The following is a 144,179-nucleotide window of genomic DNA, read 5'->3' as shown; positions in this document are numbered from 1 at the left end:
GTCTTCAGCGGCAATTCGGCGGCGAGGGGCCCTTCTGTTCCGGGACCCGCCGCCGAAGTGCCTCGAAGACCCGCGGCGGGGGCCCCCCACCGCCGAATTACCGCCGAAGACCCGGCTGCACTTCAGTGGCGGGTCCCACTTCGGTGGTAATTTGGCTGCAGGGGGGGGTCCCTGCCGTGGGTCTTTGGGGCACTTCGGCGGCGGGTCCCGGAACGGAAGGACCCCCACCTCCAAAGCGGGGGCCCCCCACCACCAAAGACCCCAGGCCCCCGAAATCCTCTGGGTGGCCCTGATCCACAGCCAAATTGTGCCCCACCCACAACACATACCCACAATGCACAATCCACACCCAGATTTCCCACTCCCACAACACACACAATGCACAATCCACCCCAGATTGTGCCCCACACACACAGCACACAATCCACCCCAAATTGTGTGGATGGGTGTGTGAGAGAGAGAGATGGGGGAGCGGGCGGTCTGGCTGTGGATGGGTGTGTGGATGGGTGTGTGAGAGAGAGAGCTGGCGGAGCAGGTGGTCTGGCTGTGTATGTGTGTGTGGATGGGTGTGTAAGAGAGAGCTGGGGGAGCGGGTGGTCTGGCTGTGGATGGGTGTGTGGATGAGTGTGTAAGAGAGAGCTGGGGGGAGCCGGCAGTCTGGCTGTGGATGGGTGTGTGGATGGGTGTGTGAGAGAGAGCTGGCGGAGCAGGTGGTCTGGCTGTGTATGTGTGTGTGGATGGGTGTGCGTGAGAGAGCTGGGGGAGCGGGCGGTCTGGCTGTGGATGTGTGTGTGGACGGGTGTGTGTGTGAGAGCTGGGGAAGCGGGCGGTCTGGCTGTGTATGTCTGTGTGGATGGGTGTGTGAGAGAGAGCTGGGGGAGCAGGCGGTCTGGCTGTGGATGTGTGTGTGGATGGGGGTGTGTGAGAGAGAGCTGGGGGAACGGGCGGTCTGGCTGTGGATATGTGTGTGGATGGGTGTGTGAGAGAGAGCTGGGGGAACGGACGGTCTGGCTGTGGATGGGGGCCAGGGTTGCACCTGTGTTACAAACACCTGTCTGCGCTACAGCTTCCATTATAATTATTTATGACGTGTATCAAGGCAGCTCCAACCCCCTGTGCTGGGTGCCGTACAACCATGGAACAAAGAGCCCACGGTTACAACCTCACTGTAAGGCGAGGACCAGCAGGTGGTTCAGACAGCCAGGCATTGGGAGCAGGAAGTGACAATGAGAGGATGATGACCAGCTTGATAAGCAGCTGTCACAGTGAAACCTACTGTGTAACCAGCTTCCACCATTGCCGAGAATTAGGTCCCTAGCTTCTCTTTGTGTAAGCAACGCTGGGTAATCAGCAGTGAGCAAGGATTGCTGGAGTCCAAGGGCAGAAGGGACCATTGTGATCATCTAGTCTGACCTCCTGTATAACACAGGCCAGAATAATCCCTAGAGCAGATCCTTTAGAAAAACATCCAGTCTTGATTTTAAAATGATGAGGGATGGAGAACCCACCACGACCGTTTGTACATTGTGCCAATGGTCAATTATTTTCGCTACTAAAAATTTACACCTCATTTCCAGTCTGAATTTGCCTAGCTTCAAGTTCCAGCCATTGGATCATGTTACACCTTCCTCTGCTAGACTGAAGTGCCCAGTATTAAATATTTGCTCCCCGTGTGGTTACTTATAGACTGTGATGAAGTCACCCCTCTTTGTTAAGCTAAATAGATTGAGCTCCTTGAGTCTCATGGACTCTTCTCTGACTCCTCTCCAGTAGCTAATTAAGAGAACAGCATTTAGATTTATTGGCCTAGTCACCCCATTAAGGCACATGCATAACTCCTGCTGGTTTTACTGGGAGTTATGGGTAGGGTGACCAGATGTCCCGATTTTATAAGGACAATCCCGATTTTTGGATCTTTTTCTTATATAGGCTCCTATTACCCCCACACCCTGTCCCGATTTTTCACACTTGTTGTCTGGTCACCATAGTTATGGGTGAGCATCAATTAAAGACCAGATCCCCCGACTCTGACTACACTACAGCTGTGAGCTTAAGGACTCAATGCTCCCTGATCTGATTGCTTCACTGTGAGATTGTTGCATCACAGTTGCAAACATCCCTGGGGCTTAGGCAATCAAGATATATGCGCAATCAAGTAATGACTTCAAAGTAGCTGTGATGAAACAAAAACAGGATCTGTCCGGATCCCTTGGGGGCCTGATCACTCTCTTATCCTGGAGTAACTTCACTGATGACAATGGAGCTACCCCAGGAGAAAATGGATGTAAATGAAGGGAGAACAAAGTCCTTGGGTGTTAAATACGGGACTAAGGGAGATGGATGATTCTGGAGAAATTATAAGGTTTTGCGTGGAATATGCTGCTTGGTGTATAGCTAGAGGGTAACCGTTTCAGAAGTACCTAAGTGACTTAGGAGCCTGTGTTCAATTTTCAAAAGAGATGTAAGGCCCAATTTACTAAGGCATTTAGGTGCCTAATAGGATTGTCAAAAGTGCCTACAGTAGGGTGACCAGATGTCCCGATTTTATAAGGACAGTCCCGATTTTTGGGTCTTTTTCTTATATAGGCTCCTATTACCTCCCACCCCCTGTCCTGATTTTTCATGCTTGCTGTCTGGTCACCCTAGCCTACAGCAGGCGGGTGCCAAATTTTCATTGATTTGTATCTGCCTCCTTGTTAGATGCCTTTGAAAATATGACCCTGCTGAATCTTTCGAAAATGAGACTAAGACGCTTTTGAAAAATGCACCTGTGATCACCTGAAGAATCAGCCTGGGAATGTTAGTTACGTGCGGCGCATTGAAGAGCTGCAGAGCCAGAGGAATCCCATTTGTTGTGTGGTGAGGGGAGCAGGGGGATGGAAATCAGAACTCCAGGGATGAAATCCAGGCCCCATCAAAGTCAATTGGAGTTTCACCATTGACTTCAATGGGGCCAGGATTTCATCCCGAGGTGGTATTCCCGCTGTGCATCTGATGCCTTCAAAATAGGGCTGCTGCTGGACTTAAGCAGCACATAGGCACTCTGCAGCCCTTCTGCATAGGGCTGAATTTCTGCCTGTATGATCACTGGACCGCTCTGTGCCTCAGTTTCTCCATCTGTAAAATAACCGCAACACTTAGCTGCCTTACACAGGTTGTTATGGTGCCTAATTAACGTCAAAAAACTGCTTTGAGATCCTCAAACGCTAGGTGCTCTGGGACTACAAAATGTTAATTACTATTTACTTATAATTATTATGAATCAAACAGAGATGCCAGCTGTTGGTTTGCTACCCCTGCTGCTCAGAGCATGGCAGGGCTAGAGAAGTGGAGCCCAGTTAACCCATCATTGCCATGTGGATATTCTGACGACTATTATTTAACATTTGTATGCAGTGCCATGGCTGTGCTTGGGGTCCATCCACACCCCGCACTTGCGCACTGGGAGTGCTACTTAGGTGTGTAAATGCTCACTAGCCTGGTGGGGGCCAGCAGGCGATTGAGATGTGCTACAGAGTTCTCCACAAAAACAGCAAGGAGTCTGGTGACACCTTAAAGACTAACAGATTTATTTGAGCATAAGCTTTCGTGGGTAAAAAAACCCACTTCTTCAGAGTTCTCCACGTGTCCATTGTATGGAGGTATTTGCTCCTGAGCACATAGGGTAACAATATTCCCAGTATCGATCAGTAACTAGTCATTAAGAATGTTATATATTGTTGCTGTTGGTATTACTGTAATGCCCATAATGTTCCATGTACTTTCCAAACACAGAGCCCAAAATGGCTTTCAATCTAAAAAGACAAGCAAGGTTACAAGGGGAGGAGAGGCATTAAACTCCAGGGAGAGGGAAGAGCTATGGAAGCTAAAGGACAATATTGGTGCAAGACCAAAGGGGGATAAACTAGCTCTGGGTAAATTTAGGCTGGAAATGAGAAGAAGGTTCCTACCCAACAGAGGGAGGTCCTGGAACAGCTTCCCGATAGGAGTAGAGTGGGCAAGAAACCTGCCTAGTTTTAGAATGGAGCTTGATAAATTTATGAACATGATTATATGAGGGGTTTGCCTGCGATAGCCAGGACTAGAGTCAATAGCCCAGCAGGTCCCTTCTAATCCCATGTTCCCAGGAGAGCGGGTAAACTTATGATTAGATAGATAGATAGATAGATAGATAGATAGATAGATAGATAGATAGATAGATAGATAGAGGGAGGGGGTGTATGTAGATAGATAGATAGATAGATAGATAGATAGATAGATAGAGGGAGGGGGTGTATGGGGATAGATAGATAGAGTGGGTGTATGGGGATAGATAGATAGATAGATAGATAGATAGATAGGGTGTATGGGGATAGATAGATAGATAGATAGAGGGGGTGTATGGGGATGGATAGATAGATAGATAGATAGATAGATAGATAGATAGATAGATAGATAGATAGATAGATAGATAGATGTGGTGTATGGGGATAGATAGAGAGAGATATTCCACTTCCCCTCTACCTCACCATTATGAATTGGAAGTATCTTGCAGATATCATGGTAGAACAGGGTCTTGAGAAGGAGCCTGAAGAAGAACAGGTGGTGGGTTTTGTGCATTAGTGCAAAGCAGGTGTTCCATGCATGAGACTGCATGTGTTACCCGGGGTTCTTTCAACCCAAAGCTCTTGGTAACTTTTATTCAGTGCGAGGTGGTGTCAGGAAATAAATCAGGGGAGACACGACCGTCCGACTGATAGATGGCTGGTACAAACAGGACAACACAAGAGTGCTTTCACTTAAAGCTACACTTTACTTAGTCTCAAGCAGTTACACACGTCTGGGTTTTTCCAGAGTTTGCAGCCTTGAGACCCAATAGACATTCCTGAGGCACATCCTGCTCTTTTAAAATGCATGTATCAGCAACTTCAACACAATTCTGATCAGGAAGGACGCAGGATCAAGCTGCCCTTTCTGTGGCACCCTAAAACTCCCTCCCCCACCGCCCCGCCCCGCCCCGCCCCGCCTTGGTCAAGCTGAGATTGCTGAATGGCCAATTTACAGCTTGCTGACTAGGCTGCCTTTAACAATAAGCCATAGTGGTTTCAGGCACCTTACTGGTTTGCCAAAGTCTCCCTGTACACATGGGTGAAAGTTCGGATTAATGGGTGAGGCGGATATCACTGGCAGAGCACGATGGACAGGTGGTGATGGATTAAGAGATAAGGTTGGACAAATAGGGGCAGGCAGTCATATGAAGGACCTTGAAGGTAAGGACAAGACTCACAGAATCAGAGAATTGGAAGGGACCTCAATAGGTCATCTAGTCCAGTCCCCTGCACTATGATCTAGATCATCCCTGGCAGGTGTTTGTCTAACCTGTTCTTAAAAATCTCCAATGACGGAGATTCCACAACCTCCCTGGGCAATTTGTTCCAGTGTTTAACCACCCTGACAGTTAAGATGATCTAACCTAAATCTCTCTTGCTGCAATTTAAGACCATTACTTCTTGACTTACCCTCAGCAGTCAAGGAGAACAATTTATCACCCTCTTTTTTATAACAGCCTTTTATGTACTGGAAGACTGTTCCCATGCTCCCCGCCCCAGTCTTCTCTTCTCCAGACTAAACAAATCCAATTTTTTTCATATTCTTTCATACATCATGTTTTCTAGACCTTTAATCATTTTTGTTGCTCTCTGCTGGCCTTTCTCCAATTTGTCCACATCTTTCCCTAAGCGCGGTGCCCAGAACTGGACACAATACTCCAGTTGAGGCCTAATCAGCGTAGAGTAGAGCGGAAGAATTACTTCTTGTGTCTTGTTTACAATTCTGCTAATACATCCCAGAATGATGTGCGCTTTTTTTGAAATACTGTTACATTGCTGACTCATATTTAGTTTGTGATCACTATGACCCCCAGATCCTTTTCTGTAGTGCTCCTTCCTAAGTAGTCATTTCCCATTTGTGTATTTTGTAATGATTCCTTCCTAAATGTAGTACTTTGCATTGTCCTTATTGTATTTCATACTATTTATTTCAGACCATTTCTCCAGTGTGTCAAGATCATTTTGAATTCTAATCCTGTCCTCCAAAGCGCTTGCAACCCCTCCCAGCTTGGTATCATCTGCAAACTTTATAAGTGTACTCTCTGTGCCAATATCCAAAACATTTATGAAGCTATTAAATAGAATCAGTGCCAGGATAGATCCCTTTGGAACCCCACTCGTTATGCCCTTCCAGTTTGATTGTGAACCACTGAGAACTACTCTCCGAGTACACTTTTCCAACCAGTTGTGTACCCACCTCATAGGAGATTCATCTAAGCGATATTTCTCTAGTTTGTTTATGAGATTATGTGAGACAGTATCAAACGCCTTAGTAAAGTCGAGATAAATCACATCTGCTGCTTCCTCCCTATCCACAAGGCTTGTTACCCTGTCAAAGAAGAGCATTATGTTGGTTTGACGTCATTTGTTCTTGACAAATCCATGTTGACTATTACTTACCACCTTATTTTCTTCTAGATGCTTACGAATGGATTGTTTGATTATTTGCTCCATTATCTTTCCAGGTACTGAAGATTCCTGGGTTGTCCTTATTCCCTTTTTTATAGATAGGTACTGTATTTGCCCTTTTCCAGTCCCCTGGGATTGCTCCCATCCGCCACAAGTTCTCAAAGATAATCACTAATGGCTCAGAGATCGCTTCAGTATTCTAGGACAGCGGTTCTCAAACTTTAGCAACCCCAGGACCCCCCTTTTGATTTAAAATTTTTCGTGCTCAGCCCCAGGCCCCGCTCCCACTCCATGCCCTTCCCCCAAGGCCCTATCTCCACCCTTCCTCTTCCTGCCCCTCGGTTCTCCAGCGTGCCCCACCCTCTTTCCTTCCCCTTCACCCCAGCACCTGCTGCATGCTGGAGAACCGAGGGTACTCCCGGGGTTCACCGGCCCGGCTGATCAGCTCCTCTCTCTGCTGTTCCCCGGCGTGCAGGAGGAACTGGGAGAGAGAGGGAGGAGCTGATCAGCGAGGCCGGCAGCCCCGGACATGATTCCACCCCTTCCCCTGAGTGCGCCCCATCCCCGCTCCTCCCCCTCCCTCCCAGCATCTCCTGCATGCCGCTAAACAGCTGTTCCCTGGCGTGCAGGAGGTGCTGGGAGGGAAGGGGAGGCGTTGAGGGAGGGAAGGGGGAGCAGTCGATCAGTGGGGTTGGCGGACCCCCTGAAGTATCCTCGCAGACCCCAGTTTGAGAAACGCTCTTTCTAGGATGTATTTCATCAGGCCCTACCACCTTGAAGAGATCTAACTTTTCTAAATAATTCTTACCTTGTTCTTCTCCTAGTGTAGCCTCAGACCTTACCCTATCTACACTGATGCTCACAATGTTAGTCATCCAATCACTGCTAACCTTTTTGGTGAAAACAGAAACAAAAAATGCTGTATATTTGGCCTTTGCTGCATATTCTGTTATTGTCTCTCCCTCCTCATTGAGTAATGGGCCTATCTTGTCACTGGTCTTTCTCTTGCTTCTAATGTATTTGTAAAATATTTTCTTGTTACCCTTTATGTCTCTAGCTAGTTTAATCTTGTTTTTCCCCCTTGGTTTTTTCAAATTTTGTCCCTACATTCTTGTGTTTTTTTATATTCATCCTTCATAATTTGACCTAGCTTCCATTTTTCGTATGACTTGTTTTTGAGTTTGTGGTCACTGAAGATCTCCTAGTTAAGCCAGCATGGTCTTTTATTATGCTTCCTATCTTTCCTATATGCTCTGGGACAGTTTGCTCCTGTGCCCTTAATAACGTCTCTTTCAAAAACTGTCAGCTCTCCTAAACTCTTTGTTCCTTTAGATTTGCTTCTTATGGGATTGTACCTACCAACTCCCTGAGTTTGCCTTCTGGAAATCATAGACTATCAGGGTTGGAAGGGACCTCGGGAGATCATCTAGTCCAACCCCCTGCTCAAAGCAGGACCCATCCCCAGAGAGATTTTTGACACAAGTCCCTAAATGGCCCCCTCACGGATTAAACTCACAACCCTGGGTTTAAGCAGGCCAATGCTCAAACCACAGAGCTAACCCTCCCCCTGTCCAGTGTCTTCATTCTGCTGTTCTTCCTCCTACCATTCCTTAGAGTCATGAACTCTGTCATTTCATAATCACTTTCACCCAAACTGTCTTCTGCCTTCAAAGTCTCAACCAGTTCCTCCCTGTCTGCCAGAATCAAATCTAGAACAGCCTCTCCCCTAGTTGCTTTCTCTGCCTTCTGTAATAAAAAGTTGCCTCCGATGCAGTCCAAGAACTTGTTGGATAATCTGTGCCCTGCTGGACTATTTGCCCAAATCTGAGTAGCTGAAGTCCCCCATGGATGATTTTGTTAGTTGTTTAAAAAAATCCACATCCATCGCTTCTTGCTGGCTAGGTGATCTGTAGTAGACACCAACCACGACATCACCATTGTTTTTTACCCCTTTTATCCTTCCCCAGAGACTTTCAACAGGTCTGCCTCCCACGTCTATCTCAACCTCAGTGCAGGTGGAGATATCTTTGATTCATAAAGCAACACCCTCCTTCCTTTTTTCCCTCCCTGTCCTTCCTGAACAAGTTGTATCTTCTGTACACTTATCGAGAAACTGCTGCTCCAGTTCATCTGCAAATTTGACACCATCAGCTCAGGATTAAACAAAGACTGTGAATTTCTTTGTTGCTTCTGTACACTTATCCCACTAAGTTTCTTGATGCCAGTTATGTCGCAATTGTGATTAGCCACCAGTATTTCAGGTTCTTCCTGTTAATTCCTCATACTTCTTGCATTAATACACAGGCATTTAAGATGTTCATTGGATTTCCCCTCTTGTCTCTGCTTTGTCCCTGTTGTGACCGCCCATGTTCCCCGTCAGCTTCCAACCCTTCACCCAGGTCTCCATGTTCTGGAACTACCTGTAGGCTTTTGTCTCCTGCCCCCACTGAACCTAGTTTAAAGCCGCCTCACTAGGTTAGCCAGTCTCTAGCCAAAGATACTCTTCCCCTTCCTTGATAGGTGGACCCCATCTCTGCTCAATAGTCATTGGAACTGCATCCCATGGTCAAGGGAAGTCAAAGCTCTCCTGACCCTTCTGCACAGCCATGCATTTGCCTCCAGGTTATGTCTGTCTCTGCCTGGGTCCCTTCCCTTGACCGGAAGGATGAATGAGAACACCACCTGAGCCCCCAACTCCCTCACCCTCACTCACAGAGTCACTTCTGATCTGCTCAGGGTCATATTTGCATATCATTAGTGCCTACATGGATGAACAGCATGAGGTAGTAGTCAGAGGGCTGGATGATCCTCAGCAATCCTTCCATAATGTCTCAGATATGGGCCCGGCAGGCAGCAGAGCTCCCAGGATAACAGGTCAGGCCAGCAGATGGATGCCTCTGTCTCCCTTAAAAGTGAGCCACCAACCACCGCCACCCTTCTTTTCTTCTTGGGCGTGGTGGCTGTGACCGTCCCAGCCTTGGGGGTACATGGCTTCTCCTCCTCCACCACTGGGGGAGATTTCTCAGCCCTCGTTGCCAGGACAGCCAGCTTCCTCCCAGCGAAGGAGACATCTCCTCTGCTGCTGCAGTCCTTTCTGGCTGGATTGCTTCCTCAGCCTTGGAGGTCTCCTTGGGCATGTTTTCAAGAACCTTGTCCTTGATGTGGCAGAAAATGGGGAACCAGCTGAAGGGTTCACAGAGAGCGGCAATGTGATCAGCTGCCCGGGGCAGGGCAATGTAAGTATGGGGGAGTCCAGAGAGAAGAAGGAGGCTGCAGGCATTGAGAGGAGAGGTGATGCTGTTGTGTGGGTGAAAAGCGAAGGCTGGATTGTGGAAATGTTACAGAGGAAGAAGTGCTTCAGCCAATACAGAACCTGGCTAAAAATGAAAGCCGTGTATCTTTTATGCTACCTGAATATCAGGAAAATTCACTGCACTCATAGTCTTATTCCTCCTATACCACAGGGACGATATTAAGGGAATAACATTCATAGAGCCTTGGGATTTATACTCACAATGGTCCCAAGCCACAACATTTGGGTCCCAATATTCCGAAAGTGCAGAAGCATTTGAATCTGAGGTCTTGGTTCAGAGCTACCATGAGGTTAGACACCGGCTGTAGTTTATTATTCCAGAGGTATTTACCTAGGGCTGAATGATAGGGCAGCTGATAAACCAAATGCCGACCTGATTCCAAGATGGCAGAATACATAGCTGGTACCAAGCCACCACTGCTCACCATGTGGAGAAGAGCCAAAGGCCTCAAGATCCTCCAGGTTCCTGGTAAGTTGCTCGTGTGGCCCTTGGGCAAAGTTTGGGTCTCTGTGCTTAATCCCACCACGACGTGCCCAGGAGCATTCTAAGTAGCGTGCGGCTCAGTCTGGTGACCCTACAGTCCTGCCGGCGGAGAAGGGTGTTAGAGATATGCAGGACGCAGAGTTCATTTGTTACAGCCCGAGCAGCTTGCAGCGTCACTGCACCTCTGCTCACTCTAATGGTTCATAAATCATTAGCAATGGCGGAGGGCCCCAGCCTCAGCATTAGCGTTTTACACCACTGCCGTGAGGGTGTGTGGCTCCTGACCTGCGTGCCACCCGGCATTGCCTTAGAACTCCCCAAGAGGAGAGGCCCATCTGTTAAGAGCACAGATCCCATTGGGAAACCATGGCTGTTCTCCAGTAGTAATGCAGGGACTCAGGCCTCCTGTTTCAAAGCTTTGGTGGCAGGAGGGAGTATGGCCTAGGGATTCCTGGGTTTTGCTCCCAGCTCTGACACTGACGTGCTATCTGGCCTAGGGAAAGCCACTTCACTAATTACTGCCTTGGTTTCCTCTGTATCCCAGGAGGATTGTGAAATCTGATTAAGCCTCAGACCCATGTGTAAGGTGGGAAAGTTGCCTCCTTCCTGTTTTAGAGATGGGGAAATGGCGGTGCAGAAGTTAAATGACTTGCCCGAGGCTAGTCAGTGAGTCAGTGTCAGAATTCAGATGTTCCTTGTCCTGCATTCTGACCAACAGGCATATATCTTTCCCTTGCACTGTGCACATATTTCTCTTTATAAACTGCTGTTCTGGGAGACAGAATGAGCTTGTGCAGAAGCTGGAATTTAGCACTGATTATGCAGGGCTGCCCGAAAATGCCATGTGCATAGCAGCACTCGTTCCAGGACCGGAATGATTTAGCAATGCTCTCCTCCCATGTTCAGAGGCTGTTGTACCTCCACCTTTCCAAAAACCAGTCCCACTGAGCTGCACTGGGCCCCAGGTTGTCACCTTGTCATGGCCCATCTGGGTCGGGCTACATCATTCTGGGAGAACCAGGACCTCTAAGCAAGGTGAGATTATATCATACTCTCTGGCACGTCTACACCCCTTTTGTTCTGTGCCTCTCAAAGACCAAGGGGGCAGATTTTCAAGTGATCAGCACCCAATGGTTGAGTTCTTCTGAGACTCCCGCCTCTTCTTTCAGTGCCTCGTTGGGAACTGAGCTCTTCTGAATATCTGGCCGCAGTTACGTAGTGTAGATGGCCCCGTACCTGGGTCAACTCTTGGGTGCTCAGCACTTATCATCCGGTCCTAACTGTGGAATTCGATTCTCTTCTACCTCTGCCTGACGTTCCCCGGTGCTGAAGCTTGGAACTGGGGCATTTGCAAACATCCAGAGCCAATGGAAAGGCCCGAGTGTTGATCTCACTGGAGGCTGCTGAGGGGTCAGTAGGGGAGGAGAGCCACAGATATGCTGATGACAGCCGCCTCAGAAGGTAAATTGTAGCTGTGCACAAACCACTGTTGTCATCTCTGAGATTGGCCAATGGGGAAAAAGCCAACGAGTCTCAGCGTCTTCAGCTGTCGCACGCCGTCGCACGCTGAGGGGCTCACAGACCCTGTAGTGAAGGAGTGGTCTTAGGCCAGCTCTTGCCCAGCATCACGAAAACCACCAGCCAATCAGCAGGCCGAGGGCTGAATGAGCCCTAAAGGTGACACTCCTGTCTGGGCACAGGTTGAAGCACACTGGTGCAGGGTGTAGTGAGGGAAGCTGTCACCACCACTGCCCCTGCTGCGCTTTTCCCAGGCTGGAGCTCATCCTTAGAGATCAGAACTTCGCCAGCAGCCTCTCAGGAAGGCAAGGGTGCTTCTGAAACCCTTGTTGCCTTAGGCTTTCTTTAGGGTCTAGGATAATGGACACACCGTGGGCAGCCTGGGCTCTCTCACTAATGCTCCCACTTCCATTGATCTAGCCAAGGGCCTGTCTTCACTGCAGAGTGCACTCGGGCGCCACCCCTGCCGCCCGTCCACACACAAACCTCTCACCTGAGTTTGGTGGTGGCCTCAACTCAGGCTAGTGCTCAGTTGTGGGTGAGGCTTTCACTGGGGCTGGCAACACATCTGATGAGGCTACTGGGTGCACAGCTCCAGTGCGGATAGTCCTCCAGTGCCTTTCCACCTGGCAGAACAGATCAGTTCGCCCACAGTTCACTGGGAAAGGATTGTAGCCGCTCTGCTTGCTGCAAGAGATGTCCTGCCTAGCGACGCACCCGGGTGAGTGCCGCTGCACCAGTGAGGACTCAGGACTGGGGATAGGACTCAGGCAAAGCTAAACCAGGTGCTCAACCTTGCACACCACTCACCCGCGTTAACGCTGCAAGGAATTCATACCCCAGGGTGCTTAGCATCCCCTCTGTCAGCCACTGGGCCAGTGCGTGGAGGAATTAATACCACTGCCTGCTTAGGCCTGTCCAAAATATTGCTGCCAGGGGACATGGATGTTCAACCCCTGCTCGGTTTTCCATGTCTGTTGACTCGAGTTCAATAGCTTAAGGCGAGCAGCATCAGAGGGTCCATATCTAGGGACCTTCATCCAACTTGTAGAACCAAACCCACAGTCTGGGAGAATTCAGGTGAGTGCAGAGACAATCCGGGGGTGCGCGGGGCAGGCTGGTGTTTGCAGAGCTCTGGGGAGCCTGCAACTGGAATAGCAGGGAGCGGGGGGGCTGCAGGTCAGGACTGGGGGGCATTGGCAGAGCTGTGGGGAGGCAGGCACTGGACAGACACAGGGGGGCTGCAGGTCAGGACTGAGGGGCGCTGGCAGGACTGGGTTGGGGGACCTTTGCAGAGCACCTGCCTGTGCACCACACCTGGCTCCGGTGAGTGCTGTTACTAATCTGTCTCTTGCCCAAGCACTCCAGCAGGCCCAGAGATTAGCAGCTGCTGCTGTATTGCTGGAAGCCAGCCTTGTGCACTCAGGGGCGTATGCGTGGGAAAGACCTTCCAGCTACTTGGGCGGGTTTAGCGCTGAAGCCATGAGCGGGAGCAAGTTCCCTTCTTTTAAACAGGCCCAGCCTGCTGCTTCACCCACAGGGGCTTTTCTCCTGGCGCCTCCCCAACATTAACCCCCAGGGGCCAGTCCTGAGTCATGGCCCCCAGGGGTTCACTCAGTCCACGCCAGCCAGCCCAGGTTGACGCCAAACTTCCTGCTGGAAGATGCCAGAGCAGATAAACAATGGGCTGTGAGACAGCAGAAGAGGGTGAGGGAAGCAGGATAAAGGGAACCTGGGTCAGTTTCACACCTTGCTCAATTGCCTGACTAATCCCCGGGGTTACAATGCCTCATGCACCCAACAGATGAGTCAGTGGAACAGAAAGGCTCCTGCAAGGAGGGAAGAATGCAGCTCTCTGCTCAAGCTGCTGCGTCTCCAGGCCCCCCACGGCAGCCAGCTCCCACCCCACCTCCTCCCTCCCTCACGCTTTGCTGCCATGTTCCAACGCTTCGGCCCGCCCGCCCCGGGTTTGCTGGCGCTCACAGAATGCCCCCAGGGTGCAGAATTGGCCACAGGGCACTGCATAGGACCACAGAAATGGAGGGCCTTGAAGCAGGACCAGGTAAATCTAGACCATCCCAGACAGGTGTCTGTCCAACCTGGTCTTAACAACCTCCAATAACGGGGATTCCACAACCTCTCTTGGAAACCCGTTCCAGAGCTTAGCTCCACTTAGAGTTAGGGCATGTCTACACTTACAATGCTGCGCCGCTGTAGCGCTCAAGTGGAGATGCTTCTTCACCCAAGGGAGAGCTTCTCCCTTTGGCGTAGTTAATCCACCTCCTGGAGAGGCAGTAGCTATGTTGCAGGAGAAGCTCGCCCGTTGACACAGCAGGATGTGGATTTTTCACACGTCTGAGTGATGTAGTTACACCGATATAGGTCTGCAGTGTAGACCTGCTCTTAGAACGTTTTTCCTAATATCTAACCTAAATCTCCCCTGTTGCAAACTAAACTGATTACGACTTGTCCTCCCCTGGATGGCCGTGGAGAAGACCCTGATCACATTAACAATAACAGCGCACAAGACGGGGAGCCAGGAGAGCTGGGATCTCTTCCCACCTCTGACACATTGTGTGAACTTGAGCCAGACCCTTCCCTTCTCCAGGTCTTCAACCGTAGGGTTTTATCCTCCCTGCATCACCGTAGTGTAAATCAACAGCAGCAGTGCCATCCCCAGCAGACTCCACTGAGTCTTTGGTGTTTCTCCCATTTCCGAGTGAAAACTCTGCTTGGGTTTTCGGTATGGGGGTGTTTAAAATGCTACTTTAATTTTACTGGGTTTTTTTAAGGTGGCTTGCATTCAGGGGCTCTGGTAGGTTGGGGTTTGGGGTTTGTGGAGGGTCATTCTTAGGGTGGAACTCATTTTCAAAGAAGAAGCTTTTGCAGCATTCCTAAAGTCTTGGTCTATGTCCTTGCTGCAAAACAGATGTGTTTTTACATGGCGATCGCTGGCTCAGGGTGAATCCTAGTGCAGACAAGGCACAGGTCGATTTTACCTCGACGTAGCTAGTCAGGGTCAGCCCTAGCCCTCCCACCTGGGGTGGATCCTAATTAGCTACATCGAGGTGGAAGCTACCGGGCCTGGTCTCCACTGGGATTTCACATTAAGATAGTGATCTCCGTGTAAAAACACCCCTTGTTTTTACAGTGACGGAGCCTCAGTTACCCTGTCTGTAAAATGGAGATAATGCCTGAGCCACCTTTTTAAAGCACTTGGAGATCTCCTGATGAAAAGAGCTCTCGAGTCCATCTCCATTTCCCTTAGCCTTCATGCGTGCTCCAGCCTGTCCGTTCTGCTCATTGGGCTCTGACCCCCTGGGGCGGTGAGAGGTGTGGCAGTGACTTTCCTACTAGAACACCCTCCCAGTTCTACTGCAAGGCAAATTGTAGGACAAGGTGGGGGCCTTGAGCCATTGCTTGTAAAGCTCATGCCTAAAGCCAGCCCTGACCAGGGCCAACGTACCAACGCTAGCTCTGCTTGAGCTAGCGCACTAAAAACAGAAGTGCAGCCCCAGCGGTGAGGGGAGTTATCCACCTAAGTACGATCCCCTCCGAGACGCTAAGTACGAATTTGGGTGGCCCACGCCATGGCCTCCCTTCTGTTCTTAGCACAGTAGCTCAGCCTGGATTCATGTGACCATGTCTCCTCAGCCTGGAAATTCCACCTCCAGCTCAAAGTGGAGACATCCCCTTAGAATGGGGGCCAAGCAGTGACGCCTTCCACTCCCATTGCTGGAGCAGTGAAACAGCGGCTCCTCCTTCAGCCTCTTAGCCAAAGCAGGGGAAATCAGATCTTTTAGAGAGTTCAGCTCTTAGCGATTTCAGCTCGTAGTAAGGGAGCCCCGGTGCTGGCAAGTTATCTCCCTCTCCACTCCCACTGCTTGTGAGTGAGGGTTGAGGAATGAATCACTGACGCTATCAAAGAGCTTTTGGAAGCCTAGGGTTCAAGCAGTCTCTAGTCTTGCTTGTGTTTTAAAATAACCTCTTTGCCTCCTTCATGATGCATGAGGAAGGCCTGGAAGGTTTGTGTGTTTTGTAAGACGTGTGGGTGGGTGGGGGAACATCTGCTTGATTAGCTCTTCTCTGCTCTGGAAGCGGGGGAATTAGTGAAATGACGTCACAAGAGAGGGAATGTTGAGAAGGGAAAGGAATTTGCTTCTTGAAAACATTGGGTTTTGTTTGCTCTTGTTAACATCTCCTTGATCCAGTGCTTAATGAACACTAGGGAGAAAGGACATCTTTGGTAAAGACTCACTACCTGTCGGCGTACACACACTTGGGAGAAAGGACAAGCTCTCAAAAATTCACGCATACTTATGCCCAGACACACACTGCCTTTTTAGTTAAGTTTCAACTAAACTTGGACTAGATACCTCCCGAGGTCCCTTCCAACCCTGAGATTCTATGATTCTATGATTCAAGAACATACAGTACACATCCCTGAGACCTCCAAGGAGTTCTCCAACAAGGACCAGACTGGATAGTCCTACGGTGAAAAAAAACCAACCAGAAAATCAACCAACTTGTTTTTTTAACCTTTCTGGCCTTCTTTATCCATCACAATAAAAAAAACTGCACAACCCTTTTTTTTTTAAATCCTTGTAGGTCACCTTTGAGGCCACCCCAGCTTCCTTCAGTGAGTTGCAGCACGGGCAGCTCCCTCTCCACCAACGTAGGTCCTTACATGACCCCTGGCATCACCGACACTTTTGTTATTCCATTTCCTCCTTTTCTAGTCTGAATTTTGCAAAAGGGCGCTCGCTTCAAGCAAAACCCAACTCTCTGCTCACAGTTCTGCAGGCTGGGAACTTGCTGCATCACGTGGCAGGGGGGAGGGGATGATTCCAGGAACAAAGGGAGCGAGGGAAGATAGATTCATCCCATAATGCTCTGGGTAACCCAGTTAACCCTATCAGGACCACTTTACCCTCAGCAAAGAATTTCCCAGCCAGCCCAGGACTCTCTGTCTCCTCATATTGCTTGATTCATACACATCTCTCTGTCCAATTAGCTGCTCGTCAGCACTTCATTATCTTTAATGTATTTATCCTTGCAACACCGCTGTGCTATTTATTAGCCCCACTGCACAGAGGGGGAACTAAGGCACAGAGAGTCTGGTATGAAAAAAAACACCCCTGACTGACAAAAGTTTTACTGACGAAAAGTGCCGGTGCAGCCAGCGCTTTGTCGGCGGGAGACACTGTCCTGTGCTGCTGTAAGGTGTGCAGTGTAGACATGACCTGAGTGACTTGCCCGGGGTGACACAGGAAGTCTGTGGCAAAGCTGGGAATTGCATCTGGATCCTCTGAGCCGTGGTGCAGTGCTTTAACTACCAGACCATCCTGGCCAGCCATAGGGCTGGTGCTGCAGGTATATGGACCATGTGCTGTGTAATAATGTGAAAAGGCTCCATTCCTATTAAACAAAGCTGGATCTTAAAGCAATTACTTATAGAGCCACTCCGACGGCAGCTTTGTGCTTAGCCAGCTGACCCAGGCTGGCTTTCCACTCCGACTCGTCCCTTGGGGAATCCAAAGTTCCAGGCGGGGTGCTAGACATGTGTACTCCCCCAGCTCCAGCATCACATTCTTGTCCCGTCTTCCCTCGCTGGCAGGCAGCCCTCTCAGCTGGGGACAGTACAACCATTACAGCGCAGAAAAGCAAACCAGCTGGCAAATTAGGTCCTAGCCCAGTGGTTCTCAAACTTGTGTACTGGTGACCCCTTTCACCTAGCAAGCCACTGAATGCGACCCCCCCTTAAATATATAAAAAAGTGTTTTTAATTTATAACACCATTAAAAATGCTGGAGGCAAAGTGGGGTTTGGGGTGGAGGCTGACAGCTCGTGACCCCCCCCCCATGTAATAACCTCACAACCCCCTGTGGGGTCCCGACCCCTAGTGTGAGAATCCCTGGACTAGTGGCGTGACATTTTCCCATGCAGGGAGATGGGGCCATTAACCAGCGAGTGACCTTTGTCTGGATTCTCCTTCTTGATTGAGTCGTATCCTACCTTTCAAAATGATTTTTCCTTGAAGTTCTCCATTTTGTGTTAATAGGAAATGTCACCTGAAAGTGTGCTGCCTGATGCCCAGGAGAACACGGTCTCTGCTCCAAAGATCTCACAAGTGCAGGTTCAGAGATGGTCCAGCAAACACAGGTGACTATCCAGCCATTCTCCCTTCCATCCAGGTACTTATACTGCCACCATCCCCACTGTACTTGATCATTCTGCTTGTGCTGCTCACTCGGCTTGTATGTTGCATCAGTCCCTCCTTTTCCCACATCCATTCTACCTATTTAGACTGTAAGCGCTTCAAGACAAAAAATGTTGCATTTCGGGGAGGGGGACTTTTTAAGGCACCTGTGAACGACAAACGTTTTGTCCTTCGATTGGCAGTGTAGACAAAGACAAAGGCTGTGTCTTATTCTATGCATATACCGCACCTAGCACAATGGGCCTCTGATCCCTGACTAGGGCCTTGAAGCACTATTGGAATCCAGCCAAATAATGTGTGAAACACCCAAAACAGAAAGGAGGAGATGGGTCGAGGCCGGATGAGAGTTACAGTGATGACAGGCAGTCACTTTAGGTGTTTTGACTAATATATCCTGGCTAGCGTATACAATTGGCCTATAGTATTATATATATCTTCCCCACCCCATCCTACCCCACCCGGGCTACCTTATTATTTATCTCCCTTTTTATTTAATTAATAAAGAAAGAATGCCTGGTTTCAAAACAATAGTGACTTTATTTCCTTTGCCAGCAGTGATCAAAGGGGGGGAGGGTGGTTGGCTTACAGGGAATTAAAATCAACAAAGGGGGCGGGTTTGCATCAAGGAGAAACACACACAACTGTCACACTGTAGCCTGGCCAGTCATGAAACTGGTTTTCAAAGCCTCTCTGATGCGCAGCACACCTACCTGTGCTCTTCTAATCGCCCTGGTGTCTGGCTGTTCAAAATTGGCAGCCAGGCGATTTGCCTCAACCTCCCACCCTGCCATAAATGTCTCCCCTTTACTCTCACAGATATTATGGAGCACACAGCAAGCAGTAATAACAATGGGACTATTGGTTTCGCTGAGGTCTAACCTAGTCAGCAAACAGCGCCAGCGAGCTTTTAAACGTCCAAAGGCAAATTCTACCTCCATTCTGCACTTGCTCAGCCTATAGTTGAACTGCTCCTTACTACTGTCCAGGCTGCCTGTGTACAGCTTCACGAGCCATGGGAGCAAGGGGTGGGTCTCCAAGGATAACTATTGGCATTTCAACATCCCCAACAGTTATTTTCTGGTCTGGGAAGTAAGTCCCTTCCTGCAGCTGCTCAAACAGCCCGGAGTTCCTAAAGATGCAAGCGTCATGCACCTTTCCCAGCCATCCCACGTTGATGTCGGTGAAACATCCCTTGTGATCCACCACCAGTGCTTGCAGCACCTTTGAGAAGTACCCCTTGCAGTTTATGTACTGGTTGGGAAGGTGGTCTGGTGCCAAGATAGGAATATGTGTTACGTCTATCGCTCCACCACAGTTAGGGAACCCCATTGCAGCAAAGCCATCCACTATGACCTGCACATTTCCCAGAGTCACTACCCTTGATAGCAGAACGTCAGTGATTGCATAGGCTACTTGAATCACAGCAGTCCCCACAATAGATTTGCCCACTCCAAATTGATTCCCGACTGACCGGGAGCAGTCAGGCATTGCAAGCTTCCACAGGGCTATCGCCACTCACTTCTCAACAGTCAGGGCAGCTCTCATCTTGGTATTCCTGCGCTTCAGGGTGGGGGAAAGCAACTCACAGAGTTCCAGGAAAGTGGCCTTACGCATGCAAAAGTTTCACAGCCACTGGGAATCATCCCATTCCTGCAACACTATGCGGTCCCACCAGTCTGTGCTTGTTTGCCGGGCCCAGAATCAGCGTTCCACTGTATCAACCAGCCCCACTGCTGCCATGATGTCCCAATTACCACATCCCGTGCTTTCAAGAACATCTGTGTCCATGTCCTCCTCACAGTCGTCCCCGTGCTGCCGTCTCTCAGCCAGGTTCTGCACATACTGCAGTATAATGCGTGAGGTGTTTACAATGCTTGCAACAGCAGCCATGAGCTGAGCAGGCTACATGCTTGCCATGCTATGGTGTCTGCATGGATAACCCAGAAAAAAAAGGCACAAAATGATTGTCTACAGCTGCTTTCACGGAGAGAGAGAGGGAGGGGAGACTGACGACTTGTACCCAAAACCACCCGCAACAATGTTTTTGCCCTATCAGGCATTGGGAGCTTAACCCAGAATTCCAATGGGCAGCGGAGACTGCGGGAACTGTGAGATAGGTCCCCACAGTGCACCGCTCCATGGGTCGATGCTAGCCACAGTAGTGAGGACGCACTCTGCTGACTTCATGCACTTTGTGGGGACATACACAATCAACTGTATAAAATCGATTTCTAAAAATCGACTTCTATAAAATCGACCTAATTTCGTAATGTAGACATACCCTCAGAGGTCAAATGTCCTTCTGAACTGTGTGGAACAGGTCCTGGCCTAGCTAGCTCCAGTTCAGCTCAACTTGAAGATATTTCTCTTTCCAATCTCTCTTTGAATTGCTCCATCAGTACTGGATGTCCCTTCCAGTTCCTTCACCAATAGAAGGCTAGCTTCACAACTGGGTGTCCCCTTCTTTTCCTCTCTTGACAAAGTTCTCTTCTCCTCAACAGAGCAGTCCTTCTTGACAGCTCTCACTTCAACGAGTCCTGTATAAATCTGGTTCTCTGTCGGCCATCTGTGATCCAGAGTGTGACTAGCAATAATTCTGCCAACAACTTTGTAAAAGAGTATTCAAGCAAAAAAATCTGTCTCCTCCCCACTACTTCAATCCCTTTCTTTGCACTTAAAAATGTAATCAGATGCTGCAATATAAAATAGAAAGGTTACATTAGCACTTACTGAGATGAGTGGGGCAGGTCACACCTCGCAGAGCTATTGTTTCAGGCTCTGCAAAATTAAGCAGATGCACTGCTTCTGTTATACAGTCGTGTCTTTAAGGTTTTCTTTGCATCCATAAAGCACTTTTTTTTTTCAAATGAAAGCTGAGATTCGGGAGAACAAGCAGGGAGGTGCTACTTCATCCTAGCCCGGTCGGAGCCCCAATCATCTCCCTCACTCACCTGGAAGAGGCATGTACCCAGGGGACATGGTAGCATTAGCCATGTTGATCAGCTTGATGTCTATGAAGAATGTTCTCTAGAATTTCATTTGCTGTGCCTGAGGGCCCCATGGCTATTTTTGGCAGCCATCGGTATTTGCTGGCTATTTCTAAGCCAGTGTTTGTTCTGCTACAATCTGGGCATGTTTGTTTCCGCTCCTTGAGCAATGACGAGGTGGGGTTCACACCTGGAATGACTCGTCAGGCAACATGAATAATTAATACGCTTGGTTAGTTTGGATTATGCCCGCTAGATGCACAAACCCTTGAAGATAAATTAGATTTCTGTCCCATTCTGCAGAGGTCACATGTTCAACCCAGGACTGTCACAGTCACACTCCGGCTCAGAGCCACTTCCACCATGATCCTGTCCACCTCCTTGAAAACATACACATAAAGGACCCGATTTGCCCCTCGCCTTTGCTCCAGTTTCACAACAGCGTAACTCAGCTTAAATGGCATGACTCCTGAGTCACACCAGTGTAAGTGAAGCTGAGAGCAGAATCAGAACGAAAGCCTTTTTCCTTCTTTAACTTGCTGAGGGATTTAGTGCAGGTGGCAGCGAGGCTGATGGCCCTGGAGACTGAAATCTACTGATCCCCAGAAAAAGGTAGGGCACATTCCATGACTGTGCAAGTTTCCCCCGGCCCTGGAGACCACATCGAATGTGGCGTCCAGTCTCCGAGCCCCTTCACTCCTTGACCTGTCTGAGTCATTGTGATAAGTCTGATTTCCTGCATATCACAGGCCATGGGACTTCCCTGTATTAATTCCGGCTTCAAGTCTATTAAACTGTGGTTGAATCTGAGCACATGATGAGACTGTGACAGCTGCAATAGTGGTTTTCATGCCATCGGCCAGCCAGGGACTGAGAACACACCGAGCTCGCCTGGCCCTGCGTTGCTTTGGAGGGAGATTCACTCAGGCGGATTTGATGCTGTTCACTGAGAACTTTCGGGGGCAGATCCTCAGCTATTGCAAACCAGGATGACTCCGCTGAAGCCAATGGCAGAATTACACTGAATTACACCAGCCGAGGCTTTGACCATTTAACTCTACCCCGGCGGCTCTCTGAGCACCCTTGCACAGCAGGTTGCTTTGGCACGGAGCCACCTGCACGCCTTCACCCCGCCCTCCACCATGCGGAGGAATCAACCTGACATTAAACTGGCTAATGCACTGAAGAGACGTTACATAATAAACCCCGAATTACCTAAAGCGCATTACCCAACAATCTGTTACATAAGGCGCCAGTACCAGCCCATCCGGAGAGCACTCGGACCCGCCACAGAGGGAAAAAAGACAAAACAAGACACTGTGGGGAAGAAAAAAAGGAAAAGCAAGGCAGTGACTTCAGGGCAGCCTCACGCCCCCGCTCCCAGAACAGTGAGGTAGCCAAGGGGATGCAGCCGCATAGTGCGGACAGCTTGAGGAGGGGGTATGGTGCTCTTTGCACCCGTTGGTTACACTGGTTCATTACACTCAGTTACAGTAAAACCCATCCCTAGCTGCCATTGGGCTGCTGCCCAGATGGCGTCTGGCCGCTAGAATTTCTTTGGGCATGTTTACCGGGGCAATGGACCTGCATAGCCGCAGTGGAATGGTTATTCTGCTATGGCTATGCTGGTACAGCGCCTCCCGGTGGACTCTATTCCAGAGGTCACTTGCATAACGAGGCCGGTCAGTTTCCCTACGTAGACAAGCCTTTTCCATCATGAATCAGTTTGCGGGGTCTTTGCTGTGGAACAAAGGAGTGTTTTAAAAGAGACGAATAGGCCGGCTCTCTAACGGTGTCTCTCTAACACAAATGCTGCACACTACGTAACACACATGCCTGCATGGCCAGTATGCCAGCACAGGGCTCAAGGAATAAGAGGCTAGTTCAGCCTCCATTCCTAAAGCAATCCTGGGTTTCTCTGAGGCTGCCAGCAAGGTGCCAGTCCCAGGTATGGTTTGTACGCAGGAATGTGTCCACCAGGAGGCAGACCAAGCCCCACAGCTTACAGGCCATTGACCACAACATAATAAGGTTCAGCCACCACTTACCTGGGCTGGATTTAATGTGGTGATGTAGAGGTAAAAGGGGCCGTATTCCATTAACTTGGGCTTAACTTGCAGCAAGGGAGGTTTAGGTTGGACATCAGGAAAAACTTCCTAACTCTCAGGGTGGTTAAGCACTGGAATCAATTGCCTTGGGACGCTACGGAATCTCCATCGTTGGCGATTTTTGAGAGCAGGTTGGACAAACACCTGTCAGGGATGGTCTAGATAGTCCTGCCGTGAGTGCAGGGGACTGGACTAGATGACCTCTCGAGGCCCCTTCCAGTCCTATGATTCTGTGATTTCCAAACCTCTGAGCCATCAAATCTTCAAGGTTAAAAAAAACTCCACGTGAATAATGTTGTTATCCGAACAAGTTTCCCCAACCCCGATTCCTCGTCCATTTGAAAGTGGCAGGGAATAGCCATAGGGGACATTTTAACACAGATTCAAATATCAGACTTCAGGGTGACAGCCATACTGTGCGGCTCATGGGGCTGGGACAGACTGTTAACCTCTGTACTGGAGATAGATACAGACATTCAGGCCCAGATCTCAAATCCTCTGCCTCAAAGTTCACAGATTCATACATTTTAAGGCCAAAGGGAACTTGTCAATCAGCTCTGGGAGTTTGACTGATGCCATCACAGAGCTGGCAGACAGCCACCACCTCTCTACTCCTTTGTAGAAACACAGGACCACGTTAGACTTGGGTGAACTAAGGTTTGAAATTGAGTCGGGATATTAACAGAGGCAACAGGCCCTCAGCATGTAACCAAAAAGAATGAGCTCATGAGACAGAAGAGTTGTTCTGTTCAACTTAAAGTGACCCTTGGAAATACCAGTGTTATCCTACTTAAGATTTGGGCCGAAGTAATAAAATAAAACACAGTTAATTGGGGACCAGGTTCAGTAAATAATTGGCTGTATAAGTCTTTTCGTGTATTATAAAAAAACCTTCTTCATCTGGCCTTAGCTAAGGTTTGACATTTGTCAGTGACATCACTTATATGTTAAACGGTATAAAAAAGGTAAACTCTTAAAGGTTTCATTGCTAATATCTGCCTGACCACGCTGGAGCTGACCAGTATGGGTTTAAGCACCCCTGGGGTTATAAGTATTTCTAATCAAATGCTTATAAATGTTTTATTACTGTTTGGCTGTAGTAAATTGCTTATTAGTTAGGCTTTTTAGACATGTTTAGAACAATCGTAGAAATACCATTTGGCCTCTAGATTTAATAAAGGGATTTCGGGTTAAATTGGTGTCATGGTAGTATCCTATGTTAATAATAATAACTCCAATATCTTTGAATGTTATATGTCAGCACAGTGCCTATGGCTGGTCTTTCTACTGACTTCAGTGGGCGCTGGATTGGACCTGTAGATTGTAAATTCTTCAGGGCAGAAACCATGTGTTCGTAACAATTTCCACAATGCCGGATGGAAGACCAACAGACTGTGAAAGCATTGACCAAGGAATGCCACTGTGCAGCCAGTGATCATGTGGTTGGCAAAAGTTTTGATGGTGCAATAAGAACGCCAGTGGAGGAGACAGACTGAACACCCGGACAGACTATCTTAAGGACCTAATAGAGACTGGTTGAGTGGCGCTCAATCTGCCAGGAGGCTACGACTCTTTGGGATTTGCCTTGATGATGACGAGATTCTAGAGAGGTGCCAGTGTGGCGTACAGATGTGCACCAGCCGTTTCTGAGCCTTGAGGCCTGGTCAGTATTAATAACTCCTCCTGCATTAGACAGATGGGACCATTGGTTCCTGCAACACGCTCATCAGCCTTCCATCTAGCAAACAGCCCCAGCCCGAAGCATGGGACCTGGGAAGAAAGAGATGTTGCCCAAACAGCAGTGTCTGGCTGTTATAAACCCACAGCTGTTCTCTGCTTCACAGCTATCTGGCAGCAGATCCCGGGGCGGAAAGGCCAGAGAGATCGTTGTGCCCTTTACCAGCATTGTGTCTCAGAGGCTCAGATCCGAGAGAGTAAAACCTCAGGGGACATTTGGAGCTGATTAAGGAGCAGGGGAGGGTGGGGAGGATATGAAAGGAATCCAGAAAATATGGAACTGTTGGTCCCCAAACTGATCCTTTAAAAACAGAATATACTGAGAGTGATGAGGAAATAATCAGACTGTGATAGAAACAGAACAAAAGTGAGTCATGGGCATAAAGGTAGAGCAGTGAGCTCTGCTGAGACCTCCCTACTTGGCTGGCACCGCCCAGCTGCTGAAGTGAGATGGAGGAGAAGCCCAAGGAGGCCCCAAGAAACCCATTTACTGGAAGTGTCTCCGTGGCATATTTGTGCCCTCTGACTAGTGTAGTGTGCCCAGTGCAGTGGACAGAGCCACCAGTGCAAGGGTGCAACTGGCATGGATACCAGGTAAAGATCATACTGTCTCCAACTGTCCGCCCCCCCTGCATCGAGCAGCCTCCATTGCAACCCTGGTTTTTAATAGCTATGGCCTGCGTCTTCATCCTTTTCCCCCAAAAGCAGTTTCTGTTGCAGCTGTGGGTGGCTTAGCTTGCGTTGGCTTTTCTGTGTTAAAGTTTATTTTCTGACTTGTTCAGCAAGTAGGATCTGATTGCAAGGGGAGATAATGTGAGGTGGTACGTGTAACACAATAGTGAGAGAGCTATTGCACAAGGCTAGCGTTAAACTAGATGACTAGATGCACACCTAGCACCAAAGGTGCCTGTAGGCTTTTGTATTCGAAGTAAAATTTCCTGGGAAGAAGACGGACGCCCAGCTGTAGGTTTTCCCCTGCTAGTCCGGTTTGGAAACTGATTCCAAGATGCAGGTGGAGAAAGTGTCTCAAGTAATATTAGCATCAGTATCAGTCTGACTGTGTGGCATAGACCGAAATTGCCACTTCCATTTACACTTCCCACAGCATGACACGTTTTCCCTCCTCTGCCTCTATGCATCACCGGAGTCATCCATTCAGTGGATCCTCACTAGCTCGAAATGCAAGCAGGCTTGCTATTGGCAGTTACACAAGTGAAGATAATGACAGGGGTAATTTTATGATCATTAATTATGAGCTTGAAGCCCTTCCTCACCCAAAGCTCCCATCAATGTCTCTAGCCAAATGAAAGTCGACAGAAATGGGTAAAAGGGGTTTGGGCCTATGGAAGAGGATTAAACTGAATCAGAAAAGGGCACTCATAGAATGAGTGTGTCCACATAGGGAGTTATTGCAGAATAGCTATTGTGGAACAGTTTATTCCACAGTAGCTGTTCCGGTCAATTTCCCTGTGTGGACAGACCCTTAGCTTGCATAACTACAAACGCCAGTAGCAACCCTGAAGCCCTGGTACCCTTCATGCTGATTTGATTGCAGAGAGAGAACATGCTCCCTTCCAATGACCGAGTGTAGAAAAGAGCAACACACAAATTATCAGAATGCTCGAGGGACTTGCTTATGGGAAGCAACGACAAGAGCTCATTGTGGATAGCTTGGCTAAGCTGGGGAGCACAGAGTAACGGACTCCACGTGGCCGGAGAAAGGCACCTTCAGGTGAGACAAGGAGGTGTAACTAGAAGCCACTGGATGAAACTCAGACAGAAAATGGAGGCCATCAGGGGTAACTTCATGACAGTGAGACCTATCACGTGGTGGAACAGTCTCCTGAAGAAACGCCAGGCAGGTAAACTAGACAGCACACCAAAAACCCATATCATGGTGATCAATGCTGTGCAGGTTCCAGAAGATGGACTAAATCCATCCCTTATGCATGCGATCCATAAAGCTACTACCTTCGCCTTTAAGTCCCTCCAGAAGGCTCATTTCTACCATGATACCTACAAGTTATTAAGATAATACATTTTGGGGGGTAGTTTGTTTCCTCTTCTAATACGTGTTGGTACAGCACATAATAGAATGGAGCCCTACCAAGACGGGTGGTTTAATGTTATGGTACTAGCCTGCAACTCATGTAAACTGGGTCCCTGCTCTGCCACAGACACCCTGGGCCCAGACCCACTGAAACCAATAGGAGTTAGGCACCTAAATACCTTTGAGGATCTGGGCCTTTGTCTCTCTGTGCCTCTGTTCCTCATCTGTAGCATGGTGTTTATAGCCCTGCCATACCTCACAGAGATTGTGAGGTGCTCAGATACTACAGGGCTGGGGACCATACAAGTACCCAAGACAGATAGACCTGGCTGAGGCCTCCCCAGGCTGCTGTGATGCAAATCCGTCATAACTGATGGCAGCTGACCAAGGGGCATTTCTGGGGAGTTCTTACTGAAAACAGCAAAAGGCAACGTTAGAGAGTGGGTCTTAGACTGTATACTCTTTGGGACAGGGACTGGGTCCAGACGTGAGCGTGTGTATCATCAGAGCCTTGTGCTTTGCAGATGCCACCAGGATGCAACCAATAGAGAATACATATCTTCCGTCCCATTTTCAGGAGTAACAGCCTGCAAAGGGGATAAGAATGGGAAGAGATGTGGGTTTATGGTGACAATTAACAATTACTTTCACATTAGTTGTTACTTCCCCACTAAATTATTTTGACATAAATGTATTTGAAGCTCCCACTTGTTGACATAAAACAGGCCACTGTCTGTATTGCGTGCCAGAAATTAAAAGGCATTTTGCAAGCTCAGAACCACACCAAAGGTCAGCTGTGTAAACAGCTCCCCTTCCAATGGAGCTGCTGATTTACAGCAGCTGAAGATCTGACACACAGCTCCTACTGGGGCCCCCAGTTTTGTGCCACTCCTTGGCCTGAGAACCGAAGCCTTCCCAGGGGTTCTGCAGTAGCACAGTGGAAATTCTTAATAAAACTGATTGGCAAGTCTGGTCTTAAATCTTGGCAGGAGCATCAGCACTCTGGTAATTATCTACTCACTGTCTTGCCAGGGCATGTTTGGGACTTGGAAAGGGTAAGAAGGGTGTGGAAAAGAGAAGGCTGCCATGCAGGCTGAACAACTGAGCTGATCTCCTTCGTTCGCTGGAGAAAGCCTGGATTTTTTTAGGCACTGGTCCTGAGTTTCCCCCCAGGCCTTCACCTTTAATGTCCTCTCTTCATCCCTTTGATCATAGATCCCAGGAACAGAAGGGACCACTCTGATCATCTAGCCTGACCTGCAGAACACAGACCAGAGAAGTTTCTTTGTTTAATTCCTGTTTGAACCAGAGCATAACTTTTAGAAGAAGATCCAACCTTGATTTAAAAATGGCCAATGATAAAGAACCCAGTACAACCCTTGGTAAATTGTTCCTATGGTTAATCACCCTCACCGTTAAAAATGTATGCCTTATTTCCAGTCTGAATTTGTCTAGCTTCAGGTTCCAGCCATTGGATCTTGTTAGACCTTCCTCTGCTAGAGTGAGGAGCCATTATCAAATATTTGTTCCCCATGTAGGTACTTACATTGCACAGCTGGTTAGGCATAAGGAGAAGTGAAGGTAACACCTCCCTGTGAGACATCAGGTAGTGGTCGCCCTGGTTATACTAGACAGACCATTGGTTTGATTGTAGAATGTTACACGTCCAATCCCTTCACAGGGTGAGCCAGCAGGGCCACCTGGGGGCGGGGGGGGAGTGGAGCAATTTGCCCCAGGCCCTGTGCCCCACAGGGGCCCCGTGAGCCCTGGCCAAGAATCCCTTTCCTCACCCGGTGGCAGTCCAGCTCTTCGGCGGCACTTCGGCAGCGGGGGGCCCTTCAGCACTGCCGAAGACGCGGAGCGAGTGAAGGACCCGCCGCCGCAGACTCGGAGTGCCGCCTGGTGAGTACAAGCTCCCCCCTTTGCCCCAGGCCCCCTGAATCCTCTTGGCGGACCTGTGAGCCAGCGGTTCTTCACACCCCTCTCCACCATTTGCACCAGTTTAAGAGCTTGATTCTACTCTCGCAGAAGTCAGAGCCCAAATATATAAAATATGTGAGAGGCAGATCCAAAGAGCGTGTCCCAAGGAGGTGGGACATGCAAAGCTCAGAATATTGTGCACTACGGGGGAGTTTTACAAAGGCAGAAATGGGGACTCAGCCAGCTTTTGTGCCTTTGAAAAGCTCCCCCTTTATCTTTACCCAGTAACCAGTCTGGTAAAAAAAATTGCAAAGAACTTTGTGGAACTGGTCTGACGCACTGACAAAGTTTATGTTCTATCTCCTTCTAGAGGCTGGTCCAAAAGAGAACAATCACCTACTTCTGTGCCCAGCTAACCAAATTATTCCTATAGCTCAAATGATAGAGGCTGGGGCAGCAGTGTTGAAGGTCTTGGAGTATGAGCTGGCAGGGAATGTCCACTGGGAAAATCTAAATAAAATATTTAATTTCATGTCAGGCCAACACAAATCAAAACATTTAATTTCAGGTCAGTTTTGCATTAATCTGGGTCCCCTATGCTGCCACAGTGTCTCATGGGAGTTATAATTTGAATGTCACATACCCTCATTCTCTTCTATTGGCTGGACTCTGACCGGACTATAACTTCCATAATGCACTGCTTCATGAGAGTTCCACAACCACAGTGCATCATGGGAAATGTAGTCCATCCAAAGAGCTTGGCCCATCAAGGAAAACGGGAGCACAAGGCATACAAATTACAACTCCCAGGAGGCACTGCAGCAGCTGAGGTAACAACAATTCACGCTCGAACTAGCTCAGGATGAAATATTTCGACATTTCTGAATCAAAATTTTGGGCAACTTTCCATTCTGCAAAACCACAAAACTATATTTTGGCTTTTCGTCCTGACTTGGAATGAAAACAAATATCAAAATAGCAGAATTTCCTCACAGGACGGGAAGCTTTAGCTATGGCCCATGTAGGGGATGGTTATGCTGTTGGTTACATGGTTGGTGTGGGTCCTTCCCTCCCCAAATAGAATTACAGAGCCCAGATAGATTAACATTTTGCAGAATGACCTGGCTTAGCTGCCAGCTTTCCCATTTTGTACCTTCACAGACCATGTTTCTGGAAATGCAACTGCCTGCCGTCTCCCAGGCTAATATTTGCTGTGCATAAGACAAATCCTGTACCTGGCCTCCCCACCACCGTAAAGGTCAGGCCGCACTGCTCTCCACTTTGCCGTTTTATGAGTCACAAAAGGTTTGATTTTAGAATCGCGCCACCATTTAGGTGCAGCCACCTCTGCATTGCCTCCAGCGTTCTGGGAGGAGAGTTGCCATAGCACATAGGTTGCATGTAACTTAGTAGGAGGTGCAGCCACCTGTTGGAGCTCTACCGCAGTGGGTCATAGTAACATAGTCAGGATTTAGGGCAACTTAACAAGTAAACCCCGTAGGGATGCTGGTGTAATCCAGCCTGGCTTTCTTCTCGGCCACTGGTTCCTGTCTGTGTAGCAGAGTCAGAACGAAACACGGTGACGCGTCGTGTCCTACAGGATGGGTGGCCTCTCTGAACTTTCTGCAGAGGTTAAACATTTAAGGCACAACTATTATAGAGCTTTGTTATGCCTCCGATTCGGTTCCATTCTCTTGTGGCGCAGGAACGACGGCTGCTGTACATCTTCCCAGGCTGCCCCGTCTTTAGCCTTGGAAGGTTTTAGGTCGTAGGGCCTGAACCTAGGAGGAACTCAGCCTCCTGCAAGACTTGACCTGCTCCTTTGGGGCAAGGCCTGTCTTTTTGTTCCGTGTTCCTGCAGCTCTTAGCACACGTGGGAGGCTGGGACGAGGCTCCCGAGGTACAAATTGTTATTAATAACGTCAGTAATGGCCGATTTCACCTTCTGCCCCAAAACTGGTGCTACAGGTTTTTAAAGGGTGTTGCGAATTGTTTGAGTTAAGAAGAGCTCTGTGTGGGAGACGAGAGAGATCGGTGGCGCTAGTAAAGAATACTGAATCCAGCTGATAAAGATTTAACCTTCACCGGCTTGGGAATGAAACAGTCAGCCACCCCCAGCTCTGTTTCACCCTTCTACATGTGCTTTTTTAGTCTTCTACCACACGATCACAAGTAATATGGAAAAGTGACGGGCCTGGCCTGGCACTGCAGGGCCCGCTACACCAGTTGCTCAAGGATCACAGCCTCCCACCCCCACTTTGGTGTCCCACTGCAGGCCCTACTGCCCTATTACAGCCTTCTGCTTCTGCCCAGGGAAGTATTCATCTCTCCTGCCATACCCTCACCCCTTCATATCTTCCAGAGCCAATCATTAACTGCTGCTTAGCTGGATCAGCTGGTTCTCCTGAGGCCAGGGCTTGCTGCTGCCTGGCTCCACAAGCCCTTAAAGGAGCAGACTGTCCTGCTACGTTTCCATATTTACACATCACAGCAAACTGCTCCCCCACGATTTAAGCTCTGAACCTGTTGGGAACCTTGACTATTTCAGCTGTCAACCTTTGGAATAAATACTGAGTGATTACCCCCCACACACACACCCCCAATGTTATGTTAGTGCAAAGATTTTAACTCAAATAAAAAAATGTAGAAAGTAACTTCAACATTTATCAGTCAAAAAGCACTAAAACCCCTGTTCCTTCCAAGCAGCCATGCAGTTCTTTACTACTGAAGAATCGAGAAGTGAGAAATCTTAGGTCTTAAGAGGGATTTTTTTACTCCGACACTCTCACAAGAATCTTGCCTGGGGCTAGTCAGGGTTGCCCGTAGGGATGCCGGATTTCTAAGCGCTCTTAGTTGTAAATAGAGATATATCTACAGCCTAGAAGGGACAGTTGTAAGGGCTGATGGACACTTAGTCTGCAGATTCTCTGGGGTGATGGACACTTAGTCTGCAGATTCTCTGGGGTGATAATTCCACTCTCCTTTTAAATAACTGGCTGTGAATTTTGCTTCCTCGTCTTTCCCAGATTCCAGTGGCTGGATCCCTCATATGCTGAAGGGAATTACAATTTTTCTGAAATTAGAGTTAATGGTAAAGCTAAGGATTCTTTTTGGTCTTGTTAGTCCAGTGTAGGGTGACCAGATGTCCCGATTTTATAGGGTCAGTACCGATTTGGGGGGCTTTTTCTTATATAGGTACCTATTACCCCCCACCCCTGTCCTGATTTTCTACACTTGCTATCTGGTTACCCTAGTCCAGTGTTTCAAGGAGTCATTCACAAAGGGGAGGGGTTGGTCTGATGAGGTTGCCTACACTGGCCAAACCGCAACAGCTAGTAGCAAATATCCCCAATGGCCAGAGATGAGACTAGATGGGGAGGGCTCTGAGCTGATACAGAGAATTCTTTCCCAGCTGTCTGGCTGGTGGGTCTGGCCCACATGCTCAAGGTCCACCTGATCACCATATTTGGGGTTGGGAAGGAATTTTCCCCCAAGTCAGATTGGCAGAGGCCCTGTGGGTTTTTCACCTCTCTCTGCAGCATGGGGCAGGGGTCACTTGCTGGTTTAAACTAGTGTCATTGGTGGATTCTCTATAATTGGAAGTCTTTAAGTCATGATTTGAGGACTTCAGTAACTCAGCCAGAGGCTATGGGTCTGTTACAGGATGGGACGGGTGAGTTACTGTGGCCTGCAATGTGCAGGAGGTCAGACTAGATGAGCATGATGGTCCCTTCTGGCCGTAAAGTCTATGAGTTGCATTTTTATCTTGTCAGATTATTGCATACTGAAGAGAAAAAGCCTCTGGAAAGCTAAAGCCTTGCTAATTATACAGGACCATTGTCTAGTAGTTAAATTAGAGACAAGGGATCATGCACGAGATCCAAGTTCTGTGACCTTGGGAAAACCTTTTAACCTCCCTGTGCTTCAGTTTTCCCTTCTTTAAACTGAGGATAGTCCTTACATATCCCACATAGGGGTTTGAAGAGTAATTAATATTTTTAAATATCAAGTGGCGGGCCCATATCTGAGATGTTTAAAGGTTTTACAAAGCCCGATATGAATGGAAATATTTTCATTACAATTAAAAAAATGCAGTGAAAACAGAGGCTGGAAGGAGTGGGAATTTAAAAAAGACCTCCCAGCCATGACAGAGACCCAAACTCGACAGCATTGACTAAGGCATGAGAACCAGAAAGCGAAACTGACATGTCTAATGTAATCAGCTGATAGGAGCTCGGTGCATGCATTGAATGAGAAGCAGAAATGGTGACAAGTAAGTGGCATTGTTTTGTTTTGTTTTTAAAATGCTTGTGTGTGTTTGTTCAGTGCTAGGTTTTGACCACTCTGCAGCCTGAAGTCTTATTGATCCAAAGAACAGATGCTGTAACAATTCAAGCTTCCCCTCTCTCCTGGCAGCACGCCTCCACCCTCACCTGGAAGAAATCACTGGGACAGGTGTGACAGTAGGTCCTATTCCATGTCTGTTCAGTCCTTGACAGCTTTGCCAAGGCTGCCTGTAAAAGGGACAGGTATCACCACTCACGGCTGCTGCGATCTGGGCACTGTTTAGCGGGAGCTAGATGGATACTCACCAACTTGCCTTACCATCAAACAGTTATTACATGGTGGCAGTTTTCAGTCACTAAGTGATCTGGATTCAGACAGGTGACCTAGAGGTAACAGACTTTGTCTGCCTATTAGCAATCCTCTGGGCTAACCAGACCCATCACATTCTTCTGCTTTGAATAATGAAAGAGGGTCTGACCATCAACAATCCGAGAGGTTTCAGAGTGGTGGCCGTGTTAGTCGGTATCAGCAAAAAGAACAGGAGTACTTGTGGCACCTTAGAGACTAACACATTTATTTGGGCAGAAGCTTTCATGGGCTAAAACCCACTTATGCCCAAATAAAGTTGTTAATCCAAGAGGTGACAGTGACTGGACAGTGGGGTTATAGGTCTTTAGATCTGAGTTTGAATTGTACAGCTCACTCGTACAGTCAGATTGCTGGTCTCAGCCTCACGCCTCAGTAACACCACCCACTTTGTCTCACGTGCATTATCATTAAATCGTCTCCTCTGACCTCCCGCATAACACAGGCCTGAGACTCTTGCCTGTGGATTGAGGCCGCTAACTTGTGTATGGCTAAAGCATCACTTCCAGAAATGCAGCCAGCTTTGATCTGGAGACATCAAGAAATGGAGACTCCACCACTTCCCCATGGCAGTTTGCGAAATCACCCTCACTGTTAAAATGTTGCCCCTTATCTCTTATTTGGAGTGGTCTGGCTTTATCTTCCAGCTATCGGTTCTTGCAATGCCTTTCTCCCCTAGGTTCAATTGCCCCTCTGTACCTGTTGTTTTCTCTCCATGAAGTTACTTATACTTGTTAAATCATCTCTTGCTCTTCAGATAAGAAAGGTAAAGATGGATCATTTCCAAGGTTGGTGGTTTTTCTTATCAGTTTTCAAAAACAAAAGCGAGATTTGGGATTGAGGACCTGAGCAGCGTGTGAGGTGAAGGATGGTCCACTGTTTACAGCACCAGCCTAAGATTTGGGAGGCAGGGAGCAATCCCCTGCTCCGCCACAGACCTTGCTGTGTGACCTTGGGCAAGTCACCTAGCCTGTCTGTGCCTCAGGTCCTCATGTGTAACATGGAAGTCACAGCACTGCCCTACCTTACTGGGGTGATGTGCTCAGAGCCTACAGGAATGGGGACCATATAAGCACTGTAGATAGATGCTTCAGTGTTGCCATTTATAACTGTGCAAACTGCCTGGAGAACCCTATTGGATGTGGTAGCATCTTAATCCTCCTTAATGCCTGCACAAGGTCCAAAGTCAGCCCTGTAGACTTTGGCCTTTGAGAGCCGGGAAGCGGGAAATCACTTCTGTAGCTGTTCCCGTGATCAGTCTGTAATGTGCAGACTCTTTGCAAATGAGCAGCGAATACAAAAAGCCATTGTGCCTGCGTAGGCAGCACTGGCTCCAAACCCCTAACTCCTGAATAGCCCAGGGGCTGAAACGCAGCCACACTGCACTTCAGTCGATAGTGCCTTTCATCCGGCGCTGCCAAAGGGCATTGCAAGCACTAAACAAACTCCAGGCCACAGCACCCTGGTGAGGGAGGCCAGGGATATTAGATAAGCGATCCCTTTAGCCACCACTCAGTTGCAGCCGCCTCCAGGATGGGACACACCAGGTGTTTGCCAGCACGCAGCCACGTTAAACAAGAATTTGGAGTGCCTGATATCGGTGCAAAGCTGACCCCCAAGCCTGGCCTGAGACATAACTGGCTTTTCTAGAATGGCACAGAATTGGGAAGCAGTCAGAGTGGCTAGGAAGGTTGCCAAGGTTTGTAAGAGCCACAAGTGCTATGGACAGGGCCAGAGCTCATGAGTCAAAAGCAAAACAAAAAAAAAAACAACCCAGCAACAACAATGAAATGAGCATTGATCTTTGGAAGCGTAATAAATTCCAGGGCTGTGGCTGACAGCCTGGCTGCCGCGATGCAGCGTGTGGCACAGGCTGGGTCGCCTCATCGTTCTTTTGGCAACAACCAGGTCAGATCTTTCCTGAGAGTCAGTTACACAGAGCTCTGCCTCCTGTAGGTCCCAGGCAAATGGGGGGCTTATGGGGGCAAGAGCAGTGGGAGGCAAGGCTGCCCTCCCCTCCTGTGGCAGGGTGCTTGCCACCCACCTCTCACCTCGGGCCCTCCGAACCTTGTCATTGGGCACCCAGAGAACATCTGCACCTGCTCGCGCTTCACTTCCTCGCCCGCGTGACCCGAACGGACACCAAGTGGCAGGACCTGCTGCCACCTGAGCAGGGCGAGGAGCCCTGGTGGGCCAGTCTGTGCCCCCCCCTCCGGTCCCACAGCCTGCCAGGGATCTCGGTGGCTGGCTCCTTCACGCAGCTGTGAGCACGGGTGTGTACCTGGCAGGGCTCACTGATTCCACTGACACCCGGCCTGTCTGTGCTGAGAGGGAGACCCTGGCGCACCTCTGAGTCGAGTGCATCAGGTTGCAGCCCCTCTTCCGGCCCCTCCAGAACCTCTGAGTGAGGGTCTGGCTGCACCTTTCCCTGCACCTCCTCATCCACTCCCACCCCATCCATGACCTCACAAAGAACCGGGACTCATTTAATCAGCCTCCTCTTGGCGCTGGCCAAGACGGCCAGCAGGAAGCTGGATGTGGGGTAGTCTGAGACTGTGGGGCATATCTCCATTCTTTTGTCCGGTCACGCCTCCTTGGGCCATGTCCACTGACTCCCGGGTGGGCTCTGTCAGGGGCTCGCTGCTCTGTCTCTCTTTCTGGCCACCTGATTTTTGGCCTTATGACCTTCACTCCCATCCCTGGTTTGTCATTTGTTGTCTCCAAGAATTGGTTGTAGCCTGGGTCCACCAACCCCTCCCCCTGGGCCATGGAGTTGCAGCTGCGCAGGTATTGGTCTGGCCACCCCTCCATCATGGCGATGTGGCGTCCTGGCCAAATTTGAGGTAGTGGTGATGCGACCCCATGCTCCAGGTCAGGATGCCACTCATTCAGATTTTTGCTACAGTAACAGATTGGCCACCCTGGTTACCTTTGTGAGCATCCTCAGAGACAGCCGCACCAAATCCAGGGGCATGATGGAAAGCAGAATCTGGCCCACGGTACCCAAAGCATTCTGGCTCCTCACACCCCCCCTGAAGTTTTAAATGGACAAGTTAGACACAGCTCCAGAAATGCTGAGCTGAGTCCCTGATCCGGGGGGCTGCAACATTCCACCCCAGAGATGGAGCCATTTTAGCAGTGATTGAGCAGCACCATGGGTGGTGAGTATCACAGGCCAGGGGAGGCTGAGCCTCCCCAAACAGCCAGGCATGGCCCTGCCCACACTCCGCCCCGAGGCCCCCTTCTGCTTCCCATTCTTTCCCTGTGGCCAGGACTGGGTTTGGCTGGAGCTAGGGGAGGCTGGCCTGAGGCCTGGGACGGGGACGGCTGGGGCCGGGGCTCAGACTGCCCGGGGCTGGGGCTCGGACTGCCCGGCACTGGGGCGGACCGCCCGGTGCTCCAGGGCCGGTGGCGCTGGGACCATGCCGCCCGGTGCTCCGGGGGCGCTGGGACCAGGCCGCCCGGTGCTCGGGGCCGGGCGCTGGGACCAGGCCGCCCGGTGCTCCGGGGCCGGGGCGCTGGGACCAGGCCGCCCGGTGCTCCGGGCCGGGGCGCTGGGACCAGGCCGCCCGGTGCTCCGGGGCCGGGCGCTGGGACCAGGCCGCCCGGTGCTCCGGGGCCGGGGGCGCTGGGACCAGGCCGCCCGGTGCTCCGGGGCTGGGGGCGCTGGGACCAGGCCGCCCGGTGCTCCGGGGCTGGGAGCACTCAGGTGGCCCAGGGCTGGTGGGGGGCAGCAGCCATGGTGGTGGGTTCGGGGCTCCAGCGGAGGGGGAGTAAAGGCAGAAGGGGCTGGGCTGCGGGCTAGCCTCCCAAAATGGGCAGTTCACGCACCACCCATGAGCAGCACCTGGATATACACTGAAGTTACTGGAACGTCACCACTGATCTCAGTGCTTGCAAGGTCACGCTCGCTGCCTGATCTTTGAGATCCTTCAGGATGAAAGGTGCCTATAAATAAAAGTGTTTTTGAATTTGTCTCCCTCTCTTATGAGTAGATGTGATTGCTTTTCCCTTCTGGTATTTGTGTAATTCGTTGCATTTTCTACTTCCCGGCACTGGGCAGCTTCTTCCCAGAACATATGGTTCAATATTACCACAGGTATCACGCGAAAGCCAATCAAATATTGATACTGTGAAAAGAGCCAGGATAAGGACTTGAGGCAACTCAAGATGTAACATGACGCAGCAGAGCACAGAAAGAGGGAGCTGATTTCTCAGACTCTGTTTGCTTTAGGTTAGAGCTGGTCAAAATAATATTTCAAAGGAGAAGGATGTTAGAAACCATTAGGAAAGGGAGAGAGAATGAGACAGTAAATATTATAATGCAACCATACAAGTCCTGGTACGCCCAAACTTTGAATACTGCAGGCAGTTCTGGTCGCCCTACCTAAAAAAAGATATATTGGAATTGGAAAAGGTACAGAGAAGGGCAACACAAATGATTAGGGGTACGGAACAGCTTCCATATGAGAGAGATTAAAAAGACTGGGACTTTTCAGCTTGGAAGAGAGACGGCTAAGACGGGATATGATAGAGGTCTGTACAATCTTGACTGGCGTGGAGAAAGTGAGTAAGGAAATGTTATTTACCCCTTCACCTAACACAAGAACTAGGGGTCACCCAATGAAGTTAATAGGCAACAGGTTTAAACAAACACAAAGCAGTATTTCTTCACACAACGCACAGTCAACCTGTGGAACTCATTGCCATGTTTTGAAGGCCAAAACTATAACTGGGTTCAGAAAACAACTAGATAAGTCCATGGCGGATAGGTCCATCAGTGGCTACTAACCAAGATGCTAAGCCTCTGTCTGCCAGAAGCTGGAGTGGATGGTGGGATGAATCGCTCAATAATTGCCCTGTTCTGTTCATTCCCCCTGAAACATCTGGCATTGGCCCCTGTCAGAGTCAGGATACTGGGCTAGATGGACCTTTGGTCTGACCCAGGATGGCCTTTCTTGTGTTTCTTAAGTTCTCGTCAAAAGATTGATTTTTTTTTCTAAAATTAAAATTGACATGAAAAATCATGTATTACCACAGCATCTCAGCACCCGTGTCAGTCCTAGACCGGGACACCATTGTCCTAGGCTGTATACAAACACAGAACAAAAAGACAGCTGCTGCCCCAAAGAGCTTAATTGTGCCTCTGATTTTTAAATCAAAAATATTATGGAAAGATTTTTGGTAAATAAAAAATATTTGAAGATATTTTCAATTAAAATAGTCCCAATATTTTGCTTAGCGATGGGCCTGGCAGTAGAAGAAAGCACGAAAACAATTGTGGGAGCATCTGAAAATGGGGGTGGGGGGCATCACTGGCAGAGCTGAGGGGGCAGCCAGCAATCCCCTAAAGTCACTGAAAACAGGCAGTAACCGCAGATGGGAGGTTACTGCCTCCCTGTCGCTCCCATGTAATCTGAGACTACACTCTCCTGTTGCATTAATTTCTCCGGCAGCATAGAGTGTGCTGCTGTTCTACACCTGCATTCCCCCACCTACGTCTCTTGGCTTAAGCTGTTTTTACTGGCGGCACGTGCTGCCTGGGATCATGTGTTCTTAGAGAAGTCAGATTCTCTCCCACCGGTGTGTTGCAACACCTTTGTTATCGTGCAGTGAACAGAGCAGGACAGGACATGCTCCAGTGCCAAGCAGAAGCTGTTTGTCTGCCTGCCCAAAGAGACCTGGGCAGCCAGAGCAGTGGGAAACCCAGCAATCCTGGCTCACGGGGACTCATGCAAAATATTTTGCTATTCTCAGAAGCCACAAAGTGTAGAGCTGGCTCTGAACTTGCCCATCACTGGCTGGGCAGAGAGTTCAGATTTCAGGTTCCATTTCATTCCCTTTAGTTTGTTTCCTTGGAGCGGGGTTCATGCCCCTGTGAGTTTTCCTCTTGATTTTCAGCTTTGAAGGAACCCTTGAGCCTCAAAGTGAATCTCTGCTCGTGTCCCTGGTTTTACCCCAGATCAGGTCGCAACTTCCATGTTCCTCGGGGGTCCCAAATGAAGCTTTAAATCTCAGATTAACTCATCCCAGAATTGCTGAAAAAGGTTCAGAAACTTCAGCGTGCATGGCAGAGCCAAGCCTAGAAAACCCAGATCACCCAACTCACGTGCCAGCACTTAAATCACAAGAAAATGTGGTTCCGGGGGTCCTCTGGGCTACCTCATGCACTAGCCCCTGTGGGGTGGATTCTGCTGCAGCGCTGCTCTTTGCAATCACGTCTGCTTCACTTTGCCCTGGGACTTGGTCAGCTGCATAAAGGGAACATATCTTGTCTGGGGACACGTTTGCTTCCCAGGGTGCTGTTAGGGCACCGTCTGTTCATCTTCATACTCTAGAGAGGTGGACGCTGCTGGGATATTTCAAGCTGCCACTATTAACTGTCTGGGAGCTGCCCCCAGACTCTTTGTAAGACGCTTGCTGATCTGGGGAGGGGTTTCCTTCCTAGGGCAGTTGGGATTGATGAGCAGAGGAGCTGGTGGGGGAGGATCTGACCTATACCCGGAACTCTCCCCCGGCAGACGTGACTCTACAAAAAGGGCCGTGGGAATTTGTAGGGCACTGAGGAGACAGATCAGGTGAGCTGATCCTGAAGGTGATGGTGCAGCTAAAAAGGGACAGAGGGTGACATCTTCAGAGCGCTTAAGTGACTTAGGAGCCTAAGTCCTATTTTCAAAAGTGACTTAGGCATGTAACAGCTTATGGCTTGTATGATGCCAGAGGAACTTAGGAGACAAAGTAGCTGAGCTGCTTTTGAAAATGGGACTTAGGCACTTTTGAAAATGTTACCAGAAGCTTCCACTCAAGCCTTGAGCGAATCACAGCTTTGGGCTGTCTGGTGAGCCCCTGTGAGGCTGGTACAGCATGAGGGCTTGAGCATGGTGGCTGGCCCTTCTCTGTACCTGTTATAAGGAGCTGGGCCCACAGCTCAAATCCAAGCACCACCCGATCCAACCATCACTGGTCCAGCAGGACCCAGATGCTCCTGTCACTATACCGCTCGGTGCCCTGCCTGCCAGGCGAGCAGTGTTCCATTAATAGGCCTCAGGGCTTCCGAGGCCCATAGCCGCCAAGGGATTTAGGGGAGTTAGGTGCCTACATTCCTGGGAGGGTCTGGCCCTAAGTCACCATCTTCTCTAACAAATATTTTCTTCTTCTCTTTTCTCACTTCGTTTGACATCGGTCTGCTCACCGAACTGCTCTCTCCACCCAGGTTCTCAATCAGGATCTCCCCCCTCGGGTCCCTGGTGGGCCTGGTCTCTTGCCGCTGGAACCTGGCACTGGCTGGCTGCATTCAAGTCATGGAGAAACGCCATCACCCTGAAGGTGGTGCCGGCCCACCCTGCTGGTGGGGATACCCTACAATTATCGGCTTTACAGCTCTGAGCTGTTATAGTTTACGGAGTCGGCTCTGCTTCCTGCTGAGGGGTCCATTCTCTGCTTCTCCTATGACGTGGAGATCGGCTGTGGGGAGCAGCATTAGACACGTCTGAAAACAGAAGCAGCCCAGTCCGGGATGCCAGTCGCATTTGCCCAGTGTATTTACCCTGCCATGCCAGGCCAGCAGCTGCTTTGCTGAGCTTTAGCGCCTACGGTGAAGACACCCTCCAAGCCTTCCTCGGGTTCTCCTCCTCACGCCGAGGTTTTCGTGGTGCTCTCCCTCCCCTCCCTGCTGCTTGGCTCTTTCACAGAACTGCTAATAATTTTCCGCCACCAATGAGCAGTAGGCAAGCCATCTGCCGGTTCCTAGGGAGGCTGCACTGCAGGAAGCACCCAGCATCTAATGCCATTCAAGCATGGCTCTATTTAGCTGTCAGCGCCTGGGAAAACGGTCAGCTTGGAGCTCATCAATTTCCACCCTGCCCGCGGCAGCTGAACCAGCTGCTGTGCTAACACCTGCTGAAATGCATTAGCCGCTTATTGGAGCTGAAAAAAGATCAAGTACGTTACTGCCTGGTTGTCTGTAATGGATTTTCCCTGAAACTCTGCAGTACATGGAACGGGTCAGTTAGACAGGCAAACACCCCCCTGGAATAAACAGAAACAGGCTGCTCGTGCTTATTTTAATTTTATTCTTTGGACAAAAGCACTTGGCCGTTAGAATATTCATAAGCAGCCCAGAATAGAATGCAGGCTTGTTAGGAGAATGGTATCAGTTTGAGTCTGTAGTTCCCTCCCCTCCTGTCCCTCTCCCCCCAAAAACCAAGGAAGCATTACCTATTAGTTAGAGCCACCTGGCTTCTAATCCCAGTTCTGCTACTGACTCACTCTATGACCTTGGCCAAGTCACTCTGCCTCTGTGTCTCTGTTTACCCATCTGTAAAATGAGGCCACTGAACTGGCCATAAAGGTTATTTCATGAAGAGAGCTGATATTTGGAGATGACAGTGGTATAGCTGGGAAAGTATTGTCATTATAACACACAGTCATGCAGTAAAATCACGGGGCTTTTTATAGACTTTGATCTGCCTAGAGAGAAGGCAACAAACAGCAGGCATGAAATCCCTTGGGGAGGAGTAACCATGAGCATGTCAGAGCGAAGATGAGAGAAAATCATTCATCACGTCCACATTGATTCAATCTGTGACGCCCCAGCAAAACTGGACACGCCCAGCCTGCAGCCAGATAGCGGAGTGTGCTGATACCCTTGCACCGGGTGCTGTATCATGCCCTGGGCACAGGGACCGTTTTAAACTTTGCCCTCTGCAAGAGTGCTCAGTGGACATCCAAGAGGCGGGGCAGCAACGAGCACAGTAGAAAACCAGTACACGGGATCTCTGACGGGGGAGCTGTGCGGGTGCTGACGCCAGCTGAATAGCCTGGCAGTGAGCGCCTTGGGAGGTGCGCTCTAGAGAGAAGAGGGAAGAACAGGCCGGTGGGGAGCGCTGTATTGTGTGACTGCTTGAACGAAGTACCCAGTGTCATCCTCGTGACTTGCTTACGCCAAATCAAAACACAACAAGCAGCCATAAGAGGAGGCTGCTCCTGTGCCTTCTAGACATCCAGCCCTCACGTGGCTTCACTAGGTACGTGGTGCTCTGGCTGGAAGAGTGTCCCACTTCGAGCTCATCAGTGTCCCTGCCCCACTCTCCTTAAAAGCCCCCTTCTTCCAAGCACCCTCCTGGCCTTGTTTTCATCACCAGCAATCACACCGCGCTTTCTCAGCGGCACCGCTGCACTCTGCCTCAGCTTGTCCATCTGTCTTCAACTGTGAGCACTTCAGGGCAGGGAAAGTATCTTACTCCGTGTTTGCCAAGTGCTGGGTAAACATGCAGTGCTAGATAAAGGACACTTACTCATTAAAAATAACAATAGTGACCAGGGCTTACTGAGTGTTACTTACTGGGAACATTATTTTAAGAACATAAGAATGGCCATACTGGGGCAGACCAAAGGTCCATCCAGCCCAGTATCCTGTCTGCCGACACTGGCCAGTGCCAGGTGCCCCAGAGGGAATGAACAGAACAGGGCAATTATTTAATGATCCCGCCCCTGTCATCTTGTCCCAGCATATGGCAATCAGAGGCTTAGGGACACCCAGAGCATGGGGTTGCATCCCCGGCTATCCTGGCTAATAGCCATCGATGGACCTGTCATCCAGGAACTTATCTAGTTCTTTTTTGAACCCTGTTATCATAGAATCATAGAATCTCAGGGTTGGAAGGGACCTCAGGAGGTCATCTAGTCCAACCCCCTGCTCAAAGCAGGACCAAACCCAACTAAATCATCCCAGCCAGAGCTTTGTCAAGCCTGACCTTAAAAACCTCTAAGGAAGGAGATTCCACCACCTCCCTAGGTAACCCATTCCAGTGCATCACCACCCTCCTAGTGAAAAAGTTTTTCCTAATGTCCAACCTAAACCTCCCACTTCTACCACTGAGAACAGTCTAGATCCATCCTCTTTGGAACCCCCTTTCAGGTAGTTGAAAGCAGCTATCAAATCCCCCCTCATTCTTCTCTTCTGCAGACTAAACAATCCCAGTTCCCTCAGCCTCGCTGGACTCTCTCCAATTTATCCATAGTCTTGGCCTTCACAACATCCTCCGGCAAAGAGTTCCACAGGTCGACTGTGTGTTGTGAAGCAAGTGCAGCCTCTTGTCTGTTTTAAACCTGCTGCCTGGTAATTTTCCTTGGGGGACCTCTGGTGCTTGTGTTATGTGAAAGGGGAAATAACACTTCCTTAGTCACTTTCTCCACCCCAGTCATGGTTGTATAGACCTCCATCATATCCCCCCTTAGTCGTCTCTTTTCCAAGCTGAACAGTCCCAGTCTCTTTAATCTCTCCTCATATGGAAGCTGTTCCATCCCCCTAAGCATAATTGTTGCCCTTCTCTGCACCTTTTCCAATTCCAATAGATCTTTTTTGAGAGGGACAACCACAACTGCACACACCGTTCAAGACGTGGATGTACCATGGTTTAATGTAGTGGCATTATAATATATTCTGTTTTATTATCTATCCCTTTCCTAATGATTCCCAAGATTCTGTTTGCTTTTATGACTGTGGCTGCACATTGAGCGGATGTTTTCAGAGAATTATTCACAACTCCACGATCTCTTGCTTGAGTGGTAACAGCTAATTTAGACTCCATCACTTTCTATGTATAGCTGGGATTATGTTTTCCAATGTGCATTACTTTGCAGTTATCCTCATTGTATTTCATCTGCCATTTTGTTGCCCAGTCACCCAGCTTTGTCAGATCCCTTTGTAACTCTTTGCAGTCTGCTTTGGACTTAACTATCTTGAACAATCTAGTATCATCTGCAAACTTTGCCACCTCATTGTGACAACCCCTTTTCCCACATCATTTATGAATGTGTTGAACAGCACTGGTCCCAGTACATATCCTGGGGAGGCCCAGTTATTTACCTCTCTCCATTCTGAAAACTGACCCTTTATTCCTACCCCTTGTTTCCTGTCTTTTAACCAGTTACTGATCCATGAGAGAACCTTCCCTCTTAACACATGGCTGATTACTTTAAGAGCCTGTGGTGACGGACCTTGTTAAAAGTTTTCTGAAAGTCCAAATACACTATATCCACTGGATCCCCCTTGTGCACATGTTTGTTGACCCCCTCAAAGAATTCTAGCAGATTGGTGAGGCATGATTTCCCCTTACAAAAACCACGTTAACTCTTCCCCACCAAATCATAGAATCATAGAAGATTAGCGCTGGAAGAGACCTCAGGAGTTCATCTAGTCCAACCCCCTGCTCAAAGCAGCACCAACGACAACTAAATCATCCCAGACAGGGCTTTGTCAAGCCAGGCCTTAAAAACCTCTAAGGATGGAGATTCCATCACCTCCCTAAGTAACCCATTCCAGTGCTTCACCACCCTCCTGGTGAAATAGATTTTCCTAATATCTAACCTAGACCACCCCCACTGCAACTTGAGACCATTGCTCCTTGTTCTGTCATCTGCCACCACTAAGAACAGCCAACCTCCATCCTCTTTGGAACCACCCTTCAGCTAGTTGAAGGCTGCTATCAAATCCCGCCTCACTCTTCTCTTCTGCAAACTAAATAACCCCAGTTCCCTCAGCCTCTCCTCATAAGTCATGTGCCCCAGCCCCCTAATCATTTTCATTGCTCTCCGCTGGACGCTCTCCAATTTGTCCACATCCATTCTGTAGTGGGGGGCCCAAAACTGGACGCAATACTCCAGATGTGGCCTCACCAGTGCCAAATAGAGGGGAATAATCACTTCCCTCAATCTGCTGGCAACGCTCCTACTAATGCCGCCCAATATGCCGTGAGCCTTCTTTGCAAGAAGGGCACACTGCTGACTCATATCCAGCTTCTCATCCACTGTAATCCCCAGGTCCTTTTCTGTAGAACTGCCACCATTCATTTAGCTTCTCCACAATGGCCTTGTCTTCCTTGAGTGTTCCATTAGCATCTTGATCATCCTTGATCTAAAGTGGTGGTCCAGTACTTACGGTGCTAGCCAGAGACCTGGGCTCAGTTCCCTGCTTCCTGTGTGCTATTGAGCAAGTCACTTAGCCAACATGTGCACTGGTTACCTCACTCAGGCTTTAGCCCGTAGCCCCATCAGACCCAGCTAGCCCGGGTTAAAAGCACCAACACACCCAAGTAAGAGGGGTTTGTGTGTGGACTGGAGAGAGGGGACAGGGGCAACACCCAAGTAAAAGCCCAAGTTAACTTCAGGGAAGAGAGATCCTTAGAGGAGGTCTCACAAGGTCAGAGGCAGGACTTTGCATGACTTCACCCTGCGCCAGCATACAGAGACACCACCACAGGACTGCCTTACGGCCAGCGAGGTCACCGCGCTGCTCTCTGAGAGCCGAGATCCCAACGAGACTGCCAGCACCGAGCGTGGAGCCCAGCAGAGCCTGTCCCGTTTGGTACTGGATCAGTCCCGCCGGTCTGGATCTCCCAGGGTAAGGTTCAGTGCAGCTCCTCCACAGCAAAAGAGCTTTCTCCGGCCAGCTTGGGAGCGGCTCTGAATTGATCTGATTTCGCAGTGGGTCACAAGTGGACAAAAACAAGGGCCAGCCAGCCAGGCCAGGGCCATGTCCCTTACACAAGACAGCGCTGGGTCTATTTTGAAGGAGTAGGAGGCGGAGACTCATGCTGCTACAGGCTATCAGGCAGTTTTATTTACCTACAGTGCCGGTACAACATAGAAGCGTCTCCTTTCACATTGCCTTGGTGGGAGCAACTGCGAAGATCAGAGGGTAGCTCAAGCCCAGTGGCTTCGTCCTGAGATTGCCAGCAAAGGACTGACTAGTGCCAGCTCCAGTGCTCTGCGCACCTTTCCGCCAGGAACTGGACCGAGCTCCACCAAGCCCATCTGACAGCAGAGCAATGACCTGGATTTGAACCTGTGTCAGCCTCGCAAGGTATCAACGTATTCCCTTCCCATCTGCCCAGAGTGGGGACACTAGACATTTCTGGTGCGGTGCCGACTCTTTGTGAGATGTTTTTAGCTACTTCTTGATGGTCGGGGACCGTCCCCAGCACCGTGTTTTGTGCTCACAGCGAAACCAAATGTCTCCATGTGTCACCTGTCTCATTCCATGCAGCGCAGCGAGCCCATTGGCAACACTGCGCGTTCACACAGCACATCGTGTGTTCAGAGCTCTCAAAGGCGACCCAGGGCCCATTCCCAGCTCTGCCCCGGACATGTTGGGGAAACTCAGGCAAGTCCCTGCCCCTCTCTGTTTCCCCATCTGTAAAAGGGGGATGATGCTATTTGCCTACTGCATAGGGTTCATGAGTTAATCTTTCTAAGGTGTTTGTAATTTTGACACCCTTTTCAATACGCTGCATCTCCATGCGGGGATGGATGGTCAGTTGGTTTGAACCACACGTATCCCAGCAGGTGTTGGAAATGGTTTTCCTGCTGCTGTGGACTGGTGGAGTTAAGCAAAAGTTACAGGCTCTGGCTCCAGGTTGCTCTCACACGGCCTGTCATCCTGGCGTGCTCCTGTTTGCAGGAGCAGAGGCCTGCACCCATGGAATCATTCTGCAGCGCCATTTCTCATCCACCATTGTGTTCTTGTGTGCGTGCCCTACAATGTGCTGCCTCCTAACACCCTCACCCTGACTCGGAGAGAGGATCTTTCAGGAGCAGGACACAGGGGGAACGGGAGGGACCCCGGTGCTAAATTGCTGATTATTCCACCTGGGCAAACCTTTAGACGAGCTCGTTAATCTGTCTCCAAGGCATAACTAAGCGATTTGGATCAGCCTCTAAGCCTGTTTGTTGGACAGCTGTTGTGTAAGCCTCACCCTGCTCCTCCTGTTCTGATACTACCCAGGGTGGAGGAGATGCAACGTCATCCACCACCGTCTGAGCAGCTCCACCGGCGCGGGGGGGAATCCACCCCTCTGGTGCAGGGGTTGTAACTTCACTGGGCCCAGCTGATACTGTGTCCCAACATTAATTAATTCACCAGCTGGAGCCACTAGGCATGACTGTAACACAAATAATAACGAGCTGTATCTAGAGAGGAAGGTGAATTCAGCCAGAGGCCGGGAAATCCCCACAATCAGAGCAGCGCTTCAGAGCTGCACGCAAACCACCCTGAACTCAGGGCACAACCCAGCAGGATGAGAATGGCGAGGCAGAGGGATGAGCCAGAATAGGAGGGCAACCGCCAGCCTCTTCGTGTCCGGAGATTTTAATCCTTTCTGGGGCTTGATGCAAGCTTAAGGCACCTTGACTTGCTCCAGTCTAAAACACACACACCCCACACTTACCAGCTGACAGAGCACCTCACCTAGGCCAGAAACCTGTCCAGGCAGTTTCAGAGCAGGCAAGGAAAATGTGCCGAAGCTCCAGTCTGGTTTTTAGCAGAGCTGATCAGGAAACAAAATTATGGGGCCACGGAAAATTTTGAATTGTTGGCAAATTTTTCATCCCAATTTGGGAAAAGAGCCAAAATGACACCCCCCACCACCCTCTCCAAACTGTTATATAAAGGTAATAATTGTACCAATCTCCTCCTAGAAGAGGAGGGGACCTTGCATTGAGTCCCCAGCCCCTGCCTTTACTAGCAGGACCAATTTTTGCCCCAGATCCCTAAGTGGCCTCCTCAAGGATTGAACTCACAACCCTGGGTTTAGCAGGCCAATGCTCAAACCACTGAGCTATCCCTCCCCTGTTATTGCACAATATTGTATTTTGGAACCTTTCATTGTTTCCAACACGAAATACATGCCCAGGCAGTGTGGGATGCCCAGCTCCATGGCAGTCTGCCATGCGGGTTACTGAAGAGCCAGGCTACCAAGGAGCCAGGCAGGCTGCCGAGATGTCATGTCATTGGGCAAGTGTGTCTAGTGGTTAGAGCAGGAGTCAGTAGCCAGGAATTGAAGCCAAGGGTCAGAACTGGGGCAAGGGCAAGGCTGGGCCCAAGCCAGGCTGGGCACAAGCAGGCACAGGAGCTATCATGTCTACAGGCAAATGCTTTGATCAGTCGCTGAACTGCTGCTGGGTTTACGAGCGGGCCTGCTGACTCTTGTCACCAATCAGGGCACGTAGCCAATTAGGCAGCCGCTTACTACAGGCCAGCCATGCTCGTTAGGTGGCCTGAAGACTGGCTCTGCTACAGGCCCTGATTCCTGACACCCGGAGCCAGGGACCCAGGGCGCTGAGGAACAGGGCAGGAGGACTACCGGGGATCTGGGCAGCTCGCCGGCCAGCCTGCCCCTCAGCCTGGCTTCCATTGACACTTTTAACACATTCCCCATGGAATGTTGTGGTTTCACCCAATCGGTGTTTCCTGATGGAACGCGGTCCCGTCAGACCATTTTCAACCATGTCTAGTTTTTAGCACTAGAGCTCAGCAGGGCTGCAGCGTCCTCACTTCTTCCTGATCAGCTCTGAGGGGAAGAGGAGCGAGGGATGGGGCCTGAAACAAACCCCTGGTCCAGACACCCCCCATCTTAGGTAAAGTTTGGATCCGGCGGCTTCATTTGCTCCATTCTTGGCCCGAGTTAAGACCCTATCCTCAGCTGATGTGGATCAGCATTGCTCCACTGGCTTCAACTGGAGCTACACCACTAGGTTCAACGTGGGCCCTCCTGAATTTACTTCTGATACCACCTAGCAAAAGCATGACATGCAGAAGTGCTGGTGGGAGGCTGCGATTTATGTCCTAGCCCTCATCACATGGCATCCATCAGGGTTACAGAGGGCCAATACCCATGTCACGTGTTCCTTTGCAGGTACAAGCCCATGAGTAGCCTATGCTACTTAGGTATCTTGGGCTGTCCCAATTCTGAACTGAAGTCCCTGGCAGCCCTCAGAGGGGCACTAAATAAGGTGGCCCTTGTCCATTGTCTTGTGCTATTGCTAGTGTCTCTTAGTAGAACTGCTGGAGTTATTAGCATGAAGCCTGACTACACAGAAGGTCGGAGAACCTGCCTCTGCCCAGCCTGAAATACCCCATCCCAGGCCATAAGAGCTCTGTAGTCTATCTAGTCCAGTAGCTGGTCGGCAGCAGTGGCACATGTTCAGAAGAACATTCAGCAGGCAGTTATTAAATGACTTGCCCATCAGCGAGGTGTCCGATTAACATCCATGAGTCAGGGACTGGCTTATGCCCAGAAGCAGGAGGAACTCTGGGAGCAGGAAGGTTTATTATATCTCTTCCAAACACTGCGGTTTGAATCCCAGCTATTGGAATTCAGCCTGTGCTCACAGTCCATGGAACGGATATGCACTTCGCAAGCAACTTAGCCAGCACCGATAGAATCCATGAGTCCCTACTGCTTCCAATCTGTTTTGTCCTCTCTGGCTGAAGACCTCCCTGCTGCCCTTCCTGACAGATGAAGGATCTCTTGGACAAAATAAGTAGTGAATTTAAATGGTCAGTTACTGGCTTATCCGGGAATGGACCAGCCAATATAAGGCACTTTGGATGCAAATGGCCTTAGCTGGACATTTTTATTCAACCTTCTCTCAGGCAAAAACCTTACTAACTTCTCCACAAGGAGCTGGCCACAAATGAAAACCCCAGGGGCTTGGCTCTCCTCTCACTTATACTGATGTAAACACCTCTGAAATCAATAGAATTACACATCAACATTGGTGAGAGGGAGAGGAGAATCAGACCCAAGCCCTGTACGCCCACTGAATGTCAGAGACCCTTGACACAAGGCGAGTAATCACACTGGGACTGTTCAGCTTGGAAAAGAGTCGACTACGGGGGGATATGATGGAGGTCTATAAAATCATGACTGGTGTGGAGAAAGTAACTAAGGAAGTGTGATTTACTCCTTCTCAACACAAGAACTAGGGGTCACCAAATGAAATTAATAAGCAGCAGGTTTAAAACACACAAAAGGAAGTATTTCTTCACACAACGCACAGTCAACCTGTGGAACTCCTTGCCAGAGGATGTTGTGAAGGCCAAGACTATAACAGTGTTCAAAAAAGAATTAGATAAGTTCATGGAGGATAGACCCATCAATTGCTATTAGCCAGGAATCGTGTCCCTAGTCTCTGCCAGAAGCTGAGAATGGGTGACAGGGGCTGGATCACTTGATCATTACCTGTTCAGTTATTCCCTCTGGGGCACCTGGCATTGGCCACTGTCGGTAGACAGGATACTGGGCTAGATGGACCTTTGGTCTGGCCCAGCATGGCCCAGTTATGTTCTGTAAGGGAGCAGCAGCAGTCGCAGAACTGCCAGTGCTCCCTAAAGTGTTACAATCAAACGTGCAAATGAGTGCGGCGTTCAGTTTCACAGGTGCTGAGATAACATTACCAGTGATCTCCCTGTACTGTGACTGACATTTCCTTGGCCTGCTCTTTTCCCTATTAGTTGCATTTCTTTTAGTAAGGCATCCCATTTCGATATGAAAACTTCAAGGGATGGAGGCTCTACCACGTCCCTGGGTAAATTGTGCCAGTGGTTACTGGCTTTCACTGTTAAAAAATTGCACCTTATTTCCAGTCTGAATTTGTGTGGCTTCAGGTTCCAGCCACTGCCTGATCAATGGAAGAGCCCTCTGCCATCAGAAACCTTCTCCACAGGTGGGCTGCAATAACTGAGCGTTGGAACTACCATCATTAAGCATTTGAACAGGGAGGTGTTAACATTCACTCAGAGCAAAAGAACAGCTTTGATCACTACAACGCTAACATCAATTTCATAGAGTTTAAGGCCACTAGATCGCCTAGTCCAACCTTCTATACAACACGGGACATAGAATCTCACCCCTTCCTCCCGCAGTGGCTTTAGTTAAACTGAAGCATTTCAGGCCCCAGGAGACTAAGCTGTTGTGAGCCGTAGGCAGAAGACAGGAGAGACCCAGGTGCCACCAATACCTGAGGCCCCTGCAATGGGAGGGGATCGATGAGATGAGATATGCCCAGATGATCCCAGCAGGTGATCCATGCACCATGCTGAAGAGGAAGGTGACAAACCTCCAAGGTCCCTGCCAATCTGACCAAGGGTGAAAATCTTTCCCAACCTCACATCTGGAGCTCAGCTGGACCCTGAGCATGTGAACAAGACACACCAGCCAGGCATCTAAGAGGGTTCTCAGTACCACTGCAGAGCACAGATCCACCCCGGCTGGTGTCTTGTGGCCAATCTCTGAAGCTTCAGAGGAAGGTGTTGGGGGAATGGTGGGGGAGGTGGAACAGAATATAGCTGGCCAATAGTGCATTGGGGGGGGGAGGCAGGAGGCTTCCTGACCCCTGCAGAAGACCGGCTGAAGCCCTGAAGCATGAGCTGTGTCTTACTCCAGAGCTGCAAGTGCTGTGAGCATTTTGAGGGCGATAGTTTCCTGCTGCTCCATGGCCTAGGAAGGAAGTGGAGGAACAGCGGGGTTCACATATTCCAAGGCCAGAAGGGGCCACCACGGCCATCCAGAAGAGGCAGGATGGAAGAGAGAGAAGGGGCCGGAAGGCCTGAATCCCTGTGCACACAGGCTGTAGAATTTCTCCCAGCAACTGGATTAAAGCCGCCCCTTTGAGAAAGATATCTGACCTCATTTTAAAGAGTCCAAGCAATGGTGACTGCACCATGTCCCTGGAAAGCCGTCCCCACATTTAACCACCCCTCTGCTAGGAAACTGTATCTTATTTCAAGGATAAATTTGCCTAACTTCAACTTCCAGCCATTGGATCTGGTTATGCCTTTATCAGCAAGACTGTTTACCAGATATCTTTTCCTTTACGTCTCCCTTCGCAGTAACACCATCCATTACTCTGATTGATCATTCCCCTGCACTGTTTGTTCCTGGTAAATACGGAGCCAATTCTACTCAGTGCAGCCGCATGTCTTGAACAAACATTCTGAATTGATTAAACAAAAAACGAAGACGTCTCATGTGCTCCTGGAGAAATCATATGAAAAACTGGGCCTGTCAAAGCAGAACCAGAGATACAAGGTGGATGAGGTCTGGACCTGAGGAAGAGCTTTGCATGGCTTGAAAACTTGTCTCGCTCACCAACAGAAGTTGGACCAATAAAAACATATAACTTGTCTCTTTAATATCCTGGGACTGACACAGCTACAACAACACCGTATAAAGTAGAACCAGGACATATGGTCACTTTAATGTTACCTCCCTAATTCTAATGGAGACTACACAGGCACTTGGGTGCAAACAGCGCACTGCAATACGGCTTTGTTTTGTACGGCATTTTTTATACAAACCGTACCCTCTGAAGCCTTTACAAAGAGGTGATCTCAAGAGGTGCTGATCACCTGCAATTCTGCACACTGCTGGTGCATAGAAATAATGACCCACTAGTAGCACTCTCCCATTAAAGCCAGTGGGAGTTGCAGGTGCACAACTTCAGGCCCTATAATGATAAGCAGAGGAGAGCAAAGGGAGAGAAAAGTGAGGCCTAGGCTAGGGGAGAAAGACAGTGTTAGGTGTTGGGTGTAACCATCTTTCAGTCATGATAAAAGGAAGTGTCTGAAACAATAGCCCTAGCATCCAAAACACAGGCACACAGAGAAGCTTGAGTAGATGCTGAACCATGTGATCCAAAGGGTCTCAAATGCAGGGACTAGGGCTTTGATTGGGAGAACTGTTTTTGTCTGTGTGTGAGAGAGAAGGGGACAGAAGGCCAAGCAGACAGTAGCAGAAGTGGTGATAATGTGACCCTAAGAGAAAGCTTTTTGGGCACAGAGTGCTGGCTGGAAAAGTAGGCTTGAAACAGCAAGCAAAAGAACTGTCACCTACTGTTTCAGGGAAACAGGACTTTGGTCCATTTAATTTAATAATTGGAGATACACCAATCTCCTAGAACTGGAAGGGACCTTAAAAAATCATTGAGTCCAGCCCCCTGCCTTCACTAGCAGGACCAATTTTTGCCCCAGATCCCTAAGTGGCCTCCTCAAGGATTGAGCTCACAACCCTAGGTTTAGCAGGCCAATGCTCAAACCACTGAGCTATCCCTCCCCCGCATGCACCATGGTAATACAAATAATAAATAAATAATAATGTACAAATCTTTGTAAACAAGATTGCATCAAAGAAAGTACCTATCAATTTCTCCTCCTAGTGGAAACAACCCACAGAGCCTCTCACTTGTGCTAGCCACTCGAGTCCAAAGGGGTTACAATAGGATTTGACGATGTAGAGATACGGGATGGCTATTCCAGACGATAGGAACTGCATAGAAGACTCTGGCACCAACTGTGATCAGAGGAGGGGGCGGTGCAGAGAAATGTGAATGTCAGATAAGCAGTGTTTTATAGTAGAAAGAGACAAGGTCTATTTTAAAAGGAAGGTCAGTGTGGAACACTACAATATTTTGTAGGAAACAAAATGCTGCATTGGCATTCAGCCTAGTAGGTATTTTCTCTCTCTAATTCCTGTGATCCTACAGTTTTTTATTGGGTCTTAAAACATACAGGCAGGCAGTTGTCTGAAGAGGGAGGTGAGATGGTCTTATTCCTTTGTACCCAGGAGAAGGCAGGCAGCAGCCTTTTGCAGACCCTGGCATCTGAAGAGTTTTTCCAGTTTCCTTAATGTCTCAAAAAGATTGAGAATCCACAGCAGTGGCAGCATAACCTGGATTTCCATGAACCTGTGCATTTCAAATGGGAGCATGCTTATCACAAATTGGTATCTCATCACAAGAGCTAGCCCAGCTGATTCCTATCTGCTTTTTGAATGCCACGCAAAAGCCACTGGCTATTGTCTACATCTACATTGGCCAAAAATAATGATGCAGCTCGGAATGTTTGCATGTTGTGTCCAGGGGATACCCTCGTCATCTGGACAGTTCGTATACAAATAATAACCTGTACAGCGAGAGGCAATCCCACTGTTTTCACCGCCCTCACAGGCCTGCAAAGTAGGTATCCATTTCCCAGAGGCTGTGATCCCCATCTCTTTCTTGAAGATGAATCATCGGGAGGTTATCTGTAAATTGTAATTAGATAAAGGATTCCCGCACTTTGTCATGCCAGGGCAAAGCTTGTCAGCAATGAAATGATCCTGCTGAGTTTGTTTACCAAGAGCTCCAACAATAGAATTGTGACAATCTTCCACCTCATTTCTGACTTTAGGTGACCTCTGAATGCAATCTCCTTTAACAGACTTAACAGAGCTTGATTAGACATGAATGACGGGGGATGCTGCTAGGGGAGCTGGGGAGAAATAGCTGATCCTGCAATATATAGCATCTACAGAGATCTAGAAAGTGCCACCCAGCCTGTTTCTCTGTCAGGGCAGGTTTGCTCCTATTGTATCATTCACCAATGTACCAACCAGCCTAGCTGGGACGGTGCCAAGCAATGCAGCTTGCATCACCTCTGAAAGACAGTTCTACAAGCTAAGAGCACACACCTGATGCTCACACATGGTTTATGTTTTTGCTACAAGGGGGCTGCCCAAAGCATCCCTGATTTTGATTTTTCAACCAAGTTTTGTTTTGCTTTTATCCGTTTGGATTCCCCCAGCCCTTTGTACTTCCCTTTTCAATTGCTAAGAAGTCTGCTGTTGGCAATCGTGCGAGAGGCAGAGCGGCGCACACACAGTTCAGTGAGCTGCCGTTTATCAACACTAATGCCTAGCCATCAAAACTTCCCAGCTGAGACACCTGTCAGTGTCTGGGAAAATCGCTTCCCTTCCGGCGCATTTCACCAGAATTTTCTTGGGAACGAGGAGATGATGATGCAAACAGAGCGACCAGAACGATTCAGGGTTAACTCCTCTCCAGGAATGGTGAGAGACAGGCCCCTCCATGTGCTAAAAACACATTGTAATGGGACAATCCTCAACCAGCTCAGCATGGGGCCTAGGTCCGATTTTCTTCTCATGCAAAGAAAGCTGCTCAGACATGGAAATTCATGCCAAGGTTTCCAAGTGACTAGTGATTTTAGGTGTCCTAAAGCAGCCAGATTTTTAAAGTGCGGGTGCTCAGCGCTTCTGAAAATCAGACCTCTTTAAGGAGTCTCAAACTGGGTAGCCAAAAATACAAGGCATCCAAGAATCTCCTTCAAAAATCTAGGCCTCTAAGCTTAGCTCAATAAAGAGCTACTGCTGGACTATTTAAAGGGATGGAAGACCCTAAAACATTCAAGTAGCCGAGTGTGTCTTCATGGCTGTGCCATCTCATAGATGCTTCACTCTTGTTCTTTCTAGTTTGGGTTCCCTTTATCTCAGTGGTTCCCAAACTCGGGTTCGTGAACCCCTGGGGGTTTGCAAAATGTTACAGGGGGTTCCCAGGAAAAAAAATTCCCTAATGGAGGACAGAGCTTGTCCCTACAGACTCCGGGCAGCTTGGGGCCAGCAGCACGGAGCCCCTGGACTTCCAAGAGCTAAGCAAAGCAGATCTAGCACAGTGAGGAGATTTAAACTTCAAGACTGCTTATAAGAAATGGAAAGGGAGGTAGATATTTTTTGCTATTTTTAAAATTGAATAGGCAGCTAGTATTGTTTTTAGAATTATTCTGGAGAACAAGTTTAAGCTTTGTTGTAATGTGCATTGTTTGCCTGGACTGCTCAAGACCTGAATGCTTGTGTAGGAGGAACTCTGAGTTGGCTTCTTAAATACCTTCCTGCTGTTTCACATCTGATACTCCGTGATGGAACATAGGAGCCTTGTCTTATAACAGGCTTATTCAAAGTGATACAAGCTACGAAAGTGAGATCTTGGAAGAGTGTTGCCATTTTCATAGTGTAATAAAAATACTGTCATGATTAATAATAGTGTGTAATAAGCATGTCATAAAAACTAATTTTATATTTCCAAGATCGCTGCTTTTATAATTTATATTCAGGTAAAGGAGAAAATCCCTGGAAATATTCATTTGGAGGAGAGGGTTCGTGAGACTTGACATTTTAGTGAAAGGGGTTCACAGGTTGTTAAAGTTTGGGAACCACTGACTTACCGTAAATAAAAAGTCAGTCCAGTGAAGGTGTAGGGCTGCTCATTGTGTACAGAAAACAATGGAACAGGCCGGGGGTCCAGATCAAGACCTGAACTTCCCTGCAGTTTGCAGTACAAGCTGTATCCATTTGATTTGACTTTGCCTGGATCTGAGTGGCTTCTTATTGTCAATGGGGGGAGGCAGCAGGGGAGAGCTAATGATCTCTTTAGCACTCAACAGACTAGTTATCTTGTGTAAGATAGAGGATAATGATACTTACCCGCCTCCTGGGGCGGTATGAGAATTCAATGTTGCAGTTATTTGAAAAGCAAAAAGCACTGACACTGTCTCAGGTGGGAGAGCACCCACTGGTGAGTCACCAGCACAGCAAGCTGCACCGTAGGAAGATTGTTAGTCTCCAAGGTCCCTGCAATTATTTGCCTTTCTTCTGGGCCTTCAGCTCTGCTAAGCAGCGGTAGCGGCTTTTGGACCTGTCCCAGTAAGAACTGGACTGAGACGCACTGGGATCTGGGTGTGCTTAGAGACCACAGTTCTCAGCAGAAGAGTCTCAGACACCCGGTGGGCGAACCACCCTCCAAAATTAGTCTCCATTTCCATATTATCAACTCAAAGTGCTTTGAGAAATCAGGTCTCACAAAACCCAAAAATTGGATTAAACAACAAGATTTTGTTAAAAACAAAAACACCTTTGGGTTTCTTTTCATTAGCCTTCTGGCTTTCAAGCCTCTAGGTTATACTTGAGTCACGCTTCCAAGCTGCTCTCTTGCAATCATAAGGATTAGAAACTTACTTTCTTTTTCAATTGTTGAATTAAGTGTTGTTGTAGCCATGTTGGTCCCAGGGTATCAGAGAGATAAGAGCTTGTATTCAGGTGTAAGATCAAAAGCTTGTCCTCTCACCAACAGAAGTTGGTCCAATAAAAGATATTACCTCACCCACCTTGTCTTTAATTTTTAAGTGAAAGCTGAGATTCTGCTCTAATCACATGACTCCAGGAGCTGGGGCTTTAAGAAAAGCACTAAGACCATGAGACTCATGGGAGTTGGCTACCCTACAGTTTGATACCACTGACAAGAACACAAAGATAAGAGAGGAGGAAGCCAGATCCCTGGAGTGAAGGTGCAGTAGAGGGTAAATTACGTTACATCAGGGGTTCTCAAACTGGGGGTTGGGACCCCTCAGGGGGTCGTGAGGCTATTAAATGGGGGATTGCAAGCTGTCAGCCTCCACCCCAAACCCCACTTGTCTCCAGCATTTATAATAGTGTTAAATATATAAAAAAGTGTTTTTAATGTATAAGGGAGGGGGGATCGCACTCAGAGGTTTGCTATGTGAAAGGGGTCACCAGTACAAGAGTCTGAGAACCCCTGCGTGACATAAACCCAAAATATTTCTAGGGAAGGTAACCTGGGGCACCTGTGAAGGCTGACTGTGTCCCTTTAATTAACTGTTTAGTGGCTGGATCCAGCACACCCTTCAGTAGAAGCCTTTGAGCTTTTGTCTTCACTTCCCTTTTTATGGCTGTAAGGGGCTGCTTGAAGCTTTGTGGTGGTGTGATATAACTCTCCCCCCAGGACAGGGAGAGGGGGAAATGCCCAGGGGTGAGGTACAGCTGCATCACAGCACCACAGCTTGTGTCTACCCCACCGTGGTAGACCAGCTCACACAGACTAATTGCAGCAAAATGGATCACTACAAGGCAAGGTCTACATTTAGACGGTTCTGGTAGTACAGCTACACCAGCATGCTACAGAGGCAAAGTACCCTTCATCTTGGCACAGCTTATACAGGCAACACTGAGCGTATTTTAGTTTCCCCCTCCCCAGCAAAATAAACTCTACTCCCACCCCCTTGTCTATACCAGGGTCTTTTGCTGGCCCAACTCGGTTAGGGATCACACCTCCTCCCATCTGACTGACAGCTGCGACAGCAAAAGTTTGCAATGTAGACACAGCCTCCGGATTGCACCGCACTTGGGTACTGCACAAGGGCTTGTCTACATTTGGGATAACGGATTGGGAGTTAACACATTTGCAAAGACCAGCCTGGACGTTCTCCAAACTTTTGTGCCTTACCCTAGGCAGAAGGCAGGAAAGGTAAGGAGGAGGAATGCTGCAGCATCGCTGCAGGGCAGGGCAGGTCTACTCCACCTTACGGTCACAGCTACCACGGAGCTTTGATTTGCCTTTATGTTTCTAAAAGGGAATTCAGTACTGGCAACAGGTGCTGGGGTGAAAGCAATGAGCGATGAGCCCACACCCTGAGGGGCCAACATCTGGTCACAGTGAGAATGAAGGATATTTAGGAAGGAAAATAGGGACACAGTTTTTAAACGTACTGAAACGCTGAAGTGGGAGAGCCACTGGAAAAACTGGGGTGGGGAATATGACAACGGCTTGGCTCCACAACAGGAACTGTCCCCTCTTAAATAATCCAGGGGGCAGGTAGATTACAGGCTGTGGCCAGGCTGAGCTCCCTCCATGCCCACCCTGCAACTGGACCTCAGCCTGCACCTGGACCGGAAAGCGGAGCTCACCTGGACTAGCTACCCAGGGTGAGAACTACAGCCGCCTTGCCTGCACTAGGATTTTAACACGTTCGAAAATCCCTGCTTGCCCTAGTGAGGACAAGGCCACAATTAGCAAGATGACAGTCCCTCCCACAATCGAAGTGGGCAACCGGTGGATACAAACAAACAAACCAGGCAGGGAGCTCATGAGACCACTCTGAAAAGCCAAGGTTTCAGCACACCAGCCCCCAGCCACTGTCCAAGTTTTCCAAGGCATCATGGCACAGGCAAGTTTTAAGGGGGAATCTGGAGCAGCCTATTGTAAAACCCACAGATTTCAGTTTACAGGGAGCTCCTCCCAGGCACAAGTGTGAAGGGGCTTCTGGGTAACTGTGACAATGAACAATTAAGGCCGGGGTGGAGACTCTTAAGAGATGAGTAGCCAGGGCAAAGATACATTGCGATGGGCCTTAAAAGTTAAAACTGAAAAGTAAAAGCTTACAAACCTCTTTTATAGCTGCTCAAGCTGTTTGCTAATGGAACTCAATGTGGGCCTGTCAGCATCGCCCCCTGGTTTTTGAAGTCACAGCAGAGGCATAAATCTGCTCTCAGATTTGACACTGGTTTCACCCACTCATTATTTTTTACATTATAGCTAAATTGCACTAAAACCCCCTGGTGCAAACAGTGCTGGGGGTGGAGAGTACTACAAGAAAGGGTATTTACAGGCAATTTAACCTCTTGGGTGTGGCTTAACTCCTGGCATGTCTAACTCCTCAACAATATTAACGTACCCAACATTTAAAAATCGCGTCTGTGTCTCAGGAGACATGTTGGGACTTCTGAGAGCAATTTCAGTGAGACAGGAACACAAGCACTGCCCTGCGGCATCGGACCCACGGTCCATTTAGCTCAGTATCCTGCCTCTGACAGTGGCCAGCACCAGCTGCTTCAGATGAAGGTGCAAGAACCCTGCAATAGGGATAAACTGCCTCCATATAGTTAGAGGTTGGCTTAAGCCCTGAACCATTAGGTGTAATATCCCCTCCAGAATGCTTGTTAGTGGGAACGAAATGGATATTGAGAATATTCAAAGTTATGTGTCCAATCACTTTTTGAATCTTGCTAAGTTTTTGGCCACAATGACATCCTGTGGCAGTGAGTTCCACAGTCTAATTACACACTGCATGAAACTTCATTGAATGTCCCTTTGTTCTTGCATTGTAAGACAAGGAGAACAGAGGCTCCCAATCTACCTTCTCTAGCCCATTCGTTATTTTATATACTTTTATCGTGTCCCCGATTTCTCTCTTTTCAATACTATAACTCTGGATAATCTTACTCCCTATATAAATGCACACTTTGGGGGTGGGGAGGAGACGGAGTATGTGAAGTGATCTTATCAGAGAAATGCTACTGGTGACAAAAATAAAAGCAATTATTATAAATACCTCTTTATTATACTAGGAAATGCCCTTCCTGTTTTACATCCCAGCAGATATTTGAGACATGGAAATTTTATATAAACATTCACCATGATGAACAAATAGGAACATTTATGAACAATTCATCTCACCTTGAGATGATTTTGGAGAAAGTATAAAGAGGGGGTGTCTTATGTCTATAGAAAATACTACCTCTTTTCAAGGGCTGCAATGCTTCTATGAATGAGGTGTACCACATTAACAGGATTAGAGATATTGCTCAAGAATTTTCTTCCCCTGAACAGATTTATAAACAGAAAGGGTTACAGATATGGTACAGGAGGCCTAACAAGAGCTCTTGATGGTCTTAGATAGTCCATTTCTCTGTACGTGCCTCCACTGATCTGACCAGACCTTCGCCCAGGATCTCAAAGTCTTCTAGGATGGCTTCCACATTGGGAACGGTGACTAGCTCCTCACAGCTTAGAGATGCCATCATTCTTCCTTTCATGTTGGATGCCTGTAATACACATGCATATGGGCTGGGCTAACTGACATCTGCATTTTGTGCCCAGCAATGCTGTATTCTTCTCCGGAAGTTAAACCTCTAATGCAACCCCTACCCACTCCTACCCTTCCGCAGTGAGCCCAATGTGACAATTAAATGCTGCCACTGTCCGGTCTCACCACTTCTCTTCCAATCCTGTCCCCTTTGGCTAGCACCGCATTCACTTTTAACAGCTCCTGTTACAGTGTAAACCAGAAGGCTGCAAAAGCGCCCCCTTCAGAGCATACACAACCAAGCAGCCCGTCAATATAGCAACAATGCAATTTCCAATCGCAATTACCCCTAATATGTGCGCGCTGAACACTGGAAAATTACTCACTTACCATCTTAGGAGGTGGGGACAGACGCAGGCCACCGATGTATAGAGGGTGCCTTAAAGGTCAACGGGTCGAAGACAACCTGTCTAATCTGCCTTTGCTTTGATCTGTTACTGGGAGTTAAGAACCCGATCCAGCAAGATGGAATTATCTCCCTTAAGCCAATAGAGCTATTCAGATGCGTAAAGCTAGGCATGGGCTTGGGGGCATCATCTCATTTCATGGCCATCAATGACTAGATTTCAAAGCAGCAGCACTGCAGGGCAGCGAGTGCCCCAGGCGCAGAGAGAGGAGCTACACGGGGCCCTACAAATTAAAAGGATAGCAGAACAGGCAGGGTGGTTGCCAGAAGAACTGTGGGCCATTAATCACAAGTTTCTTTGCGTCTTTGATGAGTTCCTCATATAAAGCAGCATGAATCACATCCACGCCTGTGCATCAGACCCACCTTTACCATCCCCCAGGCACTCTCCGAGCCACGCCCTTGCTCCCAAACAGCTTTGCACGTTAAACTGCGTGGCGCAAACTCAGCATGAGCTTTGGGATCCCAGCGCTGCCATCCTGGACACCTACTGGTCAGTGGGAGCTACAGACACTTGGCACTTGTGAAAAATCAGGCCCGGGGGTGTCCAACTGGGCAGCCAAAAAACACAGGCTTCCTGTGAAAATGGGGCTCTTTGCGTCAGTTTCCCCCTCAATGGAGACATCTCTCACCTACTCTCCAGGAGGGCTATGGAGGGTGTGTGTGTTAGTGTTGGTCAAAGGATGTGTGTACTGGGGGATATTATTGCCTAGCGGATAGAGCTCTGGACTGGAACTCAGGAGACCTGGGTCCTGTTCCTGATTCGGCCATTGGCTGGATGGCCTTGGGCAAGTCACTTCACCTATCTGTGCCTCAGTTTCCCCGAGTGTGAGATGAGAGGCTACTGACCGCCTTTGTAAAGCATTTTGAGACCTGCTCGGAGACACTAGGTGACACTATTGTTATTACAATCCCCTCCAAACTTCCCACAGCACTACAACGAACAACAAGAAGCTAAAAGCAGAGGGTCAAAAACTCACCTTGAAAGGCTGGGGCTTGAAACTGGAGGGTTTCCACAAAACTCCAATCACCTCCCCACCGTGCGAGTCATAGAAGAACAAGGCCAGGTCTCCAAAGGCCTCCTGGAAGAGGATTTGAAAGGGAGTCATGTCAGGCGTCACAAATTACATGTCACAAATCCTGGGTAATGCTCCCCAGGAGGGAGATACGCCAAGGACACTGGCTCACAGCCAAGTAGGATCCGGTGAAAGATTCTTGGAAGTGCAGATTCTACAACTGTTCCATGGATCGCCACATCCCAACTTCAAGTAAAATGACCAGCTTTCCAGGGACTGGCCACCATGCTCCCCTGCACCCGTCCCGCCACAGAACCACACCAACTCCAATGCACTGGAGCTTGTCATGCAGGAGGGCAGCCACCGACTCTGCCATAATAAACGTCACTACGAGGCAGCCACACCAGGGAAACCACTACAATATGTAACAGCTCCCTGCAGCGTAGGGAAGGAAGAGGGGACTGCATCCAGCAAGCAGCCCCCAACGATCAGGGTTTTCCTTTTGCTTCCCACAGCAGCATAAAGGACAATACAAGAGGTGCTTAGAGCCCAGTGAAAGATCAATAAGAGACTTCAACCTGTCCCAGAACTAAGTCCTATCTCCTACTCTCTGGGCTGGACATAAATGGAGCAGACTGCACATTTAATAGAGAGGTGCAGTCCACAGGGAGGACGGTTCCCAGCAGGCCATGCTCCCCTGGACTGGAGGGAGGACCATACTGCAGAACCATATGGTTTGCAATTAGCCTGCCTGCCATGCACTGGCCTTCCTTGCTGCCAAGTTTCTGCTCTAGTGAGGCTAACTTCTTTCTGCTGCAGGTCGCTCTCAAACGCGGGGCGGGGAAGCCAGCTCATAAATGGACACAAATCAGACATCAGGAATTGTAACATTCAAAAACCAGTAGGCGAGCATGTCAATCTCCCTGGACACTCAATAATAAGACTTAAAAGTTGCAATTCTTCAACCAAAAAAACCTTCAAAAACAGACTCCAACGAGAAACTGCAGAACTGGAATTAATTTGCAAACTGGACACCATCAAATTAGGCCTGAATAAAGACTGGGAGTGGATGGGTCACTACAAAAATTATTTCCCCCCTGCTGATACTCACACCTTCTTGTCAACTGTTGGAAATGGGCCACCTTGATTACATTGGCCTGATTAGCCCTACAAAAAAGTGCTTTTCCCCCCCTCCCTTGGTATTTACCCCTTCTTGTCAACTGTTGAGAATAGCCCACTTCCACCTTAATTGAATTGGCTCGTTAGCACTGACCCCCCCACACACACACACACACTTGGTAAGGCAACTCTATCTTTTCATGTGCTGTGTATTCATACCTGCCTAGTGTATGTTCCACTCCATGCACCTGATGAAGTGGGTTTTAGCCCACGAAAGCTTATGCCCAAATAAATGTGTTAATCTCTAAGGTGCCACAAGGACTCCTCATTGTAATCACTAGATCGGTGCAGTAAAGCTAATGAAGCCCCCTCCTGCAGTTCCTGTCCCCCCACAGCCGAACACCCACACCAATGCTCCAGGTGCGCTGCCAGTACTACACTGAAACTGCAAAATAATCACAAGGAAAGACTCGTTCCCAGCAACACAGCACCTTGGCTCACGGTAAACTAGACAATTCAGTTTCCTTTTAAAAGTTTGCCACTAGAACTGCCGTAATACTCTGTGGGGCTCTGCGGGGACTTGCTCTCATGGCATGAATACTTCGACAATGTGAATGACCCATCAAGCCCGTCCTCCCACAAGCCTCCTCAGGCGGCTGCCTGGAACAAGGGTTCAGAAAGAACGCTCGCAAACAATGATAAAAGCCCCAGCTTGATCGCCCTGGGCCCACACAACCCAATTCCCACTGCGGCAGGCGTGAGGGGAGAGGGTCGACAACTGAGCTAAGTAAACAACCTCACGTGTGAGTCTACCTGAACGCATGCCACCAGACACGTGGGGAACAGGGCTCAGCTCTCAGACACAGGGACAGCAACAGGAGGAGTCAAAGAATATACTGAGAAAGCAGGACGATCAGTGAGTTATCTTAAGTGCCTATACACAAATGCAAGAAGCCTGGGAAACAAGCAGGGAGAACTGGAAGTCCTGGCACAGTCAAGGAATTATGATGTGATTGGAATAACAGAGACTTGGTGGGATAACTCACATGACTGGAGCACTGTCATGGATGGATATAAACTGTTCAGGAAGGACAGGCAGGGCAGAAAAGGTGGGGGAATTGTATTGTATATAAGAGAGCAGTATGACTGCTCAGAGCTCTGGTATGAAACTGCAGGAAAAAACCTCAGAGTCTCTGGCTACATAGACTCTCTCCTCAGGCCCTATTCTACCAGCACTCCTAGAGACACCACGGACTTCCTGAGGAAATTACAATCCATTGGTGATCTTCCAGAAAGCACCATCCTAGTCACTATGGCTGTAGAAGCCCTCTACACCAACATTCCACACAAAGATGGACTGCCCCGATACTGCCATGGCAAACCTGGTGGCTCAACTTTGTGATGTTGTCCTCACCCACAACTATTTCACATTTGTGGACAATGTATACCTTCAAGGCAGCGGCACTGCTATGGGTACCCGCATGGCCCCACAGTATGCCAACATTTTTATGGCTGACTTAGAACAACGCTTCCTTAGCTCTCGTCCCCTAATGCCCCTACTCTACTTGCGCTACATCGATGACATCATCATCTGGACCCATGGAAAAGAAGCCCTCGAGGAATTCCACCATGATTTCAACAATTTCCCTCCCACCATCAACCTCAGTCTGGACCAGTCCACACAAGAGATCAACTTCCTGGACACTACAGTGCTAATAAGCTACAGTTACATAAACACCACCTACTGACCACTATACTTACCTACATGCCTCCAGCTTTCATCCAGACCACACCACACGATCCATTGTCTACAGCCAAGCTCTAACATACAACTGCATTTGCTCCAATTCCTCAGACAGAGATAAACACCTACAAGATCTCTATCAAGCGTTCTTACAACGACAATACCCACCTGCTGTAGAGAAGAAGCAGATTGACAGAGCCAGAAGAGTCCTGTAGTAGGTGACTTCTGGGTACAGGCCCAACAAAGAAAGTAACAGAACGCCACTAGCAATCACCTACAGCCCCCAACTAAAACCTCTCCAGTGCATCATCAAGGATCTACAACCTATCCTGAAGAACGATCCCTCACTCTCACAGATCTTGAAAGACAGGCCAGTCCTCACTTACAGACAGCCCCTCAACCCGAAGCAAATACTCACCAGCCACCACACAACAAAAACATTGACCCAGGAACCTATCCTTGCAACAAAGCCCGATGCCAGCTCTGTCCACATATCTATTCAGGGACACCATCATAGGACCTAACCACATCAGCCACGCCATCAGGGGCTCGTTCACCTGCACATCTACCAGTGTGATGTATGCCATCATGTGCCAGCAATGCCCCTCTGCCTTGTACACTGGCCAACCCAGATAGTCTCTATGCAAAAGAATAAATGGACACAAATCAGACGTCAAGAATTATAACATTCAAAAACCAGTCGGCAAACACTTCAACCTCCCTGGTCACTCTATTACAGACCTAAAATTCGCAATTATTCAACAACAAAAAAACTTCAAAAAACAGACTCCAACGAGAGACTGCAGAACTGGAATTAATTTGCAAAATGGACACCATTAAATTAGGCTTGAATAAAGACTAGGAGTGGATGAGTCATTACACAAACTAAACTATTTCCCCATGCTAATTTCCCCCCTACTGTTACTCACACCTTCTTGTCAACTGTTTGAAATGGGCCATCCTGATTATCACTACAAACGTTATTTTTTCTCCTGCTAATAGCCCAATTTATTCAATTAGGCTCATTAGAGTTGGTATGGCAACACCCATTTTTTCATATTCTCTGTGTGTATATATATCTATAATCTTCCTACTGTATTTTCCACTGCATGCATCTGATGAAGTGGGCTTTAGCCCACGAAACCTTATGCTCAAATAAATTTGTTAGTCTCAAGTACGCCTCGTTCTTTTTGCTGATACAGACTAACACGGCTACCACTCTGAAATCTGGATTAAGTTTAGAAGTGTGAGCAACAAGAGTGATGTCGTGGTGGGAGTCTGCTATAGACCACCAGACCAGGGAGATGCGGTGAATGAGGCTTTCTTCCGGCAACTAACAGAAGTTACTAGATCGCAGGCCCTGGTTCTCATGGGAGACTTCAATCACCCTGATATCTGCTGGGAGAGCAATACAGCAGTGCACAGATAATTCAGGAAGTTTTTGGAAAGTGTAGGGGACAATTTCCTGGAGGAACCAACTAGGGGCAGAGCTCTTCTTGACCTGCTTCTCACAAACAGGTTAGAATTAGTAGGAGAACCTGGGAGGCAGTGACCATGAGATGGTCGAGTTCAGGATCCTGACACAAGGAAGAAAGGAGAGCAGCACAATACGGACCCTGGACTTCAGAAAATCAGACTCTGACTCCCTCAGGGAACTGATGGACAGGATCCCCTGGGAGAACAACATGAGGGGGAAAGGAGACCAGAGAGCTGGTTGTATTTTAAAGAATCCTTATTGAGGTTGCAGGAACAAACCATCCTGATGGGTAGAAAGAATAGTAAATATGGCAGGCGACCAACTTGGCTTAACAGTGAAATCCTTGCTGATCTTAAACACAAAAAAGAAGCTTACAAGAAGTGGAAGATTGGACAAATGACCAGGGAGGAGTATAAAAATATTGCTCAGGCATGCAGGAGTGAAAAATCAGAAGGCCAAATCACACTTGGAGTTGCAGCTATCAAGAGATGTTAAGAGTAACAAGAAGGGTTTCTTCAGGTATGTTAGCAACAGGAAGAAAGTCAAGGAAAGTGCAGGCCCCTTACTGAATGGGGGAGGCAACCTAGTGACAGAGGATGTGGAAAAAGCTAATATACTCAATGCTTTTGTTGCCTCTGTCTTCACGAACAAGGTCAGCTCCCAGACAGCTGCACTGGGCAGCACAGTATGGGGAGGAGGTGACCAGCCCCCTGTGGAGAAAGAAGTGGTTCAGGACTATTTAGAAAAACTGGACGAGCACAAGTCCATGGGGCTGGATGCGCTGCATCCGAGGGTGCTAAAGGAGTTGGCTGATGTGATTGCAAAGCCATTGGCCATTATCTCTGAAAACTCATGGCAATCGGGGGAGGCCCCGGATGACTGGAAAAAAGGCTAATGTAGTGCCCATCTTTAAAAAAAGAGAAGGAGGAAGATCTGGGGAACTACAGGCCAGTCAGCCTCACCTCAATACCTGGAAAAATCATGGAGCAGGTCCTCTAGGAATCAATTCTGAAGCACTTAGAGGAGAGGAATATGGTCTCCTACAGTATTCTTGCTAGCAAGTTAAAGAAGTATGGGCTGGATGAATGGACTATAAGGTGAATAGAAAGCTGGCTAGATCGTCGGGCTCAATGGGTAGTGATCAATGGCTCTATGTCTAGTTGGCAGCCGGTATCAAACAGAGTGCCCCAAGGGTTGGTCCTGGGGCCGGTTTTGTTCAATATCTTCATTAATGATCTAGAGGATGGTGTGGACTGCACCCTCAGCAAGTTTTCAGATGACACTAAACTGGGAGGAGCGATAGATACGCTGGAGGGCAGGGATAGGATACCAGAGAGACCTGAGCCAAAAGAAACCTGATTAGGTTCAACAAGGACAAGTGCAGAGTCCTGCACCTGGGATGGAAGAATCCCATGCACTGCTACAGACTAGGGACCGAGTAGCTAGGCAGAAGTTCTGCAGAAAAGGACCTAGGGGTTACAGTGGACGAAAAGCTGGATATGAGTCAACAAGGTGCCCTTGTTGCCAAGAAGGCAAACGGCATTTTGGGCTGTATAAGTAGGGGCATTGCCAGATCGGGGGACATGATCATTCCCCTCTATTCAACATTGGTGAGGCCTCATCTGGAGCACTGTGTCCAGTTTTGGGCCCCACAAGAAGGAGGTGGAAAAGTTGGAAAGAGTCCAGGAGAGGGCAACAAAAATGATTAGGGGGCTGGAGCACATGACTTATGAGGAGAGGCTGAGGGAACTGGGATTGTTTAGTCGGCAGAAGAGAAGAATGAGGGGGGGATTTGATAGCTGCTTTCAACTACCTGAATGGGGGTTCCAAAGAGGATGGATCTAGACTGTTCTCAGTGGTACCTGATGACAGAACAAGGAGTAATGGTCTCAAGTTGCAGTGGGGAAGGTTTAGGTCGGATATTAGGAAAAACTTTTTCACTCAGACAGTGGTGAAGCACTGGAATGTGTTACCTAGGGAGGTGGTGGAATCTCCTTCCTTAAAGGTTTTTAAGGCCCGGCTTGACAAAGCCCTGGCTGTGATGATTTAGTTGGGGATTGGTCCTGCTTTGAGCAGGGGGTTGGACTAGATACCTCCTGAGGTCCCTTCCAACCCTGAGATTCTATGATTCTAGGACCAAACTCATGGGAGCGGCTGCCAGGAATAGATTCATAGATTCCAAGGCCAGAAGGGCCTATTGTCGTCCATCTAGTCTGACCTCCTGTAGAACCGGGGCCAGAGAACTGCCCCAAAATGAATCCCTACAGCAGAAACATCCCATCTTGATTTTAAAATTGTCAGTGACGGAGAATCCGCAATGACCCTTGGGAAATTGTTCCAGTCGTTAATTACGGTCATCGTTATTCAGCTTCCAGACAGGGATCATGTTGTGTTTTCTCTCCTAGCCCTACAGACTAAAGTCTACCACTTCCCCACAGAACAGCTACCTGCAGGGGTCGGCAACCTTTCAGAAGTGGTGTGCCAAGTCTTCATTTATTCACTCTAATTTATGGTTTCGTGTGTCAGTAATACATTTTAACGCTTTTAGGAGGTCTCTTTCTATAAGTCTACAATATATAAGTAAACTAATATTGTACGTAAAGTAAATTAAGGTTTGTTCGGGCCTTTGAACATGCTAAGTGCTCTCGTTAAAAACCTGCCCATAACTCCTAATGAAAATTAAACTGTAGTTATTCGCTTAAGATATTTCCTAAAAGCACTTGCCATTTGCACTCTGCAGGCCTCGCTGTTGGGATAATCACTATCTTGACTGGCACTCTGAGGCTCAGGAGCACCTCAGGAACTTGTTTTCCCAGGGTCAGGGGGAAGAGTCAGGAAAAAGACCTTGGCGTCATCGTGGACAGTTCTCTGAAGATGTCCACGCAGTGTGCAAAGGCGGCCAAAAAAGCAAACAGGATGTTAGGAATCATTAAAAAGGGGATAGAGAATAAGACTGAGAATATATTATTGCCCTTATATAAATCCATGGTACGCCCACATCTCGAATACTGTGTACAGATGTGGTCTTCTCACCTCAAAAAAGATATTCTAGCACTAGAAAAGGTTCAGAAAAGGGCAATTAAAATGATTAGGGGTTTGGAGAGGGTCCCATACGAGGAAAGATTAAAGAGGCTAGGACTCTTCAGCTTGGAAAAGAGAAGACTAAGGGGGGATATGACAGAGGTATATAAAATCATGAGTGATGTCGAGAAAGTGGACAAGGAAAAGTTATTTACTTATTCCCATAATACAAGAACTAGGGGTCACCAAATGAAATTAATAGGCAGCAGGTTTAAAACAAATAAAAGGAAGTTCTTCTTCACGCAGCGCACAGTCAACTTGTGGAACTCCTTACTTGAGGAGGTTGTGAAGGCTAGGACTATAACAATGTTTAAAAGGGGACTGGATAAATTCATGGTGGCTAAGTCCATAAATGGCTATTAGCTAGGATGGGTAAGAATGGTGTCCCTAGCCTCTGTTCATCAGAGGATGGAGATGGACGGCAGGAGAGAGATCACTTGATCATTTCCTGTTAGGTTCACTCCCTCTGGGGCACCTGGCATTGGCCACTGTCGGTAGACAGACACTGGGCTAGATGGACCTTTGGTCTGACCCGGTACGGCCATTCTTATGTTCTTATTATGTTCTTATGACAACGTCTAGGCAGCCAGCCAGAGGACAGTTTCAGTATCCAATGGCATTACAGAAGGAAAATGACACCAGGATTGGAATTTGCCCATAGAGATTGAAAGTCACCAAGAAATTTGAAAAAAGGACAAAACAGAAGAGCTACCACTTTTGTGCAACACACTAGAAACCAATGGCTGGGTTCCCAGAGATTTGCATGGGCCTGCCGAAATACTGTTCTGCGTGCGCCAACCACAGAAGGAAAGCAGCCATGTTCTTTGGGCTGCATTAAATAAAAGGTTGCCAAATTGTAGGGGTAGGATTTTACATTTGTATTAAAAGGTCATAATATAGTATATATCAAATGTATTAATATATGTTTTAAGTTCATCCGGCCAGCCATCCTTTTTAAATAGCAAAAAGAAATGACCCTCTAGGGCATTGGTAGAAACACATCTAACAGACTGCCAGTGTCTGTACTGAATAAGGCAGGGATAGACCAGAACAGTCCTTATGACTGATTATGGTCCCCTTTTGTTTTAGAGTAAGTTCTATTATAAAAAAAAATGGGGTCTTGTTTCCTATATGCATTACAAACTAGACCCTCTAGTCTTTTTTTGTGTTTGTTTTTAGGATTTTAAATTGTGTTTATGTTAATTAAATGTAAAAAATGCTGCCACGCCACAGTGTAAACTATTTTAATCACCAAATTTAGTGAGGTTTACTTTATAATGCCTTTCTTGCTCAATATACAACACTGCTGTTTGTAAATCAAAAAATAACACCAATTAAAAAGTAACCTGTCAAACTATCAGCAAAATCCATTGACTTCAACACCAAAAAAAGGACCACTAAAAACAGGGTGCTTTGCCATGGGGCTTTGGGTTCGTCTTACCACAACTCCAAAAGCATCGGCTCACAACCGACAGAGCCCCGCTCCCCATTGCGACCAATCTTGCTGGCCACTAAATTGATGCAGACTCTGGACTGGTAACGATAAACATCGACTGGCAGGACTGTGTGCATGTGTATATGTAACTAAAAAGGATATGCTAACTGCTGTATTCTCAATAAATGCGGCGTGTTGCCTTCTCCCCTATAAAAAAAAAAAATCTAGTGTACTTTGTATGAGCATAACAAAATGAGTCGGCGAATCGCACAAGACAGAGGTGGAAGAGCCCCATTGGACCAACTCCCTGACAAAGGAAGAGCTGTTCCATATAGTATTGCTTACTGGTGCACTGTTTTGTCTTGCGAATGTCTCGCATGACTGAATTTTCACTCCTTTCTTTGGAAGATTGCTCCACAGACTCTGTAGGGAGACAGACCATTGTTCTGCAATTTCTAGGAGGGTGTTGCAAACGGTGGAGGATAAAGAGTATATCAAGTGACTAATACACATCCTCTTAGCTGAAGTTAACCTCAGAGAGAATGTGGGAGAAATATTGGAACTATATATGGGCGAGTAGGTGTACATGCATACACGCACCCATCGGCACATCTGCCTGTATACTACGAGTCACGGACTTGTTTTGCAACATGACAACAGAGAATTTCGTAAAGCTACTTGCCAGATTCACCAGTCAGAGAGGCCTTTATTCAGAACAAACGTTTCCTTTCTTCTAGAGGGAAGGGTCCACAGATTCCATCATATCCAGGACAAAAATCTTCTTCATCCCCAGAAGTCTATTTTTTTCCTCCTCTCATAATGTATGAGCATATATATTTGCCCACCATTGCTTTAAGGCAGAAATAAGTTGCTTTGCAGTAGGAAATGTTCAGATTAAAATTTCTGAATTTCACTATGTTCAATAACTGTTAGTTAATCCTTAGAGAATTCAGTGCATGGAAGCATCTCAAACCTACCAGGATCTTCAAAGGGCTGGCCACTCCTATCCTTCCCTGAGAGTTCTGGTTCTGCCGCTTGGCAAACCATTACAGGAGAAGACGCACTGTCCGGGGTCTGTGGACCTGCCCACCAGACGAAAGGTTTTTCCTTTTTCTTCTGCACACAGAAGATCCACAGACCCCTTACAGTGGGCTGTCCAGGAGCAGTCTGCATTCAGGGAGGGTTTGATATAACAAAACTCTATGCAGTTGAGTAAATAGACTTTTAATCTGTGGAACCACAGCATGCAGAATTTGCAGAATCCTTTGCTCAAATACTGCTTTTGAGAAGCTTGTAATACTTTGTAAACTTATGCACGCTACAAAGAGAGTCCACAAAATCTTTCAGTCCAGGAGGTAGCCACTGAGGAACTCTGAGTTTCTGGCCTTGTAAACTTCTGTTTTGCACCATTGTATCCACCTGGACATGAATGAATGGAATAAAACAATGACCTTTCACCAACAGATGGAATAAAAGAAAAGGAGTCAATGATTTTCTGAACTCTTCTGTATCTTTGATGTAGATCTTTCAACTCTCTCCTAACATCCAGGGTATGCCAAAGGTTTTCAGTAGGATGTGGACAGAAAGAGGGGAAGGACTCTTTTGTGACCTCTGGAATACTGAATTTGCCTTGGACATGAAAGCTGCATTGCTTCTTAAAACTTTGTCCTGATGGAAGACGCAGCGCTGTGGTTCTACTGATGAGATTCCCAGTTCTGAAACTCTTCTTGCAGAAGTGAGAGCTGAGTGCTACGAAGAAAGCCACTTTTAAGGAAATAAGGACATTTATCACAGAGGTTCAAAGGGTTCTTAGTAAGCCATTTAGCACTAAGTTTAGGTACCAAGGGGGAATCCTGCAAACTGGAGTAGGGTTGACACGAGACGCTGCTCTAAAAAATCTGGCTGGGACATGATCCTGTGTTTTCCTGTTGTCAGAATTACCTCTGCCCTCTGCTTTGTAGCCTCTGAACTGCGTTGGGGAGCACTGCAAATTGTGGAAAGGCAGACAGCAGCAGCCCTTCCAGCCACGGAAAGCGTGCATCCATGGCGACAGGTCAGTGAACCCTTCACCTGGGGCAGAAAGTGGGAATCTCTGCATTGAATTGGGAAGCAAATGGGTGACCGAGGGCTCTGAGTATTGAGTCAAAGATCTCTGGGTGAAGACTCCACTTCTCTGGCTCTCTCCTCTGTCTGCTCAACCACTCTGCCCTGGTGTTTAACTCTCCTCTTATGCCAAGAGCTCAAAAAGGGACAAAGGGTTCTTCTCTGCCCATGAACATAGCAGGTTGGTTTCTCGTAACATGGCTGTGGATCTGGTGCCTCCTTGTTTGCTGACAAAAGCTACTGTAGCTGTGCTTGGACATAGTTAGAACATCTCTATTGCTCAACTTTGCGGCTAATGCTTTCAGTGATAGCTAATTGTGCTGAGCTCAAGCCAGTTAATGCTACCTCAAAGCTCCTTCTCCATCCATGCCATTGTATGAATCTGTTCTTTGAATGAGCTCCCGACATCGACTGGAGAGAACTGCAGTGACCGCTCCGAAATCTTGGGGACCTATGAGTCTCTTGATTTCCAGACACCAGGAGAGGGATTTCCCCAAAGAGCCTACTCCCTGGATAAGCAAAAGAGGCTTCAAAGTCCCTCCTTAAGAAGGGGGTCCATCTTCCCATCCATCTGGTCTTTGAGGAGGAAAATCACCCTCAACTGGGATCACCATGTCTTGTACTAGGGATGGATCTATGAACATTATTGTACCTCTGGGCCAGTCTCCATTGCCAGGAGACTGGTGTCACACCCGCTAGTCGGGTTCTGCACCATGATCTTCCATGCAAAGCTGGGAGCCCTTCCCAAACCAGAGTGCTTCGCGCACAGCAGCTGACGAGACAGGGTTGCATGCCCACAAAGCATCTGCTGCCCAGATTGAACGCTGCTAAAGCTGCTGCTACATGCCCACTGGGTGGCTGACACAGGTGAGGTGACAAGGGCTTTGCCAGCATGTACTGGTGAAACATGCTGCACTGATGTTCTCTGTTTATCCACAGAGCAGGCTTCCCCTCGCTAACGTGCCTGAAACCAACCCTGGAGAGACCATCCTTCATGAGCGAATAAGAACTTCAGTTCCCATGGCTGGTTCAATCCTCAGTTTCCCTGCTGAGACTACCAAGGAGACAATTAGTGCCAGCTGCAGTGGTTTCCACGTTGTGGACACCTGCGGCATCCAGACTCATGTCACATAGGCTACCAAACAGCCATCATGTGCAGCATCACCTAGATGTGGACACAGCCATTCCCCCGTACTCCTCTTTTCTATCAGGCGCTCGAAGAGAGAAACATTAAATTAACTGAGCCACGAAGACATGGTTAGGGCCATCATTTGCACTGGGATTGCGAGGTCCTTACGCAGGGCTCCAGGTGCTATCTGCTATGGCGATTCTTTCACCAGCTGACATCCTCACTCCCGTGGAATAGAGATGCAGTCACTATATGCAGAAGATGGAGAGGTTCCAGTATCCAATTCCTGCAGTGAAAACAATCTGCACACAAGATACCCACACAGAGCAGCTGAGCACATGTGCACACCCACCCCTGAGGCCCGCAGCCACGCTTACCCTCAGCTCCTGGAGGTAGCACTGTACTGGATCATAACCCACCACTGGGAAAGCGAGGGTCTTGACCATAGCATCACTCTTCAGCATTCCCCGGCTGAAGGACTTCGCCGGTCGGTCCACGCCCTCCAGGTGCCTGGGGATCTGCTTGGCATTCAGGTGGATAAGGATGTCATAGAAATCCAGCGGTGGGCGGAAGACCATCTGCAGAAGGGAAGGAGAGGGAGTCAGGGGTAACACTGCTTGCAATATGCAGGATACAGTATAGGAGCCGTGGATCTCATGCCCAGGTATCCTGGAGGAGGGAACGATACCCCACCAAGTTCCCAGCATCATTAACTCTTCAATGTCCCATTCCAGGCCAGTATTTGTTTCAGTACCTTTGCTGAAAGGGCTTTTTAATCAACCCAAGTGGTTACAGTTAGGGATGCAAATAGCGTTTAAAAAAAAGTAACTGTTGAAACTATTAAAATCGTTTAACCATTAAGGAGTTCACACCAGAGGTGGGGACCTAGGAGTGCGGTTGGGATGGGGGGTTGCTGCAGCATCCCCATGTTTGACGTGGGGCTCCCCACCAGCCCCATGTGTGCCCTGGGTCCCAGCTGCCAGGAGTCCTGGGCATAGGGCCCGCAGCCGAGTTCAAACATTAACACATTGCCAATGAAACTGAGGCGTATCAGTTACCCAATGAACATTTTATATCCCTAGTTAGAGTAGGGGCCCTGGAGTGGGATCTAGTGACTGGAGCAGGGAGGAGGAGTCAGGACTTCTGGGCCCAACTCGCAGCCCAGCCACTGACTTGCTAAAAGACCACGGACAAGTCACCGAGGGCTTGTTGGCTGGCCTGTGTCAGCCGACTCGGGCTCAGGCTGCAGGGCTGTTTCACTGCTGTGTAGCCAAGCCGAGCTCTGGGACCTTCCCACCTTGCAGGGTCCTGGAGCCCAGGACCCAGCCCGAGCCCTGAAGCCTACGCTGCAATGAAACCGCCCCATGAGCCCGAGTCGGCATGGGCCAGCAGCGGGCGTCTAGTTGTTGTGTAGACACACCCTTAAATCTCTTCTTGCCTTGGCTTCCCCATCTGGGTAGTAGAGTTAAATTGTATCTACCCCATAAAGCATTTTGACAGCCTCAGAATGAAAGATCCTAAGAGCCACAGATTATGGTTACAACGCCCAGATCAGCAGCATGCAAGATATTAACTCCGTGCATATCACTGCAAACGAATCAGATTCACATTACAGGGGGAACAGAGCAGCCCTCACTAATGGGTGCAACCGGGGCCGGGAAAACCCTCCAGCAGAGTCAAGCAACATGTGGATACACTGATGGAAGGATTTAAATCCAGTGTCTCAAACCGCATGGGAAGCTAAGTCAGGGTCTCTCTCAGTGTAGGGCAGCCGCTGCGCTACTTGCTCAGGACATGTCTGTGGGAGTCATGACAGATTAAAGAGAGAGGGAATGGAAAGGACGTTAGATTATTCGTCAGCAGGCCAGGGAAGAAACCCCAGCATCCTAAATGCATTCATTTCTGGTGGGCTGCATGCTGCAGCCTCCTCTCTGAAAAGGGAACCAGAGCTTTGTGCCAAGTTCAAACAGAGGGAGCAGTAAACAATTGAAAAACAGGATTCCCGGAGCCATGCTCAGTGTCGCCTCCCCGCTCTCATCAGCCTGGGATTTTCTCCCTGCTGCAAGGTCACTTGAAGCCAGCCACGATGATGGGAATAAAATGCACTGCCTAGCTGCTGTCGTGCAGTCTGAACTCTCACCCACCCACAGTTTGCGAAGAGCCAGTCGCAATCTGGTCACGTCGGATGATCGGGGCAGGGGAGACGGCGGCTGCTTTCCACTCTGGGCTCCCAGGCCTGCTGAGAGACCGAGCCACTGTGTTCTGGCCCAGAGGTGGGGAGGGGCCAGCTGGGCTCTGCTTCTCACTCCCCTGCCCACTGAAGCTGGGAGCAATGCTGATCAGCAATACCACTAGCTCAGAGGAGAGGAGCACAGGAGCCCCAGACCCTCAGGCAGCCCTGGCCAGAAGACCTGACAGTAGCCTTCTTAGGGACCTGGCTAGAGGCGGGTGGACCCCACGGGGCTTCCTTTGTGTGTGAGAGGAGGGTAAGGCCCAGGAGACAGAAAACTGATTGGGAGAGGGAAAATGTCAGGGACCCTCAGGGGTGCAGTAAGGAGGCACCCAAAGATCACGGAGGTCAAGGGTGACATTGGCTAGGGAGACAAAGAGGATGTAGGGTGGCGTGGACTCCCAGCATCAACAGGCTCCCTGCAGAGGGCATGTGGAGCTGAACTAAACTGAAGGGAATCTCTAGGGCAATGTAACACGAGACGTCCTCCACCCTCACAACCCCCTAGCCACTGTGCCTGGGGACGTGGGGATTCCATCTCCGGCCTTCCACCGCCCCAGTGCTAGAGCCGGTCCCTCAGAGGGCAGCTGAGTCTTCAACCACGCACAGGCGGAGGAGGAGACGGGTTTATGATTAACAGAGCAGAACGATGCTGGACAGATAAATATTTGGACAGAGAGGAGATGTGGGGATTTGGCCGCCGCTGCGTTAAAATGGAAAAAGCAACTCATCTGTGGAATAATTGATGTCGCCAGCCACTGCCCCATCAGCACAGGAACACACGGGTTGGGGAACGCCACTCAGGAAGGCGTGGAGGCTGGTCAGCAGCCAGGCTTTGGGGAGGGTAACAATCAGACAGCCCGGAATTCTTAGTGTGTCTGTGGCCTAGCCGGCAGGGCCAGGCTAAAGAGTTATTCAGACTGAGCCTCCCCCCAACCCTGCGAGAAGCTGCCGCAGAGCATCTGCCAAAGTCCCTTTGCAGGTGGAGGGCCTCCGGCTTGCTCCATTTGGCCTGCTCTGCCCTTAGGGAAAAGGAAAGTAAGAGAGAAAGAGCTTGGCGGGTGGTCCTGTCTAGAGAACAGGGCCCTGGGAAGATTTCGGATTCTGCAGGAGAAGAGATTTGATGGGCAGGAGATTTTGTTCAGTGCTACCTCCCAAAGGAGCCTGAACAGCTAGGATGCTAATGGAGAAAAGCAGGGGTCCCGCTGCCCTGGCACAGTCCAAGGCAGAGTTCTGCTCAGCCTCACGGACCAGTCTGAACCGCAGCCCCAAGTGTCTCAAAAACATGAGAAAGGTCAGGGTGCAGCACGGCCTGGTTACGGCAGCCACTCCCTGCTCCGCATTCCATCCTTTCTGATTCAACTGAGGAGGGTGCAGCTCGCAGCTGCATTTTACAAGGCGTTTTTCCTCCACGGCCCTGGAAACCGTGTCCGCTGATCTCCCCAGAGAACGTTACAGCTCCGAGGGTAGACCAGCAAGCGTCCCCCATGCTGCCCTGCTAAGGTGCCTCAGGGCTGGAGGAACCACCTCTAAGACAGAGAGACGAATTCCATTTTCATAGCCCATTAGATCCTCAACTTTCCTGTTGAAACTGCCAATGAAGGAACCAACTAATGCCAAGCCCCGTGGCTGGGACATTGTGATGTTAACGCCCAGCCACAGGGAACTCAGTCCCACCAGCTCCTTCCACTAGCCACAGCTTCGGTTACCTCTCTGCTCTGTCCTCAAACATGCAGCTGAAGTTTTGGTCTGAGAGTCATATCAACCACACAGAGCTAATATTCAGGTACTGCCAGACCCCTCCAAGCCACTGTCCAAAGTAAAGGAAGCTAATTTAGGCCAGTCTACACACAAAGTTGCACCGGTTTAACATTGTACAACATCACACTTTTAATTGAAACAGCTTCAACTCTGGTGGGAAGCCAAGCCATTAGCCTGATGAAACGGATTAGCCGCACTCTGGCTCTGCCTTCTGGCACGGCTGCCCTGTTCAGTAATGGAGAAGCCAAGCAACAGGAAGTTTGCAACTAGAGTAGCCAGTTCTGCTAATCTCTTTGTGGATGAATAGTCCTTTTGATCCACCCAGAAGACCACATCATCCATCCACGATCTTCTCTTCTTCTGCCTCATGTTCCTCTGCCATTAACTTTCCTTCCAGTGCCGATAAATATGCATCACGCACTGAACCTCTTAAAAATGTGCCCTGCAAATCAAATCTCTCTTTTCATAAGATCTCTAACTAGCATTTCCTGATTTCCAACCATCTCCAATACTTTTTCCTTGGTTGTACGGTCTATCCATGATATTTTCAGAATTTTTCTATAACACCATAATTCAAAGGATTGTATCTTCTTTATTCTTGATTGTCTGAATGTCCATGTTTCACAGTCATAATTTAACACAGACCAAAAGTAAATTTACGAGTCAGACTTCAGTCTTCAGATTTCTCTCTCATCAGATGTTTATTCTTCCAGGATGTCTCTTTTTCTCTTGTTATGCTTGTGCTAACTTCAGTATCCAATCTTCCATCTTCTATAATAATGGTTCCTAAGTAGTAATAGTTTCTCACTTGCTGTACGGTTGTGTCATTCACTGGAACACTGCATGTTTTCCCAGGATCCTTGCATATCACCATAGTTTGTCTTGTTTAGAATTCTTCGAGGGGGTCAATAAGCATGTGGACAAGGTGGAATCCAGTGGATAGAGTGTATTTAGATTTTCAGAATGCCTTCGACAAGGTCCCTCTCAAAAGCTAGTAAGCAAAGTAAGCCGTCATGGGATAAGAGGAAAGATCATGGATTGGTAACTGGTTAAAAGATAGGAAACAAAGGGTAGGAATAAATGGTCAGTTTTCAGAATGGAGAGAGGTAAATAATGTCTTCCAGAGGTCTGTACTTGGCCCACTCCTATTCAACATGTTCATAAATGATCTGGAAAAAGAGAAACAGGGAGGTGGCAAAATTTGGAGATGATACAAAACTACTCAAGATCGTTAAGTCCCAGGCAGACTGCAAAGCGCTACAAAAGGATCTCACAAAACTGGGTGACTGGGCAACAAAATAGAAGATGAAATTCAATGTTGATAAATGCAAAGTAATGCACATTGGAAAGCATAATCCCAACTATACATATAAAATGATGGTGTCTAAATTAGCAGTTATCACTCAAGAAAGATCTTGGAGTTGTTGTGGATAGTTCTCTGAAAACATCCACTCAATGCACAGTGGCAGTCAAAAAAGCTAACAAAATGTTGGGAATCATTAAGAAAGGGATAGATAATAAAACAGAAAATATCATATTGCCTCTATATAAATCTATGGTACTGCCACATCTTGAATACTGCATGCAAATGTGGTCACTCCATCTCAAAAAAGATATATTGGAATTGGAAAAAGTTCAGAAAAGGGCAACAAAAATTATTTCGGGTATGGAGCATCTGCCATATGAGGGGAGATTAGTAAGACTGGGAATTTTCATCTTGGAAGAAAGACGACTAAGGGGGGATATGATAGAGGTCTATAAAATCATGACTGGTGTAGAGAAAGTAAATAAGGAAGTGTTATTTACTCCTTCTCATAACACAAGAACTAAAGGGTCACCCAATGAAATTAATAGGCAGCAGGTTTTAAAGAAACAAAAGGAAGTATTTATTCACACAACGCACAGACAACCTGTGGAACTCCTTGACAGAGGATGTTGTGAAGGCCAAGACTTTAACAGGGGTCAAAAAAGAACTAGATAAATTCATGGAGATTAGGTCCATCAGTGGATATTAGCCGGGATGGTGTCCCTAGCCTCTGTTTGACAGAAGCTGGGAATGGGCGACAGGGGATGGATCACTTGATTCCCTGTTTTATTCATTCCCTCTGGAGCACCTGGCATTGGCCACTGTCAGTAGACAGGATACTGGGCTGGATGGACCTTTGGTCTGACCCAGTATAGCCGTTCTTCTGTTGTCCACACTCAACTCTAGACCAGTGGTTCTCAACCAGGGGTCCAAGGGCCCCTGGGGGGCTGTGAGCAGGTTTCAGGGGGGCCACCAAGCAGGGCCAGCATTACATCTCTGGGGCCCAGGGCAGAGAGCCGGGGCCCAGGGCAGAGAGCCGAAGCCCTCCAGCATGGGGCTGACGCCCGGGCCCTGAGATCTGCCACCCGAGGCTGAAGCCGAAGCCTGAACAATATAGCTCTTCAGGGGCCACTGTGGCACGAGGCCCCAGGCAACTGCCCTGCTTGCTACCCCTTAACGCCAGCCCTGGCTTTTACATGCAGAAAACCAGTTACTGTGACACAGGTGGCCCCTGGAGTTTTTATAGCATGTTGGAGAGGGCCTCATTAAGAAAAAAGATTGATAACCCCTGCTCTAGACTATACTCCCCTGCTATATTCATTTATCATCTCCGCTAACTTCATTGGATGTTCTGAATCCCCAACAGCACTGTGTCAATCTGCATAGCAAATTTTAACAATCTATTTTCCACTCATCTTAATGCCCTTTCCTGTTTCTCAATTAATTTAATAAAACAGTCACTATAAATGTTGAATAAAGTTGGTGACATTATACAGCCTTCTCTCAATCTCCATTAGACCTTCTGACTCCAGTATCACTGTTTTATCACTCAGCATTCATTTCCATCAGTCCCTACAGCTCTTAATAGCCTGAGCTATTTGTAGGGGCAGATTCTGTCAAACGCTTTTTGGAACTCAATGGAACACAAGTAAACTGGCTTCCCCATTTCAGCTGATCTTGCTAAGATGAGCTTCAAGTTCATAATGGTGTTTATCGTGTCCCTTCCATGTTTGAAGCTGTGTTGTTGTTCACTGACTTAATCACTCTTTCTTTGTATTCAGTCTTGAACAATTCACAGGAGTATCTTCGAGGCCTGTGATACCATGCTGATTGTTCTGTAGTCTTTACAGTCCATAGCATTGTTCTTTTGGGGGATGTGGATACACAATGAGGTTGTAAAATCTTCTGGAAGTTTTCCCCATCTCAAACATCTTTCATAACCTCTGGCAGGGCTTTCAAACCTTCATCGCTTATGGTTTTTAATAATTCAGAAATTATTACAACACATCCTAGTGTTTTTCCATTCTGAAGTATTTTACTGCTTCCATGATTTCTTTACCCATTACTGGTGGACTTGGTTGATTATACTTGAGGTTTTTCAGGCCTATCGCCACCACATAATACCTTGATATATTCTCACCATCTATCCATCTTATCTTTAGGGTCTGTCAAACATTGTCCGTTTATGTCCTTAAGGATCATATTGATCACCTTTCTTCTGTAATTAAAGGCTCTTATCTTCTGATGCATCTTACTTTATCTTCATCCAATTGTTCAATTTCTTCGCATTTCTCATTCAGCCATTCAAACTTTGCTAATCTGCATTTATCCTTTATCATTGTATTAAATCTTTGGTATTCTTTTTCTGTTGTCAATCCTTGTGCTTCTACCTTCCCTCTTTCGACCATCAGAGCAATAATTTAATCTGTTATCCATGTTTTTTTTATTAGCCTGTAACTTCTTCCCAGCATGTTTATTTGCACCTTCTTTTATAGCACCTTCCAGATATCCCCCGTCATTTGGTGCTTGGCTCTGCTGAGCCGCAAACATTGCTTAATGGGGGTCATTTTGCTCAAGTCTTTGCACCACGGATATACTTATTCCCAGCATCAGAAAGAATTTAAGAACATAAGAACGGCTGTACTGGGTCAGACCAAAGGTCCATCTAGCCCAGTATCCTCACTACTGACAGTGGCCAATGCCAGGTGCCTCAGAGGGAGTGAACCTAACAGGCAATGATCAAGTGATCTCTCTCCTGCCATCCATCTCCACCCTCTGACGAACAGAGGCTAGGGACACCATTCCTGACCCATCCTGGCTAATAGCCATTAATGGACTTAACCTCCATAAATTTATCCAGTTCTCTTTTAAACGCTGATATAGTCCTAGCCTTCACAACCTCCTCAGGCAAAGAGTTCCGCAAGTTGACTGTGCGCTGCGTGAAGAAGAACTTCCTTTTATTTGTTTTAAACCTGCTGCCCATTAATTTCATTTGGTGGCCCCTAGTTCTTGTATTATGGGAATAAGTAAATAACTTTTCCTTATCTACTTTCTCCACATCACTCATGATTTTATATACCTCTATCATATCCCCCCTTAGTCTCCTCTTTTCCAAGCTGAAAAGTCCTAGCCTCTTTAATCTCTCCTCATATGGGACCCGTTCCAAACCCCTCATCATTTTAATTGCCCTTCTCTGAACCTCTTCTATGCCACTGATATAGTGAAAAGAAAGCTGAACTGGCAGCTAGATAAAGATTGACTAAATAAGACTATATATTAGAAGGAAGCTGCCACTTCCAACCGGCCCCAAAAGAGTCCTTATTAAAATGAGTTTTCACAATGCCAAAGACCAACAGAAACGTTTCTTTTCTTTTTTTTTTTTTGTTTAGTTTAACAACTAAAGCGACAGGGAATGGATCACTTGATAATCACCTGTTCTGTTCATTCCCTCTGGGGCACCTGGCACTGGCCACTGTCGGAAGACAGGGTATTGGGCTAGATGGGCCCTTGGTCTGACCCAGTGGGGCCATTCTTATGTTCTTAACAAACAGAGTATTTTAAAAAATAATATATATATTCCTCTTGCAGCGTTTTCAACCCAAACATAACAGCACTAAACGAGACCCCAAAAGGAAAGTTAACTAGAAACTTATTAAACACAAAAGTGAAACGAACTAGTCTATTTTCATTGCCCAAGCTGAGAGAAATGGAAAACGTAAGCTACTAATGTCAAAAATACATTTGACTCAGCGTTAATACTAAGATGTTACTTCTAACATTGGCAGAAGATATCATTTTCCTGGGTTTTTATTTTCCTTTAATACATAGATTGAGATTTTCAAAGCCATCTCAGGGCTTCAGACACATTTCTTCAACTGATATTTATGGTGAGTTTCTCTACATTCCCTAACTTACTTTTGAAAAATCTCAGCTGTGGAGTTTTAATCTGGCTGAGGCCTGGTTAAGCAAAACAGGGGGGTTCAAAATATATGCCCCCATTCCTACTCTCTCTGTACCCATGAACGGTGCAGGCATTTCCCGCAATGGAAGTTAATATTTTATTGATCATTCATCACACTGAAACTGCTGGGAAATGAATGGTGGTACCAGCATTGCAGAGTCTGGGAAAGACACAGACTTTCAGAGTTGCTGTTAGCTCCGTTCTAATGGCAGCTGCTCAATTTCTTCATTTTAAAACTAATACACTTCCCAGCACCTCTGGAAGTCCGGATTTCATATCCCAGCTTGATTTGCTAGGCACTGCCAACCCACCCAAGAATATAAACCAGGTCAGCGCAGGTGTATCATGACAGATTTGTAGGGTCAGGAATTTGTTTTTTCTCTAGCTACTATGAAAAATTTCTCTGCTCTCAAGTCTTTGTAGTTCCTGCCTGTTGACCTTCACAGGTCGATATGGCCCATTGGTTAGAGCCGAGAAGTGAAGGGTTCAGCTCTGCCAATGACCCACTGGGTGGGTGAGTGCATCTTTCTGTGCCTCTGTTTAACTACCTGTAAAAGGGGACAAAAACCTCTTTCAGGTTTTGAAAAAAGACTTAATTCCTGTTTGCACGTTGCTCTGTTATTATTCATTACAATCTACGTAGGCAAGACAGGCAAAGAGCAGGAGGGGAAACAGCGTCACATAGAGGGGAAGTGTCTTGCTCAGCGTCACATAGAAGGGAAGTGACAGAGCTGGTGTCACGAACATCTCCCCAGTGCCCAGAATGAACGAGCGACATGCCAAAAGCATCACTTAACTGTTCAAGAGTTGCTGAATAAGACACGGTGATGACATCTCTGTGGTGACGGCAGCACAGCCTCCCCCTCTCTATCCTTATCCCCCCTTCCAACCACTTCTATGGTCTTAATACAAATGGTTTGCCCTGCCTCCTCGCTAGCCCACGTGTGGGGCTTGTCCTGACTCCTGTCAGTACAAGGCGCCATCACAAGCCTCTCTCAGGGAACCAGCCGCAGAAGCAGGGGCTGGAGCAGATCTGGCCTGGAGCTAGGGGCAGCCAAGGAGAGTCAGGATGGCAGGGAGCCTACACGGAGGAAACAGGCTAGAGGGGGGAGCGGTTACATGAGAGAAAAGCAGGTGAGGAAGCAGAGAGGGGGCAAGGCAATGGCTGTTGCTTTGTCTCAGCTGGAGTCCCTCTTGGTAGGGCCCTAGGACCACGCCTATATAACCCAGCATGTCAGAGCTGGGTGCGTCCCTTGGGCAGCCATTCTGGAAACCACACCACTTTCAGACACAGATTTATGAGTTTTGAAAAAGCTCGGCCCTCGTGCCAAGCCTGAGCAGCTCAGGATCCACACATCCCTATCCCGCACGCTGCTCTCGGCAGTGCCAGAGTCCCACCCTGGAAAGACAAGGCAAGCTTCACGTGCAGTGCCCATGCCCACCTCCTTTCCCACAATGCCTTTTCTTTCCAGCTGAGTAATTTAATATAAAAGCCAGCCCAAGCCAGAGGCAACCTCCTCATGGAAACAAAACAGCAGCCAACAAAGATGGCTCCTGAGAGTTATTCTAGGCAGCTTTCCACCAAGCTAGACAAGGAGAGACGTGAAGACACACGAAGAAACCAAACTCCCCCGTGAGAGGTGCCCAGGCTGCACAAATACCCAACAGCAGCTGTCAATCCCTGACCCAGTGGAATGCAAGGCCTCGCCCAAGCTGCCGGGAGCCCTGCCAAGGGCAGGCTCCATGGAACACCTCCACCTGCCTCTGCAGCAACACGGGCCGATGGAGTAACACAACCAGCCGTTGGGGGGAGGGGGGGGAATAAGGGGTGTGTGCACAAGGGGATTACAGATGGAGCACTAGTGACAGCTGGAGTTCCAGCTGCCCGAGCCTTCCCACATAAACATCAGTGCGAGTTGCTCATGACTTTCTGAAGTTTCCACTGCTCAGGGTGGAGCATCCCAGGCTTGGCTTCTGCCCCATGGAAAATTGTGTGTGTGTGTGTGTGTGTGTGTGTGTGTGTGTGTGTGTGTGTGTGTGTGTGTGTGTGTGTGTGTGTGTGTAAATTTCAACAAGCATTCTCAAGCCATTTCTCATGGGAGAAGGGGATTACAAATGCCCCAGTGTTTTAAAAAAAAAAAAAAGAGAGAGATTGGTTTTTATTCCCTTTTAATTCTCACCCCCACCAGCTCTAACATCGAAGTAGATGAGGAGCACAAAGACAAACCGTGGGAGGGAGACGGACAGCCCTCACGCAGAAGGTCCTACCGTGATCCAGCAAAGGCTGGCTCCGACCTGGCAGTCAGCAGTCCAGTAAGTGTCTCCGCACCTTCAGCCATTTTCCCCCGCTACACTCCCTCTCCCCTCCCCACCCCCGCCCAAACCGACAAGGAAGCATTACACCTTCAACAAGAGCCATCGGTGCTCAGAACCTCGGAAATACCTGGCCTTGTACGTCTCAAGTTGGGCACCCAAAATGAAAGTGCCCCAAATTAGCAGACCCCTTGAAAAATGCAGTGTCCACAAAACACCAGGGACTGAGGTAGGAAACATATAAGAGTCGGAAATTCACAAACATTGATGCCACAAGTTAACATAGCCCCATACAAAGTCCATGGGATCACAGATGCCCCCTTGCGCGCACACAAACCTGGCAGTCCTTACGAGCAGTGAAGTCAGAAATAACTGGGATACACTTATGTACAGCTTGAGAGCACAGACAATAAGAAATGAACACATGCTCCAGGCTGCTGTTGTCACAGGAACCAATTCCCATGCTTTATATCTCCATTCTGCTGTGTTATTAGCATTATTATATTGCACTTAAAGTCTCTTTCCCTCGCCCCTCGTGGTTTCCTATTCACTGCAGAAGTAGGCTGCCAGCTCCCACGCTGCCATTTAGATGAGTAAGAGGAGCAGGCAGGAATAAACAAAAGCCACTGTTTGCAAGAGAATCCTTGGAACTGCACGCTGTCCCTGACCTGGTTCAAAAAACAAAATTTAAATTAAAGCTTTACCACAGCTTATTAAAACCCAAGATCAACTTGCATGCAGGAAGAGGATTCCCCAAGCCTCACATGGCGGCTACAATAACGCAGTCTAGAAAAACAAGCGACATTTGTTATTCTTATGTAAAATCAAGCCCCAATCCCGCAATCAGATCCACGCAGACACCTGTGGCTATGTAAAGCTTTTTGCCTCCCAGTGAGGCTCAGTTCACAGACTCTGGGCCGAAGTCCCTGACCACCATGGGCCTCCTCAGCCACAGAAGAATCATTTATTTTTTGCTTTCATATTTAAAAAGCTTGGTGTCTATGGTCTACCAATGCAAGTTTGCCAAAACAGACCCGTAGAGCCCAACCCTACAAGGTGCTTAGGGCCATTAATTACTCCTTGTTTGGACTGCAGTAGTACACAGAGGTTCCATCTCGGATCAAGCTAGGAGCTGTACAAACACTTAGTAGCAGACAGACACTCCCTGGGCTGAAAAGCTGACAATGCAAAGTGACAGGACAGGCGAAGTGCTGGAAGGAGAAAGAAAGTGCTGCCGTCCTCATTTTACTGAGCCCAGCTAGAGATTAAGGCCCAGGTTTTTAAAGCTGTTCAGGCGCTGCGGCTCTTAATGCAATGCTGATTTTAACGACACCTAAATAACTGTACAAAGCTGGGCCCAAGGCCACCCAGGATGTCTGTGGCAGAGCTGGAAATTGAACCCAGATTTCCTGAACGCCAATCTACTGTCTTAACCACAAGGCCAGTCTTCCTCTTAAGCCCTGCTAGCTTCAATGAGAGCTGGGGGTGCTCAGCCTCTCCTAGCACCAGGCCCTGGAAGCTTGTGCTCCAGCAGGCACACAACATTACAGAGGAAAAAAATAGAAAATGTTTGGGGCCAGATCCTGCTCACAAGCACAGGCTCAGATTTTCAGAGGTCCTCCGGGATTGCTCTACTCGGGGCTGCAACACCAACAAACCGAAGTCCCACTGAATCCCCGTGACAATGCCAATTTTGAAAATGAGACTTGGGGCTTGCAAGAATTAAGAATCTGGGCCTATTCTTAGCGCTGTGACCAGTCTCGTTAGAAGTCATTAAAGGCTGCTCATGATCAGACGCCCAATATCTTCCTCCTCAATAAACAACTTGCAGGCTCAATTAACATTCTCCCTTTACGCCACGGTATCCAAAATGCAGGTAATTCTAAGGGGTAAAGCTCTAGATAAAGCACTGGCAACCAACAAATCAACTTCCTTTGAAAACAAGAATTCAAGGAATAAGCAGCAACTAATGGGGCTTCCCCACAAGGGGCTGCTCCGAGACGGGAGGTTTAAAAACAGACCTGCTCTGGAAATGGAAAGTAGGGAGAGGGGACCAAACGAGAACTCACGGTGTCAGTAAAGGACTGCAGGGTAAAGGGAAGGGAGCATCATGTGTTTAATGCTAATCCAAGCAGGCTCTGATGTGGAATAAACCAGAGGGTTTAGACGTACCTCAGCGGAAAGAGGTGCTGGGGAGAAAACAAGTGCAGATAAATGATGGAGAGAATGGAATTAACAATTCAAGTTGGTGAAGACACTGAACCACATTTTCGATCTATGCCAAGGAACAAAAGGACGTCGCTAACACAAGCAGGGAGTCCTTATAAAAATAGCGCCTGTTCTCCAGGACATTCCAGATGGGTGCACCCATGTGCCTGCACAGACCCCACTGACTTCAACAGGGATCTCGCCACACAGGATTGGGGCCACAGTTCTTCAGTGAGTAGATAAGAGGATCTGAGCCAATCAGTGACGTGCACTCTAAGAGAACGAGCGAACAAACGTATTGCACCACGGACGGTGATATTTGAGGAGACAAGGAACTATGGACAGTAGCAGCATAAAAACAGAAAAAAAAAAGAACAGATCTTCAGGAGAGAGAAAGTGCGACTCTGGCTATTACTATCACCTAGGTCTAATCTGCTCTCAGCAACTGTTCAATTTCTTAGCACAGACAAGACTTTAATATCACTGGTAACTAATTTTGCTGTTGATCGTTTTGGCAGAAACAGACAGCTCCTCTGGGCTTGTAGGAGGAGTTCAGGACTGTGGGCCGAGCTTAGGGCAGAGTCTCGCGGCTTCCAACACGTATATGGGTACAACCCAACGCTCAGATCTCCCTTCAGCTGTACTGATCTCAATCTGTACCTACAGCATGGTGCGTTGTACTCCAGTCTTACAGGCTAAGCAGGGTCCAGCGAGACAGGAACTTGTTTAGGTAGGGTAACCATGCGTCCCGTTTTGGCTGGGACAGTCCCTATTTTAAGCCCTGCCCGGGCCGTCCTGACTTTTTTGACAAAAGTAGGCACTTTACCCTTGCCAAGAGTAAACGGGACAAATGCCCACTTTGTCAAAGAAGTGGTTTGCGGAGGAACATGGGAGGGGGTGGTGACGGTCATGCCAGCTCCGCGCAGAGCTCAGGTGTGGGGTAGGCAGGGCTCCAGCGAGCAGCAACACCAGCCTCCTGCAGGGAGGGGGGCTCAGGCCAGCCCTCTGCGGGAGTAGGGGGAGAGGAGGACTCGGACCCATGGGGGGCAGGGGAGGCTCAGGGTAACCCCACGCAGTGGCCTGTTTTCCCTTTGGGAAATACGGTTAGTCTGTGTTTAGGAACATTTGATTTCTGCAGGAAGCGACACGGGCCATTGAGCGAGGGGTGCTCCTCTTGCCAAGTCATTCCCAGACAAACGCCCAAGCCTGGTTTTAGGGGGTGCTATTTTTCTGCTGACAGGTTAAACCGGAGATCCTTTTGCAAGAGTCCGCGCATGAGCCCCAAAGTCCGGGCCACATTGTCACTCCGGTCATTACATTCTGCCTCCCAGAATTCCACTTGCACTTTCAGTTAGAGGCACCGTCCTTCCCTTCCCGTTCTGAACAGCAGCGTAACGTTGCTGTGCCTGAAAGTTAAACTGCTGCCACGATGCACCCCAGAGGTGGTTTTATTTCAGTGGTGGAGGAAGCAATTCTGTACTTCCCCTGCCTACCACACAGGAATGCTGGTGGCTTAATCCTCACCTGAGGCACTTCAGACTCCTCTGAGCAATATTAAGCACCTCAAACACATCAGGGAACAGCTACGGAAGATCATTACTGACCCCACATGGCTCTGGCCTAACATGAAGAGTTTTTCATTTACGGAACAGCTGTACGGTACATGTAATCGTCCTCACTTTCCCAAATGCTTGTCTCGGAAGAGAATCAGCCGCCTGAAGCAAGCGCACCCTCTTCTGGGCTCTTTGAAGAACAGCCACTTCCACAGCTGTTAGTTTTCAAAATGCAGCCCCCGCTCCATGATGCTAAGTAACTCAGACTGCAGCATAATGAGGAGGAGGAAGGCGGGGCAGAGTGAGCTAAGAGGCTACCATTTGGCACTGATTGCACTGAAAAGAGGCCCAGCACCTCTACGGTGAAACCTCTACAGAGCTCCACAGGGATCAGACTTGGCTCTCTTTTCTCTCAACAATGTCTACCCTTGTCTTGGGTTTAACAGCAGGTGGAAATTTTTCAACCCAGACAGATTTTCATACAAAAATGGACTTTTTCCAATTTTTTGGCTAAATGTTGACGACAACTTTTTTAGGGGTTTTCCTCCCTTCTGCCCACAAAACATCACATCACTCGATGAAATGAGCAGGAAACAAGTTTAAAACTAACAGAAGGAAGTACTCCTTTACACAAAAAGCACAGTCAACCTGTGGAACTCGTTGCCAGGGGTGTTCATGGTCCATTACGGGCTATTAGCCAAGATGGTTGGGGTGCAAACCCAGGTCCTGAGTCTCCCTAAACTGCTGACTGCCAGAAGCTGGGATGACAGTGGATGGATCACTCGATAAATTGCCCTGTTCTGTTCATTCCCTCTGGGGCACCTGGCATTGGCCACTGTCAGAAGACAGGATACTGGGCTGGATGGACCATTGGTCTGATGCAGTATGGCCATTCCTATAAAGCACAGGGCGGGGGTTCTCGAACTGTGGATCACAACCCTGTTTTAATGGAGTCGCCATGGCTGGTGTTAGACTTGCTGGGGCCAGGGCCAAAGCCCGAGCTCCACCGCCCAGCGTCAAAGCTGAAGCCCGAGGGCTGAATCCCTGAGCAGCGAGGCTCAGGCTTCGGCTTCAGCCCTGGGCAGCGGGGCTCAGGTTACAGGCCCCCTGCCTGGGGCTGAAGCCCTTGGGATTCGGCCCCTCTGCCTGGGGTGGGAGGGCTCGGGTGGGCTCAGGCTTTGGTCCCGTCCCCCCGCCACTCTGGGGTCGTGCAGTAATTTTAGTTGTCAGCAGTGAGTCGTGGTGCAATGAAGTTTGAGAACTGCTGGCAGAGGGAAAGGATCTGGGCAATAACCCAGCTGCAGAAACAGTCAGCGGCCGCTCACCCCTGCGCAGCCCCTCCAGGGCACGGGGAAGGCTCAGGCGTTCGCTATGGAATTACCTTCACATCCTGGCTCCAAAGCGGGTCCGTGAGCTGCTCCTCCAACGCCCGCAGCGATTCCAGCGCCAGCACGAGAAGGCGCTGCAGGATCTGAGGAGGGGCAGAGAGTTGGAGGGTAGAACCAAGGAGGACCCAGACATCACACAGCCCCTGCACTGCGATAGGGACACCTCACTAGCTGCGGGGGCAGGTGTCCGGCTCCAATGGGGGCAGGGAAGACACTGACCTCAGCCGTACAACAGTGCTACAGTGAGGAGCACGAGGAAGGGAGGGACAAGGGCACAGGTTCTGGGGACACTGCTCAGGTGCAGGGAGTAAACAGAGCCTGCACAATATCTGCCTCCTGGGTAGCGGCACCTCTGCAGCAGGCCCAGCAAAGAGGCACATCTGGAATAACCCTGACAGAGAAGGGGGATGGGAACCGGAGCACTCCAGTGCAGGGAGAGCAGAAGTTACCCCTGTCTGGTTGCAGGCAGGCACCCCAGCGTAGCAGGAACGGCTGGGCAGGACGATGCCTGGCTCACCTGCGCAGAAGGCCGTTCTTTGGTCCACACTGAGCTCCGCTTGTCTCTGGGGGTGGCGATGAACATGACGGGGAGGTGAGGCCGGGCAGCCACAAACTCGTTCCTGATCTCGGTGTAATCTGCATCTGGGGAACAAACCCAAAAGCAACATCCGAAACCCTGTCCATCAGCCCTGCCTGGGCGCCCGCCACGTCCCCCTTCGCCCCCAGAAGCCCTGCCCAGCACACGCAGCATGGGAAGCCACCGCTCTGTGCTCTCACCATAGGAACACAGGACTGGCGGGGACCTCCAAGGTCACAGAATCCAATCTAGTGCTATCACGGACAACCCAGTTCCATAATCCCCTGGATAAACTTACCAAGCTTCATTTTAAATCTAGGTTCCAGAACCTCCCTCCTCTGTTGGTTAGGAACCTTCTTCTCATTTCCAGCCTAAATTTACTCAAAGGCAGTTTATCCCCCTTTGCGACTTGGCCAACATTGTCCTTTAGCTGACACAGCTCTTCCCCTACCCTGGAGTTTTCCCTCCCTGATGTATTTACAGAGGCGCCATGGCCTTAGTTTTGCTGAGCTAAATAAGCCAAGCTCCTTCAACCTCCTCTTGTAAGACCAGGCCTTTCATCTTCCTTGAACATGGGTCTTCAGAACGGGTCACCAGACACAAGGCTGAGCAGGGAACAGTCTGGGACGCGGGCAGCAGCCTAATCTGCATTTTCTGATGCTCTTAAATTGGTCAAAGCCAACAGCTGAAGTGGGGAAGCAGAGTGGGGAGATTGTGGTGGTGTACAGAGCAGCACCAATTAAATATAAAGTCCACAAGCCAGGCCAAGATGCTTCCACTGACATGACCCCAGGATCACTCGCAGCCTGTCTGAGGTCAGGGATATGTACAGCATTAACACACACTAGCGCTGAAATCTCCAGTACCCCTGACCCCACAGTCAGTGTCTGATGGCAGCTGAAATAGTTTAAGAAATATAACAGCCTCAGCCAGCACTCTGTGCCGATGACTGGGGGTGCCACTGGCTCCCCCCTCTCTGCATCCAATGACTCTGCTCAGCAAAAGGACCTGGTTACAAACCTGCCCCTCCCAGGCTCAGACTTTGCATAAGAGGTTTCAACCCAACACACATTAAAACAACCTAGTAACAAGCTCCAAAGCAGACACTAAACTCTGAAATATCGAGAGTCTTTCAACTACTGCAGAATTGCTAACTAGGCACAGAGGCTTGGGAGTAGGGGAGATCCCCTGTGCTCCCATCAAGTGCGTCTACACTGAAAGGGAAGTCTGCAATTGTAGCACGAGTAGGAATGTCTGCACCAGCTCAAAGTTAGCCAGTTCACATAATAGTAGTGTAGATGTGATGGCAGGGATTCAGCACAGGCTAGGAACCAGAGTACACACCTAGGGTCCCGGGCAGGCTTGTACTCTGGCAGCTGGTCCACAAAGCCATGTCTATACTACTACTGTTACCCAGGCTAGCTAGACTAAAGCTTGCACAGGTATGGCTATTTGCGCTACAATCGCACCTGCCATGTGGATATATGCTCAGGGCTCCTGTGACCAGGCACGGTCCTACTTCGGGGGTGCACAAGATCTTCAGAAAGTGTCCTTGGTTTCTTCTTTATAAGCCCAGCCCACAGGTCCCTCTCTCGGGCAGGCACAATAGAGAGCCTAAGAATGGCCAAACGGGTCAAACCAATGGTCCATCTAGCCCAGTATCCTGACAGAGGCCAATGCCAGACGCTTCAGAAGGAATGAACGGAATCAAGCAATTTCAAGAGATCCGTCCCCTGTTGTCCAGTCCCAGCTTCTGGCATTTGGAGGTTTAGGGACACCCAGAGCATGGGGCTGTGTCCCTGACCATCTTGGCTAATAGCCATTGATGAGCCTATTCATGAACTTATCTAATTCTCTTTCGAACCAAGTTTTACTTTAGGCCTTCACAACCTCCCCTGCAATAAGTCCCAAAGGTTGACTGTGTGTTGTGTGAAGTGTTTTTTTTTTTTTTAATTTAAATCAGATTTTTCTGATAAAATGCTTTTTGAGGAAAAAACCTATCTAAAGATACATTATAGCTCAAAGATCTCTCACCATGAATAGGGATTATAAATTCTAATTCTATAGTATGAAACAATATATTCATGTAATGTTTAAGAAAAGTTTTGTAAATGAGTTCCAATAGTTCATGGATTAGGGACCCAATCTTATGGGGTTCCACAGGTTTCTGTACTGATTTCCATGCTGTATTTTGCGGAGGTTTCATCTACTCATTTCATGAGGTTGGCAAGTTCATCTTTGCTGCCTGCCAGGCCGTAAATGTCACCAGCAAACCGAAGATTTGAGATTGTTTCCCGCCCTCCCCATGCTGACTGTGCATCTGTGATCTTCTAGGGTATCAGTCACCCTGCGCTCCAAGTAGATGTTGAACAGTGTGGGCGAAAGAAGGCAGCCTTGCCGGACTCCAATAATTGTTCAAAACCATTCTCCTATTGTGCCATTGACTAGAACTGCACTGCTGACCTTGGCATACGGTTGTTTAATGGTAAGAATAAGCTTACAACCAACATTTTACTTCTTCATGGTTGCCCAGAAAGCTTCGTGCCATACTCTGTCAAACTCCTTCTTGAAGTCAACAAAGACATGGTAGATGTCCTGCTGATGTAAGTACTTCTCACACAGAACATGAAGACTGAAAATCTGTTCTGTGGTATCTCTTCCAGCACGAAAGCCAGCCTGTTCTTCAGCAATGATATTCTCCGTTTGCAGCTTCGATCTGTTCAATAGGATCTTCAACATCACTTTGCTGGGATCATAGAATCTTAGGGTTGGAAGAGACCTCAGGAGGTCATCTAGGTCCAAACCCCTGCTCAAAGCAGGACCAAAACCAACTAAATCATCCCAGCCAGGGCTTTGTCAAGCCAGACCTTAAAAACCTCTACAGGATAGAGATTCCACCACCTCCCTAGGTAACTCATTCCAAAAAAAGGATTTTTGGCTAATCAAGCTTATAGTCTGGTAATTTTGACACAACTGCAGGTTGCCTTTCTTTGGCAGAATGATGATTAGTGACTGTGTCCACATGGAGGGCCACTCAACGGTCTGCCAAATCTTGTTGAGTATATCTATTACTATTTCTCCTCCAAATTTCATCAGTTCGGCTGGGATGTCGTCAATATCTATAGCCTTCCATTCTTGAGTGATTTCACAGCTGTCTCCGCTTCTTTATGGAGTATTGGAAAGTCATCCTCCTCTGTTGAATCTGGGCTGTCTAGGACAGTAGAATGTCCATTTGTCTGGTGGTTGTATAGATCAGAGCAGTAATTTGTCCATCTAATGATGTCCTTTTCTTCTGTAAGATTGTTCCCTTCTTTGTCTTGAATTGCGTTAGCTTTGGTCCATCTTTCTTTCATCAGATCTTTTACAATCTGGAAGGCTCGTTTGCTATTTTTATTATTGATACACTCTTCAATTTTAGAGCACTCTTTTTCAATTCGTATCTCCTTGGCCACCTTCATTCCTTTCTTGATCTTTCTGCCAATTGCTCTGTACTGATCAGCTCCCTCAGTGCTGCTCGTCTCTCTTGAGTTCTCTTCTAATGTCTCACATTTGTAGTATTTCATTTGTGACACAAGGTTTTGTTTTCTTACGGAGTTTCCCAAGAATGTCCATTGCTGCCTCATTCACTACAGCGTTGAAATTGTTGGTCATTGTTTCTACGTCTTCCCGTAGAGCAAGCAGCGGAGCAAGTTTTCTACTGATCATTGCTTGGAATGACTCTGCAATACTTCAGTCTCTGAATCCTTCTGAGTCAAACTTGATTCTGGTGAACTTCGGCCTGATGATTTTCCTTAGCCGCAGCCAAAAGTTTAGCATCACAAGGTCATGATCACTTCCAACATCAGCACTAATACAAGTACTGTAGTGCAATCTCTTATCATGAAAGTTGAACTTACACATGTAGGATTAAGTACAAAAAAAAACCTGCATTCAAAAATAAAACAATGTAAAACTTTAGACCCTCCAAGTCCCCTCAGTCCTACTTCTTGTTCAGCCAATTGCTCAGACAAACAAGTTTGTTTACATTTGCAGGGGATAATGCTGCCGGCTTCTTGTTTACAATATCACCTGAAAGTGAGAACAGGCGTTCTCATGGCACTGTTGTAGCTGGCATCACAAGACATTTTATGTGCCAGATGCACTCAAGATTCATATGTCCCTTCATGCTTCAAACACCATTCCAGAGGACATGCGTTGATGCTGATAACGGCTTCCACTCAATAACCATCCAAAGCAGTGCAAACTGACGCATGTTCATTTTCATCATCTGAGTCAAATGCCACCAGCAGAAGGCTGATTTTCTTTTTTGGTGGTTTGGATTCTGTAGTTTCCACATCGGAGCGTTGCTCTTTTAAGACTTCTGAAAGCATGCTCCACACCTCATCCCTCTCAGATTTTGGAAGGCACTTCAGATTCTTAAACCTTGGGTCAAGTGCTGTAGCTATCTTTGGAAATCTCACATTGGTACTTTCTTTGCATTTTGTCAAATCTGCAGTGAAAGTCTTCTTAAAAACGAACAACATCTGCTGGGTCATCATCCAAGACTGCTATAACATGAAATATATGGCAGAATGCAGGTAAACCAGAGTAGGAGACATACAATTCTCCCCCAAGGAATCCAGCCACAAATTTAATTAATGCATTTTTTTTTAAACGAGCATCATCAGCATGGAAGCATGTCCTCTGGAATGGTGGCCAAAGCATGAAGGGACATATGAATCTTTAGTGCATCTGGCACGTAAATAACTTGCAATGCCAGGTACAAAAGTGCCGTGCGAATGCCTGTTCTCACTTTCAGGTGACACTAAATGCTGCCCACTTCTTATTATCTCCCGTAAATGTAAACAAACTTGTTTGTCTTAGCGATTGGCTGAACAAGAAGTAGAACTGAATGGACTTGTAGGTTCTGAAGTTTTACACTGTTTTGGTTTTGACTGCAGTTATGCAACAAAAAAAAAGAACCATTTGTAAGTTGCACTTTCACCATAAAGACATTGCACTACAGTACTTGTATAAGGTGAATTGACAAATACTACTTATTTTGTTTGCCATTTTCACAGTGCAAATACTTGTAATAAAAAATAATGTAAAGTGAGCACTGTCTACTTTGTATTCTGTGTTGTAACTGAAATCAATATATTTGAAAATGTAGAAAATCATCCAAAAATATTTAATAAATGTCAATTGGTATTCTATTGTTTAACAGTGTGATTACAACTGCAATTAATTTTTTTCCATCGCGATTAACTCAAAAAATTGAATCGTGATTAATTGACAGCCCTAAAAATAATACCAACACCTAGCTCCTATGTAGCACTTTCCATCCACAGATCTCAAAGGAGGTCAGTATCCTTATTCCCATTTTACAGATGGGAAAACTGAGGCACAAGGAGTGGTGATGACCAGCCCAGTCACCCAGCAGGCCAGTGGCAATTGAATCCAGGTCTCCCAATTCCCAGCTCAATGCCCTATGTCCACATAGCATCCCAGGTAGCAGTGCTAGCAAACATGTCTCACAACGAATAGACTACAGCACGGGTATTGCCTGGAGGCAAACTACGTCCACGAGGAAATGAGGTAAACTCCTTGGAAATCAGGGACAGCTACACCAAGAGATCTAAGCACTAAAACACAAAGAACCTACCTTCCCCCACCCCCAAACATCAGGGGGATTAAGACATTAAAACCTACAAGGGAAAAACAGAACAAGAATCCCAGGCACTTTGAGTCCCAGATAATCTGCTGCTTGGGTTCCCAGCTAACCACTCCAACGAGGAAGGCATTCTCAGCCAGAGGGAGCTTTGGCGACTGGTCACAGGATACGGAGGCTTTCAGCTTCTGCCTCCAAACTGGCCCACATCAGCGGCAGCTAAAAAGCAGCTTCTTCCAACAGCTGCTGGGTGGCCGCAGTGAAACGAGGGCAGATGGCCTCGATATGGTTCCTAGCAAGGTAGCTGCTCTCACTCCCAAAATGGCAACCCAACCAGCCTCTGAATAGGCCGAGACCCTGGCCTTTCCCCTCTTCCTGAACACATACATAGGGATCACCCAAAGACCCTTCCAAGAGGGTTTAACTGAGGTAAACAGGACAGTACGAAGGCTTTCCTCACATGGCCCAGTCAATGCATCTGTCTCCTGCCATGAGAGATCTCTCATTGGAGAAGTCGCCATGGCAGCCACAGTGCTATTAGGGCCAACAGGGACAGTGATTTTTCTCTAACCTGTCCACAAGGAAGCGATGCCCATTGATCTTATTCCACAGAGCCTGCCCACCAGCCACAACAGGTCCTTGGGTCACAGCGAGCCCCACAACCTTGTGGTGGAAAGTTACCAACCCCGAGCCGCCCAGTCCCCACACAGCGCCACTGATTAACAGCACCATCTGCAACGCTCTCGCTGAGAACTAGGCAGGCCAGGATCCGCTGGCATCACTCATCTCCTCGCGGCCACACCTGAGCGAAGGGCGGCCAGAAGACGGGCTGCACAGCGCCATGGGCTGCGCGGGGCCCCATCGACTCACCTTTGAGGTCGGCGTTCAGGTTAACGATGAGGGGGCTGTTCTTCCAGTCGAAGGCCGTGAGCAGGTGAAGGAAGCGAAGGAAGCCCACCTGAGGGGAGCTGCGGGCAAGACAGAAACCACTGTAATGGGGTGAGAGAGAATGTGCCACCTGCACACGGAGGAGCTCCAAGCCAGGAAGTGTTACATCAACGAGCCAGGCATCTCCTGTGTCTGCCTCTTCCAGAGAGAGGCAGTTTTGTCTAGTGGTTACAGCAGGGGGGGCTGGAGTGAGCCACTCTCATAGTGGGCAAGTCGCTTCACCTCTGTGCCTGTTTCCCTCCCCATAAAATGGGGGAGGATACTTGCCAGCACCACAAGGCAACAGACAGGCTTAATTAATGCTCGTGAGGTATTTGGTCTGAGGCTCTCAAAGCACTCCCTAGCAGCGTGTGGCCTTATAAACAGCACAACTTATGGGGAGAGATCAGATCCTGAGTGCAGCTACAGAGCAACCAGGGGGTCTCACGGTTCCAAACAGGGATAAAACTGATCGTTATTTTAAAGCCTTGCTGGGTTCTGTTGAATCCACTTGCCCAGGGCCAGTGCAGGATCGGTCTCTATGGTACATTTACTAGTATTTTGTTCCATCTAGTTTTAAACATGCCAAGTTTCCCTGGCTAACTAGCCAGACTTCCGCTGCCAGCATGAAGCTCCCAACATATGTGTGGAAGCCATCTCATCAACACCATGAACCCAGGAGTCCTGACACCCATGCCCGTCTAGAAGCAGGACAGGAACAGCAGATGGGAGTAACAGGTTCACGCTGACCCAGACTCATGTTCAGCTGCGGGAAAGCAAGAGTGTGACCCTAACCGAGGATGGTTAAACTCCAGAGGAATGATTAGTACCAGGGGAACTGCACAGATGTTTATTCCCATAGCCCCTTGGTGTGGCTGCATCTCCAGAGACTCCCATCCCCGACCTGGGGCACACATCCCCCTTTATCTCACAGCCCTTCTGCAGCCAGGCCCCTGTCTGCTGATACACCCTCACTTCCGCGCTGCAGCAGCCTGGAAGCTGGGCCCTGGGCTTCCATCCCCCCAGCCTTGGCTCCTGCCATGGCACCAAGCTCAGGGATTTCGCCTTGGGCTTCCCCTCCTGGCAGCTCCGGGTAGCCCAGGCTCAGGGCTTCTTCCCCCTGCCAGGGCAGCCAGGGCTCGGGGCTTTCACCCACAGCTGCAGCCAGGGGCTGGGGTCTCTGCTTCTGCTCCCTCCCACCACCCCACAGCTCAGGGCTTCCTCCTCCAGTGGCTCCTGAAATCGTGAAATTGACCAAATTTGAAAACCCTCTGGCCCTGAAGTTGACCAGAATGGACCGTGAATTTGGTAGGTCCCTACTCATCGCCCATGGTGGCTCAGGGCTTTGGACCAGTCACCCATTCAGCTTCTCAGGACTGAGCTGGTCCCCAACTGCGCTTCATTAATAAGCCATTAAAATCGCAGTGAGTGTGCTGGGGTGGACTCCCAGCCCCACCCCCGTCCTCTCCCAGCGGCCCAGGCAGACTCCCAGCCGCCTGGGCAGACTCACCCAAAGCACCCTGAGAAAACAGGAGCAAGTTAATCCAACACAAAAAGCAGTGAGGCCAGGGCTCCCTGGTTCTCACCTCGGCGGGGTGAAAGGTGCTGGGTGCAGGAACAGAGACGCTGCCAGCAGATCCATGCACTCATCCGAGAGGCTGTCACTCAGTAGCTGGGCGCGGACCCAGCGCTTGGCTAACCGGGAGGTGCCACTGAAGGCGGGGTGTTGCTGCTGGAGCCTGCAGGGAGAAGGAAGAGAAACAACAGCATCACCTCGTTATCCCAGTCACCCAAGCCACCCCAATGGCCTCTGATTGCAGAGCTGTGAACGGATGGATGGTTTGCTGTGAGTGCACTGCAGGCACTGGGTTTGCTGGGGTTTTCTGGCGAGGGAAGGGGGAATGGGTCAGTCTCATTCGCTCCGTAGCCTCGCTGCTACAACTGCTATTACTTTGATACTGAGCGACTGCCCAGACCCACCAGTCACCATAACTGGAGGGGAAGGTCTCTCAGATCTAGCAGAAAGCTGCCAATCAGTTTCCTACCCACAATGCACTCCTCTCTCCCTCTGCCCCCCACAATGCTCTGCCCGTTCCTTATAGATGTCGAGAGCTGGAGGACCAGTTCCCTACTGTGACACTGAGCCAGAAAGGGTTACACAACTAGCAGGCTAAATGACCCAAATGCAACCTTTAAAGACATATTAGAAACGTATGTAAATGGTAATTAGGGCCATTCCTTATAAATAGCTTACATAGCCATGTCCAATAACTACAGCAAGCCTACATTGTTAGAGAATTAGAGGTAAATACTAAAGGGTATTCGTATGTGTTTACTTATATCTTGTTAGAGATTAACAATGTAACCAGATGGTTCCTGTCTGTTACTATAGCCTCGAATCAGAGATTAGAAGGAAATATTAAAACATTTAGATGGAACCTGGGTGTAATAATACCATTACTATAAACTCCAAAGAGAAATACAGACAAACCATCTATGAACTCTTAATGGGTAATTATCTTATGCTGATGAATACAACTAAGTACCTGTGTGTACACAGGAAATAAAAAAGGTTTTACCTCAAAGCTGCAATGCTTCACCCAAGGAATACCTGCTGTTAAGAGGCTATCATAGCCGGCCAGAGATCTATAAAAGAACTCTAGGGCCCTGATCCTGTATCTCAGATCTGCTTAAGCTTGGTCAGGGGAAACTTGAGTCAGGAGACAGAGGTCTCCAGCTCCAGTCTGGATTGCCCTGCTATTTCCCATGGAAAAATTTGAACAAACTCTTTATATGGACTGTCTATTCGGACTATAACCTGATGAATTGGTTCTGGAAAGAACTTTTTGCAACTCAGCAGCTCACCGTCTCTACTATGAAACTGGCCTAAGAACTTTATTCATATCTGTATGTACAATGATCTTTTAACCACAATACTCTCTCTCTCTCGTTTAAAATAAAATAAATCTTAGTTTAGTTAATAAGAATTGGCTGTAAGCATGTATTTGGGTAAGATCTGAAATATTCATTGACCTAGTGGGTAATGTGTCTGATCACTTGGGATTGGTAGGACTTTTTATATGATGAACAAGATTTTTCATAATCCTCATCATATTTGACTTGGCTGTCTGGGTGGGAGCCCAAGGCTGGGTTACTTTAAGGGAGTTGTGGTTTTGGCTTCTGGGTAGCCAGGAAGGTATTGTAGAAGCTGTTTTGTTGCTGGCTTGGTGATCCTAATTATAACAACCACTAGTTTGGGGGATCGTCTGTCCCATTCTTTGCAGTTTGCCCTGATTAAGCAATCTCAGTGTGGCCCCTCCAGGCACCAACGGTCACACCTACAATGCACTCCTCTCTCCCTGCAGGGCATACCCTCTTCCTTACCCGTGCAGAGAGCTGGTCAGGTAGGGCAGGTGGAGTGTCTCCAGCTCCAGCCGCTGAGACTCCTCTGTGTCCTGGTATTTCAGCATCCCCTCCGGAGTGACCACCTCCTTCAAGATCTGGGGCTCCCTGTGGTAGGCCACTTGGAGACGGAAAACATAGCCATCCTGAGAGAGAGCGGGCAGGAGAGTGAGCTATGGCAGGTGGGGGCAGGAGCCCAGAGCAACATACACAGGCTGTGCCTTGAACTTGTATCCCCAAGGCAAGGATGCAGAAAAGAAAAAGTTACTTATAGTATCTGGAGGTTCTTGGAGATATGTCATCCCTCTCAGTTATCCACTGTGGGTACGCACGTGCTCCATGTGCCTGGAGCTGGAGAATTCTGAAAGCAGTGACTACTGGTCTGCATACACACCCTGACTCACCTGGTGCCTCCAACCAAGGAAATAAAAGGCAGGGTGACCACCTCTCCAGTTCCTTCTCCACCATGAACCACAGAAGATCCAAAGCAGAGGGGAAGGAGGGTGGGTAGTGGAACACAGAGAGGGACCACAGATCTTGAAAAACCTCCAGTTATTACAAGGTAAAATAACTTTCTTTTCTTTTCTGAGTGCTGGTCCCTCTGTGTATTCCACTGTGGGTGACGGACAAGCAGGACTATGAAAGGAGGAGAGTGTGAGATAGTAAACAGCAGAGCCAAACCAAGGACCGCCATTCCAGAAGATGCACCAAATGGAGGAATCCGCTACCAAGACATAGCATCTCACAAAAGCGTGAAAGCCGCTCGAGCTACCCGCCTTGCGGATATCAAGTAAAGGCGCTTACTGAAGCAATGCCATGGCCATTGCTTGCACTCTTGTGGAATGAGCTCTTACCCCATGAGGAAGGGGGAAGACTAGACAGCCGGTGGGCTGTATTTTGCTCTGCCGAGATCCATTTGGAGATTCTTTAAGAGGAGATGGCCTGACCCTTTTTGTCTAGGAGAGTTTCGGATTGGTTTTATTCTCTGCGGGTAAAAAGGCTCAGGCTTGCTGAACATCGAGGGATTGGAGCCTCCTTTCTTCTGAGGGCGCAAGAGGTTTTGGGAAGAACACAAGTAAGCGAACTGACTGGTTCAGGTGAAACGCAAACTGCTTAAGGGTTAATTCAGGGTGTAAATGTAATGAAACTGGAATACAATGCCCCAAGCTCACCAGCCCTCCTGGCTGAGGGGATGGCAACCAGGAATGTAACCTTCATGGACAGGAGAAACAAGGCGCAAGAAGCTAATGATTCCTGACTGTCTGAGAGATGAACAGGTCCCTGGTGGCGTTCCAACACGGAGTCAAAATATCATTCACCACAGAATCGTGTAGCTCCCACTCACGATCAACAGCACAATGTCTGCTGAGAGACTCCACTAGCACATTCTGGTTTCCTGGGAGGCAGACTGCCAACGCACCTGCTCTGCGGATTGATCACTTCTGTGCACAGGGGAATAGATCTCGCTCCTCCCCGTTGGTTGATATAAAGGACAGTTGTGATGTTGTCCAACATCACAATGGCACAGTGACCTTGAATGAGCGGGAGAAAAGCTTCACAAGCCCTTCAAAATGGCCCGCAACTCCAGAACACTGATGTGCACCCTGGACTCTCTAGATGTCCAATGTCACAACCCAATGGCCCCCTCCCCTAGGAAGGCAGATCAGCACTGTATATTGCTAATGCTGTTGCAAGCATCGCAAAGCATTTTGGGGAGGGTTAAAGGTGTGAATGGCGAGTGGAAGATTTCTTTGCAGGTTTACGAGAGGCCGAGAGAGGGGGAGAGGAAAGAAGAAAGCAGAGAATGGGTTAACTCAACGCTGCAGCTAGCAAGCTCAGTCCGAAGATAAGAAGCTGACTCCAGCCCAAGGCCAGCTGCTACCTGCCAAGACAGAAAGGGAGACGTCCAACCCCCCTGCCCAGCCATGAGAAAGGAAAGTTGTTGAACAAAATGCAGGGGCCGGGAAAAGGAGCGAGACGGCAAAGGCCAGCCAGGAACAAACAGAACTGTCTCACGGCCCTGAAACCAGTGTGTTTTGGGGAAAGTTGAAGAGATCACAGAAAGCCAGTTTGGATTGGCACAAAGAGCACCAGGAGCCGAGTTCCCTGAACGAAAACCCACCCAAGGAGCTCAGGACTTAAAACCCTCTTGAGAGCTGAAGCAACTCGGAGAGCACAGCGGATCCTTGGATGGCCTGAGCCCACGACAGCACTCCCCATCCCCCCCCCCACCTCCCTTCTTCTGACGTTACACTCAGACTTGGCCAGTCTGGGTGGTGCGTGTGCAAGTATGAAAGTGGGTTAGGGACTGGGGCATTAACGCTTTCTTTCTTCCCCTGAGTGACATGGGAGCATTCCCAGCACTCTCTACTGTGATTTCATTATCAGTAAAGCTTTTAAATTTAGACACTTGGTGTGCCTCATCCTCTCCTCCCCAAAAAAGATCCTGTGGCCCCAGCCTGATCAACTGTGGCCCAGGCAGATTGGTAACGAAAATCTGTCACACCAGCGCTAGACAGTTGTCCTTCTGGGCTTCCCAACCCAACGGGGTGTGTTGGTAATGATCCTTCTGTCCAGAGCGGAGGCAAAGAAGGGAACATCAACACATACCTGGCGGGGATTCTTCCACCATGATAGGGATGGTATCACTTGAACAGAAACAGTCACTATGGTGTTCACGGACTGCCAGTTTGGCGAGTACACAGTTTGAAACCACACTGGTAGGCAACAGAGATGGCATCTTGAAAATGGCATGACATAATCGCATGAAGCCATATGACCTAGGAGAGAGAAAAATCTTGACAGGTACTCGGGGGCTGCTTATGACCGGGTCAATAAGATTGGTCATAACCTGAAAGCTATCCCTCGGCAGGAAAGTCCTTGCTGTGACTGAATTTAAGGATGCCCCAATGAAGTCTAAAGTCGGCATGGGGAGAGGACAAGTTTATTGGCGTTTACACTGATCCCAAAGAGGAAAAGAGTTGCGGGATTGTCGAATGGATGCGAAAACCTCTTGGCATGATCTGGTGACAAGGAGCCAATCATCGAGGTAGAGGAAGACAGTGACACCATGGTGTCTGATACTGGCTGCTACTATAGAGAACACCTCGGTAAAAACCCTGGGGGTGGTAGCAATGCCGAAAGGGAATACTCTATTGAAAGTGATCAGAGCCCACCACGAGTCTGAGAAAGCGTCTGTGAGTGGGGTTGATGTCCATGCGAAAATAGGCATCCTTCATGTCAACGGTTGTAAACCACATGTCCTTTTCCAAGGATGGAATTCCAGAGGACACTGTGACCGTGCAAAACTTGAGTTTGTGAATAAAGCGGTTGAGACGGCAGGTTGAGAATGGGTCTCCAACTGCCTAGGAAATACATCGAGCAAAAACCCCTCCCTTGGTACTGAAGAACCCACTCTATCACTCCGCACTGTAAGAGGGACTCCACTTCTCATTTGAGAACATTCTTGCAAGGGTGGAGGTGGGGAAGGGGGCTTTGGAGGGGGCAGGGACGTACACTCCATCATATAGCCAGAATGGATGACATTCGCATGCACTTGTCCACTGTTATTGCACTCCAGGTATTGAAAAAAAAGAGAGCTAGACAACGACCTCGAAAGCATGCATATGGGTCAGGAAGAGTAGGACTTAAGTAGTTTGCAGCCCCCATTGGATTGGGATAAGGAAGCAGAGGCCAAGCAGGGCTTTTGAACTCCTGCTTCTTACAGGTTGGGTCAAAAGGCCTCTGGTGATAAAACTGCTGAGCCATCGGTCTAGGCTTGTATGGTTGCCGGGGGCAGTTCTGGTTGCCCTCTCAAAGGGGAGGGAAGAGGAGACTCCCTAGCAGACCAGACCGGCTCTGTGGAATGGTAGTGGTCCCATAGCCCCCAGTATAACCAATAGGCTGGATCGAATGAGGGTTGCGGAGGTTCCCATGCCATGGGGTACCAACAGTTCCAAGCAGGTGATGAAGTGGAGGTTTGGGACCAAACTGGTCCAGACTTTGTGACTAGCAAGGTGTGTCTTGGAGGAGGGAGTGATGGTTCATTGGGCGGTTCAGAATCTCCTGATGAGAAGAAAGTTGAATCTGGGTCCAACAGAGGTACCACCAGCGCCACTGGATGGAAGCCATAGCCAGAAGATGGAATGGGAGACCGACTCCTCCCAAAGGTCAGCTCTCCTGGGGGAATCGAGGGAGGGACCCGAAGGAGGGGGAGACTTGGCCTGGGAGAAAGAATTTGTTCTCTGGAGGAGCGTAGGTCTCGGCTCGTCCTGTAGCAAGGGGGCTCCCATCTGCCCGAACCACCGGAGTCACAGTAGAGACCATCGTCTTCCCTGGCAGTGGCAGAAAGGATGGTACTGCAGGTAACTGATGATCTCAGGGATCTGTCTTCCATTGGTGGCTTGTGTTTGCGAGGTAACGGTGCTGCCAGATCGCCATCTGGTGCCGATGGGAGCCCTAGACTTGTAAACTTTCTTGTCACGCTGAATCAGACTGCCTTCTTCAAAGAGGATTTGGAGAAAGACTTAGTCTCATGCTTATGAGAATGCTCCCTGCTCTCCTGAGAAGACCCCAACAAGAGATCTTCAGGGCAGAAGGCACCCCTTGCTGAGTCAGGTCTATGTATAGGGGGGCTGCCCCAGCCTGGGTCTGATCAGCCCAGAGTCCTGCACATAGCCCATTACCAGAAACAGGGAGGGGAGTGGAAGGAGAGCTCCCCAAGCCTGGAGAGAGACTAACTAAAAAACAGATAAGACTTTTAAGCTCAAACCTCTAAAAGCTACTTACAGCTATCTCGATCTGTGCTCACCAATAAAGGAATAAAGCTGAAGCTTCAGACACTGGACGTTATGACCATGACCATGCGGCAACGAGAAGGAACTGGGGAGGCAGTCGGTCCACCCCACCCTTTATCTCCTTGGTCAGAGGCACAAGGTGAGCCAGGGCACGTGTGCGGACCAACAGATGCTGCTTTCTATGTTCTCCAGCTCCGGGCGCACGCGTACCCAGAGTGGAACACACACAGGGACCAGCCTTCCCAGAAATGGAGCTGCACGCCAGCCTCATGCCTGGTGGTCCCTGCAACCTGCCAGCCAGAATCCCAGCTCTGTGGCTGGCGGCGTCAGCCACTGTACACACCCCACAGCCCCTCTGGCTCCCTCGCAGGAAGCCACACACAAAAGATCCTTGACTCCTGAGACCAGCCCATCAGAGAAGGATCCCTGCCTGCCCCCGCCCCAGATTCCCTTGTCTGTACCTTGTATACGTCTGTGTGGGTGGCCGCAGGCCGGCAAAGGAGTTGGTGCTGCTGGTTGAGGAGCTCGGCCAGGCGGAGGTGGAAAGCGGCTTTGACACGTTTGATGGCTTCTTTGTCCTGCGGCCACTGGCCGCTCCCTTCCATGTGGCACACGACTGAGGGGTTAAAGCAGCAACAAGAACATGGTGAGCCCAGGGCAGCAGTGAGAGACAGGTCACAATGCAGAGGGCTGGGCGGCTTAGTGGCTAGAGCAAGGCACTGGGAGAGCCAGGACTCCTGGGTTTGGTTCCCAGCTCCAGCACAAATGCAGGACTTCACATGTAACCTCGGGCAAGTTATTCCCCCCCAAGCCTCAGTTTCCCCTCCTTGCTACCCTACCTTTCATTGGGGCTATATACGCCGGGCAGGGCTTCTCAGCCAACGGAAGCAGCGACTCCTTATCCTTGATCCTCACATGGTGCAAATAATCCGGTTTCATGGGGGTTGGAGGGAAGACCTAGGACACAGCCAGACTGGAGTTTGATGGGGTGATATTGGAGAACCAGGAGGAGACAATTCCCTATCACGGTACAGTCAGGGCACCATTCCCATAGATCCCAAGGTGCTGGATCGCCCACCTCTGCGGTGCCACCATCCAAACTCCAGCTACCCAGGGCTGGCTTGGGGCCTAGTGCTCCCTATGGCCACAGGCAAGACCCAGGTTGGCCTCCTGAACCGGCTCTTCCGCTCCCCAGCAGGGACTGGGAGTGCTGTGAAGGCCGGGGGCTCGTCCCCAGGAGGGGAGAAGGGGACCAAGCGTTGCTCCCTAGCAAGGCTGGCTCCTCCACCCAGGCTGGGTCTGAAGCAACAGCCGCAGCCTCAAGTCCTTCCAGTACCTCACAGCAGCCATTCCCTGTCCCCAGCCTTCCACTCCCAGCTCCTGTCTCCATCCCACGTGGCTCCTCACCATGGGTAGGATGTTACCCAGCCCTCCACCCCATGCTGAGCCTGCTGGGGGGTGAAGGGGGCACAGTCATTCCCATCGCTCATGCTCCCCCTCCCCCCCCACGCACACACATATATATAAAAGACTCACATCCGTGTATCTGAGGGCCGGGTGGGTCCCCTGCACGGCCGTCACCGTCAGCGGCAGCCCCTCCAGATTCCAGAGCTTGCGGCTCAAGTCGTCACAGGAGCGGACGATGCTGACCATGGCCTCCTCCCCAGTCCCTGCAGGCTGAGAACCCCCCCGATGGTCAGATGACGGTGCTCAGCCCTCCCCCCACCCCTTTGTAAGTGCAGGTGCAACGGAACCAACCAGGGACCCCTGCCCTCCACCAGGCTGGCATCCTCAACCACGGCAGCAGGGAGCTGCAACCCTCCTGCTGCTTCTCCCACTGCGCAGCTCTGCCAACTGACCAGTTCCCCCACCAACTTCTCTGCGTCCTGCCAAGCGCAATCACCAGGCCAACACCACCAGGGACACGGAGCAGTCTGCATACCGGCAGCTGCTCTCTGCCACCACAGGGAGGGAAAGGAGTACAAGGAGCCAAGCACAGCGCTGCTGTGGGCTGTTCTACAGTTGCCATGTCCCACCCCAGAAGTGGCTGCTTTTCAGTGGCAGCGGAAGAGATCCCTATAAAAGGGACTAAAGGAAGCACAAAGAATTATACTGTACACGCTAAGGGAGAAGCTGAGGAAGTAGCAAGGCTGAAAAACACACACACACACACACACACAAAAAATGTCCAGGGCAATGCAACATGGGTGCAAATAAGAGAAAAGCTGCCAAGGGGAGGCACTGTATCATGGAGAAGGGAGGCACCAGTCCCTCCTGCTGCACAGCTCGGCTGTTACATTCCATACCACACCACACCACTACCGGGACAGGCATCTGCAGAGTATACCACCGAGGAGGGAGAGGAAATGTCGAGGGTGCCTAGATAGCCCAGTGATGGGCACATAGTCAGCAAAGAAGAGAGAGGCATTTCCATCCATCACCCTCAGGAGAGGGCCTGGACCAAACAAAAGAACAGGAACAGAGACAGATTTCAAAGACGCAGCTCAGAGGGGCCGTGCTAAGGCAGATGGATCGACAGCTGTAGGATGCCTGATTTTATGGGACAGCAGCAGTGCCCTCTGCAGGACCAGTTAGTAATTGCAGATTGAGGTCTTTAAAAGGCTGCCCCAACAAAGGGTAGGAAGGTTTGTTCACCCTTTCTCCGCTGTCTCCCTCTCACTGCCCAATGTTCCCTGGCCTGGCTAGCAGGGGACATGCACACAGGAAATACAGAATCTGTGACCTCCATGACACAATCTTAGCCTTAATGATAAAATAAACAGCTCCGTGCAAAATCTGCTTTGGATTGTGGAAGTCAGAGATGGGTCCCATCAAATCCATCCCCCAGAGTCATGGCAGGACCACTTCCGAAGGTGCTTTTATAGCTTTTAGGCAAGCAGCAGGGCTGGGTGAAAGTTTTCCATCTAAACTGTTTTTCAACAGAAAATCTGATTTTTTATTAAAACATGTTTTTTCCACAAAAAGCATCTGCTTTCTGTGGAAAATTTCAAATTTTGATAACAAAAATCAAACACCCCAAAATCAAGTTATTCTGTCTAAAACCTGAAATATTTCTATTTAGATATCCTGCATCAAGAGAGTTTGGTGCCTCATGGGAGTTGTAGTTTGGTTTCCTTGCCTCGCCTTGTGTGCCCATTCTCCTCTAGGGGCTGGGCTCCATCTCCCAAGGACTCCCATGATGAGAGATGCACAAGGAGCAAAAAAGAGGGAGTAGGGACATAGGCAGAGTGAGATTACATAGCTCCTGAAAAGGTGAAGATGAGGCACTTGGCTTGGATGGGGGCACAGACAGGGAGCCAGCAGGAGGTTGGAGGATGGGAGAGAGGGGACTGAACAGCTGGAGAGGACGTTAGCGGCAGAATCCTGGAGAGAGTGGAGGGGAAGGAAAGGAGGTTACAGGAACCAGAGCAAGGCAAGCTAATCGCAGACCTGGAGAGGAAAGGGGAAGAGGTGACGGGGAACCTCACGGCTGGAAAAGCAGGAAGGTTCTGGGTCAGGACCGAGGGCGTCAGGAGGCGGTGTTTGTGCGGGGAGCCTCAGGGCTGGAAAAGCAGGAAGGTTCTGGGTCAGGACCGAGGGCGTCAGGAGGCGGTGTTTGTGCGGGGAGCCTCAGGGCTGGAAAAGCAGGAAGGTTCTGGGTCAGGATCGAGGGCGTCAGGAGGCGGTGTTTGTGTGGGGAGCCTCAGGGCTGGAATAGCAGAGGAACTGCCAGAAAGGATTATGAAACAGCCACAGAGCCAGTGAATTTGCTGCACCGGCTCAGGGCCTCACTGAGCGTTCAGACAGGTACATTTCCTGTCCTTTTGATAACCTCAGCATCTCACAAAGTAGCAAGCCAGGAGTCCCTAGGCCCCAGAGCTACACCCCTCACACCCTGGCTCCTTCCACAAACCCCCGAGAGAAACCTCCTGCGCCAACCCTGGGATTTTAGACAAGACCTCACCTCTCTCCCAGCTCTGATCACAGACTCCAGCATGGCTCCTGAGTAGCCGATGGAGGATTCAGGAATATCTGCATGGCTACAAAGACAAACCAAAGCAAGAGGAGCTGTGAGATGCGTGAGGCCCCACCCTTGGAGGTCCAACCTCCTGCAGAAATACACCCCCATCACTGACAAGCGCCTGCTGGAGCCCTGGGAATTCATCCCCCACGGAAGGTCAGGGTTATGAGATGAAAGAGATCTAGCAGGTCACCTCGTTCCGCCCTCGCCCAAGCCAAGAAGTTATCAGGAACACCCCCGAAGGAGCCTGGGTTCAGAACTGCTGGAAGAGCTCAGAGAATTACAGGCTTGCTGGGTTCACAGCCAAACCTCCCAACCTGCCAGGGGCGCTGCAGCTGCTGTTCTCGGATCTCTGCGGGGCAGGGCTGGAAGGGAGCAGTAGAGCCAAGGGGAGCTTTTAGTTCAGGGTGAGGGTCTCGTTTTCGGACACTAAGCCGAAACTGCCAATTGCAGATGTGCAGAGCAGTAGGTGGATGAACACCCTGCACGGATGCAGCACCTGCCATCTTAAGGTCTCAGAGAACTTTACTAGGGGGTAAAATCCCCCTTTTAGAAATAAGGAAACTGAGGCACAGAAGGATGAGGCCACTTGCCCCGTCCCCCACCCCCAAGGTCCCACAGAGCCAGTGGCAGAGCTAGGAATAGCATCCAGGCGTCCCCACTCCCAACAGCCTTGGTTGTATCGACAGGGTAACGGCGGCTAATTGCTGGCATCCTCCTCGAGGCTCAAACCTCACCCAGTAACTTGTGTCTGAGAACAGCATAAGTCCTGATGTGACATGGGGTGACCCCCATCCACACCAGAGCTGGTACAGCCATGCAGAGCGAACCCGGTTCCAGCCAGCGGCTAACCCACCAGCTGACCCCCCGCCCGCTCCACAGCGCCCCTGATCAGGCAGCGCGGCAGTCACTCCGGAGCCACCGTTCCCTACTCACAGCCACAGCAGGTGCTTGACAATCTGCTCAGGGATGAGGCGCTTCTGGCACATGGTTTCTGCGCCCCACACCACGGCCTCGCAGATAGCACCGTCCTGGAACCGCCTCAGCTCGGACTTCTCCCCCCAGAACTTCCGGAACTCGGCCGCCTGCGGAGAGAGCGGTCAGAGCACAGCTCAGGGGAGCAGGCCGCGGGTTCGAATGCCGCCCATAGCGATTGCAACCACCAGCTGTTACCACCCCATGTCTGGTGGGGTGTGTGGGGCGGGGGGGCATGTGGGTGTGTGTCAGGCCAGTTCCCACTAGACAGGCGTCCAAAAGCCACCCCTCTAACTGGCTGCAAACCTTGTTAGCAAGGCCCTGGAGATGGAACTCCCCCCATGCATGGAGGTGGGGCCCCTCCAGGTCAGGGAGACGCACGCTGGCAGGGCGGGACATGGATGCTCAGACTGTGCCCTGGAGCACAGCAGCCACTAAAACGGACTGAGCAGAGTCAGACTCACAGGGGACTTGGTAGGCGGAAAGAGCCTGCCAGGGAGAGACCACAGCCCCCAGCTCTATTCCAGTGATGCTCCAGGCCCCCGTATGCCCAGGATCTGGCTAAACCGGATGCAGCAGAGACCCCCCAGCCCGTGGAACTGCTCAAAGGCCTAAGGATTTTCCCTGTTATTATGTCAGAGTTGGATCCACTCCTGATCTGCCAGGGGGTGGAGGAAGAGATCAGGTGCAGGGTCTCGGTTCAGCTCCATCGCTCCTCTTCCGGACTCATCCCTTTGAGTGCATTGCCCCCTCCCCTGGCGTCCCCTCCTCCAGCACAAACACACATTGCGTACTACCTGGCCTATCGCCACCCACAAACTGATATCTGCCAGTCATGGGGTCCGATTTCCCTTCCGGCACCGTGGTGCTTCTTCCCAGCCCGCCCCTAGGCCGGGACAGCGCTCCCTGTAAACGCCCTCAAAGCCGCCACGCCGTCCTCCTTCCGGCCCCTCTTTAACCTGCCCCTGCTGCAACGCCGACAGAACGCTCAGCAGCCCGCGTGCGGGGGCCGCTGCTTAGCGCGAGGGTCGCCTGCCATCACCTGCCCCTGCACCCGCGTCGCCCTGCTGTCTCTGGGACTTGCATCATAAGCTGGTTGTGCCAGGGGACCGGCCTTGTTAGCCCTTTGTACAGAACTTAGCATGACAGGACCTTGAGCGAGGCTTCCAGGGGCTACTGCAACGTAAGCACCACCCCACCCCGACCCCGGGTAGGAGCAGCCTCGTCCTCACCTCTGGCCGATCTGCCTCTGGTCCCCTCTCCAAAATGCTAGCAGCAAACTCAGGGGCGAGTAAGAGCCCGAACGACAGGTGTCCGGCGTCCTTGTGCTTCGGGGGCTCTGCGCTGACAGGCCACTGGGGAGAAACAGGGAACACCGTATGAACGGAGCCACCTTTGCTACAGCAGCACCTGCCCAGGCACCACCGCCCCTCTGCTGGGTACATCCACCCCCCCGACCTGCTCCCCGGTATCCCTGCCCTCTGGGGAGCTGAACTCTGGAGCCAGGCAGACAGGGTGGCGACGTACTCAAGAGCCCTACCCCGGCCCCCACCAGCCTCTGCTGTAGCGCTGCTGGGCCGGGGCCTGGTTATCCAGATCAGCTACAGCCCAGCAATGCAAGTTCTCTCACTACCCCCATCACCAATGGGTCGCAATCCCTGTCTGGGAGCGACCCCACCGAGAGAGGGGAAGTGTGGTGGGGGGGGGGGGGGTTTGCAATCCCCACGGCCTCTCTGCTGAGACCACCAAGCCAGGACAGCAGGGAACTGGAAGGAGCTCCGCCCATCTCAGTCAGCAAACAGCTACAGCTTTTTACAAGTTTGGGTCAACTTTTGACCCTGGACTGGATTCGAACCAGCAGTCTGGAAGATAGCCAGCCCCCTTTGGGAGGGGCACAGGGCAAGGACTCTCCCTTCCCACCTTTCCCCAGGCAGCACTGCAATGGAAGGAGACAGGAGGCCCGAGGAGGGGGATATTAGAGAAGCAGCTGCTGCGTTACACAGGAGGCTCTGTGAAGGGGGCGGGGTGGCTTACCTGCGGTGCCTGGGGCAGGGAGTGCGTCAGCAGCAGCACCCTCTCAGACAGCCCTCGCGCCAGCAGGGAGGTAACGAAGGGCAGGGCCGCAGCTACGTAGTTCCCGCCTCGATCCATCAGCTCATTCAGCAGCTGCATCTTCTTGCAGGCTCCCTGCAGCTTGGAGACGTGCTTCAGGCTGCGGCAAGGGAGGAGAGAGCCTCAGTCACCTTGGGAAATGCCCCTGGGCTTCCCCCTGCCAAGCCACTTCAAGGCAGCGGCACCTGCAGGATGCTCCCAAGGTCGGAGGGATGCTGGGAGGGGGGCACGGGCCAGGAACTGGGCTACACTCACAGGATCGAGTGCACACAGCATCATCCAGCTGGCAGGGTAAAGCCTGATACAGCGAGGACCAGCTAAGCTGGGATTCCCAGCTCTCCCCAGTGTGTACTAGGAGTTCCCAGCCCTCGTGGCTCAGGGGAGATCAGACCTCGAAATGGCCACCGAGGCCAGCCATCCCAAACAGCTGGGATGTGTGCACAGCACGCCCTGTCTGAGGCAGGGGAGCAGGGGGCTGCCACCCTGACCTGCAGGGGGAGGAGGAGGCGGCAGCTGGGAGGGCAGATGATGACCACAGAGTTACCCGGGCTGCATCTGCGCTGCGCTTTTGCCAGGATCCCGCGCTGAGCCTGGGACAGCCAGCTGCTCTCTGACCGATCCCCAAGCCACGGTGAACACACTCACTGGAAGACATGGTCGAAGGTTCTGATCAGGGGTTTAGGGGTCATGAGCAGCAGCTGGAATCCATCCACTGTTCTGTCGTCCAGAACTTCCATCGAGCGCTTGGCTTCGAACTGGACCTGAGGGAGGGGCAGTCGTGAACTGAGGGTAGGGGAGAGTTCATGCCACTGGCAGTCTGAGCATAGGTCCTTCAGTGCCTGAGATCACCCTGGCTCCCCGGTCATCTGCAGCCCAGCTGCAACCCACACCCCATTCCGATCTGGGGGCAGTCCAGACTCTGAGCCCAGCCAACCCTTGGCCCCAGATCTCACTGCTGGACAAGAGGCACCCTAAATAAAAGGACTCCAGGTTGGAGCCAATTCAGCTTAGTAAGGAGACGGCACAAGGCTCCAGTGCTGAGCTCGCAGATCCACCCCTAAAGCATCAGACTCAGTTCCGGGGCTAGAGCCAGGAACAGCCATGCCTGGGGAGCGGGACCCGGATCCCTCATCACCTCCAACGGTGTCTCTGCGTGGCCAGCTCAAAGCAGCAGTTCCCCCCTCCCATGGCTGGTCATTTTGGGCCCCCGACATTAACCTCCCATTGCCCTGGAGGGTGGCAGTATGTTCTGTGCCTCGAGGAGTTCAGGGCTGTTAATCTAGAGACGTTCACCAGCCCTATATACACACTTTAAAAAACTACAGAGAGAATTTTAAATAACGACCCTTTGCCCTAGCGGCCCAAAGCAGCTTACACAAAACACTAGTAACAGACAGGGATCAATTCACCCACCCCACTGAAATGCAGCCACCTCTGAGGTGGAGCAAAGCAGCTGTTTAACTGGACTACAGCAACGCAATATACCTGGGCACAAAACCTTCAGCACTTTGGTAATTCCAACTAGGATAAAATGCTACCAGATGTCACCTCAGCAACACAGGCGAGGGTGAGCACATCACCCCCATCCTCTGCTCTCTACGCCGGCTTCCCCTAGAATTGCTAATCAAGTTTAAGGTCTCAGTCCTTGCCACACAGTGCTCCATGGCCTGGACCCAGAGTACCTAAAAGAACATTTACAGCTCCAGGACGAAGACCGTGGCTGACAACTTCGCTCCTCCTGCACAATGGAACTCTCACCAGTAAGGGTAAAGCTCGTCTGTGCGGGAGACAGAACCGTCTCTCGGGATGATCGGAGACTGCCGAATGAACTGCCCCAGGAGCTAAGGACTATCACAAACCTCACCACTTTCCACTCCAAGTGCAAGGAGCAAGTCTTTGATCTGCCTTCTCCAACATGAACACAAGAACGGCCATAGTGGGTCAGACCAATGGTTCATCTAGCCCAGGATCCTGTCTTCCGCCAGTGGCCAATGCCAGATGCAATGAACAGTGATCCATCCCCTGTCATCCAGTCCCAGCTTCTGGCAGTTGGAGGTTTAGGGACACGTGGGGCATTGGGTTGCATCCCTGACCATCTTGACTAAAGGCCACGGATGGGCCTATCTTCCCTGAACTTGTATAGCTTTTTTTTAAAATCTAGTTATGTTTTTGGCCTTTACAACATCCCCTGGTAACGAGTTCCACAGGTTGACGGTGTTGGGGGAAGAAATACTTTCTTGTGTTGGTTTTAAACCTGCTGCCTGTTAATTTCATTGGGTGACCCCTGGTTCTTGTATTAACACGAAGTGGTAAGTAACACTGCCCTATTCATTATCTCCACGCCTCTCTGTCTCCCGTAGCCTCTCCAGTTCAGCCAGTCTGGCCTCAGGCACAGGTGCTGGAACTAGTGGGGCTGCCGCACCTCCTGGCTTGAAGTGGTTTCCATTATGCACAAGCTTCACAGTTTGATTCAATGACTCTCAGCACTCCCCCTAGACAAATTGTTCCAGCGCCCCGGACTCAAGAGACAGTCCTGTGTCTCTGGGGGCCATGAGCTGCTTGCCGCATTCGGCGTAACAGACTGGATCACATCCACTCTACAGCTCGACTTCTGCCTACATTATTGTGACAGGCCGCTAGGCTCAGCGTACAGCCCACGCTATCATTTTTAATCAAGCACACACGCACGCACACACACACCAAACTACCAGACAAACTCACCCCAAGAGTCACAAAGTCGCTCCTCTTTCACCTGGAGAACTCCCTCACAAAACCCCTGCCCGCTAGCTCCTCCGTCGCTTTGGAGCCAGCTTCTGAACCCCCCGTTCTCCCTGAGTTAGCCCCACTCCTTCAGCAAGGGGTTAAGGATCAAAGGACAGCAGACTAGAGCCCCGTAAGCGAGCGCGCAGCTGCCTGGCTCGGCGCACACAGCAAAAGGTGCATTTAGCGGCAGCAACAACCAAAGCAAGACACTCGAACACACACATTCCTCCCTCTTGGAAGAGGAAGAGAGCAGAAAACACACAACGTGCTAGTCGCATTGCTTAGTGCGCTACTGGAAGGCTCTCAGTTGCTACGGTGAAGAATGTGATATGAAAACCGATGTGGAATAGGAGCGAACACAGTGGTTTAGGAGGAAGAATCCTGCATCCCTGGAGGGATAAGAAGGTAGATATTCATACTCAGATCCCAGCTCCTGTAAAAAGTACCCAGAGTCTCCAATGATCACAAGCAGGCAGAGAGCCTGGTTCCACACGGTCTCTGAAGACAGCACTTTAAGCTGCATAGCTAACTCTAGAGCATGCTGGGACATGAGCTCAGCTCTCCCTTGATAGGAAGAGCCCCACCTCCAGAATCCTGTTCTTCTGAGGTCTCCCATCCCAGCACACACAGGGCCTTACCCTGCTTAGCTTTCTGGGCAGGACACAGCACAAGCGGCCAATGCACAAGCTGCATCTTTCCTCCACTTGCTTGTCTGTAATACACTATGGCTGGGATAGAAAAGCCTCCGACTCTGAAAGGGGAAGGGGCGTCCCAGGCAAGGGGACATTGGCTCCTGGTACCAGACAACAGGCCCGTGCCAGGACAAAGGCACTTGGCAAGACCAGCCTGGAAACAGCAGGCAGCGGGCGCCTTGGGGAGGAGAGAGAGAGAGAGAGAGGTGGGACTCTGTGTGGATGCCCATCAGTAACACTGCCGGTACCTGCTTGTACTTGCTAGCGGTCATGTCGGCGCAGAGATTCACCAACCCCGAGGGGTCCACAAAGACCACGTCGAACGCCTGGTGGAAGTCGGCCAGGGTGGGCTGGAAGAGAGAGCATGCGGCTTAGCACCCACCGAGATAGGTGCAGCAACAGACTCGGCGCTGCCCCGCCCCTTAGAGTAACAGCGACTCGCAAACGCGGAGCACAGCCCGTGTGCCGTGCAGGCCATCCACCCGCGCAGCACAGTGGGCAGGGGGTATTTGCATCACTGGACAGAGAAGACGAAGGCGTGGCAGTTAAGTGGCTGAGTCAACAGCGGAGCCAACAACAAAACCCAGGAGTCCCTACCCCGCCCCAGCCACCAGTGGCCACACTTGCTCCTTACCAGCGAGCTATCTGTGTCCTTCGACAGGCTGATCCCAGCTGCACTCAGGTCTGTGGTAGCTGCGAACAAAGAAAGAGTCAGTGCTCTGTGCTGGGGGAGTCTATCCTACCGCACTCCGGGACTGGGCTGTAAAATACTCTCCCTGCACAGCCATTTAACTCTGAGGGTGAGGCTGCATGTTTCTGCAAGTTTCCAGACCATCAAAATCAACAGGACTGTCGTGGTTTCTCACTCTCTCTCTAGAGATCAAATCACAGGGCATCAGGATTTACCTGTCTGCCATAGAACATTTAACTGGGGATCCTACAGGGACAGAGTCATGTCTATCCTCCAGGCCCCTCCAGCCCAGCCAGGGCTGCATGGTGCACAGAGGTTTATGCACCAGCCTTACACCGTTGAGTTCTAGGCTCAGCTGCGATCCAGGCCAAAGGTGCTGCCAACGCCACCTTCCCTGCCCCGAGAGCCACCGGGGAGCTCACCCAGGAACTGCAGAACGCTCCTCAGCACCTGGTAGCCGCTCATCCCCTGGCTGATCTTGTGCTTGGCCAGCAGGTAGGCAACCAGCATGGAGGCCATGAAGCCGTTGAGACACCCCAAGCCCTGTTGGGAGACAAGACACAGAGCTAGGGCAAGCTCCAGGCCTGCCCTGGAGTCACAGGCAACTCCCCAGAGCCCGAGAGCACGCAGCCTGGTTCCCTGCAGTGCCAGGCTCAGCTGAGTCACAACGCCAGCTTCTGCTGCCCTTCACCCAGCGGTGCCGGCCCGGGTGCCCTTGTCTCTTGGACCGCTCCGGGGATCTAAGCGTCTTTCATCTCCCATGGCTCCAAAACCCCTTCCCCAGGGAGCCAGCAGGGGAACGTGGCAGGGCCGGGCGCTGACGCCAGAGACTGCCACTGGACCCCGACTGCAGACAGAGGGCGGGCTGAGGCCCTGCCTGCCCCAGGGCAACACCCTGCAGTTCACACTTCCCCAGCCAGGGGAGCAAACCAATCACTTGGACTAGTCTGAATCGAGCATCGTGGGGATCTTGAAGGACCAGGGACCAGACAGCTCAACCTCAATGGAGCAGTGACCCTGCACACCCTCCATTCCTAGCTCCAGAGCAAGGACCCGGGGGCAGGAGGGAGCTATTGGAGATCAGCAGGGAGCATAGCAGGCTGGTGCACCTCACACACACCAAAGGCGCAGCGGGCTGGGGACAATGCGTCCCCGTACCTTCCCCACGCCTCATGCGGGAATAGAAGAGGCCAGGCCCCACACACGCACTGGGGTCGAAGGGGCGGGGCAGAGCTGAGCGGGCCAGCCCACCCCCAATGAGGCTACCTTGTCGAGCTCCCGCTGGTGCAGCCAGACTTTGAGGAGGGCGACTCCATCCCTCATGCCGGGGAAGTCAGCGGCAGCGCCGGCAAGGAAGTGCAGGTTGGACTCCAGCCCCGTGTCGCAGAGGATGGAGTTGTTGTAGTGAGGAGTGGGGGGCTCGGTGGCTCCTGGGGAGGGAACGAGGCAGCCCGACCCAATCAGACGAGTTACCGGCACTTTTAACCCAATCCAACCCTCCGCATCCTTCTCAGTTAGAGGCTCCCAGCGCCACGAGGGGCTGGCTGCCTGCAGCAGGGGCTAGCTGCAAGCTCCAGCTGGTGCTGCCTTGTAGCCTCCCCTACCTGCCTTCCCAGCTTTGTGGGGTGGGAGCAGCAAATTGCTATTTCCCCATCGGGGTGGGGAAGGTCTTAACCAGACTGCAGCAAGCAGGGAAAGGGAACGGTGCAATGCAAGGGCAGACCCTCCGGTGACTCGATGCCCTTCCCTGGGGCGTACCGAGCAGGATCCAGACAGGATCCAACAGGGAACGCTGATGGGTGCAGAGACTCTGCAGGGAACGAGAAACCCACATACAGACTCCCTCTCTCTGCTGCAGGCTCCACCAACCCCACCCTGCAGGAAATTCTGCTCCCTTCCCCCGACGGCCTCTATCCCAGGATCAGCCACGCACCCACCTCCCGCTGAGCTCTCTGGGCGTCCCAGCACACCCCAAGCCACAACGCAGCTCTGCATGTCCCAGCCCTACCTTCTCCGGGAGAGCCCTGCTCCAGGAACCAGGCCGTCCGGACGTTGTTCTTGCTGGGGTGCAAGCGGCTGGGCTTAAAGAAGCCGGGGGCAGGACAGGCGTAGAGCCGGACCGTCACCAGCTTCTCGTCTTTACCTGCAAGCACCATGGGGAAGTGAGGTCGGAGAGAGTGACAAGGGGAGGGAAATCAACCCAGGAAGGGGCCACCACCCCCTTCTCCTTGGAGGGACAAGGGCACCGGCCTTTCCCTTTCACTCCATAGAGCTCCCAGCAGAAGAAGGAGACATTATCGGTAACGGGGACGATGAATCAACAGAGCTGATAACCCCGCCTAGTCGCCCCTGCCCATGTCTCCAGCCACCCCGAACTCTCATCCCCGGGAGGAGTCGAGGGAAGCCGCAGAACAACGCGTCTCATTCCCCTTTCCTAGCACCCTCTCCCCCCCAACGCTCCGTCCATCGCCCCGGCTCTCCCTTTGCCTGACTCTTGCGACCCACGGTCGACGCGACGCCGGGCAGCGAGCGCCACATCCAGCAATGACGGCCCACCCCTAGGATTAACCTGGGCCTTTTCCAGCTGGCCTGGAAAGCCCTCTGGGCACAGAGGGTGCTGCACAAACACTGAGATATGGAGGAGCAGATGGGGTGCACCAGTGCTGCATGCAGTGGCATTTCACTGGGGTCCCTACTGTTCTCCAGCCCTTTGTTAATGCAGCCAATCAGACTCCTATCTCCGAGAGGACCCAGGATGACGCTGGAAGGCCCACTCCCCACCCCCAAGTGCTTTGCCCAGGTGCCTGGGTTACTGTCAAAGCCTTTAGCCCCCAGAGCAATCTGCACCCGATAGCGTCTCTGCACTGCCAGTTCCTGTTGATTGCCCTAGTCTGCGAGGCCAGGAGTCCAAGTCCACCTCCCAGAGCGATGCACATCAACGGTGTCTCCAGGCCAGTTTTCTCCCCAGCCCCGTGTCCTGTGCACACAGGTACCAGTGTCAGACCCTTGGCCACAGCCTGCCAGTGATGTGGGGGGGTTTGCAGCGTGCACACAAACCTGGTATTGCTTGATGTGATGGCGCCACGCGCTGGTGGAGCTATGCAACCTCACTGACAAGGTGAGAAGAGCCCCGGGGATCAGGAGACCCTCTGGGAGTGAGGGAGGGGTGGGGAGTTCACAGACATGGTACCTTGAGGCTGCAGGAGCAGGATCGGCTTGAGATGGTTGCCATTCATGTACGTGAATCTCACGCTGCCAAAGAGCTTTTCCTTGGAGAGGTGCTGAGCAATGTGGGCCAGGTACAGAGCTCTCTTCCGGTGGTATCTCTGGTTCAGGTTGTCTTTGTCCTGGAGGATTGCCTGAGCAAGAAGGGGACAGAGGAATCATCTCTGATGCTTCCAGAGCCCAGTTCAGCCCAACACACATGCCCCTCCCTCCACTGCAGACATGCAGCCACCTCTGGGGTAAGGAGGTGACAGCCAGAGAAACAGCACTGCAGAACGCAGAGCCATTCGCTCCAGCTCTAACAGTGCCAGCAAACTGCAACCAGCCTGCCAAGCATTAGCAGACCGCATGCCTCCTGCAGGGAAGTGCAGAGCTATTCTGCTGACTCACCCTGACAGCCAGCCCAGGTGGGTCACTTTAGCTGAAAGCCAGGAACATAAAAGGCAGAGTAGTTCTGAGGAGTGAGCTGAAAAGAGGGACAGGAAGTCCTGGCACGGAAAGTGCTCTTATGCGAGTTCTTGGCATATAACCTACTACAAGTGCAGGTGAATGGTGCAAAGGCTTCACCCTGCTGTTCGACACAGGCTCAGGAGCAGGCCAAGGGCAGGCCGCATGCTGGCTAAGGAAGCCAGACTGCATCTAAACTCATTGACATTAAAGAAAAGGCCCAGTCCCTACCCAGGCAGAGGGAGCAGACAGGAGAAGGGGACACATTGTTTCTTCAGTTGTGCTGGAAATCAAGCAGCAGGAAGCTTTGATCTGGTTAGATTGAGAGGAGTGGGGACACTGGAGTCCCCATGGCATGAGGTCCAACTCCCTCAACAACTTCTGGCACAAAGCAAGGCCTGAGACGATACGTCACCTGACCTAAGCCCTGAACGGTAAGCCTGGCACATTAGAGAATCCGGGGGCTGCATGCACTGGGCATCTTTACCCTGTGATAACACTCAGCGTTAAGCTTCTACAGGAGAAGACACAGGCCATGGAGCACGGGAGGTTGCAGGCTCAGCCGTGGCACCACACCAACCCCACACCTGCCAGGCACACTTGGACTCACCCGGGGCATCGTCACTGCCATGTCCACGTTGATCTCCGGCTTGATGCATGTGCCCAGCAGGTAGCTCCCCACTACCGTCACCGCGGCTGGTGGCAGGAAGCGGAACTTCCCCTTCACGCTGAAAGGCACCTGGAGGAACGGAACCTTCACGTCCTTTGGGAGCCAGGACTGGTCGGCGAGCTGTGAAAGGCAGGAGGGGTGAAGGACAGCCCATGCTCCAGCTCCCAGCAGCTGGCGAGCTCACCCAGGTACTAGCAGGGCTCTGCCACGTGAACTGGGACTCTGCCACCCACCAAAATACTGCTCAGAGCATCAAAGGGGGAGTGTAGGACCCTGAACCAAAGGCCATAACTCAGTGGCTGGAAACAGGTCCTGCAGGGTCCACAGTCCTCTCTCCTGTATTCTCTGTCTACACATCCCAGCCACAATATCCATGTACCTTACAGCTACAAGGTGGGCATGGCAGGATCTACGCACCCTAGAAACATGCTCCGGAGGGGGAGCAGCAGTACATCCAGCAGGGGTTGGGACGGCTGCACCACTCGGCTGAGACGTAAACATGAGGCGTGAAACGCAAAGGGCAAAGCCGGCTGGAAGTGGTTCATTGCCAGCACAGCTCGTTTGTAAGCAGACAGCCCCATCACCTCCCCCAGCCACCCCAGGACATACATCGGTTTCCGGGGTCTCCGGGACAGCACTCAACAGGGTGTTGATTTCATGGAGGAAGGCATCGATCTTCTGCTTCTTCTTCTCCTTTAGCTTCACCTCCTTCAGCAGCTCCTCGATCTGCAGAGAGAAGGGGAGACCACGAAGGGCAGCCTCAGCAACGGAAATCACTGCGGACTTTTATCCTGCCCCGATGGGGATTCCCAGCCTGGACCAGAGGGCAATGCTCTCCGTAGGGCGAGACAGGGGAACCCCCAGTCCCTCTCAATGACTCCTCTATGCCAGGGAGGTTTCTCCAGCACCTGCACATACGGGGAATATGGTAGCATGATACCAAATACCAAGTGTTACTCTCCAAGCGGGATCCTCCACTGGCCAGTGGTGGTTCACGTCGGTCCCTCTGCTGCTGCTAATTCCTCAGCAGCACTGAAACTTCGAAGTGTCAGTCCCGCTCTTGTCTGATGCCTAGCCAGAACAAACGGGTGCAGCTGACATCGGTTTCACTGGGGCTGGGAAGGGGGAAGGGAAAGAATCCCTGCTACAGCAAAAGACACTGCAGCATCCAGGAGCTAGGGGTAGGTGTGGGCTTGCCCCCACCAGCCATCAAGCTGGGGCAGAACGTGGCTCAGAACTGCTCCTCTTCGACAGAGCGTTTGAGGTCAGAAGAGATGCTCAGATCATCCACCCTGACCTCCAGTGTATCGCAGACCATTACATTTCACTCACTCACTCCTATCCTGAGCCCAATAACTCGCGTGTATACTTCTCAGTTTTCCAGACACGGTTCATGTGAGGTTTGAACCCCAGATCTCCAAGACGGTAAACACAAGGCAAACCGCTGGGCCGTTTTATCTGGCTCTGTGACCCCCTACAATTCTACAGCAAATGCACATTCCCACACTTCCAAATAAAACGTCCAATGCCTCCCCACCCCCAACAGGCAAACATGACCCACCCACACCCGAGGCATCCCAGGGCGCTATCCACAGTTCCAGGCACACGCACAGCACTCACTCATAAAGTCAAGCCAACGTCCAAAGAGCAGCCAAAATCAAGGGCCTCCCCAACCACCTTCTTCCCCCAAATGGAGGCCCAGATCCTGCAATTAGATCCCCTAGCACTGACCCATGTGACACTGCGGAACCCCAAAAGGAGAAGCAAAATCCAAAGTTCGGGACCTTGCACTTCACTCGATGCTAGAAACAGGCAGACGGAGAGAGCTCAGCAGCGGTGTTCTAGCAGGAACAGTCTTGTGATATCACCGTGAAAACTACCATCTCAGGCACAAAATCTATTTCAAAAATTCTGATCCCCCCCCAAATTAAGGCTTTTTGGGCCAAAATTTTCACACATTTTTCAGCCAGTCCCACTGTCCACCCATCATGCTGCAGGTGAAGAATCATTGGTTCACCCGCTGAAAATGAAATCGCCCCAGATGAACAAACCCATCATATTTCCTCCCAGTGCCCCTGCCAGGGGCTCAATGTTGTCATCCCCATTATACAAACTGGAGAGAGGTCAAGGAACTTGCTCAAGGTCACAGAACGAGTCGAGGCCGAACTGGGACTGTAGCTTGGCAGTTCCCAGTGCCGTAATCCATCTGCTGCTTCCCAAGCCGTCCCAGCCCCCAACACACACTCCTGACTGGAAAGAATCAGGCTACCAGGTTGAATGCAGCATAAAGTGGGTCCTATTTGACCCCCTGGCTTCTTCTGACCTGCAGACGGAGAAGGCTGGAATGGAAGAGGTTCTCGGTCTCCTTCAGTTGGTTCAGCTCCTCATTGGTGGGCGGCTTGTACAGATCAGCCCGGCTGAGTTTCACCGGTTTCACAACGCCATCCGGGACTGAAGCCCTTTTCCTTCCCTGGGGTTTGCCTTTCTTGGGGAGATCCTGATTCTCCTCCTCTGCCTCCATGTCTCCCTCCGCACTGTCAAATGCCTGCGATGATATAAACAAGCCGATTAGAAGCCATGCAGATCTGATCACAAACGCCACTGGGAGAAAGCCTGAGTCACCAATGAATAGTCAGTAAGAAACCTCAAGATTGGGTGGGTCTCAGCTCAGTTCCTAATGGGTAATTGACCTTAATACCCAAGCCACCTCCAGGACTGGCACCAACAGACCCCCTATATAGTAGTCTCAACAGAAAAGACAGGGACTAAATGGGCCATGGAGACTGAATGAAATTCTCTGCCTTACACAAGAGCTAGCATGAGATGGGGAAGCTGGCACTGCCCCGGGAAGGTAAGTTACATACCCAATCAGACTATCAAATGTCTTTTACTTCTTACCCACACCCTTGCCACCTGAAAAGTGCCTTACAAACAAAAACACCCTTGAAAGGTCAATAAATGCCATCCCCATTTAAACAGGGGGGAAACTGAGGCACTGAATTTAAAAGAACAGTCGCTTCAGACAATCTTCCCTATTACTGCTACAATAGAACCTCAGAGTTACGAACACCTTGGGAATGGAGGCTGTTCGGAACTCCGAACTGTTTGTAACTCTGAACAAAATGTTATGGTGGTTCTTTCAAGTTTACAACTGAACACTGACTTAACACGGCTTTGAAACTTTGCTACACAGAAGAAAAATGCTGCTTTTAACCATCTTAATTTAAATGAAACACGCACAGAAACAGTTGCTTTACCTTGTCAAATCATTTTTTTTATTTAAACTTTCCTTTTATATTTTTAATAGTTTACGTTTAACACTGTGCTGTATTTTTTCTCTTTCTTTTTTGGTCTCTGCTGCTGCCTGACTGTGCACTTCCAGTTCCAAATCAGGTGTATGGTTGACCGGTCAATTCACAACTCTGGTGTTTGAAATGCTGAGGCGCTATTGTACATGTAGCAACTATGATCACTGTTACTCACATTAGAGAAAAACAGCAAGGAGAGGTTTTAGCTGGTTTTCTTTCTGCACTGGCCAGCTGTGCATGTTGTGTGTCTGTGTTTGGATACCACAGTGCTTGAGCACCTCACACATTTTTAGTGTCTTTATCCACACAACCCCTGATGAGGTAGAACAGAGTTGTCATCCCCTCAGTACAGATGGGGAACTCCGGCACAGAGAGACTGAGTCACTCACCCAAGGGTCACACAGGAAGCCCGGGGCAGAGCAGGGAATTGATTCCTGGTCTGGGGCTAGCATCCTAATGGTTGTCTCATCCTTCCTCTGTAAAGTACTTTGGGATCTTTCAGAATGAGAGGTAATTTCGCATGGACTAGATGACCTCCCAAGATCCCTTCCAGCCCCAACTCTTTGTAATATGTGGGCCCACATCTAGAGAGGCAACGTGAGTTACTACCAATTGCACTCACTTACCAGGATGTTTAACACAGAGCAGAAATGGAGAGTCAAGAAATCCAGTGCTGGGAAGAATTTTGCCTGCCAGGCCAATGATTCACTAGCTTCCTTTGTCTAACAACTAATATACACACAGTATCAATTCATACCAAGGAGGCACTGCAGCCTCACCACACAGCTTGATGTGGGGCTTTTCACGGCAAGCTCTTCTGGGCAAGGATTCGCTTCCTTGGCCCTGGCACAGCTACCGTGACAGCTGCATGTGCTGGGAGTGCTAAGTAAACTCCCTGAGTTATATTTAAACACACTGACCCCACCTGAGCTCCAACCCCAGGATCCCAGAGTGTCCCGCAGAACAACTCACAACTTCCTTAAGGGTTACTAAGCACAGCAGTCCAATAACGGCGTGCGGGGAGAGAGGAGATTACTCTGTTCAGGGGCTGGGGGATTTCTCTGTCCCGTGCCGGGATTCATTCACTCCCAGTTACCTCTAACCCACGCCTGGCCGAGGCCTCTCGCACCCATTCGCGCGGCTGAAGAACGAACATTTCTCGTTTAAGGTCCAGGCTGCAAGAAATGGCAGCCGATCCTCCCCCAGGCCCAGCGACGGGGGCTCCGAACCACCCCCTCCCCCCGGCCCAGGCCCAGTGACGGGGGCTCCGAACCACCCCCTCCCCCCGGCCCAGGCCCAGTGACGGGGGCTCCGAACCACCCCCTCCCCCCGGCCCAGGCCCAGTGACGGGGGCTCCGAACCACCCCCTCCCCCCGGCCCAGGCCCAGTGACGGGGGCCTGAACCACCCCTCCCCGGCCCAGTCCCAGCGACGGGGGCTCCGAACCACCCCCTCCCCCCGGCCCAGGCCCAGTGACGGGGGCTCCGAACCACCCCCTCCCCCCGGCCCAGGCCCAGGCCCAGGCCCAGTGACGGGAGCTCTGAACCACCCCCTCCCCCCGGCCCCGGCCCCGGCCCAGTGACGGGGGCTCTGAACCACCCCCTCCCCCAGGCCCAGGCACGGGGGCTCTGAACCATCCCCCCCCGCCGGGCCCGGGCCCGGGCCCGGGCCAGGGCCAGGCCCAGGCCCAGTGACGGGGGCTCTGAACCACCCCCTCCCCCCGGCCCAGGCCCAGGCCCAGGCCCAGTGACGGGGGCTCTGAACCACCCCCTGGCCCAGGCCCAGGCCCAGTGACGGGGGCTCTGAACCATCCCCCCCCGGGCCCGGGCCCGGGCCAGGGCCAGACCCAGTGACGGGGGCTCTGAACCCCCCCCGCCCCCCCCCCCCCGCCCCCGGCCCAGTGACGGGGGCTCCGAACCACCCCCTCCCCCCGGCCCCGGCCCCGGCCCAGTGACGGGGGCTCCGAACCACCCCCTCCTCCCGGCCAGGCGGGGACGTTAATCTGCCGCCCCACGGGCCGTGTCTCGCCCGGGTTGGGACAAGACCCCGCTCTACCGAGCCCGAGCCGGAAACGTCTCCCCACAGTGGGGGCTGTGTGAGGCCGCCAGGCCCGGGGGGGCGGAGGGAACGGGCCCCAAGGCGAGCTGGGAAGATGAGGGGGCGGATCCCCGGCCGGAGCGGGGCTGGACCCTTCCTCCCCGGGCAGGGTAGAACGTGGAACCCCGGTCCCCTCCCGCCTTACCCGGTCACCGCCGCCCACGGCCGCGCTCGGCTTCACCTTCATCCCCGGCGCCCGCCCTCACGTGGACAGCCCGTCTAGCACCACGTGGAACTCAACCACTCCTGCTGCCGCCGACTCCCGCCCCCTTAGCCGCTCCCGATTGGCTCACGGGGTGACTCCTCTCCTCGGATTGGCTAATTTGGCCACCCGGGCTTTGTTTTCCTCTTAGCCCCGCCCACGGGTGCCAGCAGCCATCAGCACGTTTGCCTGAGAGAAGACAGACACCTCCCCCCGGTTTACGGCAATTTTGCGACTTTAGGGAAAGTTTTTCAGCAGTGTTGGACTTCGTGGCGCTTTACGGTAGTAGGGTGGCCTGTCTGGGGCTATGCTCGTGGGCTGCTCTGGGTCCCCTCCAAGGGCTCACCCCAGATCCCTGTAGCCCCTTCTGCCCCCCACAGACAGGCCCCTGGCCCATCTGTGAGCCGGGCCTCCCTGACACAAGACAGGGCCTGGGGTAGGGTGGGGAAGCCCTAGTGAAGAGCACCTGGCCCCCGTTGGCATGACCAGGCCAGGTTACACCAAGAGGGTGGGGGCAGGGTGGTCTGCTCTTCAAAATGGTGCCCCCCCCCCATGCGCCATGACCTGGCGTGTGCCCAGGGAGTGAGGTCTCGCCGTTCCCGGAAGTGCCAGAGTGTCAGTGTTCTGGGAATGCCTAGACCTCTGCCTCACCTCCTGCAAGTGCCCACCCTGGTGCTGTAGGGCCAGAGAGTTGCCGCCCATCCCACTGGGCTGGAAGCTGCCCAGCTAGAAATGCCAGCGGCTCTGCTAGAATCCTTTATCTGATCCCTCACCTGCTAGAAGAACTATAGTCCTGGGCACCACTGGCAGTGTTGCCAACTCTCATGATGAATGATTTTATCAAGTATCAGAGGGGTAGCCGTGTTAGTCTGGATCTGTAAAAGCAGCAAAGAATCCTGTGGCACCTTATAGACTAACAGATGTTTTGCAGCATGAGCTTTCGTGGGTGAATACCCACTTCGTCGGATGCACCCACGGATTCTTTAATGATTTTATCATTCACCTCATCATATCTGCAGTTTTTCTGGAAGCCCTTGTTCCTGGAGGCAAGTGATTACATGGGACTCTCAGCTTTCCTTTAAGAAAAGCAAGCAAGTAGGTTCCTAGCCTTCACAGTTGCACAAAAAAAGCCTGAAAATGTGAACCAAGTCACCCTAATAAAGGGTCAAAAGGCAAAGAAAAAGAACCTCATGATTTTTAAATCAATCTGTTAATGCTTGGAGTTGGCGATCCTGCGTATAGCCCCACCTGTTTGCTTCATGCTAAAATTTAGTTGTTATTTGGGACCAGAAAGAGTATGTCTATACTGCAAAAGAACACTCGTGGCAGCACGTGTCAGAGCCCTGGTCAACTGATTTGGGCTCATGGGTCTCACACTACAGGGCTGAAAATAGCAATGTAGATGTTCTGCTTGGGTTCTGAGACCCACCTGCCTCGCCAAGTTTAACATCTACACTGCTACTTTTAGCCCCATAACATGAGCCAAAGTAAGTTGACCTGGGCTCTGAGAATTGCTGCTGTGGGTTTTTGGTTTTTTTTGTTGTTTTGTTTTTTCTGTGTAGACATCCAGAGAGACACCTGGAATTTCCCACAGGGTCCCCTAATTTAATGCATATGAGATCCTGCAAACCAGATTTATGACACATACTAGGCCTCAATCATTTTCATCAGATTTTCAAGAGAAAAGAATGTTTACTACATGGGCTAACAAATGTATTGGACTCAGATTTTCAATTCAATATTATCTGTTATGTGATATGGGAGGGATTTGTATCCAGAGGTTAGGTAAGGTTTGGTGCTAAACAAAGGCATCAGGTTGGGTTCATAGTGGGTGGTGCCAAATTCTCACCAGAAAGTCTTATGAGATCTTGGCCATATACTGTATAGGAATCTTGCAAGATCAGCTGCAATTTGCAAGATTTTCACCATTCTGGGCAATATCCAAACTGAATCCAGGAAACAGGACTTTTCTGGTTTTGCATCTAAACTGGACTAGAAGCTATATGTGACCCCAGAGCAGTGGGTTTGATTTTGGCATCTCAGATCCAAAATGCCTCCCAGAATTCCAAGCACAGAGAGGAAGGATGGCTCAGTTGTTAGGTCCTAGCCTAGGAGACCTGGCTTTAATTCTTTGCTCTACCAGAAACTTCCTGTGTGATTCTGGGTAAGTTCCTTAGCCTTTCTGGGTATGTCTATACTGCACTCAAAGACTCCTGGCTGTGGCTGACCTAGGTCAGCTGGCTCAGGCTCGCAGGGTTCAGGCTGCTGGGCTAGAAATTGCCGTGTAGACATTCAGGCTTGGGCCGGAGCCCAGGATCTGAAACCCTGTGAGGTGAGTGGATCTCAGAGTCCAGGCTCCAGCTGGAGCCCAAACAACTATGCTGCGATTCTTATCTCAGCAGCCCAAGCTTTGCAAGCCCAAGTCAATTGGCCCAGCCTCTGAGACCTGGTGCCACAGTTTTTTTATTGCAGTGTAGACATATCCTGTATGTTACCCTCTGCGTCTTAGTTCCCCATCTGCGACATGGGGATACACTGCCTTTCCTCAGAGGAGTGTTGTGAAAATAGATGTGGTAATGATTGTGAAGTGTTCAGCTACTACAGTATTGGGAGTCAGGTAAGATTTCTGAGTTGAGGGGATTGAGCCTGGCCCATCTCGAATTACAATAGAAACACACAAAAAGTTTAAAATTAGGGGGGGAAAGAATTGTTTCTAATGCATACAAAGCTTGAGTCACAAAAATACAGTTGTTACACTGTGCCCATCACTGCATATTTGGTACCGTGTAGCTGGAACTCAGGAGCAGAGCCCACTCAGCAGAATGAAAGTCTGGCATTATATGATTAATGTGGGTAGACATCCCATATCTAACCTGCAGAGAGCACAAAGGAAAGACTGCAGCAGCAGCAGCAGCCTGACTTGAGGTGGCAAACTCCCAGTAGGGCTGGGGCACACCGTGCAATCTGGTCCAGTTTGCCCACAATGGGTTTTTAGTGGGGGAAAATACACTGTTAAAATGAATTCATTCTGGGTTAGAGAAAAGACTGAAATAAAAGTCCAGATCTAACCACCCCTGGACATAAGAGCCCAACCAAGCCCTGTGCTTCAGCGAATAGAGCATAGAACTAGGAGTCAGAGACTCTGGGTTCTAGTAGCAGCGCTTCAGCTGGCTTTTTGGGTGACCTTGGATATCTCACTTAACTTCTCCATGGCTTGGATCTGTAAACTGGAGCTGTGACACTAACAGCACTACCAGATATGAAGGACCAGTTCCAGGGGCAGTCAAGCAGCATGTTTGCCCTGGGTGCCAACTTCTAAAGTGCTGATGAATAAGAGCCAGGACTGGGAGTCAGAAAACTTGGTTCTAGGCCCATCTCTACCATCAACTGCAGCGTAAGCTTGGCCTAGTCACTTTGTTGTTTTCTGTCCCACCCATTGGTTATTTAGATTATAACCTTTGGGGGGGCAGGACTGTCGTGTGTACAGAACACTGGACAGGGAGCCTGGGTTCTATTCCTGGCTCTGCCACTTGCCTGCTAGGTGACCTTGGGCAAGTCACTTCAGCTTTTTGTGCCTCAGTTTCCCCCATCTGTAAAATAATGAGACTGACCTCCTTTGTAAAGTGCTTTGAGACCTACTGATGAAAAGCATTAGGTGAGAGCAAGGCATTATTATGACTAGGTGTTTGTACAATCCCTAACACAATGGGGCCTCAACCTAGGCTCCAGGCACTAATAATCAATAATACCATAAGAACAGCCATACTGCGTCAGGCCAATGGTCTGTCTAGCCCTGCATCCTGACTTCTGACAGTGGCTAGTGCCAGATGCTTCAGAGTCAGGGGAAATGAAAAGAACAGGACAATTTCTGTCGTCCAGTCCCAGCTTCTGGCAGTTGGAGGTTTAGGGACACCTGGAGCATCGGGTTGCATCCCAGCCTATTTTAGCTAAGAGCCGTTGATGGACCTATCCTCCATTAACTCATCTAGTTCTTTTTTTAACCCAATTATACGTTGGGCCTTCACAACATCCCATGGCAACAAATTCCACAGGTTGACTGTAGAATTAGGTTGTTAATAACATAAGCATTGGCCAGCAAGGCCAGCTGCAGGGGTTTGGCTGCCCCAAGCAGCCAAAAAAAAAAACAACCACAATCGCAATCGCGATCTGCGGCAATTCAGCGGGAGGTCCTTCACTCCGAGCGGAATTGCTGCCGAATACGTGAAAGTGCCGCCCCTCTCTGGAGTCGCTGCCCCAAGCACCTGCTTGATAAGCTGGTGCCTGGAGCTGACCCTGTTGGCCATGTATTTTGAGGTGACAAAAATTCCATACAGGCTAATCAGATATGATTTTTTTCAGACGGCCTCCTCTCTGTATAGTGAACCAAAACAGGTCCTTAGAGCCAAACACCACCCAAACTCCAGGGAGTTTATAATCCAGGTCTTCAAACCAGGTCCACATTTTGGAGCATGAGTCCTTCTATACTGCACTTAGATTTTGCTAAAATCAATTTGTGGAAATATTAGAGGAAGTGTCTCCAATCAGAAAAATATTCAGGCCTATTCACAACCTATGATAAGGCACCATGAGATAAGAACCTAGTTTTCCACATAAAAAAATATTATTAATTTGTATTACAGTAATACCTACAGGCCCCAAATGAGATATTGCTAAGTCAGGCTTGTCCAACGTATGGCCCATAGGCCAGACTTAGCCTGTATGATATATCTACGTGGCCTGCATGACACATTCAGATTTTTTTTTTTAAGTAAGTTTCTAGTTCTCAATCCTGCAGAGGGAACCTCCTAAATACGAAACGAGAACAAAATGAGTCTGCAGACAGACTGAAACAGGTTTTCAGGGTGGCTCTTGGGCCTACCCTGTTTATCGTTTTTATCAATGACCTGGAAGAAAATATAAAATCATCACCGAGAAAGTTTGAAGATGACACAAAAATCAGGGGAGGGGTAAATAATGAAGAGGCCAGGTCACAGATACAGAGAAACCTGGTTCACTTGGTAAGCTGGGTACAAAGCAAACAGTGTGTGTTTTAATACAGCTAAATGTAAATGTATCCATTACAAGATGGAGTCGGCAACCTTTCAGAAGTGCTGTGCCGAGTCTTCATTTAGTCACTCTAATTTAAGGTTTCGTGTGCCAGTAATACATTTTAATGTTTTTAGAAGGGCTCTTTCTATAAGTCTATAATATATAACTAAACTATTGTTGTATGTAAAGTAAATAAGGTTTTTAAAATGTTTAAGAAGCTTCATTTAAAATTAAATTAAAATGCAGAGCCCCCCGGACCAGTGGCCAGGACCTGGGAAGTGTGAGTGCAACTGAAAATCAGCTCGCGTGCTGCCTTCAGCACCTGTGCCATGGGTTGCCTACCCCTGCATTACAGGATGGGGGAACTCACTCCTGGGAAGCAATGACTGCACAAGATGAAATTGTATTAGCAGATTTTTGTTACAAAAATTACCAGGTCAGGGGTTTGGCTCAATCAGAGCCAGCCTCCAGGCCTCATCAGTCCACATGAGGGGATGCCATGGAAAATCTCAGTCTGTAGTCCTTGTCTTTGTAAAGAATGTTGAAAATGCAAAGCAATATAACCTGATGTAAACTGAGCACTAGGAGTTGGAAGTTTATCAATGATTTTCCCTAAAGATTTCCGTTCACTCACATTCCCGACTGCAGCCACGTAGTGCTGCCTTTTAAGGATAGAGAAACCCTGGTCACGGAACCTTCTGAGTTTTGTGGGGACATCAGCTCAGTGTATGGCAGGGGGAGGCTACTGACATCACCGTGGTCTACAATCTAGCTCAGCAGAGTCTTCAGGTCAATGGCAACTGTTTGAGTAAGGCGGGAGCAGGTCTGCAGTAATTAACAAATTAACACAAGGAAACATGCTTCAATGATTGGGAAGGATGCATCTGTTTGGTCCATACCAGTGTTTATACTCTGTACGTGCACTGACCTTTACAAGGAAGCTAATATTACAGCTCTGATTCAGCAAATTTTGACCTGCATTTTTTTTTACCACTCCTTGATGCTAGTCTTACGTAGGTCAGTTTCCGACTCTATTTTCTCTAACCTTAAAAAGAGATCCTGGTAGTTTTAAATCTCATGCCAAGTGTTCATTGCTTCCTAGCCAGATCGTTTGTGTACTATTGCTGTGCACTGTTTAAAAGCTGCTGTGTTTCACCCTAGTCTAGCCTTGGGCAGTGTCACTGCTCTGTGCCTCAGTTTACTCATCTATAAAATGGAGATAATAATGCCTACCTCGCATGTGGTGCAAGCATTAACCATGACCACCGGACACAGTGCTGGACACCATATATCCCTGTCTATACTGATTGCAAAGTTGTGGTCAGCATCGTGTTAGTTAACACAGCTCCTTGAGTCCACGTTCTAACTTGATGTCATGTTCTAGTGAGGGCAAAGCCTTGGAGTTATCCTTGTTCTCCTCTTTCAGCCTCATCAAAGAGGCACTAGTGGAAAAGGAGGAGCTGGATTCAAAGAGCCAAGAGTTATGCTGTGTCTACACTGGCACTTTTGCCACTCAAACTTTTGTCACTCGGGGTGTGCGAAAACACACCATTGTAAGGTGCCCTGTGTAGACATAGCCCCACTGCTTCCAGGAGATGAGGTAAAGGATTTGAAAGGCTGGACTTTGCACTATATATCCTTTGTCTTTCACCGTTCTTTAGATGGCGCCATAGCACTGATTATATGAATGGCAGAAGTGGGCGATGAATGATGATATTTATGTATACTATAATAATACTTAGTATTTATGTTCGCGATAGGGTGTGAACCCCACACAGAGGCGGATTATGGTTCTGTGGAGCCCTGGGCCAGAGCAAATGGGGGCCCCTCCCCCTGCAGTCCTCACTCTGCCCCTCCCTGGCGCTCCTGCTGGGGAAATGGGGTCAGGGTGCAGGGGCTTGCCCTGCTCCACTCCACTCTGCACTCCTGGTGGGGTGTGGGATCAGGGCGTGCCAGGCAGGGTGCGACGAGCCCCTATGGCCTGACCCCACTTCCCAGCAGGAGTGCTGGGTGAGCAGGTCAGGGTGCGGGGAGCACCTATTTTTCCAGGGACCCTGTGCACAGGCCCCATTAGCCTAGTGGCTAATCCACCACTGACCCCTGAAGGTATTCATGTGGGCCTGAGAGGCCAATTATGGTACCTGGCTGCACCTGGAGGGAGAACCAGGTTTAACTAATCATGAAGCCCAGCAGGGTCAGAGTGGGCTGGTTAGTATAAAGTCAGGAAACTGAAGGTGGAAGAGAGCTTGAGAGGCTGGGCCTGGGGTGGCTTTTGGCTAGTTTGGCTGAGAGCTGGGGTTTGGCACTCTGGGGTGGCTGAACAGAGCTGGAAATAGTCTGAGAGGGAAAAGGCTGGTAGTTATGCTAGAAAATGAAGGAAAAGAAGCAAAGTCTGAGGAATGGCTTCAGAGTAGGAAGTGGGGGTGGGGGAATAGAAAGATCTGCACCTAAAGAAGAGGAAGCAGACAGATTGGGGGGGAGGGAGAGGAAGAAAAGGAACTGACATCTTCTTTATCTAATTCATAGCTGAAGATATGAGATGTGACTCCTGCTGTTTTCACAGGATAGATTAGGTGAAGTATCAGCTCTATTAAGAGCTAAAAGCATGCAGGGTGGAGATTTATTAGTAGAATGTGCACATAAAGGGCAGGCTGAGAAACTTCTTAAACCTAGGATTTTAGCGAAAATTAAAGTAATTTTCTAGCTACCTAAATGTATGATGGAAGCCAGAGGGATAAGGTATGGGGTTCCCTGGACTGCAGATGGAATGAAAAGTGGTATAGTGAGGACCACGTGCTATTTGAGTGATTAATTAGCAGGAGCCAGGAAGAATACAAAAACCATCCACAGTCATCTCAGTAACATTTAGAGGTGCAATGCTACGTGATAAGGCTAATAGAGATCAACTCCTCTAGGTTAAACCATATATCCTGGCCTCTGGGAGATGTTATAAAGGTCTCAGGCTTAGGCAAGTGGCAGCTGTCTGTAAGGGGAAAAGGAGATGTGGTAAATGTGGAGGGGAATGTTTGTTTGAGCCCTGTGTGGATGGACCAAAACTAAAATGCAGCAATCGTGGAAATAAGTACAGTGCCGCATATCAAGTGTGTGTGGCAGCAGAATGAGCTAGAGAGAGACCATTAAAACTACCCACAAAATATCCTATGCAGAAGCTACCAAAACACATTCACAGCGGAATGGGGAGATGGAAGAGCATGCCAATGAGGGAAAAGAGCTACTGGTACAATGACATGAAGATCAACAGTCCTGGATTGAGGTGTCCATAGAAGAGGTTTTAGAACTAATTGATAAATTAAACAGAAGTTACCAGGACTAGATGGGATTCACCAAAGAGTTCTGAAGGAATTCAAATATGAAATTGCAGAACTATTAACTGTGGTATGTAACCTACCATTTAAATTTGCCTTTGTATCACATGACTGAAAGATAGCTAATGTGACATTAATTTTCTAAAAAGGCTCCAGAGGTGATCCTGGTAATTATAGGCCGGCAAGCCTGACTTCAGTACCAGGCAAATTGGTTGAAACTATAGTAAAGAACCAGAGGGGTAGCCGTGTTAGTCTGGATCTGTAAAAGCAGCAGAGTCCTGTGGCACCTTATAGACTAACAGACGTTTTGGAGCATGAGCTTTCGTGGGTGAATACCCACTTCGTCGGATGCATGTAGTGGAAATTTCAGATCAGATTGAACTAACCTCATTATCTCTAGCCTGCTTCTTGGTTGCATATATATATACCTGCCCCTGGAAATTTCCACTACATGCATCCGACGAAGTGGGTATTCACCCACGAAAGCTCATGCTCCAAAACGTCTATTAGTCTATAAGGTGCCACAGGACTCTTTGCTGCTTTTATAGTAAAGAACAGAACTATCAGACACAAAAATTGCCACAATTTATTGGGCAAGTGTCAACATGGCTTTTGTAAGGGAAATCATGCCTCACCAATCTATTAGAAAGCTGTGAGGGGGGTCAACAAGCATGTGGATAAGGGTGATATAGTGCACTTGGACTTTCAGAAAGCATTTGACAAGGTCCTCTTAAGCAAAGTAAGCAGCCATGGAATAAGAGGAAAGGTCCTCTCATGGATCAGTAACTGGCTAAAAGATGGGAAACAAGCGGTAGGAATAAATGGTCAGTTTTCACGGTGGAGAGAGATAAATAGCTGAGTCCCCCACGGGTCTGTACTGGGACCAGTGTGGTTCAACATATTCATAAATGATGTGGAAAAAGGGGTAAACAGTGAGGTAGCAAAGCTTACAGATAATACAAAACTACTCAAGATAGTTAAGTCCAAAGCTAACTGCAAAGAATTTCAAAGGGATCTGACAAGACTGGGTGACAAAATGGCAGATGAAATACAATGTTAATAAATGCAAAGTAATGCACATTGGAAAACATAATCCCAACTATACATACAAAACGACGGGGTCTAACTTAGGTGTTATTGCTCAGGAAATGGATCTTGGAGCCATTGTGGATAATTCTCTGAAAACATCCATTCAACGTGCAGCAGCAGCAGTCCAAAAAGCTAGCGATGTTAAGAACCATTAGGAAAGGGATAGATAATAAGACAGAAAATATCACAAGCCGAGTACATAAATCCATGGTACATCCACACCTTGAATACTGGGTGCAGTCTGGGTCACCCCATCTCAGAAAAGATATATATTAAATTGGAAAAGGTCAAGAGAAGAGCAACATAAATGGTTACGGGTATGGGACAGCCTTCATATGAGGACAAATTAAAAAGATGAACTTTTCAGCTTGGAAAAAAGTCGACTAAGAGGAGATATGATAGAGGCCTATAAAATCATGACTGGTGTGGATAAATGAGTAGGGAAGCATTATTTACTCCTTCACGTAACTCAAGAACCAGGGGTCACCCAATGAAATTAATAGGCAGCAGGTTTAAAACAAACATAAGAAAGTATTTCTTCATACAGCGCACAGTCAGCGTGGAACTCATTGCCATGGGATGTTGTGAAGGCCAAAAGTATAACTAGGTTAAAAAAGAACTAGATACGTTAATGGAGGATAGGTCCATCAAAGGCTATTGGCCAAGATGGGCAGTGATGCAAAACCATGCTCTGAAGTGTCTCTGGCCTCTGTTTGCCAGAAGCTGGAAATGGGTGACGGGGATAGATCATTTGAGGATTGCTGTTCTGTTCATTCCCTCTGAAGCACCTGGCGTGCCACTTGCGGAAGACAGGATACTGGCTAGATGGATCATTGGTCTGACCCGGTATGACTGTTCTTATGCGTGAAAAGGACGGTCTGAGAGAAAATTGAAATCAAACTATAGCTGGACAGTTGTGGATTTGGAATTATACAATAAAACAAAGAGCAAGACCATCAAATATGAAAACCAAGATTTATGAGTTTATCCATGGCAAATGGAGGCAGAGTGGGAAGGGAACAGCCTTTTGTATCCCTGAATTTGGAATGAAGAGATCTATTAGACTATCCAGTTTTGTGGTCATTGTGATGGCCAAACTGATGAGCCGACTGTTGGCATTGACCTGGATACGGGACGTATGACCAACCGTGACTGGTATCCTGACTCTTTATCAATTGGAAAGAGAGCCTGGAACAGCAGGGATGACTTCGTCAGTGAAATATTGTTCCCAGCTATGGAGCTAGTACAATTAGATATACACATAGTAATAGTGTGGATGCTGGCATGTCAGGATACCAGGCAATTAAATGGCAGATACAGCATGAAAAATGTGTGGGTTTTTTTTAAGAGAGAGAGGCTGATATAAAGATCCCTCTGAGTAAAGAGGACTTAAAAAGTTTGGTAAAGAGAGAACTTAGGAAGGAATGGCGCAAACTGTGGACCAAAGAGAAAAAAAAAAGATGAAGGTTGTATGAAATTTGTCCTAAACTTGAGTAATGGCACACTTAATAGCTATGATAGAAGTGAAGTAAGTGTATTTAGAGCAGGGGGATAGATAGCTCAGTGGTTTGAGCATTGGCCTGCTAAACCCAGGGTTGTGAATTCAGCCCTTGAGAGGGCCACTTAGGGATCTGGGACAAAATCAGTACTTGGTCCTGCTAGCAAAGGCAGGGGGCTGGATTCAATGACCCTTCAGGGTCCCTTCCAGTTCTGTGAGATAGGTATATCTCCATTGTATATGATAGAGCACTAACAGGTCACTCTGACCCAAATGGGAATTTATATTTACTAAACAAGTTCAAAGACAGGTTGTACAACACATTTTGAAGGCCATGAAAGAGTTGAGCATCTGCTGTGGCAATGCAGGGAGAATGACATAAACACCTTATGAAGAACTGAGATGCCTCAAGGTCAGGGCCGGCTCCAGGCACCAGCATTCCAAGCTGGTGCTTGGGGAGGCAATCTACAAGGGGCAGCAGTACCTGTTGTTTTGCCCCCAAGCAGCGCACCGAATTGCCGCTGCAGACAGTGGGGGCAGTCCGTGTGCCCTTAGGGCGGCAGGCGTGTTTCTGCGGTGGCGGCAGTTCAGCAGCAGCTTCTATGTTTAGTTGTCCGCGACGGCTGCAGCTAAACATAGAAGCTGCCGCCGAATTGCCACCGCCGCGGAAACGCGCCTGTCACCCTAACGGCGCACGGACTGCCCCCGCTGTCCGCGGCGGCAATTCGGTGCGCTGCTTGGGGCGGCGAAAACTGTAGAGCTGGCCCTGCTCAAGGTGAAAGAATACAGTCTGAAGGACTGGCGAGAGAGTACTGGGAAAGTGAGGTAGCATCAAAAAACCCATTGCTTTGCTTTTATAAGGCTACAGGACTGGGTGAGAGGATGTAGACTTTCGCTCATGCGAAAACTGCGGTAGATGGGGGTCAGAACCTCACATGCGGAGGCTGCTGCCCCACAAAATGACAAGAAAGCATAAGAACGACCATACTGGATCAGACCAAAGGTTCATCTAGCCCAGTATCTTGTCTTCCAACAGTGGCCAATGCCAGGTGCTTCAGAGGAAATGAACAGAACAGCAATCATCAAATGACCCATCCCCTGTCACCCATTCCCAGCTTCTGGCAAACAGAGGCCAAGGACACTTGACCATGGTGTTGAATCCCTGTCCATGATGGCTAATAGCCACTGATAAATTCATGGAGAATAGGTCTATCTAGTTCTTTTTTTAACCCTGTTATAGTCTTGGCCTTCACAACATCCTCTGGCAAGGAGTTCCATGGGTTGACTGTGTGTTGTGTGAAAAAATACTTCCTTTTGTTTGTTTTAAACCTGCTGCCTATTAATTTCATTTGGTTCTTGTATTATGAGAAGCAATAAATAACACTTCCCTATTTACTGTCTCCACACCCATCATGATTTTATAGTCCTCTATCATATTCCCCCATAGTCATCTCTTTTTGAAGCTGAAAAGTCCCAGTCTTATTAATCTCTCCTCATGACTAGAAGGGACTGCTGAAAAACTACCTCTGATTTCTGGGGATACTCAACTAGGGCCCGATCCTGCAACCCTTACACATGCAAGTAATCCTTACTCACCGAAATAACCCCATTGAGTCCCCCAGGTCTACTGCTGTGAGTACAGGTTGCAGGATCATCACATGATTCTAAAGGAACATATCCCCATCCCCTCAGTAGGAACAGTTGCTAGGGTGGAGGGATACTACACACTGTACAGTTGTTGTTGTTTTGTTGTTATTCTCGGCTTTGTATCCCTTTCTCCAGGTGCTACGCTGAACCTGACTAAGGTTCTCCATCTCCACTCCGTCAGGCACTGTCTTCCCTGGGATGACAGCCAGGTTTAAACATGGATCCACATCGCACCCCCAGAATTTCCAGTGGAGTTTTCTCACTACTGCTATGCCAGGGACTTTGGTTGATCTGGTTGTGATGCTGGCAGACAGGTGCCAGCTCATACCAAGGCCCCAACTGGATACTGATGACTGCATAGCTGGAAACCAGTCCGGCTCACCTGTGTGTTAGTATTATTAAAATAGGTATTAGATTTATAAAAATGTGTTTCATATTTAGACTCTCTGAAATGCTTGCAAGGTGCTGCATGCAGTAACCTCACTTAGAATATCTGTATCTCACGTTATAAGGGAGTATTTAAGTGTTTGTTCTGTGATTGTAAAAGTATTTGTTCTTAAATTGGAAACCTCTCTCCCCAGTCAGGAGAGACACATTGCCAAGTTTCCCATGCTAGTTTACTGCAGAAGGTGTTAAGTCCTGCCCACAAGGTGGTTCATTGAAACCAAACGAGCCATTGTGGAACATCGGAGGACAAAAGACTTTGTTGATGCTCCTCCCACAAGCACGAAGAGGAGACATGCATGGAGACTTGCCCCGTCGGCTTGAACTCTGGGGGAAGAGAATACAAATCCCTGACAGGAAAGAGCTGCATCTTTATGCCATTTGGACTCTGAGGAGCAAGGATTATTAAGCATAAGCAAAAGCTCCCCAGGGTTGGCCTGGGTTAGCCCTAAAGGACACACAGCTTGCATATTACAGAAGCTTCTATTGCCTTTTATAATCTAAGACTAACTCATTTGTGTGTATGTTTACCGGCTTTAACCTTGTAAATAACTCTCATTTCTTTTTCTTAGTTAATAAATCTTTAGTTAATTTATCATAGGATTGGCTACAAGAGTTGTCTTGTGTAGGATCTAAAGTGAAATTGACCTGGGGTAAGTGACTGGTCCTTTTGGGGCTGGGAGTAACCTGAATATTGTTGTGATTTTTGGTGTCAGGGACCATCTGTCACAAAGGCAAGTTTGCCTGGGTGGCAGGATAGATCGGAGAGCCCAAGGAGAGAGTCTGTGACTCCATGTTACGGTTGTTGTAGTGCCTGAGGAGTTCACACTTGATACTTGGTTGGTGAAATCTAAGTTCAGAACTCACAACCGGTTTGGTGTGGTGTGCTGCACTTCTTAGCAGTTCTGCCCTGATGTTTATACTCACATTCCTGAGCCCCTCCAGACAGCTTGAAACTGGTCACGTAAAACAAGATTCATTGGACAACATTTCCCTATGCCATAGACACAGGTATGAAGATGTAATGGCCCAAGTCTCTTCTCATTGACACGGGTTTAAACAGAGCTGTCCTAACCTTTCAGAAGGGTCTGTGAAAACGTTTTTTGCTGCTCCCCTCTCTTAGCCTAACCAAGTCCTGTCCACCACTACCACATGGCTATGCACAGGGGTTTTAAGGAGGGTTAACAAGGCGATTCTTTGCAATCACACATCTTTAATACAAGGCCAGATTCTGATATCCTCTCTGAGTAGCAGTGAGACTTTAATGGGACAATTTGTTGAGTAAAGCCCTCCACAGCATGAGTAAGGGTATCAGAATCTGACCCACAGTCGACTCATTTGCTGTTCAAAGTGGGAGAATTCTGAATCTTCCCCCAGCCTCAGGCTGCAGGTGCCTGCTCCTTTCAGTCCTAGTGCTTGGTTTACACTAATTCGTATTGTCAGGGCTCGCTTTTCAAGGTGGAATGAGATTGTGCACCCTGTCTCCAGGAGGCGCTGCACACATAGTTACAAACCAGAGAGCAGGAGAAGCCCCCTTTGCCCGCTTGACAGGCTGGACTGGTTAGAGGACCAAAATGGCTCCCAATGTAATTGGACTGCTCTAGGTTATGACTGGCCTGCCTCTGGGCAAGTCTGCAACCTGGAGCTGCCTGGTTAGAACTGGTATAATGTGCTTAGCCAGATGACCTTTCAAAGGGTAAAAAATCAGGGGCATAAAAGTCAAGGCAACATGACGAAAATGATGAGCTTCCTGCAATCTGCCAATACCCACCTAGCACATTTGATTGCTCATTGATTACGTGCTGCCCTGCATGAATAAATTATTTGTATTAATAATAATAATAAAGTGCTTCTCTAGTGCTCTTCATCAGCAGATCTCAAAGCACTTTACAAAGGCGGTTGGTGTGATTATCTCCATTTTAGTGCAGCATTTACAGACCTCCACCCAGATTAGGGTTTTATTGCACAAGGCACTGTGTAAATGTAGAGGGAGAGACAGCCTCTGCCCCACAGAGCTGAAAGTCCAACGTGACACGGAAACAGAGATGGGAAGTGATCCACCCAAGGTCTCGCTGCAGGCCAGTCGCACAACAGATGTCCTGAGTCCAAGGAGCAGGCCTTATCCACTAGGCCATGGTGACTCTTTGCAGCTCTGCTGTGCCTTTCAGTTGAGGATCTCAGAGCAATTTACAACTTATTTAACTGACTTCCCAAATCTCCTTCATGAGTCACTATCCTCACTTCACAGGTGAGGAGACTGAGGTACAGAGCAGCGAAGAGTCTAGCCAGTGGCAGAGCCAGGCGTCCTGACTCCCAGCTTCATTCTACCCCCACCCCCTCCAATGTGTCTCATTTTTCCTGAGCTTTGATTTTCTTCTATCCTTTGCTCACTTGTTTGTGCTGTTTTTAAAAGCATCCCTTATTTCCTCACCCGCTTAAATGCTGCCAAGCACAGACAAGATTTTCTATTTCTCTTGACTAAGGAATTGGGAGGTTTGAAAAAGGGAAGGAGACTTTTTTACAGCCTCTAGCTGGATTTCCTCCCTTTGATCTTTTTTGCTTTCTTTCTGTTTCTCACGTGGTTGGCTGATGCTCTTTGACTAGGAATTCCTGCTGTCACCATGCTGCACCATGGCCATTTTTTCCCTTTCATTCAGGTTCTCAGCCGCGCAGCATGCTGGGATCTGTAGCCTCCTATTAAAGAGAACTCCAGAGGGGAAGAGAAGAGGTTTGTCTCTCCCTCCCCCCAATCTTTTATGTTTATGATGTAGAAAAAAAGACCTAGCAGTTATTTGTGTCTTTTACAGGTGGACAAGCCCCCTTCTTTTCCCTTGGCAGGTCACCTCTAACTGGGAGAGTGGCTGCTGCTCCGTTTTGTGGAAATTAGGGGCAGCCCTTGGACTTTTGGCAAATTGTCCATAAACCCCTGGCTCTGTTGGGTGACATTAGGAATGTGAATAATAAAGGTGAACTAAATAGAATAGGATGCGATTCCCTATATCGCCTTTCATATCCAGACTGGAGTCTCATCTTACTAGCAGTGGAGTATGTTCAGAGTAATGGGGTAAAATCCTCAGGCCTCAGTGGAGTTACTCCAGTGTAACTGAGATCAGAATTTGGCCCCAGGCATCCCAAAGCCCTTTACAAACAAGGAGCTGGATAGCAGCAATGCAGCACGTGAAGCCAGCGTTTGGTAATCTCTTGCCTGCAGCACGTGAAGCCAGCGTTTGGTAATCTCTTGCCTGCAGCCTTGGACCTGTGAACCTGTTTTGTTCAGAGGGGGGATGTCAGCCAGAGCACCAATTATTTCAGCAGAAAACACCAGAGCCACTTTTCAAGGGTGGAGGGGGAACTCAGTGACATCTTGTCTCTTCTGTAGTTTTGGCTCACTGCAGGCTTTATAAAAACCTCCCCATACCCAGCTTTTCCTCTTCTGCACTTCAAAGCTGTGGTTATAATTCTCGCCCTGCACTTCCTAAGCTGCGAAAGGCAGGATGGAGTAGTTGCTGGCATCCCAGCCATCA

At 49.5% G+C, this 144,179-nt stretch overlaps 1 protein-coding gene across 5 annotated transcripts; it reads right to left on the bottom strand.

The window, feature by feature from the left end:
• Nucleotides 1–60,262: 60,262 nt before the first annotated feature.
• NOL6 (nucleolar protein 6) lies at nt 60,263–127,701 on the bottom strand. Of its 5 annotated transcripts, none has more exons than XM_039544984.1 (26): nt 127,546–127,701; nt 124,320–124,541; nt 122,606–122,722; nt 121,937–122,116; nt 120,845–121,013; nt 119,663–119,797; nt 118,921–119,084; nt 118,077–118,197; nt 117,598–117,656; nt 117,212–117,313; nt 114,154–114,269; nt 113,431–113,608; nt 112,629–112,751; nt 111,358–111,506; nt 110,365–110,440; nt 107,937–108,077; nt 107,240–107,357; nt 106,862–107,016; nt 101,587–101,750; nt 99,789–99,941; nt 98,146–98,243; nt 91,566–91,690; nt 91,042–91,131; nt 74,706–74,906; nt 62,205–62,306; nt 60,263–60,777 (listed from the first exon to the last, which is right to left on the bottom strand). In XM_039544984.1, the coding sequence occupies exons 1-26, from the start codon at nt 127,585–127,587 to the stop codon at nt 60,625–60,627; spliced, it is 3,453 nt and encodes a 1,150-aa protein (XP_039400918.1). In that variant the 5' UTR covers nt 127,588–127,701; the 3' UTR covers nt 60,263–60,624. The 5 variants fall into 5 exon arrangements, with proteins under 5 accessions (XP_039400918.1, XP_039400919.1, XP_039400917.1 ...); XM_039544985.1 differs by having other exon boundaries at nt 127,582–127,699; XM_039544983.1 differs by lacking the exon at nt 127,546–127,701 and adding an exon at nt 126,401–126,516.
• Between the last annotated feature and the right edge of the window lie 16,478 nt (nt 127,702–144,179).

Source organism: Mauremys reevesii, linkage group 6 (genome assembly GCF_016161935.1).
Source record: "Mauremys reevesii isolate NIE-2019 linkage group 6, ASM1616193v1, whole genome shotgun sequence".
Taxonomy (NCBI): domain Eukaryota; kingdom Metazoa; phylum Chordata; order Testudines; family Geoemydidae; genus Mauremys; species Mauremys reevesii.
Note: the sequence above shows the minus strand (reverse complement) of the source record. Positions and strands in the feature narration are given on the sequence as shown.

Coding starts and splice junctions, on each gene's coding strand:
- NOL6 (XM_039544983.1), bottom strand. CDS start 126,460: ATGTTCGTTCTTCAGCCGCGCGAATGGGTGCGAGAGGCCTCGGCCAGG. Junction 121,014..121,936: donor TGGCAGTGACGATGCCCCGG/GTGAGTCCAAGT, acceptor CTTCTTGCTCAG/GCAATCCTCCAGGACAAAGA. Junction 91,691..98,145: donor CCTGAACGCCGACCTCAAAG/GTGAGTCGATGG, acceptor TTTGTTCCCCAG/ATGCAGATTACACCGAGATC.